Here is a 144,179-nt window from a genome sequence, read left to right as displayed (position 1 = left end):
ATTTGTTGCTACTAATAATAGGTAGTTACTATGGCTAAGGCAGATTAGTATAAACAGCACCCCCTCCCTTCCCGTGGTTGTCACGTAGTTTTGGTGGGTAAACAACTACCAACTTCGAACTATGGAAAACGATGGATGATGGGATAACTATCGAACTGCTGACTTTAAAATACAAAGAACGGAGACGAGCATACCTATATAGTGTAGTAACAATAGGCATTAAACACGCTTTCACACCAAATACTTTGGCATTCGCCAATAGTAGTAATAGTAAACGGCGTTAGATGCTAGGAATTAATGGGAAACGAGAGACAAACCATACGTACACTTGACTACCTACAATAGACGAACTCTTTGGTTGGACCTTATACCGTACTCGCTTTGGAGCTGAATCATATTAATTGGTGTATAAATGACTTACATTCAATTCCAGTTCGGTGTGTTTAACTGAAATCCGAAGAGAGTAGGTTGACAAAAAATATTCAATGCGTAGGTATTTACCATTATTAGATATAACTCGAAAAGTACTTGTCAGATCTCAATTAAATTTAAATGTAACCACATGACATGCACTACCTATCGATAAAAAAAAAACATCGAAATTGGTCCACCCAGTTAAAAGTTTTGATTACAGTTCTTCATACACACACAAAAATACAATCGATTTGAGAACCTCCTCTTTTAGAAAGTCTGTTAATAATATAGTAACAAAGATTATGACAATTAAGGTGTCATTAACAATATATGTTTCTTTTACGTATAACGGAAAATAAAATAAAAAGCAACTATAGCATAACAAAATAAAATAAAATATAACTATTCATGGTAAACCGTAATTTAGAATTATTACACTCTACTATGTATACAAAAGGTACTCAGAATCGGTCGGTATATAATAGGTATACACTTCTCCAATTTTTAAAGAATATTGCTACCCAGGCCATATAATTGAACTAATTCGCTGATAGGAGTATTCAGTTGAGCTTGTTGGCATATGGTATGGCTTCACCGAGACTTCGAAAATTCTACAATACTTGAAGACAAAATACTTCGAGCAATTCGTTGTCTGTGCTTATAGTTTCAAGACAGTTAATGTTCCAAGACGTGGATGTTGATGATGGGACTCGACTATGAGATGATGACTAGAGAGTGATGTCTTCAAGTTGAAATTCACTAAAGGGTTTATGCTCTCTCTTAAAGATAGGATCAGACTTGAGATCATCCGCATGGGAGCGGAAATAACTAACATATAGCCAATTCGCAAATTAAAGTGACAGTGGGGCGGCCACGTGTGTCCCACTGCAAGTAATAACTGTGACAGACGTCCTCTATATATGAACCATCCTGCGTCCCGACTGTGTGAGATCTCCAGTGAAGGCTAGATAAGGATTGTGGACATCCAGAATATTTAGAACGAACTTGGGCAAGCCTATGACTAAAGCGAGGGAAAATTATTTAAGTAATCCCTAATTTTTAGTGGTTGTCGATCAATCACGACTAACAAATATAACATAAAAATACGAATACGAACCGAATGGTTTAAATTGAACAAACGGTGTCGTTATCGTTCGTTAATAAAAAATTACAAAAGATTTTTAACAATTTGTAATTCCTTGGCACATTTAGCCAAAGTTTCACGTACTCTTACCTGCCACTCAAATCGGTTTAGATATAGATAGTTAATTATTTACTGGTTAAGTTAGTCGTTGAGCTGTGGGCTGAACGAAAACAGACGACCAAGGTACTAAAGACTGACATCTATTATTGTACCTAGTAGGTACGTAGTACGTACCTACAATACATTGTATTAACATCGATTTTGATGATCTATAGGTAAGGTCTATAAATTCATACATTTCCTTACGACTACTTGTATATTTTATTACTTTTACAGAAATAAGTAATATAAAGCCTATGACGGTTTGATAATGTACTAGCCTTCTAGGCACTGGTAAAACAATTCAAAATCAGTTCAGTGGTTTCAAAGATCAGTCCCTACAAGCCTATTAACAACTACACAAACTAGCTTAATTTTTATTATATTAGTAAGTATTAGGTACGCTGTGTGGTTACGGCACTAAGAATATAGCCACCCCTCTCTTCCCATGGGTGTCGAAGAGGCGACTAAGGGATAACACAGTTCCACCACCACCTTGGAACTTAAAAAGCCGACCGATGGCGGGATAACCATCTAACAGCTGGCTTTGAAATACACAGGCCGAAGACGGGCAGCAGCGTCTTCGGTGTGACAAAGCCAGCCCTGCGCTCACCAACCCACCTGCCCAGCGTGCTGACTATGGGCAACACACATGAGTTCACGCTATTTTTGGCGCGAACTTATGGAGGCCTATGTCCAGCAGTGGACTGTATTAGTCTAAAATAATGATGATGATGATGAAGTATTTAGGTAGCATATATGTAGGTAGATATTCTAGTCGCCAATCTGACGCATACTAAAACTCAATGAGACGTTAAGTGGTAACTAGAAGAAGTAATTTGTTGTTTTAACAATTACCTACAACTATTATTACAAAGTTGCAATTAATTTCACTGATAGTTTTGCATCGCTTACAACTCTTACAAGACGTTACATATACAATCTAAAATAATAAATATCTAAAACCTGAAGAGTTTGTTTGTTTGAACACGCTAATCTCAGCAACTGCTGGACCGATTTGAAAATTTTTTTCAGTGTTATATAGCCCATTTATTGAGGAAGGCTGTAGGCTATATGAGTACCAATAAAGAATGTTTCGAAATCGGTTTTTTTTTGTTTTCAGCGCTTCCGGTACTTGCTTGCTTGCCCTGCGTAAACAGTAAAAGTTTTGAGAATATCATGTGTAACAGAATTGTTCCTAATCCACGCGGACGAAGTCGCAGGCAGAAGCTAGTAAATAATATATAGGTAACAAAGTAAAAGGGGTTTTTAGACGCCCCATTTACGGGATACACTTAAATGTTTAAGCCTTCATAGAATCGATTGATATAACATCACACCATTTTACATCCCGTTGTAACATCCCACTATTGGGCATAGGCCTTTTTCTACGTGTAGAAGAAGGAGGATTGGAGCTTAATCCACCACGCTGCTCCACTTCAAGTTGGTGGATATATACCCGCTAAAAAAAAGTCGCCGAACTTCGGATGCAGTTGCAGCAACAAGCGTCGAAGAGTAGAACACCAAATCCAACACCAGATTCGCAAGATCATCTCAGCATCAGATCAGCATCCAGGTCTGGACGATCCCAGTCAAACTTTAGGAAGTACCAACTTTGCTGGTACTACAGGAAGCTTAGAGAGAAAGCCAGCAAATGCGTAAATCCATGCGACTTCAAGGAGGGAAACGCCAGGGGTGGTTAATAATGGTGACTGCTGACTGCCCGTCTTCTACTACTTCTGGTCGCCTATTTCTAACGGATCAAGCTTCAAAGGTGCAGTTTTTTATCGACACAGCAAGCGATTTAAGTGTCTACCCTTGATCCCTTCTTCCGTCTTCGAGATTGTCGTGCCAAGACGGACTACAATCTATGTGCTGCAAAAGGTTCTATGATAGCTACATATGATTATGTACCCTTTAATCTGGCTCTTCTTAACTTTGGCTTTCGAAGATTATTTAATTGGCGTTTTGTTGTAACCAATGTAATGACTTTTTTAACTTTTATGGTCTCATTGTTGATTGTCGTAACAAATGCTTGTTCGTTATTCGCTTCGTTATTTGTAGTAATATAGCCTCTGTCAAAATCTTGACTGGTGAGACTCGGTATCACAAAATTCTTGAGGAGTTTCTCGAAACCACCTGCCCAACTATGTAGTACATATCGCGACATTAAACACCAGGCCCTCCAGTCTCTTGTACTCTACGTCGATTAGCACCCGACAAACTCCAAAAATGCTCGACAGATGTCCGAGGCTGTGCTTACTAACAGAACAGCTTGGCCTTCACAGATTCCTTGGGTATCTTCTTTACACCTAGTGCCTAAAAAAGACAACGGTTGGTGTCCCTGTGGTGATTAACGTATGCTAAATGCCCAAACTGTACCTGACCGGTATCCGATTAAACACATACACGACTTTGCACACAATCTTGTCGCTGCAAAATTTTCAGCACCATCGACTTACTGTAGGCGTACAATCAGATACTTATATCAGTCTTCGCAAAGGTATTTGAAATGTTATTATGCCCAATTTTATCTTGGCACTTTAAACAATCGATTACTACAGAACAGCATGGATTCGTAAAAGCTAGATCCACGTCTACCAACTTAACATCGTTTGTCGAGGACCTTATTGAGGTAGTTGATCACAGATACTCGGCAGATGCTATTTACACTGACTTCATTAAGGCCTTCGACCAAGTCAATCACTATATTCTCTTACACAAATTGAGTATTTTTGATATAGCATGAGTGCTCCTTAATTGGTGCCAATCTTATTAAACTAATAAAGGGTCGGTGGTTGTGGCTGCAGGTTTCTCTTCCTAACCTTTTGTTGCCTTCTCTGGAGTTTCTCAGGGCTCGGGGGGATTTGGGACCCCTGTTTTTCAACATATTCATCAACGACATTGGAACGTACTTCCGGAACTCCAAGGTATACATGTTCGCTGATGACTTAAAATTCTTCAGGTGCATAACATCGACTGCTGATAGCCAGCTTCTTCAGAGTGATCTCGATAGTCTTGTGTTGTGGTGCACTCGTAACGGCATGAGCCTACACATTAATAAATGTCGTGTAATTTGTTTCACAGAACAGAAAAAAGTGCCACGGTTGTACTTCATCCACGGTGAAGAGATCGGAGGTCGACCATATTAGGGACCTTGGCGTCATAATTGACAATACATTGCGATTTAATATCCACATCGACTACATCGTTAAAAAAAGCTTCAAAATGCTGGGATTTGTTTTGCGAAGCTGTAGAGAGTTCAGCAATCCATCGATAAATATCACTATCTATAATGCTCTTGTGCGCAGTACATTAGAGTACTGCAGTATTGTTTGGAATCCACATAACGAGGTGTACAGCAAGCGTTTGGAAAGCGTTCAGAAAAGATTCCTATGGCACTTGTCATATAGTTGTAATATATTGAAGAATTCAACAAGGTATTCAGATAGGCTGCAACACTTCCTGAATTCCCTTTCTAATCGTAGAAGGCTTCTCGATGCAATATTCCTATACAAGTTGATTAATGCTCACATGGATACTCCTTAGCTTCTATCTTTGTTAGATATAAATATACCTAAACGTCTACCGAGAGTCAACAGATACAGGCCTTTTGCTCAAAAACGATTTAGATCCAATCTGGGACTCACGTAAAGGAACTGGAAGTCACGAAAGCATACAATGTTATTCATAATACCACTATTTCCGTCAACCACTCAAGCCATGAAATTGATATGTTCTCTAATAGTCTAAATTCATTTCGAAAACATATAGGTTTAAAATATTATGAAATGTACGCGATAGTTTGTACTTAGAATTGTTCATGATGATTTAATATCCTGATAGTTTTGCATTTATCTACGACTATTGTCAAACTTTACATGTAATTAATTTTTAATTCAATCTAGCTTATACTGTCTATTTATATTTACATTCTCATTTGGTTTATTATTTTTTTTTTTCGTATTTAAATATGATTTCTAAAAAACACGATTTACTAAATATACCGAGCTAAGCTCGGTCACCCAGGTACTATATATTTATTAAACAAGCATATCCGCACGATACCCTTAATATACGGCGTATGTGACATTAGCTCTTTCTCGTGATTTTTATACACATTTCTTATGGGCTAGTGAGTCGTAATTTGGTTGTTTATGAAATTTAATTGTTAATAGCTAAAATATCGTTCAATCGCTAAAGCCCTATAATGAGTAACGATCACTATCAGTTGTATGTGATAATAACCGGGACTGACAGCTGAACGTACTCTTCGATGCATGGAGACAGAGACCGCCTCCTACTATTAGTAGGAGCCGGTCTCTTCCGGCCGGTCATTCTGCTCCGCGGGTTACGGGTTCGATTCCCGTCTGAATCTGGGTGTAATATTTGTATTTATATAATTTTGTATTATTTCTATGGATATTTATCAAAAAAAATATTAAGCTATAACAGTCGGCTGTAACCTTAATACAACCATTAAGTTGCTTACCATAGGAACAGACGACCGTGTGTGTATGTTATAAAATTTAAAAAAATACTCGGGAATATATTCGTCAATCCGTAGTGGATGCCTCCTCATGGTGGATTTAGTTTCGACCCTCCTACGTGGAGAAAAGATGCCGCATATAAAATAATCGCCAAATATATGATGGGCAGTTTCCGACTAAACTAGTAGAATCTAGCTATTTGCGCGCTATTGTTAGTTTATTGTTAGTAAAAGCTTTAACGTAAGGAACTAATAAGAACGTTGGTTAATATGACTGTGTTTATGATATGATGAAACCTATCATAGTTTCTATGTCGTTTTTTACGACTAGAGCGGCAAACAAGTATACGGCCCAACTGATGGTAAGCGGTTATCGTAACCTATAGATGCCTGCATCACTTGATGATATGAGAATTTAGTCTGCATTTATAATCTATATATATTTAAAACCTATGTTAGTCTATTCGCGGTAAGAAAGTAACGACTCATCGCTGAGCCACGCCCCTTGACAAATGAAATCGTAATAAATTAAAATGTCGTGTTCAAATTTGTAACGGACAAGATACGTAATATCCGCCAACCCGCTGTGTGCAGCAGTGCGGTGGATTAGACTTCAATCTTTCATGCCAGTAGCCCACCAGTCGGACTTCGACAGAGTTTAGAATAAGTCGAACTTCGACAGACAGCTATAGTAAGTACAATATTATATAACTGATTATGAGTTTACTCGTAGGATCATTGACCCGAGTAAGGTTGTGAACAAAACTATAAATTCATACTTTATAGCGAAGATACCTAATGGTAAGGTCGGGCATTTATATGTCGAAGCTGGTATTCGTTGCGGGGTGTTCTGCGTAGTGCCGGCGTACGTCACGTCAATGCAGAGATATGCCGCAGACGGTACGAAATGCGCGCGCAGGCAACCGCGCGCCGCCAATAACTCGTGGCCAAACGCGGCAAGTGCGCGCCTCTATCGATGTACAGTGAAACGTGCACACATTCGGCTATATTGTGAAAAATCTGTGTCATAAATTATAACAGTGGGAAATACCGTTGAATAAATATTTATTAAAATATTATTTGATTATATACCTTGGATTACATATTATGTAAGTCAATTTAACAATTTTCTTATCCTATTGTACGTAATAATATTTAAAAAATATTCCTTAATGTTAGTTACATAGAAAAAAATATATGATAATCAATCACCGATTTATTTAAATACATATACAAAAACAGACATTGTTATAAATATAACTAAAAAATAAACAAAACTATCCTCAATTACAATTGGAATGTGATAATAATAACAAAAAACCTTTATTACCTAAACGAAATTTAAAATTGACCTAAACTTTTATCCATGCTATGAATACAATGGATTATTTAAAAAAATAAATTTTTATAAACTGAATAATAAATTTCGGAATACAAAAGGTATCCGTATCATTGTGGGTATATCTCGCCATCAGTCCATATGTTTACGATACTCAAACAACGTTCGCATGCTTCTGCATAGCTGTTTATAGTTATGGAACCAGATCGTCATTCAACGCTTGCATTTGAGTTATTAATCTATAAACATTTCGGTTAACATAAGCTCTAGATGTTGAAAGATGATTATGAGTAATTATGCTTGATTGTGTTAGGCGAGTTCGACCTTTCTATTAAACGTTTTCAACTTATATATGTATATAAGTACGAAAAACGAACAACTTGTATTATTTGTATATATTTTCTTACCAAAAACTAATTTGAGATAGGCCTGTAGATAGAATAGATGTATTTTTGCCGAAAGATTGTGGGTTTGGATCTAGCATTGCCTAATTTTCTATCATGAAGGTGTGAACAAAATCTCCTCGTGTTCGGCGATAAAAGAAATTTTAAAATAAAGAAGGGTGAAAACGATCCAATAACTCTTCTAAATACAAAAAGTTTTTGAACTGGTAATCATTTGTTAAAATATAGAATAGTCGTGTATTTGCCGTCAACATTCATTAGTTGTCATAAAATTACAATCTTTGCATATTACAATCACTATTAAATGTATGTAATGGTAAGTAATAAAGTATATAAATTATAACTTTGTTTATCTACTGGTTATTTCTCAAATGATTACCAATACGTGTTATAAATAAAGCCTACTACACAGTAAATCTAAATATATAATAATGAGCGTGGTAGGTTAGTATGTGTTTTCGTCCAAATGAAACAATATACTATAAGGAAACTGGTATTTACTCTTTTTCTTTAAGATTAATGGTTTCCAATAGTGCCAAAGAACTGGTATGTATTACTAGTCCGACAAGAATTGTCATTTTCGTCTTTCTAACTTGTAGTGTAAGTCTTATAACTAGTGATGTGTCGTGTGTGTGAGTGAGCGATCGGATCCTCAAAAATCCGCGGATACGGATACGGATCTTTATTTAATTACTCAATCGGTGTCGGTATCGGCAATCAAATGCCAGATCGAATAATGCTATTATCAGGAGTTTTTTTTTTCGTATACATATATTTTTAAGACAACAACATTTAACGTTATCGTTATATCGTCCGCTACAAATGTCTGTATAAATAAATACCAGCAAAAAAAAAACAGAAAATGGTTTTCTCATTACTTATATTATTATATTATCAATGATTAACGAAATTGAATAAAATAATTTATTTTTTAGCTTTTCACGTGTATTTTGTATTACTTTTCACAGATTTTACCTCAAAATTGAGTGAAATTATTACCTCTGTTTTTAATTTTTTACCTCATTGCATCTACTAATAAAATAGGCCCATATTTTGTCAGTGGACATATTCATTGTTCCTTCTGAGAGGTGATGAAAAGTAATTGTTATTTTAAAGAACAATAATCATTATACAATTCATCATTATTGATGTCATTAGAAATGTTCAATTTTTCTACTACATCCAACAGCTCATTCCATGAGAACAAAGTCTCCTTTTAGTGAAAATTGGGAGTCTTTTATATAGTTCTCACTGAAATAAAATCGTTCTTCTAAGTATTTATATCTCGTTTAAAAAAAACTGCTCTGCGTCTTTATAAAATTCTTCCTTTTTAGCATCGGATACTCTAATTGCTATGGACCTGTTCTTATTGCCATAGAATTTATCTTGCGTTTTTTGGACTTTTGAGCAGGCTAGTACCTTTCTCATCACAGCATCTTTTTTTATACAACTAGGTCGGAAAACAAGCGTAAGGCTCACCTGGTGGTATGCTATTACCGTCACTAATAGACGCTTGCAACACCAGAAGCATCGCAAGCGCGTTTCCGGCCCTAGCCCCAATCCCCCCCAAGACACCTTACTCACGACATAAATACTACACTACTTGAAATCAGCATTATTTAGCTGATTTACTTCCCCAGTTTGGGCAGGAAATATTCTGCTCTAGATTTTGAGCAGAATATTTCCTGCTGTGCTCCACCTCAGTTGCATAATAACATGCCAAAACTGCCGGAGCGCCGAGTGGTAAGGTTTAGTTTGACGAAAATTTGGAACTTAAAATTTTAAAGTTGTTTGAAGTAGTTTTCGGGAGATTTTTTCTATGTCGGGAGTCCGAAGTCTGGAGGGTATACGAAAATTCGGGAGAATCCCACCATATCCCGACCATCTGGCATCCCAAGGTAGGAAAGGTATCGACTTGTATTGCGCGCGTATTATTTTTGTTTAGCAATCAGATCCAGGAAACTTCGGGCATCTAAAAATCTTAATAAACCGCGATAAAATCCGAAAAAGTAGTTTCAATAAAAAATTATTTGTTTTTCATTTTCTTATATTTATAAAAGTAATGTCATAGCTTTCTATGTGTAATAGTGATCTCATAAGATAGTATTAGTATCTTTGAGCTATATACTATTATTATTAACTTACCAGATATATGTTTGCAATTAAAGATGACAAATATTTTTTAATAATACTACTTAATCACATAATCTAAGTTATTATGCAGCATTTTATCCTGTCAATTGAATTTGAAAATTGATGAAAGGTCCGTAAGAAATAAGATCCGCGAGAAAAGTGACGGATACGGATCACATTTTTCTCGCGGATATCCGCCGATACGGATACGGATACGGATATCCGGAACATACTTAGAACAAGACATCAAGTGAAAACATATTTCTTGAAATTTAATTTCGGAAATGTACAAAAATGTGTGTCTCCATTAGATTCATCACACGAAACTTCATCTTCTTCGCTACTAGCGTAACTTTCATATTTATCTCATTCATTTTCCTCATTCGTGATGTCTGACTCTGTAATAACATAAAAAAAATATTCTTGAATTGAGAAGTGCCTTGCAATAGGTCCGGATTTATATTTGGAGTCGTTAAGGATATTAAGGGATCGAATATTCCAGTAGATTGAAACGCTAATGATGTCACAGATGGTACATTTCTATGTTTGATGAATTAAAATATATATATATATATATATATATTTGAAAGCTATGTATATGTAATTAGTGTCTAAATATCACACAGTATCATCGCGATTTAAAAAAATGGTCTTAAATTAATATTAAAAAAAAATAGTCCGATAAAACATAAATGTAAATCATAAAAAATTTATTGCATATATTGCATAGCAATGATGCCCGAGAACAGTCGAACATTTCCGAACATAAAATCGTATTCTCCCACTCTTAATCGAGCCAATTAAAAAAAAAAACATGTGTTAAAATTTACTATTGTATTTAATATTTAACACATATATTACACTCTAAAATTATTGAGAAAATCATACAGCTAATCTATATACTTCCTACAGCAGGGCCGGCACAACGAAAAAAAAAATCATTATTGCTTCTTTTTTTGTAAATATATTAATTATTAAAATTATATACATGACGGTTTTAATTTTTACTTATTTAGTCCGAATCATTCGCAGGATATTGCTAGTAAGTATAACTTATTACTTTAAAAAAATATGATGTAATTTCTAAAATTATTTTATAACACTGATCCTTGATTTTTTTTATATATATAATTACATGAAAATGTGACCCTAATAAATTATTGTTCATTTATTTTAAAATTAAAGTGAAAAAATATTTGTCTGACTTACTTTTCATACGACAAATGCTTAGATTACACTCGAAATTAAAACAAACCGATGATTTCGTTTTTAAAATTTTCAGGCAGGAAGACATTTTGATATTTGTGTTTATGATGCTTTAGTGCAGATAAAAAAGTTTTGTAAGAAAGCCAAATGTCTGTATTAAATTTCTTCACTTTTTTTTCACTTGAAAAATAGGGTTTTCACAAAGCACTACTACACTTTCTTACTGAGATCACAGCTAAATAATTATGCTTTCAAGCAGTGTTGTGTCCCTGTGGTGACTAAGGTTCCTCAGCTGTGACTTCTCGGGGATTAGGGGTGTAGGAAAGAGGGAACCGTTTGAAAAAACGTATATTTTGTAGGACAAATATTTTTTCGAAAAAAGACAATTATCTTGACATTTAATAAATAAAAACTCAGTTAGTAATAAATGTTTTAGTCCTAAAATCAACATATTTTATCCCTGCTACCCGTTTTAGCTATGGAGACGAGTTTTTTTTAAATCAAACTTCCAGTGGCGTAGCGTGGGGGGTACCGCGTGGCACACGAAAGGAGAGCAGCAAAATCACCACGATTTATTTCAATTGACAAAAAAAATCCAAATCGCGTCCGCAATGTAACACACAGCCTATAGCAGTCCACTGCTGGAAAAAAGCCTCCATAAGTTCGCACCAAAAATGGCGTGTTAAATTAATTTTGTAAAAAATAATTAAATGAATTGGTAAAGGGAAATATACAATGAGGCCAAAAACCACGCTACGGCACTGCCTCTACCTTTAGTGTAAAAGTTTAAACGGAAACCTGGCATTTTTAAAGTTAATTAATACTAGAAGTATGAACAATTTTAACTTATGATTATATGTTTTTTTTTTTCTACGGCAGCGAAATGCATTTATTCACTAAAAATTACATACTTAGTATTTTAGTAAGAACTAGTAAGATTTTTTATTTACTTATTATATTTTTGTTAATATGTGTATGATGTGTGTATTTATTTAATATATAGGTTCATAGTACTTTATCTTTAAAAATATAATCTTACAGTTATCTAAATCTATGATATTGAATCATATACTTGTTTTATGTAGATACACTATTGAATAAATATAATGCTTACGATCTTTAAAATAGATATCTAATAGTAAATTAAACATTTATTAAAATATATATTGTGTTTTGTATTATTATTCAAAAACATTGCAATTTTAAACGAAACGTGCGTCAAACGTGTTGTAAATTTGTTACACTAACTGTTACATTATACCTACTGATAAGAAACGCCATAAAGTCAGACATGTTTGTGTCATTTTAAAAAATAAAAACTTTTCAAAATAGCAACGAAAAGTTGTGTCTGTTACTTATTTTTTTAAATCTAACCATCGCATTCAGCTTCTAACATCCCACAGCTGGACATAAGCGTCTTTCTCCATTTAGGAGAAGGATTGGAGCTTAATCCACGACGCTGCTCCACTGTGGGTTAGCGGTTATGTTCCCTACTATGAGTAATGATCGCTATCAGGTATTTATGATAACAACCGGGACCGATGGCTTAACGCGCTCTCCGAGGCACGGTGGTGAGACCCGCAAGGACAAACATCCAAAGAGGAAATAAATATTTGTACAAATACAAATATCCATTCCGAGCGGGAATCGAACCCGCAAACCTTTAAGGCCACTGATGAGGGTGGAGATATGCAAAAACGTATATGTAGGTATTGTGAAATCTAGCTGTTTTAATCAGAGATCGATGAGCTGACCTTGGAACTCCGGTTCCGACTTCATACAGAGAAAAAAAGCTGTTTTTCCGATACTATATTTTTTAAGCCTTGGGAGATAGATTGCTAGACTACCTACCTTTCATTTTTAATATAATTTCACGAAGAATACTACCTAATACAACTTAGTAGGTAGTAATTGATAAACGATTCATTTGAATTAAGTGCTGCTTATCTCCTTTTGTTCAAAAGCAGGCACCATTTCTACAAAATAATGTTCCTACATATATTGCGTAATATGTTGAATTACCCATAATATATTCCATTATCTACAAAATGTCTTTAATTTGCGGATTTCTTTAATTGAGTTGTCTGGAAGAAATGGCTAAATAACCATAATTTCGCCCATTGTACTTCACAGTCTGTAAATGTCTTTAAATGTGTTTAATGTTTAAAATGTATTTGTGGTGTACAATAAAGTATAAATAAATAAATATCTGGATTAGGTTTTTCATTTCTTCAAATCCGTTATTTCATACGAATCTCTATGTAACTTGCACATGAAGTTATAAGTTATCGACCTAAAACGATAATCTATAACTTGCAGCAAACCAATTAGTAACGGTAGAAATTACAACTTAAAAATAAATTACTTGTTAAGCTATAACCATTTTTTTTTGGCCTGTGGCTACCATAGAGATACGTATCAAGTGATAGGGGGCCCGAGCTATAGGGCCCCAGTTATACCTACGGTCTCCATAGCTAGTGTACTATTATAAATTGGAATTTACAATTCAAATATGTCTGCTTATACATTGTTCATGTAAAGTATTTTATATAGGTTAGTTGTTAAATACATAACACGCTTTTACGATTTTGCCTCAATTTAACAAAAAGTCGATGGGGACGATGAAATCCTAAAGGTGGCAAAATGATCGTAAATAAAATAAGTAACGTTAGAAAAGCAAATTAAGCTCCACAATCTTTCCTATGGCAAAAGGAGGACCATTTATAGTTTACATAAAAATTCAAATTAGAAATGTTAAATGTACCTACCTACCTATATGATAGTGACTCTTAAAATGATTTTCAATTACAAATGTACATGGTGTACTATTAATTCTATCCGTAAATTTTAAAAGCTTCCTGAACATGCAACTACTAATATTTTATTTATTAATATAACGGATTTTCTGATGCCAATTATTCGTGAAAATGACGTGGACGATTACTGGTTCCAACAGGACGGCGCCACATGCCACACAGCTCAAGTAACAATCAATTTATGGCGACCATTGTTTCCTGGGCGACTGATATCGAAAAAAGGCGATTTTGACTGGCTACCGAGATCACCTGATTTGACGCCACCAGACTTTTTTTGTGGGATTATTTGAAATCCAAGGTATACGCTAAGATGTCACGGACTCTAGCTGCCCTCAAGAACAATATTTGTCAAGAAATTGCCGCCATGTCCGGAAAAAGGACACATTTGATTGCCAAGGTTAGAGGTGGCCATTTGCGCGATATTATTTTTAAAAAATCATTATAACAAATCTCCTTAGATCAAAATAAAAATATTTTACAAATGAACAAAAAAACGATGACCGTTCATGTTAATGACTAAAGAACAAGACCTATTTCCCTCCGGCGTGGGGTAAGACAGGGGGATGTAATATCACCGAAACTGTTTACCACTGCGCTCAATCAGATCAGAATAAATTTTATTTGTTTTCATTATGTTCCCACGAGTGTGGGGGAAAGGGGGGTCCACCCGAGGTAGTGCCCCCTGTACCAGGGTAAGCCTCACGTGACCCGACTCGGGCCTCGGCCGATGCTACCGAGCCGGGGATCGCAGTAGAGACTGAAATTCCCATCAGCCATGCATCATTCGGGGTATTTTTTTATAGAGGTTTTCTTCCTCGCGGTCCGGCTGGTGAAGGCAAGACCCTCGGTCCCGTACGTGGCCGCGAGACATGACCACGACACCACGAAACGGGATTACGAGAAAAGGACGGTGAGCGAACTGGACTCCTGCCCACTCTGTCCGACGGCGGGGTAAGCGCACGCCGAACCCATCCATCCCCCGAGGTGACACAGTGCGCGAGCGCTGTGCCACCGGAGAATTCCCCCCCCCCCTGATGCGCTCACGGGACAACTCTGATGTAGAGCGCCGGAATGCATTCCCCGCGAGTCGGTTGTTAGCCGCGACGAGCAGCAGTGCCGCGAGTGTGAAACTGCTGCCCGCCCCGTTGCCCGGGGTGCACCACGAGGAGGTCACCAACAAGCACCCCAGGATTATATTTACCTAGGCCATACTATCCAACTAGGCCGCAACAACTTCGAGAAGGAGGCCGATAGGAGGATTCGGTTGGGCTGGGCGGCGTTTGGCAGACTCCGTCGAGTCTTCACTTCGAAGATTCCGCAATGCTTGAAGACAAAAGTTTTCGAGCAATGCGTCCTGTCTGTGTTAACATACGGAGCCGAGACGTGGACACTGACGAAGGGACTGGTCCACAACTTTAATGTCGCTATACGTGCAATGGAACGGGCTATGCTTGGGGTCTCTCTCAAAGACAGGATTAGAAATGAGACTATCCGCGAGAGAACGAAAGTAACCGACATAGCCCACAGAATTAGCAAGTTGAAGTGGCAGTGGGCTGGTCATCTGTGTCGCAGGACCGATGGCCGTTGGAGTAGACGGGTCCTAGAGTGGAGACCTCGTCTTGGCAAACGCAGTGTGGGACGTCCTCCGGCCCGTTGGACCGACGATCTAATTACGTAAGATTGCCGGTGTAGGCTGGATGAGGATTGCGGAAGACCGGGATGTGTGGCGCGAACTTGGGGAGGCCTATGTCCAGCAGTGGACTGCGATAGGCTGAAGTGTGAACAACAAAAAAACAATATTTTTTTTAACAAACAATTGTTTCCACTTTAAATGGCCCGCCCACCTTTACAACTCACAAAAAAATACCGAAATGAAAACGAGAACTTCTTTTAGTTATCTAGTTATCTTATTTGCTTAGAGATAATCCACTTCTAAGTTATAAATACTTAAGCTAAAATATAATTTTATTCGAGGTGTACTCTTTACTAGGGTAGACTGGGTACGGTTGAAACGGTGGACGGTTGAAACAAAGCGAATATCTCGTGAACTGTGCGTGAAGAGGTGAGGGGTACAAAGGGAGAACGAAGCGGTCGACAGGTCGAAACATGAATTTTAGTGTTGCGTCATTCTTCGCGCGCTGTACTTGTGTATAGGAGACCCCATTGTGTTTTTTGACTGAAAAGTAAGTATTTTTGTTCGTGCACTTTTGCTATTATTATAGTTTTGATTAAAGTTAGAGTATTAAGAGTTTTGTATTGTTTTAGTTAACGTTTGTAGAATATGGCAGTATGATTAGTTTTAATCCAAATTTATTATCAATCTTCCTGTAAACAGTTTTATACCTAGAAAGGGGGTTGGGGGCAGTTGAAACACTTTTTGTGGGTACGGTTGAAACATTTTATTTATTGAATTTTCTTGTTTCTCAGATGCCAAGGGTACGCCAAAGGAAGACTACGAGAGGTCGGGCTGACTTATCAACGTACAAACAAGCCTATGAAGATGTAAAAGCGGGATCTTCGTTAAGAACAGCGGCAGAAAAGAATGGACTAAACCACTGTTCCCTGTTGAGGTACGTACGTAAACGAGATGCGACTGGTGGCGATGAAAATCAAGAAATGGGATATAAGGCTCACAATCGAGTGTTTAACCAGGAACAAGAGCGTGAGCTATCTAAATATTTAATTAGATGTGCAGATATATATTTTGGCCTAACTAAAAAGGATGTTATGAAATTGGCATACGAACTAACCTTCAAGTACAACTTATCACGACCTCGGACTTGGGATGACAAAGAAGTGGCTGGTGAAGAATGGTTTCGCATGTTTATGAAAAGAAATCCTGAACTGTCAGTACGTGTAGCTCAGGCTAAAAGTCTTTCTAGGGCGACTAGCTTTAATAGAAGTAACGTAGATGCTTTCTATGACAATTTGGCTACTATTATGGAGCGTTATAAATTTGAACCACAAAATATATATAATGTTGATGAGACCGGCATAACTACTGTGCAAAAGCCCGACAGAATAGTAGCTAGACGGGGTGCTCGTCAAGTAGGTTCAGTGAAATCAGCCGAGAGGGGTACTTTAGTCACAGTTGCGGTTGCCTTTGCGGTGAATGCCATCGGAAATGCTATTCCGCCATTCTTTGTCTTTCCGCGAGTGCGATAACAAGATCACTTTGTGAGGGATGGGCCAATAGGATCTGCAGGAAGTGCAAATCCTTCCGGCTGGATGCAGGATGAAACATTTATTCATTTTCTGGAACACTTCAAAAAACATACAAATCCTTCTTCTTCACATAAAGTTTTACTTGTGCTTGATAACCACTATTCACATATTCACATTAATGCACTTGATTTTTGCAAGACGAATAGCATTGTGATGCTATCTTTTCCACCCCACTGCTCACATAAACTTCAACCGCTTGATCAATCTGTATTCGGTCCGCTGAAGAAAGCTATAAATTCGACCTGTGATGGATGGATGAGAAGTCACCCTGGCAAGACTATGTCAATATATGACATCCCAGGGATTTTAGCTACTGCTATGCCCCTTGTTCAGCTTGTTCTTACACAATCAAACATTCAAGCTGGCTTTCGCGTAACTGGGATTGTGCCATTTAATCGGCATTTGTTTACTGAACTCGATTTTGCTCCTGCATTTGTAACAGATAGGCCAAATCCTGTAAACGCAATCGAGGCAGCTGATGGCCCTATTCAGTATACTAATACACCTGAAGATAAAACGCCACCACAATCACCTTCTATTTTAACCTGCGAACTACCAGAAGATTTTTCTAATGCAGATCTTTTTGTAGAACAACAGACTACAAACATTCCACAGTATACACAACTCCCAGACAGAGAACAGAAAAACATTATTACGCATCCAGAACCTTTGATCTCGCTACCCAGACGTCAAAGTAGTGTGCAGCAAATTTCACTCAAACCCTCTACAAAGTTCTCAATCCATTCCTGTGTTGTTAAATCAAACAGAAAATATCGCGACTTCTAGTACACCACTTTTGTTTTCCCCTGAAATAGTAGGACCACTACCAAAAGCTCCTGCAAGGAAATTAACAAACAGGGGGCGAAAAACTAGGAAATCTACAATCTACACAGATACGCCCGAAAATGAAGAGATAAGAAAAGAACATGAAAACAGACTGAAACGAACCAAAGCCAAGCAACTTAAGAAAAAATTAGATGGAGGAAGGATTAAAAGAAATGCTACAAACAGAAACAAAACACATGAATTATCATCATCAGAAGAAGAGGATTGCTACTGCCTTGTTTGCATGTCAGCATATTCGAAAAGCAGACCGAGGGAAAAATGGATCCAATGCACAAAATGTAAAATGTGGGCGCATGAAGAGTGCACAGAAGGTTATCTTAGTTATGTTTGTCACAATTGTGATTCCGAATGATCTCATAACGACTTAAGTATTTTTGTTTAAAGGTTGATTTTTTATAGAAATAGAATATTATTTAGTTTCTATAGCTGAAGAGCTAAAAAATTTTTTAAGCTGTTCTATTTTATTTTCTTAATCAAAAAGTATTATTGTTTTGTTTTGTTATTTGTTTATCTATGCATCCAAATGTAGATGTTTATAGAAATAATTTTTAATGTTTTTCTCAAAGTGTTTTGTTAGCTGGAGTGCTAACATCTAGTTTAATATAATGAATGCTGTTGATTTTTGGGAAATATAATAGCAAGTAGTACATACACAAATAAAACAAATAAATTATCGTCTCCAACATCTGATTGTTATATAAGTAGTATAAGTTGTAATTAACATAAACCTTTAAAGACTGATTAATAATAATGTTAAATCCTAAGTGTTGTACAAAGATTTGAATATTGATGAAAAATATTTGTGATATTCCACTGTGCCATTACGAGTCGTTAAATTTTATTAGATGATTATTAAAACATGTTTATTTATTATATTTAGTATTATTTGCATGTGTTTCAATTGACCCCAGACACTGTTTCAACCGACCCTGGCATGGGGACGGCTGAAACAAATTACATTTTTTTTTTAATTTGATTTTATACATACAATACAATACGGTAATTTCAAATAACATTGCCCATTAGTAGACAGATATACGGTCTTTTATTTAATATAGTTCCTTCATCGCTCGCTTAATTAATGCTGATACTATGCACGACAAAAGCTAAAATGTTTCAACCGTACCCAGTCTACCCTACTCTTTAGTATTTACCGCTTTTCTTATTTCATTCTACGTTCAAATTATAGCTTAAAAAATTAAACAACACAAGTTGTTCCTTACTTTTATCTGCAACTTCTTACACGTTCATAATCGCCTTTTATAATTATAATGTATAATCATTACGAAATTAATAGCTTCTAAACGATGTGTTAAATAAAACGACTGAAGTCAAAGTTCATACTCGTAGTACGTTACACTAAATACAAAAACACAAGAAACAAAAAACAGCTTCAAAAAAAAAATTTTTTTTTTTTGTTTTTTTTAGGTACTATTTTTAGGAGAAACAAACTTATTTAGAGATAGACTTATTAGAGATTATGCTAACACTATAATATTCCGATCTATATTATGTAAATTTTGTTTTTCTTAATTGTTAGTATGTCTCATAGTTCAGATTAATAACCCTTTCCTTCGACGCCGTATTAAGATATCTTCCACTCTATAATATAAAAATGAGTCGCTGAATGTGTTGCTAAGCGCAAAACTCGAGAACGGTTGAACCGATTTCGCTAATTCTTTTTTTAAAATATTCCTTGAAGTACGAGGATGGTTCTTACGGAGAGAAAAATTGTAAAAAAAAATTTTATATTTCCTGAAAAAGTCTAAAAACAACACTTTTCTATACTCCCATACAAAAGATTTGTGATAATACTTAAAAGTCAATTTGAACTTTAATACCATGCGATAAAGTTTGTGTTAGGCGATACGAAGTTCGCCGGGTCAGCTAGTACTAAATAAATATCTAACTACCTAAATTAGTAAAATAACTATATATTTACACCATAAAAATACAACTGAGAATCCCTTCAGCAGAAAATTTTCAGCAGTACTTTTCGTGTGACGCGTTAACTAAGAAACAAGCTGACACGCAAAAATATATAATGTACGGATCTTATTGACAATGAAATAAAACCAAAAAAAAGTTTTATCTATTTCTTTACAAATATAAAAAATTGCTTACCTACTCTTGTATAAGCCATGGGCTACTTCAAACTTTATCTTATTTATAGATTAAGTAAGTATTTATTTATTTATTTATTTATTCTTTATTGTACACCACACAGAGTAATTTTATACAGAATTGTAAAGAAAAAAAAAGTATAATGCACAATGAGGCGGCAAGTAATAAAGATAGCTAGCATAACATTTTAGCAGTTTTAAAAATTTATATCGATTGACGCTTAAACCCTCTCAAACTGTAACAAATGTTAAACATAAATTCCCGAACATCTGTATCAATAAATAAAAAGCTGTAATACGTAAATTGCCCGCCATTAAAATAACAACGAGCAAAAAATTTAAAAAATGAACAAAGAATTGAATTTATCAATCGTTATCAGCAAGTACAAGTGATTTTAATTAATAATTACCTAATGTTGATAAAATTGTTATTTACGGAAAATAGTCGGGTGTTTTCATTAAATTTCTTCACTTCTCTTTTCTCTCGAAAAGTAGAGTTTTCATAAAGTACTACGACACTACGACATGCTGTGTGGTTACGGCATCAAAGAATATAGCCACATCCTATCTTTCCGTGGGTGTCGTAAGAGGCGGCTAAGGGATAACACAGTTCCGAGCGGGAATCGAACCTGCGACAAGCGTAAGTGGTCGTCGTCAACAACAGTTAGCGAAGAAAAAAACTTGTGAAATTTTCATAATGTTTTGTTATAGCAGTAAAGCCTGTTATTATTTTACAACTACCTTTAGCTCCCTGAAATCAAATGGGTAGGAAGGTTTGTCCCGCACACTGTTCTATTACGGGTTTGCAATTATACCTGTCACATAGGTTTTTTCAAAAATTAATATTTGCTTTTATTACGTCACCAATCGGTTACAATTCGAATCTACAATCACTTAGTATTAATTTTCATTATCTATCCACTAGCAAATGTACATTGAAATAGTTTGAATTGAGCAACGACAGACGGATATTGTCTGCGTTTCACCGTTATCACGATCAGCATCTGTCACAACGTATTCGTGCATCACACGCCTCTACAAACAAAACAGACAGTAGGTAAATAGGTCGCTAAAAGATACGCAACACGCCACAAATATATGTGGACGTGCGAGTGACAGCGGGATTAATAAATATATTCACTCAAAAGCTCGAAAGATACACGTTTCGACACATTTTATTCCATCTATTACTAAAATAAATTTTTATATAGCTAGACAGAAGATTAATCTATTTTAATTTATAAATAAAACTTGCTTCTGTTATTTCGACATAACTTTTAATTATTATTTCTTTTCAAATTTCGATTAAATTTATATGAGACTACACGACAAATACCAGCTTTCGATTAGAGATGAAACGGATATCCGGTAACTATCGGTATCCGGCCTATCTGGCCTTGTTTTCACTATCCGGCCCGATACCGGACAGTAATTCAGTATCCGGCCGGATACCGGATAGTAATTCAGTATCATCATCATTGGCCTTAGTCCGTCTATTGCAGACGATTTAGACAGTGTCAGACAGACACTGTGTCGCCTAAGACACTCTTCAGGAAAACGCAGAGTTGCCTAAGCTTTGCGCCACCCTCTCGACCTCACTGGCTAGGCCCACAGGAACGACAAGTCGATACGTGTAGAGCCAATTCGGCTGCAGAAGTCTTTCGCATTTTAGAGCTATGCCACGAATGCTTGATGAAGACCCCATTCCGGGTTTCAAATGAAGTTTTTGTTCTCCGGGACCCTGATGATTTTGAGCCAGGTTTATCCCTCGGTCGCCTTTTACGACCCCCACGGGAAGAAAGGCAAGTGTGTGTGTGTGTGCGATACACCAAATGGCTAAGTTCCGCCGGATATCCGGCGGCCGGATATTCGGCTATTCGGCCACATGGTTGGCCGAATATCCGGTATCCCGTATCCGGCCAAACTGCTATCCGTTTCATCACTGCTTTCGATTAAAACAAGAATTAACAAAATCCGTACACCCAGTGAAAAGTTATACGGTATAATACAACTATAGGTAAGGTAGGTAGTAGGTAGGGTAATAATAATAATAATAAGCCTACAGCACTAACCCGCGACCGTTTGATCTCCCTGCCGGGGCGTATTTCTCCACCCGCTTATATTACCCACTTATACATATGTAAGTATAACTAAATTTACTATATTATTTATATAAGTATATATGATAATATACGTATCTATTATATATTAAGCGGGTGGAACGACATCCAGCCACATAATAATAAAAATAAAGACCTTTATTCACAAAGCATAAAAACACAAAAGATTTCTTAAACCTTAAATCCTAATCGAAACTGTAAACATAATTGTGTTTGCTCGCAAACGAAAAAAAACCAACTTCAATTATATCGACAAGTAATACAACGTAATACAACGAAAAAATAGTTAAGTAAATACGCATTATTAAAGATTACTCCAAAAGTTGTAATCAATTGAATCAATGTAATCAAGTTGAAATTTAAATATGACCACATGATTAAACATCGGCTATCGAATAAATTAAAAATCATCAAAATCGGTACACCTAGTAAAAAGTTATGCGGATTTTTGAATTTCTCTCGATTTCTCTGGGATCCCATCATCAGATCCTGGTTTCCTTATCATGGTACACCACCAGGGATATTTTCTTTCTAAAAAAAAAAGAAACGAAGTTATCCCCGAACATACATAAAAATATATACCTATATATAAATATGGTCGAATTGAGTAACCTCCTTCTTTTTTGAAGTCGGTTACTACCTACTTCAGTAGGTATGTTGCCGAAGATACAGATAGATAAAGTGGCGAGCCACGTGAGATACACTATATGCTTATAACAAAGTCATAGTTACTACAAATCCAGCTCAATGAGCGTTTCGTACCAAACTGTCTGATGAAATGCTATACCTGCTGCCTATATCAATTTGTATTGACGACTTCATTTTTTGACATTTTGATTCCGATTAAGTACTTTTTAGATCTCAATTAAATTTAAATGGGACCAAATGACACGCACCACCTTTCGATTAAAAAAATCATCGAAATCGGTCCACTAGTGTTGCCCAAATGCAAGAACAAGACGAGACTTAGCCAGTCTTGGTCTTGGTCTTGCGCCAATACACCTGGTTTTGGTCTTGGTCTTGGTCTTGGTCTTGGTCTTGCGCTCCCAGTCTTGGTCTTGGTCTTGGTCTTGCAGCAAGAGTCTTGCAAGTCTTGCAATTACCTATTAGTCTATTACTATTTATTAAAGTTTACTTTAAATCTTAGAAAAACGTATTAGAATTGGAACATTGTGAGCTTGAATTAACATAGCCATAGTAAAGATCAAGCAGATTAATAAATAACTGAAGATTTGATAAGAAATTCTAAAAATCAACTGACCTATATGTCGTTTTCCATGGAAGTAACTGTTTCTTAATAAACATTTATGATTTATAAGCTTACATTTGCTAAAACATGTAAAAAAACAAATTAATTACAATAACTTGACTGTATTTTAAAGAACAATACTTATCTGTCTAGAAAGAGATTGAACCCTCAACTTATAAGAAATTTAATAAAAGAGTTTTACGATTTATCATTTATTTGAATAAAAAATAAAATACAACACAAATCAACAGCTTTATCATTAGGTTATGATACTTTATATCAATTTTTTTGACCAAGAATTAATACAAAGTAACCATCTGGCTGACTCATCACTTAACCTATTTCTATGTTTTCTAATTACTAATGATGCTTTAGAAAATAACCTCTCAGCAGGTACTGAAGTTGCAGGTATTGAGAGAAAATCACGGGCCATTTTCGATAAAATCGGATACTCTGTCTCATGCGTCCTCCACCAATCTAAAATGTCTTCCGAGCTGGCAGTTCTTGGTTTTCTCAGGTACTCCTCCAACTCGTCTATCACTAAGCCTTGAAGACAAGATCCAGATGACGTCGAGGGACATTCATAGAGTTTATCAAAGTCTATTACGTCTTCATCTTCATCACATACTTTATTTTCTTTTTCTGGTAATTCCAGAGATTTGTTCAGCGAGTGTAGACTTTTATATTCTTCATAAAGTTCATTGAACTTGCGCAGACTTTCTGTTTTAAGTTGCTTCCCCCACATTGTCAGGTCAAAAGTCTGAGCCTTATGCCTTGGGTCTAAAATTAAAGAAGTACAATAAATCCAGTTGCTCTTCTTGTAATGTTTAAGCATTTTGTCTCGAGCTGCTTGGAAAGCTAGAATGAGCCTTTCATCCACTTCAGATCGATTAGGTTTCTCATCTAACTGTTTTACCATGGATTCAATTTTATCTAGCAAGAGATTGAATGATACAATGACTAGCGGTAATGTAACATATTTGTCTCCACCAAGTTTTGTACTTAAAAGTTTAAAGTTTATTAGAAATTTATGTAATTTTTCGAGTACCTGCCATTCATTAGCTGTGATTTGAAAATCATTTAATTCGGTGACAGAACTGCACAATATGTCAATGCCCGCTCTCACTTTTAAACCAAATCCAATCATATCATGTGTGGAATTCCATCTCGTTGGACAGTCAAGAATGGCATTTAGATTTGATGGCACGCCAGCTGCTTCACAAGCAGACTGAAACTTCTTCTTCACTATCTCACTTCTTTTTATTTTACTGGAAATACTGCGTAACTTTGTTACAGATGTACGCGAGTCAGCAATATTTGGTGCAGATTCTTCATCTTCCTCATCCTCAGTTTCGTCTGCATAGTCTTCGTACTGCTGATCTTGCGCGTTAGTGTCAGACTCACAGTGTAATGCTAAGGTCTTTAATAAATCTTGTACACCAAGGTTTAAAATGTGAGCAAAGCACCGGAAATGTTGATTGTCTGAATCAAAGTGTGGCGGCAGCTGTTTGCCCAGTTCATACATAAATTTGGTATTTGCAGTTGCGTTGTCGACCGTGATACCTTGTATTTTATCAATTATGCCATATTCCAATAAACATTCATGGAAAATCGTTGCAATATCTTCCCCAGTATGTCGACCGCGTGATGGTATAAAATCAAGAACTACAGATTGATACTTCCATTCGTTGTCTATATAATGAATAGTAACCCCGTAGTAACTCCTACCAGCAATTGACGTCCACTCATCAATGGTAAAAGACATTTTAGATGATAATTGTTGAAGTCGTTCCTTGAGATTCAATTGGAGCTCTTCAAATCGCTCTTTGACTTTCCTTCTAAGTGTAGACCTTTTAGGAAACACCATATTAGGGCAAATACATCGAAAATATACTTGTGTAGCTTCGTCATCGAAAAATGAGAAGGGAAGATATTTTTTCACCACCCAATCAACTGTAGCTGTTGTCACTGCTGTTTTCCGACTGAAACAAAACAATAAATCTTGTGTTATTATTTAAAACATACTAGGTTTGAGCGTATAAGAGGAGGAGGTTTGTTGTTGTTAAATCGAGAAAATCGTTAAATTGATATTTGTTATATTAAGGGTGCACTGTACTGTAATTTACCAAAATAAAGTACTTAGTTGTTACTGGCCGATTAAATGAAAATATGGGTGTTTATAAAAAATATTTAAGACGATAATTACATACTTAATATGTCGCACCCCTAGATGAAAACACCACTAACTCAAAAATACTTACGTAAGTTAATGGCGTTTTTGAAAGTATCGCATGAATAGCTACGCAGAGTTAAAATTCTTTTAACTGTTAAAAAAATATTCTTACCTGTCCACTTCTTCCAGCGGTTACCAAAAAGCTTGTGATATCTCCACTTAATTTTGGTTTAAAGATATTAGATGTTTCCTTAAGCCTGAAGTGTTTCTTTTTTTCATTTTTATTTCAATCTTTTTATGTTGGCACAATTTACAGAAGGCAGTTTGGGATGCATGAATTATTTCGAAAAACTCCTCAAATTTGCTTTTGGGTCTTTTAGATCTGTGACTCAAACTCTCGTTACTCGGACTAGAATAATTTGAATCTTCGTCACTCATATTAAATTGTACACGTGATACGTTTTTAGAAAACAACGAGAATTAGTAAAAACAATTATTAAGTTAGACTCGAAGCACAGCTCAATTGGAAATGACTGGAATTAAAATAATTCCTTTATTTATAGTACGTTTCCTTGCTTTCTACCGCGCCGCCTCGCCACGTGCCGGCTCTATGAAAAGGATGCCGCCGCAAATCAAACAATGCCGCGTGCGGCGTACAAACACACACTAAATATTACCTACTTGTACAGACGCGACGCGTGAATAAAATATATGTAAAGAATTAGTGCCAATCACTATTCTTTACATATAAGTGAATGTTTTGGCGTACATCTATACTAATATTATAAAGCTGAAGAGTTCGTTTGTATGTTTGATGACAGAAGTTTTAAAATAAATAAATAAGTCCTGAACGTCACTATACCTCCAAAGTTACTATTCCTCGTGGACGAAGTCGCGGGCACAGCTAGTAAATACTTACTCTCATCATCTCTCTCAGAGATATTCGGGCTGGTAAGTAATACAAAACTCTTATCGCAGGCTTTTTATTTTATTAGTAGGTAAGTACCTACGCTTTTTATATTATTTTATTAGTTTTGTAGAATTTTTTTACACGTTTCAAGTATATTTAAAAGTGGCTACAATATTTATTAAACGGGTGATATTTGAACACTTTTTGCTATTTTTTCTTGTAAAAACTTAAGAAATATAATGACTAAATGTACAATAATAGTACCTAAGTAATTAGTTTAAAACCATATAAGTAATCAATATTATAATATATACTTACTAGAATGAATTAATATGACATCTACTACCTATCCTTACCATTTTATCCTAATCATAATACTACTTGCGTGATCAGTATAATGTATTCATTTTCATTCTAAGCACTCTGAAACTTATTTATTCTTTGGAACACCTGTAGGTACTCTTAAAATTCGAAATTATTTTGCATGAGTATACCTACGCCCTATGGCGGCAATCAAATAGTGTCAAATGTTATGATTTCGGCGTGGCGGCAACGATTGTTTTAGATTTCAAAAGAAGCCGCCGGCGCGTGTATCATAACCATGTACTTCCGAAAAGCGGCAAATTTCTTTGAGAAGTAAGTACAAAACCTTTGATGCCGCATTATCAAAGTGCCGATGGTTAAAACATAACTATGCATGCACTCAGTTTGATTTTAATAGATATTTTTTTATTCGCTATGTTTATGGTATTAGTCGTAATGCGCATAGGTCCAGTTTTTCATATTCTTTGATACAGTTTTTTGCGTCTCATAGAATTCCTAAGCGTACTTACCTATACACCGAACTGTTACACCTAACTACTCAGTGAAATAGCGCTAAGTCCTAGCTGCAAGACGCAAGAGTCTTGCAGGCTATGTCTTGTTCTTGCTCAAGTCTTGCACGGTCAGTCTTGGTCTTGGTCTTGCTAAAAATACGCGGTTTTGTTCTTGGTCTTGGTCTTGCAAAAACGCAAGAACAAGACCAAGACTGCAAGACCAAGACTGAATTTGGGCAACACTACGGTCCACCCACTCAAAACTTCTGAGGTAACATACATGAACAAAAAAAAATCCGTGTGGTGTCGTGGGACACAAGATAGGAATGTAGTTCCTTTTATATAGGTAATTATGATTGCTAGCAAACGAAAAAAAACCGACTACAATTACACCGACAAGTAATACACCGTAAGTAGACGAAAAAAATTAACAAAGGCACTAGTCGCCACTACGATTTTCGAAGGTTCCCTCGATTTCTCTAGGATACCATCATCTGATCTCGGTTTCTTTATTATAGAACCACCCTTGGGATATCTCTATTTTTAACAAAAAAAGAGTCATTAAAATCTTTCTTTCTCTGATATACTAGATGTTGAACCTCAACTCATATACCAATAGAAAACGCATGCATCATGAAAACTTGCGTATTATTTTAACAAATGAAATCTTCTCCAGGTACCTAAGAGTTTATAATGAATGGAAAATAAAAGTGCCAGGTGGGAAACTAAACAGATTTTTTTTATTATTTATTCTATCTTTTAAGCAAAGATAGCTACCTACAGATTTTATTTAAAAGGCCAACGATATGTAGGTACCGACTAATTCGTACAATAATGTTCAGTAAATATTCCATGATGCCAAAAGAACTCTTAAGAGGAATACACTCTACTGCGCCAACATGCTTCAGCCTGTAATATCCCACTACTAGGCATAGGCCTCTTTCCCCATCTAGGAGAAGGATCAGAGCTTAATCCACCACGCTGCTGCAATGCGGGTTGGCGGATATATTCCCTACTATGAGTAACGATCGCTATTAGGTGTACATGATAACAACTGGGTCCGACGGCTTAATGTGCTCTCCAAGGCACGGTGGAGAGACCCACAAGGACTGCACAAACACCCAGACCACGGCAAACACCTGTATGGCCAATACAAATGTTTTTCATGTGCGGGGATCGAACCCGCAACCGTCAGGGCAACAGGTACAATCCATGGCTGTGACCGTTGCGCTAACGCGGCGTCGTAATAAACTTCATGAGAAACTAACAGTTGTAATTTTTTAAACCATAAAAACAAACTAATTTGTAATGGTCTAAGATACGAACCTAAGTCGATCTTCACTGAGCTGATAATAGATTGAAATATACTTTATAATAAATTTAGTATATTAGATAATATATTAAAAATGGGTTGCCTAAAAAAATCCTGAAATTAGGTTCGGATCTTCTACTATAAATATAAGTTGTTACGTATGTTCGGTGATTTGACAATTCAGAAGCGCTTAAAAATGTCTACTTGAATGAAGTAAATTGGTTCACTGGTATACTCGTTAACTTATTATTAATCTATATTCCTTTGCATTTATTAAATTACACAAAAAAAACTTGGTATATATCATAATATTATCATTTTGTTTTTATTAAAATATTATTTAACACAAACTGCTATCTATAACGTGTTGATCATATCTGGTTATATTTTATATGATATGCTTATTACATGTATTATGTACAGGTAATATGAATGCTTATGTTAATAATTATGATATTGAATCTAACATCCGACATGATTGCATGACATGCTTTTGAAAACCCTATTCATATCATTAAGTCGCTTCAACACTGAAATTCTATAATAAAGTTTAAAAGTATTATCATCGAACTATATATAAAATAATTCACCCTATAAGAATCCGATATTAAATAATAACGAGATTTTAGAACATTTCTTTGTGGTGCACCGAAAAAATTGTAAGGTTAAGATTAAAGGCTACCGGCGGTTTCTCCATACAAACGTAGTCGACTGTTTTCTCCCTGGATAATGACATTATATAAAATATTTTTGTAACATAAAACAAATAACTGCCATGACTATGTCCCTATGTCTTGGTTTTTTTCATGTTCTTATTATTATTAGTAGGAGTTTTCAAAAACTAGAAATATTATTATTGATATATTTCATATAATTTTATATATTACTAGCTGACCCCGCAAACGTTGTTTTGCCATATATGTTATTAACCCCCCTTAATCCCCCCCCCCTTATAACTTAGGGGTATAAAAAATAGATATTGGCCGGTTCTCAGACCTACCCGATATGCACACAAAATTTCATAAAAATCGGTCCAGCCGTTTCGGAGGAGTATTTTAACTAACATTGTGACATGAGAATTTTATATTTAAGATTAATAGTTTTTCCGTATCTTTATACGTACAATTGGAGTATAATCCACTTTGCTATCCAATTGCTAGTAAACGGATTCACCCCTATCTGGCGTAACCATCGTTATCAGTTATACCTATACGATAACAAGCTACACCAATGCCAAAGGTAAGATAAATATGTTTTCAAATATACATATATCCGCTCTTTTCTGGAATCGAAGCATCGACGTTAATAGAATTTTCGATCGTCAAGAAATTATTGAGGCTAAATCTAGATCGACAACAAGCGTACGTGGCCACCTGATGGTAAACGGTTACCGTGACTATAACCTACAACTCCAGAATTCATCGCAAGCGCGTTGCTGACCCTACCCTCGACCCTCCTCAAAACTCTGGCCACCTTACTCGCCACAGTGACGTAACACTACCTGAAGAATTATTATTTAACTGTGATCTTATGTAAGGTTGAAGTTCTGTAAGGTTCTACCTGTCCAATACTTCACCAATCAGGCTGTTCTAGATTTTTATCCGAATATTTCCTGTTGTGTCCTACTCTATGACGAGTTAATAACAAATGTAGCTAAAACGCATTGATTCTGTCATATCTTAATCGTTGTCAAGTGAATAAAAAACTCATAAAATTATTAGGTATTGTAATCTTTATACAAGTGCATATTAGCTATGACGAAGGGCATAAAGTTAATTGTTTAAGCCTTCAATGTATAAAGTTTGGATTAAGAAAATCCTTGAGGATTATTGTGCCCATTTTCTTTAAAAATACTATTTTATTAAAACAATACTTAGGAGTGTTGAATTGCGACGACGGCGACGTACGACGTTTTATGGTACGATTACGTATAATTTGACTTTATGTGTCATTTTATCGCTCCCTACTATGAAAAAAGTTTACCTGTTCCACATTGATAAGTAAATTAATGTAATCCAAATATAGCGGATTTTGACTTCTTAATTTAATTGACACAAAATATAATATAACATAATTCAACATCATCATATAGGTACTTATCTTTATCTGTTCACTTATAAAATGGAAAATAATCAACTTTAATTAATATGAAATTATACATAACATTCAAGGGCTATTATCATAATAAATTCATTCTTATTAAAAACATTTATACGGTTTAATTAATTTATTTTAAATATGATAAGTTCTTGTATTGTGTCACGTAATTATTTAACTTGATATCTACATTTAAAGCATATTAAATTCACCTCACAAATTATCACTTTCCACGCGTTAAATATTCCAAGTTTTATCATTTTAGTATATTGTATGACTAGCGAGTGCAAAAATTAAAGGAAACGAAGAACCTAATATTTATTGTTTTAGCCACAGCAATATAATAAAGCACATTATAATAGGAATTGCAATCGCAATGATTACATTATAGGTACAGATAAATGCCAAAAGAGTCGAGAAAGTATTTTATTACAGTCAGTAACGAGAAATACTTTTTAAGTATAGTCAGCCGTAATTATAAAAACTGTCCGGATGTTATAAAGTCTTCTATGACTCGGTTCTTAACATATGTATCAGGCTTATGATAGGCCTTAAAATAACGCTGTTTATCTAATAGTTTAGGTAGCGATTTATTTAATAACAGACCGATAGTTGATGAGTTTTTGGTCTTTAATTACTAGTTTGTTTTTGACTTAGATAAAAAATTTTGACATGGCGAAATGCTTGCTATCATATTTGTATAGAGGAAATAGACAACTCGCTAAAAGCGTCAAATTTATAAATGGTTAAATTGTTTGCTCTTCTTAGTTACAAAAAAAAAAGTCACGTTGTTTTCACGAAAGAAAACAAAAAAGCCTAGGATGCTTACTTTTTTTTGTACAGCAAATAACAGGCATCCTTCTCCCTAAAATCGTTTTCTTTCCGCTTTCGACTACATCAAACACTGTTTCAAAGTCAACGAAAAGGCATAACCAACGAACTTTCGTCACGCTTACTCCAGGTTTGGTTAATATTTGGTGTTTAGAATGAAAACATATTGAAATGTAAGCGATGCCTACTGTTTTTTGTCCGGTACTACATGGGTATCTCGTGCTCCTTCCTTATTTTAGATTTATATTTAAACTTTTTTGTTCGTAAATAAACACGACGTTGTTGGTTATAATTTACTACTTATTAATTTCGAACAGGCCCCAAATTTGTGTGGCCAAGAGTCCCGACATGCCTCAAGACGACACGGGGTATACCTCTTTGTTAAATTTTGCTTTTTTTATGGAATCAGATTTCAACGTTTTCAGAAGACAAAATGATTCTCAAAAAATTTCGCCTAAACTTATTTGAGTAATTTTCAAAGTGTTTGCTAATCACATACTGTATTTTTCATCTTCTACTTTGAACATGTTAATCTATAGATCTATACAAATAAATAAATTGGAGCGTCCGTTTGTAATATTAAACTAACCCGCTTTTAACTAAATTCATATACACGGTACATATACCAAAATTACATTTTTTATAATTTTTGTCTGTCTGTCTGTTTGTTCTGGCTAATCTCTGAAACGGCTGGGCCGACGATGCTTGCACTGGCAGATAGCTGATGTAACAAGGACTAACTTAAGCTACTTTTTTATTTTATAACTGCGAATTGGATAATAGCTATTTTGTTAAATTCCACGCAGACGAAGTCGCGGGCACAGCTAGTAATATCTATAAGTAACTTATTTTTATAAGTGTATATGGGTTCTCGAACTTGACAGTGCTTATTAGCCAATGACCCGGCGTCACATGGACGCTAATTTGTTACGGTTTCTCTCCACTTACATATCGTTTGTATACATACTGGAATGTAATAATTGTAAGTTACGGTTTACCATGAATAACTACAGTTTGCTTTTTATATTACCGTCCGTTATAGGTAAAAGAACTATTTTAATATTTATCAATGAGGTAGGTACTTACAGTATAGGTACCCACACTTGTTACTTGCGGACAAGCCTAAGGGCTTCTGCAAGTAAATATAGTGTAATACATGCATTTCTTAATGTTACAAATAAATGAAAAAAAAATAATAATAATAAGGTTTTGTTGTTTATTTACAAAGAGACCTTCATTAAAACATGTGCCGGTAATTTTTGTATGAGAAATTGAGAATAGTTCCGGGATATAAAGAAATATATCTCTTACACAACTTTGTGTAAAGTTAATAGTTGTTTTAGAAATGTGTTATTTGGGTTTTAAGACACAAAGATTTCGGAAATTTATTTTGCGTCATACAGTGATTGCAGCCCAAGAAATCTATCCAAAAATGATTATTTACTGTATTTCATGAAGTGATAGTAATAACGACGTTCTCTAATCGTTAACAGCAAACATGTAAAAATATATATTTCAAAGATTAAATCAAAACGATTTCAATAAATTCGGAACTGTTATTAAAATTGTTGTATTTTGAAAACAATTGTGTATGTAAACTCTTATTAATGTTTCGTTTCTTCGAGTGGTCCTGGATGGTGTTGAAGTAACGTGTGAATATAAATTTTTAACCGACTTCCAAAAAACGAGGAGGTTCTCAATTTGACTGTTTTTTTTATGTAACTGTTCCTTCAGAACTTTTGACTGGGTGGAGCGATTTCGAAAAATTTTCTTTTAATCGAAAGGTGGTCTGTGTCATTTGGTCCCATTTAAATTTATTTGAGATCTAGCAATAACTTTTTGAGTTATATCTAATAATGCGTTTTTACTTGACACTTTTTTCGTCGATCTACATTGTATTATACCGCATAACTTTCTACTGGATGTACCGATTTTGATAATTTTTTTTTTTGTTGGAAAGGAGATATACCTAGTTTGGTAGCATGATAAGGAAACTAGGATCTGATGATGGGATACCAGAGAAATCGAGGTAAACTCTCAAAATCCGCAATAACTTTCTATTGGATGTACCAATTTTGATAATTCTTTTTTTGTTGGAAAGGGGATATCCCTAGTTTGGTACCATGATAAGGAAACTAGGATCTGATGATGGGAGCCCAGAGAAATCGAGGGAAACTCTCGAAAATCCGCAATAACTTTGTACTGGGTGTACCGATTTTGATAATTTAATCGAAAGCCGATGTTTATCGTATGGTCACATTTAAATTTCATCGAGATCTGATTACAACTTTTGGAGTAATCTTTGATAATGCGTATTTATATGACTATTTTTTCCTCTACTTATATTGTATTATTTGTTGATGTAATTGAAGCCGGTTTTTTTTCGTTTGCCAGCAAACCCAATTATTGTATGTTTTGCATGTTTATAATGCACGTTATGACTATGTGACATAGGCTATATTTTAAAGGAAAAAACGGAATAGCCACAATCATGATGCCGCGAGAGAAAAGCTAATAATACGTAGAATATTATGCGTAGTTCTATTATTTACTACACACAGGATCTTATAGCTTCCCATTAATAAAGTAGTAAGTGGTTTTGTACGTAACGATTCTCACATACCCTACATTCATCTACATAGAGCAATTGTATTAACGATATTGGTAGTAAACCCGATAAAGAGACGGCGTCCCGGAGCCTGCATGCTACCGAACCCTTTAACTTTAGTTGAATATTTAGTTTTGTGTAATGTTAACATTGTGGAATTCTAAAGTATTGATTTAAATGATGTAAGGTAAAGGAGAGCTTTATTCAAAACTTCAACGATCTCGTAATTATAATATTACTAGCTGACTCGGCAAACGTTGTCTTGCCGCTAAAAGCTATTGAAAAATAGGGGTTGGTGGTAGAAGGGTGAAAATTTAGGGTTGTATGTATTTTTCAACGCCAAATCATAATAAAATAAAAAATTAATAATTTATCTAAAAATTAAAAAATATAGGGGTGGACTACCCTTAACATTTATGGGGATGAAAAATAGATGCTGTTCGATCCTCAAACCTACCCGATATGCACACAAAATTTCATTTGAATTGCTCAAGCCGTTTCGGAGGAGTTTAACTACAAACACCGCGACACAAGAATTTTATATAGGTATTAGATTCTCGAACATTTGAAGACAAACAATTTTTACTAAATACTTTAAAGGAAATGGTGATTATTGCATTATATTTTTTGTACGTTTTTAGAGTTTTTACAGATACATATATCTTAGCCATGTGTATATCATCTGAATTTTTTATGAAAACAAACACTAAACAGCTTAGCTCATAAGCCCTCAGTTTAAGCCCTATTAGTTACAGCATTTTTCGATGACCTAAACTCCTTAAGACATAAATTTATCGCGTTTTTTTTTATACTAGAATAAAAGTTTTACAAAGCTTCTAGTTGAAAATCTAAAAATTAAAATTGGTCTACATATCCGAAACTATTTTCAATTTGATACTCGTAGTTACGGCTAATTCTGTATATCTAATTTGATAGTTATGGTGTAGGACTTAGGGAATAAATTCATGCGAATGAACATTTAACCATAGAATATTTGATGCTACAGATCGAAGACCAGAGCCGATTTGACTTCGACAAAGTCACTAAAATGATAAAATAAAAGACTAAGAAAATTAAAATATCATTAAAAAGGCAAAGAATTTATTAGTGTACATTATTTATTTTACATTGTTTTATTTTGATATAAATATTTTTTTATTTAAATTTTTAACGACGTATAAAAACTTATTTTATATAGGTACATTTTTGCTCTTATATAATCTACTTGTATCAAAACCCTTAACATAGAAGATTTTTATGTAAAATGTCATATGACAAACTAATTTTTGAGTTACGATGACATATTTTCTTTTTATTAATTTTAATAATGAATAAATTGTAGTAAATAATATCAACAAGTTTACATTAATGTAAATCCAAGTAATCTTCTTTTATTTGTAATAATTATTAGTCTATTTATTTATTTTTGTAGGTTGTAGTGTTTAGAGCTATATATATATATATATATATATATATATATATGTATATATATATATATATATATATATATACATATAATTACATGTATAGTTAATGGTAAAGGTGGACTTATTCCTAGAAGAGATCACTTTCAGTCAACCAATGGTCATGAGAGAGGATGTCATATACTCGTAGTATAATGCCATATAGTAATTAATATAAACGTTGCGAAAATAAATCAGAATTATTAACCAGATTTGATACGTAATAACGTTAATAAGACTGACGTAACGGTAATAAGACTGACGAGAATTTCTCCGTGTTCTTCGAGCAAGAGACATGAAAAGAAAAAATGAAATGAAATGAAAAGTTAATTTTAATTCGATAGAGCAGATACATTTTCACATGGACACTGCTATATTTACACACACATAGGATTTGTAGTGCTTTTGTAGTAAAAAAAAAAACTAAACATAAGGTTTTTTTATTTGTTACAATAAACGAGAAGAAAGTTTTAATACAACTTTAAATTGAAGCTAATTAATTCATTACGTTGTATTTCGTAATTTTATTTATTTTTATTCGTAATTATATTTTATTGCACACTTATAAACAAGTTCATTAAAAAGAAACGTACAAAAAAAGGTACTGCAATGTCTGTCTTGATAGTGATTTCTTACAGAGAACCTGTCTATAAAGTTAACATTTGTAACAAATAACAGGCACACTGTGCAATTTAAATACTATATATACATATACATAAACGTACACACACATATATTTACATAATAATATGCATAATAAATAATTACATACATATATAATAAATAAATAACAAGTATTATTTACTAAAAATAATATTTAAATATCATTATAATATTATTACTATTATAAAACTATATTCAACTCTTTCTCCATGTAAGAGAAAGATTGGAGCTTAATTAACCACGCTGCTCCACTGCGGGTAGGCGGATATTATGTTGCGGAGTTGGACGATTTTAAGACTAAACGCTAAGTAAATTTTTTGTTTACAAATTAAATCACAATTGAACTAATTGTTCGCAGATGTCAATAGCGCGACAATGATCGTGAGATGGGCGAGTACATAGAGCGGGTCGGGCGAGCGCGCTGAGCAGGCATGTGGGCGCGCGCGGCGCGAGTCCTGCGGCGCGTGGCGCTGCTAGTCCCGCTTCTCCTGACCGCGTTAGCGCTACTACTACTGCCGCGCCCACCACCCTTCAGCTCCTCTGCGCGACTACCCTCACCGCCCTCCCCACAACCATTAGCGAGAGAGGATACTCATTTACAAGTAAAACTACAATTTTCTCATAGAATTTCGACATTTTTTGTCTCCTTGTATAATTTTTATAGGACTAGGTCGGCAAATAAGCTCACAGGTCACCTGTAGGCAAGCGGTTACCTCAGCCTATAGACACCTGCAACACCAGAAGCAAGCGCGTTGCCAAGGCCACTTTACTTACCACAGGCACCAACACTTCTTTAGAGCAGCGATATTTAGGTTGCTGTGATCTTCTGTAAGATGGGGTGAGAGGTGGTGTGTGTCAATTGGTCCCATTTAAATTTATTTGAGATCTAACAACTACTTTTCGAGTTATATCTAATAATGCGTTTCTACTTGACGCTTTTTTCGTCGACCTACGTTGTATTATTATACCACATAACTTCTTACTGGATGTACTGATTTTGATAATTCTTTTTTGTTAGAATGGAGATAGCCCTAGTTTTGTGCTATGGTAAGGAAACCAGGATTTGATGATGGGATCCCAGAGAAATCGAGGGAAACTCTTGAAAATCGGCACAACTTTTTACTGGGTGTACCGATATTGATAATTTTTAATTTAATCAAAAGTTGATGTTTATCATGCGGTCACATTTAAATTTTATCGATATCTGATAACTACTTTTTGAGTAATCTTTGATAACGCGTATTTACTTGACTATTTTTTCGTCGATCTACGTTGTATTACTTGTCGATGTAATTGAAGTCGGTTTTTTTTCGTTTGTCTGCAAACACAATTATTTTAAGACATCAAGTCAATTGAGATGTTGTCAAATTCATAAAAAATATTTGTATTACTAAACCACTTTTTCTTGTGACATCTTACTCGTAATAACTAATAAGCTTGTTAGCATCGAAATTCGCTGTTGTATCACTAAGATATCGGAAATTACTCGTGGTCAATTCGTTTAAGCTCACGATATATTTAGATATTTACATTTTTGTTATATAGGCCACACTTCCGCTGAACGACTTAATAATAAATCAGTTCTTCAAAGCTTTATTATACTCATTTTGTAATCTGACCCGCGCGTTGAAATTCATAGATGCCTAGTCCTTTTTATGTGTCATCGTCACATAAAACATATAATGATCTATCTATTTGATGAATCTAGAAATCGTTAGCTATGATCAATTAGTTTAAGATACAATTATTATTGTAATAAAAGTTGTAGTCTTAACATTTATATAAAATAAAAACGGGACGGAATTTTATTCATTTTTTAACTTTTGTGTCAATTGACCAGTTTACGATATAACTAGATGTATATAAATTGTTTCAGAATTCTATGACAGAGAATGAGGTAATATTCGATGAAGAAGGTGATGAAATCACAAAACGATTATGGTTCATGTCTGGTGGTGAGCAACGCCCGAAGCATCACGACCCGCACGCTAATTTATTCCCTGAAGACGCTCAGGCTGATGACAGGTAAAACACCTATTTCAAAGGTAGCAAACCAAACCACGTAACTATTTTATTATGACTAGCCCGTTGGCGCAGTTTCTAGTGACCCTGCTTTCTGCTCCGAGGGTTGTGGGTTCCATTCCCACCCCGAGTCTGGGTGTAATATAAATATTTATTTATATATTTATATGTGTATTATTCATAAGTGTGTTTATCGAAAAAAAAATGTAGCTATATACCAGTCGGCTGTTACCTATAACACAAGCATTAAAGTTGCTTACTTTAGGAACAGACGACCGTGTGTGTATTGTAGTGTTGCCCAAATTCAGTCTTGGTCTTGCAGTCTTGGTCTTGTTCTTGCGTTTTTGCAAGACCAAGACCAAGAACAAGACCGCGTATTTTTAGCAAGACCAAGACCAAGACTGACCGTGCAAGACTTGAGCAAGAACAAGACATAGCCTGCAAGACTCTTGCGTCTTGCAGCTAGGACTTAGCGCTATTTCACTGAGTAGTTAGGTGTAACAGTTCGGTGTATAGGTAAGTACGCTTAGGAATTCTATGAGACGCAAAAAACTGTATCAAAGAATATGAAAAACTGGACCTATGCGCATTACGACTAATACCATAAACATAGCGAATAAAAAAATATCTATTAAAATCAAACTGAGTGCATGCATAGTTATGTTTTAACCATCGGCACTTTGATAATGCGGCATCAAAGGTTTTGTACTTACTTCTCAAAGAAATTTGCCGCTTTTCGGAAGTACATGGTTATGATACACGCGCCGGCGGCTTCTTTTGAAATCTAAAACAATCGTTGCCGCCACGCCGAAATCATAACATTTGACACTATTTGATTGCCGCCATAGGGCGTAGGTATACTCATGCAAAATAATTTCGAATTTTAAGAGTACCTACAGGTGTTCCAAAGAATAAATAAGTTTCAGAGTGCTTAGAATGAAAATGAATACATTATACTGATCACGCAAGTAGTATTATGATTAGGATAAAATGGTAAGGATAGGTAGTAGATGTCATATTAATTCATTCTAGTAAGTATATATTATAATATTGATTACTTATATGGTTTTAAACTAATTACTTAGGTACTATTATTGTACATTTAGTCATTATATTTCTTAAGTTTTTACAAGAAAAAATAGCAAAAAGTGTTCAAATATCACCCGTTTAATAAATATTGTAGCCACTTTTAAATATACTTGAAACAAGTATATTTTCGATGTATTTGCCCTAATATGGTGTTTCCTAAAAGGTCTACACTTAGAAGGAAAGTCAAAGAGCGATTTGAAGAGCTCCAATTGAATCTCAAGGAACGACTTCAACAATTATCATCTAAAATGTCTTTTACCATTGATGGGTGGACGTCAATTGCTGGTAGGAGTTACTACGGGGTTACTATTCATTATATAGACAACGAATGGAAGTATCAATCTGTAGTTCTTGATTTTATACCATCACGCGGTCGACATACTGGGGAAGATATTGCAACGATTTTCCATGAATGTTTATTGGAATATGGCATAATTGATAAAATACAAGGTATCACGGTCGACAACGCAACTGCAAATACCAAATTTATGTATGAACTGGGCAAACAGCTGCCGCCACACTTTGATTCAGACAATCAACATTTCCGGTGCTTTGCTCACATTTTAAACCTTGGTGTACAAGATTTATTAAAGACCTTAGCATTACACTGTGAGTCTGACACTAACGCGCAAGATCAGCAGTACGAAGACTATGCAGACGAAACTGAGGATGGGAAGATGAAGAATCTGCACCAAATATTGCTGACTCGCGTACATCTGTAACAAAGTTACGCAGTATTTCCAGTAAAATAAAAAAAAGTGAGATAGTGAAGAAGAAGTTTCAGTCTGCTTGTGAAGCAGCTGGCGTGCCATCAAATCTAAATGCCATTCTTGACTGTCCAACGAGATGGAATTCCACACATGATATGGTTGGATTTGGTTTAAAAGTGAGAGCGGGCATTGACATATTGTGCAGTTCTGTCACCGAATTAAATGATTTTCAAATCACAGCTAATGAATGGCAATACTCGAAAAATTACATAAATTTCTAATAAACTTTAAACTTTTAAGTACAAAACTTGGTGGAGACAAATATGTTACATTACCGCTAGTCATTGTATCATTCAATCTCTTGCTAGATAAAATTGAATCCATGGTAAAACAGTTAGATGAGAAACCTAATCGATCTGAAGTGGATGAAAGGCTCATTCTAGCTTTCCAAGCAGCTCGAGACAAAATGCTTAAACATTACAAGAAGAGCAACTGGATTTATTGTACTTCTTTAATTTTAGACCCAAGGCATAAGGCTCAGACTTTTGACCTGACAATGTGGGGGAAGCAACTTAAAACAGAAAGTCTGCGCAAGTTCAATGAACTTTATGAAGAATATAAAAGTCTACACTCACTGAACAAATCTCTGGAATTACCAGAAAAAGAAAATAAAGTATGTGATGAAGATGAAGACGTAATAGACTTTGATAAACTCTATGAATGTCCCTCGACGTCATCTGGATCTTGTCTTCAAGGCTTAGTGATAGACGAGTTGGAGGAGTACCTGAGAAAACCAAGAACTGCCAGCTCGGAAGACATTTTAGATTGGTGGAGGACGCATGAGACAGAGTATCCGATTTTATCGAAAATGGCCCGTGATTTTCTCTCAATACCTGCAACTTCAGTACCTGCTGAGAGGTTATTTTCTAAAGCATCATTAGTAATTAGAAAACATAGAAATAGTTTAAGTGATGAGTCAGTCAGATGGTTACTTTGTATTAATTCTTGGTCAAAAAAATTGATATAAAGTATCATAACCTAATGATAAAGCTGTTGATTTGTGTTGTATTTTATTTTTTATTCAAATAAATGATAAATCGTAAAACTCTTTTATTAAATTTCTTATAAGTTGAGGGTTCAATCTCTTTCTAGACAGATAAGTATTGTTCTTTAAAATACAGTCAAGTTATTGTAATTAATTTGTTTTTTTACATGTTTTAGCAAATGTAAGCTTATAAATCATAAATGTTTATTAAGAAACAGTTACTTCCATGGAAAACGACATATAGGTCAGTTGATTTTTCGAATTTCTTATCAAATCTTCAGTTATTTATTAATCTGCTTGATCTTTACTATGGCTATGTTAATTCAAGCTCACAATGTTCCAATTCTAATACGTTTTTCTAAGATTTAAAGTAAACTTTAATAAATAGTAATAGACTAATAGGTAATTGCAAGACTTGCAAGACTCTTGCTGCAAGACCAAGACCAAGACCAAGACTGGGAGCGCAAGACCAAGACCAAGACCAAGACCAGGTGTATTGGCGCAAGACCAAGACCAAGACTGGCTAAGTCTCGTCTTGTTCTTGCATTTGGGCAACACTAGTGTATTGTGTAGATATTTATTTATTTATTTATTTATTTATTCTATCTACATTATACCATTTCATAATTTTTTGCGTTATAAATATCGAATATAATATCCTACGTAATATATACTGTCCAACTCAAAACAACAACAACTTTAGCTTTAGCTCACTAAATATTTCAAGTTAATTGATAAATTAAAACGATACCCTTGTGGTTGATTGCACTTAATTAAAAATTTAAATAATTATTGACGTTACGCTTACGCTTCAATCTGTAATATCCCACTGCTGGGAATAGGCCTCTTTCCCCATGTAGATAAAGGATCAAAGCTTTTTCCACCACGCTGCTCCCATGCGGGTTGGCAGATATATTCCTACTATGAGTAACGTTCGCTATCAGGCGTACGTGATAACAAGCGGGACCGACCGCTTAACGTGCACTCCGATGCACGGTGGGGAGACCCACGAGGACTGCACAAACACCAAGACCACGACAAACATCTGTATGGCCAATACAGATGTTTGCCATGTGCGTGGATCGAACGCGAGACCGCTATCACAACAGCAACAAACCAGTGCTGTTACCGTTACGCCAACGCATAATACAAGTTAATACTACATAATTGTAAAAAAACCGACTTCATTTACATAAAGCAGTATTACAAAATAGGTATACGAAAAAACCATCAATTAAATGCCCATTATTAGAGACTCGCTGCTCCTCGCGATTTCACTCACGTAATTTCCGAGCCCTTGAGAATGTCTGGATAAAAAATAACCTATGTGTTATTCAAGATCTCTAGCTATCTATGTACCAATTTTTACGAAAATTAGTTGAGCAGTTTTTGCGTGAGAGAGTGACATACAAATTAATGTAATCCAGACTCACAAACTCTCGCATTTATAATATTAGTAGAATAACTCAAAAAGTACTAGTCAGATCTCGATTAAATTTAAATGAGACTATATAATAAATAACATCTTTCGATTAAAAGAAGAAGAATCAAAATCACTCAACCCACAAAGAGGTTATGAGGTAACACACATAAAAAATACAGTCGAATCGACAACCTCCTCCTTTTTTGAAGTCGGCTAAAAACTAATGAATTTTTATAAATAAAATACACTAGCGTTAGTACTTTAAAATTGTAATTTTACACTATGTTACTTAAATTTACGTTTAAATGTTAATTAATATTTGACATGAATCATTCGTAGGTGCAAGTAAAATAGAGATAATGTTTGGAAATAACAACGATTAGTGATAAAGCCGACGTTTTACATGCGATAACCCAAAAAATATTATTAAATCGCCAACGAAAATAAAAATGTTTATCCTTTATTCATACATGTTGACACGATTTTAATTAAAAGTATATGAAGCAGAAACAAACTTTATAACAAAAAAAATATAAATATTTTCTTATAACATCTGATTAAAAACCTAACCTATGAAACTAGGGTTAGACTTACTTTATGCTGACTTACGATGTCTTCTATAAATACTTGATTGATTGATCCAATTCTTCATTGATTCCTTTCTCCATGTAGGAGATAGGTTGGCGCTTAATCTATCACGCTGCTCCTTTGCGGGTTGACGAATATGTTTTCTACTACGCTACCAGGTCTCTGATAACAACCGGGACCTTAACATGCTATCCAAGACACGGCGTGGGTCCCAAATGTAGATACAGATAGATATTCGAACTAACCCACGACTACTGTATTATGTATGTATGTGTGTATAAGGAATTACGCGAAACTCGCACCACTACGCGTTTGTCAACAACCAACAAATAATTAATATACTACAATTAAATTAAATTTATTTATACAGAATTGTCGAGCAGTTAATGTACACGTTGCCAAAAGATGAAGATGTGCCTATTAAGAAAATTTTGCTAGCAAACGGGCTTGGGGCCTGGGGGGTATCGGGTGGGAGAACAGAGTTTATCAGGAACAAATGTCCCGTTGACCGATGTACATTGACTGCGGACCAGAGAGAGGCAGCCACAGCCGATGCTATACTCTTTAAGGATCACCACACACCCTTCGATGTTAAGAGACCACCAAACCAGGTAATATTATTTAACTCACACGTTGTTCTAAGATATGCAAATTAATGTCTGTGTCACAGTAGGCTGATAAAGATACATATAATTTTGATATATGTATAGCAAAGGTACATACGTAGGTATATATAGGCTTACAGAAGATCACAGCAAAATAATACTGTTTTCAAGCAGTATTGTGTTCCTGTTGGTGAATAAGGTGACCAGAGCTCCTGGGGGGATTGGGGATTGGGTCGGCAACGCGCTTGCAATGATTCTGGTATTGCAGGCGTCTATAAGCTACGGTAATCGCTTATCATCAGGTGAGCCGTACGCTTGTTTGCCGACCTAGTGACATAAAAAAAATATATATATATCTATACATATAATAAAATGGTAGGAAAGTCAAAATTATACATTAAATAATTTTTTTTAAAGAATACTTGGGGTGTGATCTACAATCGATACCGAAGCCAAAAATATAGTTTTTAGAATTTTTGTCTGTTGGTCTGTTTGTCTGTATGTATGTCCGGGATAAACTCAAAAAGTACCGCATGGATTTACTTCAAATTTGGCACGAATATTATTAAGAAGTCGGGTCAACATATAGGCTACATATTATCATGCTATCACCTACCGGGAACGAGCAGTGAACCTTTATTTCCTCAACGCATTCTGTAACAACGAGTAATCTAACGACGCATATTTGAATGTTGTTGTTATTATGTTCAATATATAAGCTAGCTTCACACTATAAAAATATAAAGTAACTAAGCCGATAAACATAATTAAATAAATATAAGTAGACAAGACAATTTTTAAGCATCTATGAGATTTTTCCGTAGATATGAAATGTAAAGAAGAAACGGGTAAATGAATGTTATTTTAAAAGTTATAATCGTAAGTATTTTTGGTACTGTATAGCGTTCACGCAGACGACGTCGCGGGCAGCAGCTAGTTTTAAATAAAGAAGTAATTAAGTACATATATTCGAATATAAATGAATTAATTCAGTCGCATTACATGAAATATTTTACAAAGTAGGTATTCAAGTATGGTACTGCAATTGTAGGCCAATACTCTAACATCGACATCGTAATTTAAGTTTGGATGACGTGTTGATACGGTGGTCAAGCAGGTGGCTGATGTCATAACGATCGTGGATTCAATCACCGTGCGTCTCTAATATTTGTATAGACTATACGAATGCTTTTGATGATCAAGGCTTTTGTATCTTTGAGTGACACATGAATGTCCTGTTGAGGACTGTTAAGTGTAAAGCGTTTAATATATCTAATCTAGTAAGGGGTCGTCCATTAATTACGTGAGGGCTCGGATAAAATCAAGAAATATCACAAGGAGGGGCACTGTAATGAGATATCACTTCTCTTCAGCCTGTAATATCCCACAGCTGTGAATAGGCCTCTTTCCCCATGTAGGAATAGGATCAGAGCCTAATCCACCACGCTGCTCCAATGCCGATTGGCGGATATATTCCCTACTGTGAGTAACGATAGCTATCAGGTATACATGATAACAACCGGGACCGACGGCTTAATGTGCTCTCCGAAGCATGGTAGGGAGACCCACAAGGACTGCACAAAAACCCAGACCACGGCAAACATCTGTATACTGTATAGCCAATACAAATGTTCGTCATGTGCGCGTATCGAACCCACAACCGCCAGCGCAACTAGTGCTGTGGCCGTTGCGCCAACTCGTCGTTAATGAGATATCACGTGTATTTATTTATCGTTGAGCCCATTTTTACACCAAAACAAACTACCTGTTAAAAATGAAACTCTCAAATGTTTACTTAGCTCGCATATTTAAATTCGTATAATTGATTTTTAAACTCAAAGAAAAGAACTTTTCTTTTTTTTTTTCGAAATGACTGTTGCTGTTGGCCCTAGTGGCCTTTACAGCGTCACCGGTGACAGGGGCCGGGTAATGAAGACACCGGCTGCGAAGGAAGATGTGGGCCCTTTGGAGGGCACGGGGGTGACGTCCGTCCTAAGGGTGTCTCCTAGCGAGATCGCACCTTGGCTTAGAACGTCGGCGGAGGTGGAAAGAAAAAAAAATCAGATGACTTAAGTCTTCTTCTTCTTCTTGATTAATGGCTTTCAATAGTGCCAAATGAGCACAGATGATTTCGCCAATGTCACGTAGAATGGAGAATACACGAAGGAGATTGATCGGTGCGGTTGATGTTACAACCTTCGTTAGTTTATTTAAAAAGTATATTGAAAATAGTAGTAGTTAGTATGACATAAAATATCTCTTCACCTAGAACAACACAAACATTAAAGTTAGTAAGGTATATTATATTATAGTACTATGTTATGCTAGGACATTAACAAATATATAATTACACACACCTAATAAATATTTACAACTTTATTCTATTACGTTTGATATATATATTTATTTATTTATTTATTTATTTGGAGAACGGTACAGAAACAATTACAGAATAACAGCGTAGCATAAAACAGAAAAAAAAAAAAATAGATACAAATTGTCCCCTCTATGTCTCACTAAGAACATAGGGATAAGATTTACAGCAAGGACAGTAATGATGATTAGTTATTACTATTAATAGTCTAGAGCTAATGAAAACACCAAGGCAACTAATTAATCTAACTAAATAGAACTTTAGTTTTAAAAAGATGCCGGGAGCACGAGAACATATCTATATCATTAAATAAACTATTGTGTAGGACACACATTCTGTAAAGTGGCGCGCGTTGACCTATATTTGTTCTAGTTAATTCTATATGGAAAAGGTTTTTAGACCGAGTTGGTTTAGCTGGAGCTCGAAAATACAGTTCTGCAAGAAGTTGTGGTGCGTTTATTTCACCCATGCAAATATGTCTGAGGGTAAGTGCATCAGCCATCGAACGTCTATCGCTAAGAGAAATCATGCTGTATCTATCTAATAATTCATCATAAGAGCACCTTGGGGAATGAATACGGTAGTTGAGGGTACGTAAAAACTTTTTTTGTACAAGTTCTAGGCGATTTTTGTATGTATCGTAGTATGGGTTCCAAATGGGGGATAAATACTCAAGTTGTGAGCGCACTAAACTTTTGTAAAGACACATAAATGTTTCTTCTCGTTTAAAAGATTTCGTGATGCGGCAGATAAAACCTAACATGCGGTAAAATTTTTTTATTATATGATCAATGTGTGTATCAAGCGTAAGCTTTGTATCCAGATAAACACCTAAGTGACGAATCGACGGTTCAGTATCGAGCATATGATCTCCCAGCGAAAAGGTGGATGGTATTATGTTTTTATTTCTTGAAAATCGAATATGTTTGCACTTGCTATAGGCTAAAAATAGTTTATTGGCTCTACAGTATTCATTTAGTCTATCCAAGTCTTCCTGCATCAAACAGATATCATTATTGTTTGTTACGGTGGAGTATATTTTTAAATCGTCTGCGTATAAAAGAAACTTTGAATGTTTAAAGCAAGGCGAGATGTCATTAATAAATAAAGTGAATAGTAATGGACCCAATATCGATCCCTGTGGATACCGGATGTCACAAGTGCAGGAGAAGATGCGTATCCATTCATGACAACAACCTGGGTACGATTTTCTAAGTACGAAGAGAGCCACCGAAGGAGATTACCTTTAATGCCATTGTACGATAACTTTCTTAAGAGCAAAAGATGATCCACCTTGTCAAACGCTTTTTTAAAATCAGTGTATATAGCTTCAACTTGGCCCTTTTTGTCTAAATTTTTAAATATGTAATTTGTGAAAACTAATAGATTTGACAAGGTAGATCGCCCCCTAACGAATCCGTGCTGCTCCTCGATAATAGTATGCTTAAGCTTCGACGATATGAAATTGTGAACTAGTTTCTCAAACACCTTCGGAATAGTTGATAGGATGGATATTGGCCGATAATTTGGTATTTCATTTTTCGAACCCGATTTAAATATAGGCGTTATAAAAACCCTTTTCCATTGGCTTGGAAATACACCTTTTCTGAGGCAGTTATTAAAAATCATTTCAAGAGGAAAAGAGATATTTTTACTAACTCTTTTTAAGAATATAGGTGCTATGTTATCGGGACCAGGCCCTTTGCTAGGATCTATATCTTTTAGTGCTTTATAAATGTCAAGTTGAGGTAGGTAAAGTTGATTCAAACATATGAGGGTCTCATTAGTATCTAGTGTGTCAGAAATTTTGTAAGCTTCTAGATTTACCGGCTCAAAAACCAATTGAAAATATTGAGAAAACATACTACAAATTATGCTTGGATTACTGGATGTACAATTGTTAAGTTTCATGGTTTTTGGATATCCTGAGTTAGTTTCTTTTAAATCAGAGGTGTATTTCCAAAACAACTTTATATTGTCTTTAAGAGACTTTTCTATATTTTCAATATATAGATTGTAGCAGTTCCTAATTAGTAGTTTGACTCGCTTCCGCAGTAAATCAAATTCTTGATAATCTCTTAATGAACCGTAAGTTTTCCAACGCATCCATACCTTAGTTTTTCGCCTAAGTGTAGAAATTAAACTTTTAGAAAACCAGTTCGGATAGCGAGGGGGTTTTGATTTTGTCTGGGGCACATGTTTCTCAATTATGTCATTTAAGAGATTGTAAAATTTGTCAACAGCTAATTCGGGAGACAGAGTGGCGAGTTCCGATGTCCAGTTTATATTACAAAGATCCTTGTTAATGAGTTCGTAGTCAGCCTTAAAGAAGTTTCTCTTAATTTTGTGGTCGTATGTGGTGTGGTGGTATTTACATAAAAATTTACAAAATGGACTGAACACAAGCATCAATAAACATTCAATATTTACAGGACGGGGGATTTTGCGGGGAAGGATATCATATAGGGGATAAAAGAGATTAGGACAATTAAAAAGGATATGGGATGCTGAACCGTCATCGAGGCCACATTCGCACAGAGAGTGGTCTCGTACCCTGATTTTTGCCAGATGAACCGGAGTGCTCGCTTGACCAAGACGTAAACGGCAGATTGTGGACAAAACCCAGCGATCGGCATGTTTAAGAAGAAAAAACCAAGGGCGTCTTGGTATTTCAGGTTGTATGGAAGCATAGAACTTTCCCTTTACCGATTTTGACTCAACCCAAAACGAGTTCCAGGACTTGTCAAGATGAGTTTTCGCCAGAGCGCGTAAGTCATTGGAAGAGTTATAAAAGTGTTCTACGGAGCCAGTTTGTACAGCCATTTTCGCACAGGAATCAGCAGTCTCGTTACCCGGGATGCCTGAGTGAGCGGGAATCCACACCAAAATAACTTGCAATCCTTTTTGATAACATAGGAACATAACCTCTCTTATCTTTAAAATAATAGAAATTCTTAGTTTACTACGAAAGGGGTTAGCTTTTATAGCTAACAGGCAGCTGAGAGAGTCGGTGCAGATTACAGTTTGTCCTAAGTTGTGGGAGATAGCGTAAGAGACAGCTTCCAGAATGGCAATAGCTTCACCACTAAATACTGAAGTTTCAGGAGGGCATTTAAATTGTAGTACTATTCTATATTTTGGGATCCAACAGGCAGCACCCACACAGCTATTGGGGGAAAGCTTAGATGCATCAGTGTAAATAAAAAGGTGTTCTGACCAATTTTGATGAACAATATTTTAGAAAATAAAATTTGTGTCTGATGCTCCTTTTACCAGACCAAGATCTGTGATAATAGGAGGGTTATATACAAGGGCTTGAAACGGAGTAGTAAAAAGAGGATTAGAGGGGAAGGATTTCAGGAGGTGAGGCAGTCTGGTAAATTCAAGAAAACTGTCTAGCAGGCAAGATGAGGTTCTGACATTGGAACAGAGATGGGATAGTTCGTTGAGACGGGATATGAGGGGATGGGATGACAATTGTAGCGATTTTGCAATAAAACGATCGCATAAAAATCTTCTCCGGAACTGCAAAGGGGGCTCAACACACTCTACCTGTAAGGCGTTTGTAGGTGTAGATTTCATGGCACCTAGGATTATTCTCAGGCACTTGTACTGAATTTTGTTCAATTTATCAGAAATAGTTTTATTGAGAGGGTCAAAAATAAACATGGCGTAGTCCAAGTGACTACGGACTATCGCGTTGTAAACGAGTTTTAGAGTGTAAGGATGTGCTCCCCACCAAACACCTGAAACGGCTCTAAGGGCGTTAATATTTTTCTCACATTTTTTAATGACATGTTCTGTATGAGAAAATCCATTCAGTCTGTGATCGAGTACTACACCTAAAAATTTGGCCTTAGTCGCGAGGTGAATGTGTTGACCCCCCAATGACAAGTCCAAAGAAGGGATATTTCTTTTCCTAGTGAACACCACCGCTTGACTCTTAGGGATCGACAAAGACAAGCCATGATCCGAAAGCCATTGGTCCAGATAATTTAAAGCAGAATTAAGTCGAAAAGTTAAATCATCCACGGAATTTGACATTTGATATATCACAATATCATCCGCATATTGCAGAATATTACAGAAACTATTCACAGACAGTTCGAGATCATGTGTGTATATACTGTAGAGTAGAGGACTAAGGACTGAGCCCTGAGGGAGACCTTTCCAGACAAGTCTGGGGGGAAGAGAAAGGTGCTGATGTTTAACCACTATGGATCTGTTAATTAACATATTGCAGATGAAATGGACTATCCTCGGCGGAATACTCAGCTGTAGCATTTTCTGCCTGAGTACCGGAAGAAGAACATTGTCATAGGCAGAAGTGATATCTAGAAAAACACCCACAAGGTACTCACCCTTAGCAAAGGCAATTCGAATGTCTGTGGAAAGAATACTAAGGCTATCAATTGTGCTCAACCCCTTCCGAAAGCCAAACTGGAAGGGCGAGAGAATATTTCTGCTTTCAATTATCCATTCCAAGCGGTTTTTTATAAGGTGTTCAGTAATTTTGGCTAGAGTAGAATATAAAGCTATAGGTCTGTAAGAGTTTGAGTCTGAGGGATCCTTACCTGGTTTCAAAATTGGTATAATGATTTGCGACTTCCAAGATTGTGGGACGATTCCTTTTATGAAACCAGCGTTAATAATGTTTAAGAAGAAATTCTTTGCTTTATCACTTAAGTTTACGATAAACGAATAGGGTACACCATCTTCCCCAGGACACGAATCCTTAAGGCTATTTAAAGCACATTGCAATTCCGAAAAAGAAAATGGGGCATCCATCTCGCTATATGTAAACAGGGACATGGTATTAACAAAACATTCCTGATTTGGGACAAAAGGTGGAGCAAGTTTATCAGCAAAGTCATTAAGCCAAACAATGGGATCGTTGGAGAGGGGATCATCGTGACTGAAGGATCGACGGAATTTCTTAAGATTTAACCAGACGACACGGGCAGGAGATCTGGGACCAAGGGACTCACAGAACTTAGCCCAGCCTTGTCTTTTCTTTTTGTGAAATGTGATGATTATGTAATGACACGAAAATGTGATGACTTAAGTACATCTGTGAAATAATCTTGACAGCATGATTTAATAGATGGCACAATGCCATCTATTACTACATAAAGGAACTAAATGCATTATACTTTATATCAAAACAATTAGCCTTTGGCTCGGACGCACAACGCCATCTAGCCTTAGTAGATAAAGGAACTGAATCCATTATTCATATCACATTAATTAATCTTTTACCCACTACTAATTAACATCCTATAACCTTAATGGTAGTCTAGAAATTTGTATCCAAATTTAATGCATAAAACTTATATCTAACATCTCAGGGAAAAAACATTAGTTAAGTTAATTACCAAAAACATTAAAATATTAGTCAATTTCAATAATCCAATAAAATCAATTATTTATTTATTTATTTATTTATTATAATACGCCAACAAGGTAGACACTAATAAATTCACTATAATCATCAGCACAGGGTACAAACAATTGAGTGATACTCAATTATAGGCACATACAGCTTACATGAGAGTTTTTCATTACAAAAACATATCGAATTAAATCAATGAAAATTAAATTATTACAATAAATTTAAGAATAAAATAATCCAATTTAAATCAATTAACAAAATTAATAATTATACGCTAGAATTTAAATTAATACTAAAGATTAATAATAAAACAATCAATTATAAAATTATGAATAAATTCAACATTAAAATCAGTGCCATAAAAAAAATTAGGATTTAAATTAATACAATATAATTTAATTTCATTTGATACAATGAAAATATAAATAATAATAATAATTTAAAAAAATATAAAATAAATATTTAATAAACAATCACAAATCAATACATTTATATTACACTAGCTGACCCGGCAAAGGTTGTCTTTCCGCTAATCGCTGTTAAAAAATAGCGGTTGGTGGTAGAAGATATTTTTCAATGCCAAATCATAATAAAATAAAATTTTGAAAAAAAGTTTTGTGAAAAAGTAAAAATAAAAAAATATTTAGGGGTGGGTCATCCTTATCATTTATGGGGATGAAAAATAGATGTTGTTCGATTCTCAGACCTACCCAATATGCACACAAAATTTCATGAGAATCGGTCAAGCCGTTTCGGAGGAGTTTAACTACAAACACCGCGACACGAGAATTTTATATATAAGATTTAAAAATGAATTCAATATGTCGGGTTAATAATGTTATACCTAATTTAATTTAGGTGCCTGTTTGACATTAAGTGAGTTTGTAATATGTGATTTAATACTTTTCAGATTTGGATCCTGTATTACTTAGAGTGCCCTTACCACACCGCGTCTCTTCGGCCGTCCTCCCTGGACCTGTTCAACTGGACGGCCACTTACCGTCGGGATTCAGACATAGTAGCACCCTACGAACGCTGGGTCTACCACGACACTTTGAATACAGAAAAGGACATCGAGAGAAACTACGCAGCTAATAAAACTAAAAAGGCAAGTCCTCTTTCATTACTATGATGCTACAAACTTTAGAATACAGTAAAAAATCTATTCTTCTGTTATTTTTTAAATTTTTTATTGCTGTTGGTTCTAATAGCCTTTACAGCGTCTCTGCTGGTGAGAAAGACTGAAATTGATACTGAGACCCAGACATTAAAAATTGGGTAGTCCAATGTGGAGTTCAGAATAAACATTCTGGAGGGTGTCCTCTAATGATATTGGGCTTAGAACGTCGTCGGTATAAAGTAAAGAAGCTTGCCCTATTTTTGAATTTCAATCAATATCGAGTTAACGCAGTGCTAATAACAAACTGAAATATGGCCGTAGTGTGGGTTTTTGTGGGTGGTTTATGCTTATGTTGCGTGAGTTGTTGAACCCCTTACACAGCATTCATATTCTATTGAATTTAGATGAAATTGAGGCTTATTTTATGTGAGTAGCTCACCTATTTATTATTTAGCTCAAAAGTGATTCTGCAGATATACCTACCTTTATCGCCGAACACAAGTCTATTTATAAACTTCAGACTAAACTTTTGTTCGTTTATTTGTAAAGTTTTTTTTTCGTACAATTTTAATGTAAAATTATTAAAAAATATATCGAATCCAAATTTAAAGAATATCAAATTTCCTACATATATAATTATAGGTTGGATATTTGCCTACATATGTATTTTCTTGTGTTATTCATCATAAATGTATGTACAAGCAATCGTACCTAGAATCTGTTATTGGTGCGCCAATGATATATAATAAACGCACTTTACGTATTACAATACGTAATAATTATTTGTGTACCATCAAGTTAAATTCCGCATTTTCAAAAATAAAAATAGCGTATTTGTTATTCTGAGTCTTCAAACTATAAGAGCCGATAAACTCGAAGTATACCGTTAAAAGTTTGATGCCCAGCGAAAATTGGTTACGAATGAGCACAGCTTTTCACTAGATCACCAAATTTGAATGTTATGAGCAAAATGTTTCAGAAACTTTTACTCAGGATTGGAAATACTTTTTGCCTTTTTAACTTATATCTAACATATTTTAAATTCGGTTCAGTCATAATTTTAAGCTTGTCCCTAATTCAATACTAAACTTTTAGGTATAAGCTAATTATGTTTTGAATATTTTCGACGGCGCAATTGTGAAAAAATGGACATGACAATTTAGGCTGTATCATCTTAATGGCGAGCATAGGCCACTTTTTCCATATAGGAGAAGGATTGAAGCTTAATCTACCACGCTGTTCATGATTGCTATCAGGTGTATATGATAACAACCAGGACCGACAATTTAACGTGCTCTCCGATGCAGGGTGGGAAAGCGCACAAGGAAAGACATCAAAACCGGAGATAAATAGATATTTGTTAACGGTTACATACAATCGCTAATGTATAAGCGCTACTCACGAAACATATCACTATGGTCTACACATAAGCGTTTATTAAATTCCACTAAATTTCCGAAAAAATAAAATAAATAAATAAACCATTACATGCAACCCGCCTGCCTATCGTGGTGACTATGGGCAACGCACATGAGTTCACGCCATTTTTGGCGCAAACTTGTGGAGGCTTGTGGAGGTCCAACAGCGGATTGCCATAGGCTGAAATGATAATGATGAATGATGATTACATTCAACGGCTCCCAGTAGGATTTTCTTCTATGTTGGGGGTCCGAAAACATACACAATACAAAAGCACAAATGCCCAGACCACGACAAACATCTATATGGTCTTTAAAAATGTCTACATGGCCTTTACAAATGTCTATCGTGAGCAGAGATCGAACCCGCAACCGCCAACCAGTGCTGTGACCGCTGCGCCGACGCGTCGTCAAATTGATAAGTTTTAAAAAATTCTTGAATAAATCATACAGGTGGCATGGTTCGTATCTAACTGCCACGCCAGGAACCGTCGCCTACAGTACGCGAGGCAGCTGTCGAAATTCATCCCGGTAGACATCTACGGCGCATGCGGCTCGCACCATTGCCCGCGCGCTGACCCCAACTGCCTCGAGATGTTGGACAAGGAGTACAAGTTCTACCTAGCTTTTGAAAACTCGAATTGTCGTGATTACATAACCGAGAAGTTCTTCGTTAATGGACTGCAGTGAGTTATTTTTTGCATATAATTAGACCAGCGAATAAGCGTATGGATGATGGTAAGCGATTACCGTAGCTTAAAGACGCCTACAACACCAAAAGCACCGAGAACTCTTTGTAGACCCTACCCTCAATCTCTCCAGAACTTCAGGCCACCTCACTCATCACAGTAACACAACACTACTTTAGAGCAGTTTTATTTAGCTGTGATCTCGTGTAAGGTCAAGCTACTTCCCCAGTCGGGCTGCTGCAGATTTCAAGTAGGATACCTTCTTGCTGTGCCCTCAATAAAGGGTATTGTTGTTTTTATATTTATAAATGAATATTTTCTCGTTTGCTTAAATTGTTAAAACGTTTAACCGTTACGACATTGTTCATTTGTTAGTGGCGGAAAAGACAGTGGTTGTGGATTTTTCGGCCATCTACCCAAAAATCCACTAACAATCAATTTTATGTGTCAACTTTGTTCAAGCGGTGACAAGTTTTTAAGCTTTCATGGTCAGCATATGTAATACGTGATAATTTCCATAGTTATTTCATCATTTAAAAAAAATATTGGACAAACAATAGGCAGGGTGGATAAATCTCCCGTTAACATATAAGTCATTTCATAGTCATTCTAACGTAGTATGTTATCAAAAATTTATCGAAACTATTGTTACGTCAAGGGCATAACGATAAGCATATAAAAGTTAACAGTATACCTATACGTTATGTTAAAAAAATATATTCTACTTTATGGATGCTTCTACATATATATATATATATATATGTGTGTGTGTGTGTGTTTGTGTGTGTTTCTGTGTATGTATATTTATATACACACACTACGATAAATGTGTATATATATATATATATATATATATATACATACATATATATACATACATATAAACATTAAGCATAAGCTGCTACTAAACTTAATTGATAACTTTTAATTATTAACCGACCTTGAAAAGGTTCTAATGTTGTTTCCATATACAAGACTTATAAAGCCGACCGATAGTGGGATAACCATCCAACTGCTGACTTTGAAATACATAAGCCGAAGACGGGCAGCAGCGTCTTCGATGCGACAAAGCCAGCCCTGCGGTCACCAACCCGTCTGCCCAGCGTGGTGACTATGGGCAACACTCCCCCCTTTCTGGCTGTAGACGTGTGAGAGGGGACTCGCACGTTTGTACTTGAACAGTCCAGTGGCAGCCGGGATGGCCTCGTGCTGTTGCTTGCTCAAACGAGCAGTTTGGTGGGAGAATTTTAATGCTTGTCCTTTATGACGGCTCCAACAATCTCGGGTGGAGCGAGGCACGGGTGGAGCAGCGGATGAGCATGCGCAAGCGATCCCGTAGCTCCTCCAACTTCGTGTCGAAGACGGCCATCGCAAAGGTTGTAGTGGGTAAGAATCCCACATAACCCGTTTCTACCCCAAGAGCCGAGCATCTTCTTGAAGATTTCCTCTGCGTAAAAAAAAAATAATAATAAATTAAAAAAATGCTTCTGGTGTTGCTGGAGTCACTATGCGCATACATACATTTTGACAATTAATTTTTATTTTTATAAATATCTAATATCAGACGCCCAACGGATTTAAAATAAAATATGCTTTTTTATCAGTATCGAAGAATTATCTAACGCCAGTCACCAGTAAGTGTGAATGTATGTATGTTTGTATGTATGTATTTATGTATGAATGTTTGTATGTATGTATTTCTGTATGTATGTTTGTATGTATGTATTTATGTATGTATGTACGTATATATGTATGCATGTATGTATTTATTTTGTATGTAATTATATGTATATGTGTTTAAGTAAATATATTCACACGTTTATGTCACAGTTTGTAAACGTACACCGACACAATACCTCTGCCCCTAGGTTGCCCGGATGAGATCGCTTTTCAGCGATAAGGCCGCCCTTTGTACCTTATGATACTCTGTTAAAATAAATCTGATATGTATTATTTCTGTTTTAGTGTAGAATAAAGTGTATTGTTATGTTATACGAAACACAGATCTTTCTACGCTTCTGTACGTATGCATGTGTGATGATTATGTCTATGATCTGTTACGCCACCGATATAAACACGAGTGAAACCACCCGTATATATACTTATTCGCAATAGTTAATAATTTTTTCCTCACAGGCACGACGTGTTACCGATAGTGATGGGGGCACGTCCTCAAGAGTACGCGGCAGTTGCTCCGCACAACTCCTACATACACGTAGAAGAGTTCGCTGGCCCTGAGGAGCTAGCTGCCTATCTGAAGCGCTTAGATGAAGACGACACTCTTTATAATTCTTACTTTAGATGGAAAGTAAGTATAACTTGGACAAAACTAAGGGACAATATCAATAAAACGTCTTACACTCAACATCGACATAAACAGCATGCTTCAATCATTAACTACTAACCTGATTAAGATTTATGACATAGGTATATCAGTATATGCCCTCGTAAGACCATTAAGAATAAAACGTAATCTGTGGCTAACTCCTCTCATCAAGAAGACTATGGCTAAGCGTGACAGTGCTAAAATAGCGTATGAAAAATTCCAACCCCAGAAAATTTAACCAGTTATAAAACTTTGAGTAACCTCTACAACATGATGGTTAGGAATTCTAAACGTCATTACTCACTTAACTCAGTTCAGATTCCTACCCAACCAAAAGTTTAGAGATTCTTAAGGTTGTCGTTGGGCAAATTATAATTATAACTAAAATAAAAAAAATAAAAGAAAATTACAGAAGCTTGTCATAGCCCTATTGATCTCAATATTTTGAATTCTCTCTTCATTACTCACCCTATTACATCAGACTCCAATATTAAAGCTTCTACTCTATATGTAATAAATATTTTGGTTCCACCCAAGCTTAACACTTTAGGTCCTTCTTCCACACCACACCGACCTTAATTCACGTTTAAATCAGTCTCTATAGAGGATGTAAAGAAGTGTTGTCAGCTTTATGTGAAGTGTGACAATCTCAATCTTGAGATAATTCTTCCGATGATGAAGGATACTAATATTACGAGTATAAAGCTGAAGAGTTTGTTTGTTTTTTGTTTGAACGCGTTAATCTTAGGAACTTCTGGTCCGATTTGAAAAATTCTTTCAGTGTTAGATAGCCTATTTATCGTGGAAGGCTATATATCATGACGCTAAGACCAATAGGAGCGGAGCACCAATAAAGAATGTTCGGGACTTTTTTCTTTTTGAGAGCTTTCCCACTTAGCCCAAAGAAATTATTCCACGCGGGCAAAGTCGCGGGCAGAAACTAGTATTATGTATGATTACACACCTTATTAATTTCTCACTGGCATGTAATATCTATGTACCACGCCGGAGACGTGGTCCAGGAGTGTGGTGGTGCTGTTCTTTAAGAGAGGCGATAAGTCTCTGTTGAAGAATTACAGACCGATCTCACTTCTGAGCCACATCTATAAGCTGTTTTCGAGGGCTGTTACGAATCGTCTCGCCAGAAGACTCAATGAATTCCAACCACCAGAGCAGGCTGGGTTTCGAAATGGCTACAGCACCGTGGACCACATCCATACTATTCTGCAGACTATTTAAAAGACAGAAGAATATAATCAACCGCTGTGTATGGCATTTGTAGACTACGAGAAAGCCTTCGACTCTGTCGAGACCTGGGCTGTCCTGAAATCTCTGCAGAGATGTCATATCGACTGGCGATATATCGAGATACTGAAATGTATGTACGACGCGGCGACGATGACCGTTCATGTCCAGGACCGGAGAACAGGACCTATTTCCCTCCGGCGTGGGGTAAGAGAGGGAGATGTAATATCACCGAAACTGTTCACCACTGCGCTGGAGGATGTCTTTAAGAGCTTAGATTGGGGAGAATGAAGCATTAACGCCAACGGTGAATTTATCTCTCATCTTCGTTTCGCCGACGATATTGTCATCTTTGCGGAGACGCTGGATGAGTTAGGCCAAATGCTGGCCGGCCTAAACGAGTCCTCCCGACGTGTCGGTCTCTGTATGAACTTGGATAAGACGAAAGTTATGTTTAACAACCAAGTCATACCGATACCGGTATCGGTCGATGGTACCCTTCTCAAAGTTGTTCAGGATTATATTTACCTAGGCCATACTATCCAACTAGGCCGCAACAGCTTCGAGAAGGAGGCCGATAGGAGGATTCGGTTGGGCTGGGCGGCGTTTGGCAGACTCCGTCGAGTCTTCACTTCGAAGATTCCGCAATGCTTGAAGACAAAAGTTTTCGAACAATGCGTCCTGCCTGTGTTAACATACGGAGCCGAGACGTGGACACTGACCAAGGGACTGGTCCACAAGTTTAAAGTCGCTCAACGTGCAATGGAACGGGCTATGCTTGGGGTCTCTCTCAAAGACAGGATTAGAAATGAGACTATCCGCGAGAGAACGAAAGTAACCAACATAGCCCACAGAATTAGCAAGTTGAAGTGGCAGTGGGCTGGTCATCTGTGTCGCAGGACCGATGGCCGTTGGAGTAGACGGGTCCTAGAGTGGAGACCGCGTCTTGGCAAATGCAGTGTCGGACGTCCTCCGGCCCGTTGAACCGCCGATCTACGTAAGATTGCTGGTGTGGGCTGGATGAAGATTGCGGAAAACCGGGATGTCAGGCGCGAACGTGGGGAGGCCTGCTGGACATCCAACAGTGGACTGCCATAGGCTGAAGTGAGTGAGTGATGTAATGTCTAGGTATCCGTCTAACGGCTAACGAGGCTTTATAACTGATTGGGGGCTTACAACTGACTGGGGACTTACAACTGACTGGGAGCTTACAACTGACTGGGGTTTACAACTACCTGGAGCTTACAACTGACTGCGGAGCTTACATTTGTAAGCTCCGCATTCGGTTGTAAGCTCCGACAGGCTTGCAACCGACTATAATTTAAATTGACGATTGTTTGAATAAAAAAGAGGAAGGTAGAAAATTCAAATAAACAATAACTAGCTCAAAATTCATTTCCGATGGTGCAATTGTTGTTTTTCAAAATAATTGACCGTTATTGATTTTTATTGACGTGTAAATTACATTGTAATCATTCTGATTAACAATAAATATATGTATAAATAATAAACAAACGCACGTCTGCAAGAGAATTTTGATCAAGGTTTTGTTTATTTGATTTTTTACTGGATAAAAAAGGATGAGGCTCTCAATTCTGCTGTATTTCCCTACTATGAGTAACGATCGCTATTAGGTGTACATGATAACAACCGGGACCAACAGCTTAACGTGCTCTCCGAGGCACGGTGGGGTGACCCACAAGGACTGTACAAACACTCAGACCACGCCAAACATCTGTATGGCCAATACAAATGTTTATCATGTGCAGGGATCGAACCCGCAACCGCCAGCGCAACAGCCATAAACCAGTATTGTGACCGTTGCGCCAACGTGTCATCAGTCATATGGTCCCGTTTTAACAAATTATCCTTATCAGGGCACGGGCGAGTTCATCAACACGTACTTTTTCTGCCGCGTGTGTGCGATGGTGCACGCAGGCGCGCGCCGCCAGCGCAGCGCACACTACGTGGATGTGCAGGCGTGGTGGCGCGATGGCGCCTGCACGCGCACTGACTGGCGTACCTCGCCCGACCAGCGTCCACCCCTGCAGTAGTACACACATGCGACAGAAGGCCATCGGTATCGGCAAGGGCGTATTTACCCTACGGCCAAAATGTTCATGGCCCGAAGCGGCACTGTGCGAGAGGCGGCACAAGCCATTCATATAAATACACTGCTTTTGTCTTTTTCCCTTAATTTACGGGGCGGCAAATTAAAAAGTGCCCGGGATGCTGAATCTTAAAATATACCACTGCACACATTGCGACAGAGGCCCATCGATATCGATGAATATCAATCTGTCATGAAAAAAAAATGTAGTGCCCTTGTTACTTCTCGGTACTTATTAATAAGATAAGAAAATGATCAGTAACGGTAGTAATAAATCGCGTTATTTAATATAGGACCCAATGCTACTGATCCGTGCTTAGGTTAGGCTGATTTTATAAAATTTTGACGTCATTGCATTTCTTTTATGGTTACAATTGTACAATAAATTAAATATAATACAAAATAATGTATTCATAATAATATTATAAAACTTAGAACTTCATTTTCTCAGATCCTTTTACCGGTTTTACCTAAGCACGGCATTAACTGTTTTCGATTAAATGTAACGTTTTTAAGCAAACCGAAACGATCCATTATAATAAACGATACGTGATTGACAATTACAATTGAACGTCTACGAACGCAATAAAAACGATTAACCACTGATCATGTTTGAAGGTGATGCAATTAAGTTGACAGTTAAATCTATATTTAAACGTTAAAACCGTAAAATCGTAAAAGAGAATTTTTTTTTATTAAAGTCAACTGCGACTGAAATAAAACTGATGAAATTTCAATCAACTTTGCCTTCAGTTACGTTTGGTTTCAAATAATTTGTCAATATACCTATATAAAATAAGAACCAATTGATACACCCAGTAGCACCTGTCAATTAATAAACATTGTAAACGTCCTGTAACGCGGTTAATCAAACTACAATTACGTAGAATTTAAATTTTAAAACATTACAATTGATAGCTTCGGAGAGTTTATCTAGCTGTCAACCAAAAGTAACGCAAAACCATAGAGCTATTATACATAAATTATACAAATGGGGTCTTAACAAATTCGTCATTGTAAAAAATATGTTTTATGAACCTCATTAAACGCACATTATTCTCGAGCTTTATTGTCATATCGTAAGAGCGACTTTTTCAGATGATATGAGTTACCACAAATTAAACATAAAGTATTGATAAATACTAACTAGTCTATAATTAATTCATTAAAAAATATTGTCGTGCACAACGACTGAACGACGTAAATGTTATTCTCAAAAGACAACCTCGTTCTAAGAAGCACAAGCGTTACTTAAATTTTAGTTGTAGTTTTAAAAAAATTGTTTAATTTATTACGTATATTTTCTACAGATATTTAATAAATTATTGTTATTGTTATTATTATTATTAAGTCATTTACATTTTGTGTAAGTTGTTTTTTTTACAGTTTACCTACTATTAATAAAATTGTACTTAAAAAATACATTCCAAATATAGTAATAAAAATAATACTCGTTCGTTCTCACAAAGGGGCTGATGTAGAATAAAATTAATAAAATAAACTAGGTTTGTGCGACTTTTGTGAGAGATTTGTGCCTGAGATGAGTATTATCACAATGATTTAATTAAAAATACTATTACTATTCGCGTCCATTAAAATATGTTTTCATGAAGTATTTAGATACTGATTAACGCAAAGATAGAATGTTTTAATTATTATTATAGTTGCATGTCAAGAATTATTAAGAAAAAAAAAGTTAAATTTATTATGCTTACTTCGTTGTTGCCCATGTTTATGAACGAAACCTGATGAATCGATGAATTGCAAGGTTGAATAAAAGTATTCTTTAAGTTATTCAAAGTGGATTGTTATTTATATGTTACGATTGTTTTCTAGGGTTCCGTACCTCAAAAGGAAAAAACGGGTCCCTTATAAGATCACTTAGTTGTCCCTCTGTCTGTCAAGACCTTTATTCTCGGGAACACGTGGATGTATCAAGCTGAAATTCATATCAAAAACTCAGATCTACTGTCCCTTGGAGCTGTGAAAAAATCAATCAAAAGATACAGCCACTTATATACTGCAAATTTTTGACACCCGCAAGTGAATTAAAACCTACAGGTACTTCCCTTGAACTCAGAATCTTGAAATTTGATACAAAGTAACGTCTTATAGCACAGATAAAGGAAAAATTGTGAAAAGCATAAATTTTGTTATATCATATATTAAAAATATTTTTAATAATAATGTTTGTACGGGACTCTCGGTGCGTGAGTCCGACTCGCACTTGGCCGGTTTTTGTAATGTTGTATTTATGCTTTTGAATATGCGACAACTTTACTTTTTTCTTTATTTATTTCATTTCATTTGCAAAATATGTATAATTAGGTACCTATTATATAAACAGATACAGTTGATATACATATTACTAAGCTGCTAGGTTTGCAGATTTTTTTGTTGCTTTTATATATATTTTGTAAATATTATTCGCGACGGTATTACTTTCAGAATAATAATCAATATAGGTTCAAATTATTATTATACAATTTAAACTACCAAAAAACTTTACAACACCAAAATAATAATAAAAAATGTTAAAATAGTCAATCATTTAGTAGTAGGTACTATACTTTCACTAATTGTAATGTTATCGGCACGAATGTTGAACGCTAAAGTTTCTAAGCAGAAGCGAATTTTGGGTCGCTTTAATGGTTTATGGTAGGCAGGGAGGTACAGGGGTAAAGGTAAGGGGTTACAGCGATAATCGTGTTGTCTTATAATGATTGGTAATTCGCCCTTCGCACCAAAACTGCCATTCGTGCTCCTTTCGTGATTCGTATCCTTTCACCTTGTTTCCGGTGTGCTAAATCTTTGGTACCAATTTGTCAGTCGATTAAAAATCCATTTTATTTACTTTACTTACAACGAAATGGCTACCACCAATACCAGAATAATCTTTATTTCATGGATGAGTACTAAATACTAATATTTCATTTATTTTCATTTTATTACATAAAATCATACATATAATCGTCCTATTAGGGTGCATCGAACGTGAACCGCAAAAATGCGCAAGCAATGAAAATACTATGTGCGAAGAGCAATCCCGTCTCTGTCACCGCGAGCGTTCAAAATGCGTGCCATGTTACTAGATCATTCCTGGTTTAGTCGGCTTCATTTCTTTATTTTAGACTTTTAGTTAAATAATTATATGTCTAATTATTTTTTAAAATAACATTTTTTAATTGAAGTAAAACTTCTTTACGCACACTTGACTTAGGAAGTAAGCTGATGAATACGTGACGAGAGCGTTGCGAAAAGTGTGATCGGGCGAGGCGAACGGAATTTGAGAGTGAGATATAAGTTAGTGAAGATAGAGATAGTTACGTATTGTAAGTTTTACTTCAATCGTGTGGTCTAGAGCACACTCGATTTTTTTAATTCACTGTTTCAATAAGTATACCTATTTCTTTTTAACCTATTTCAAAAAAAGGAGGAGGTTACTCAATTCGACCGTATATATTTAATGTATGTTCGGGGATAACTCCGTCATTTATGAACCGATTTCGATAATTCTTTTTTTGTTGGAAAGGAGATATCCCTAGTTTGGTACCATGATAAGGAAACCAGGATCTGACGATGGGATCCCACAGAAATCGAGGCAAACTCTCAAAAATTTAACACACATTTAAATTTTATCGAGATCTGATTACAACTTTTGGAGTAATCTTTGATAATGCGTATTTACTTGACTATTTTTTCGTCTACCTACGTTATATTACTTGTCGATATAATTGAAGTCGGTTTTTCTTCGTTTGCCTGCAAACACAATTATTATAAAGTGTATTTTTTGTTGCGACTTTTTCAAGTGAAGTCAAGCTCACATGTCTAGTCATGGTAGCTGGCAAATATTAAGCACAAAATGTTACTTTAGATTGAAAATAGCCATATTGCATTTTAATAATTTCGAGCTTCTTTAAAAGAAGCTTTTAGAAAATAAGTTATCTTAAAGTACTTAATTCTTTTATTAAACTATTTAAAATTAACAAATATGGAATCCATTGTTTTTATATACTTAAGTGATTAAAAATATTTATGATTTTTGTGAAAATTAGTGTTCGACTACTAACTGCGTTCCTTCAAATGGGGGGTACAGTGGTAATGGTTGTACGAAAAAAGATCACGTTCCGCGTGAAAAAATCATAACCCTTTTTTTAAATTTGACTATGTTTAAATAGACGAGCTACTGCACTCCACATGATAACTTTCGTGACCGCCTAATTACGGCTAGAACTTACAATAAAAAACATTCTACGAGAAAAAGAATCTGTTTCCATATATTGATCTTCGTTTGCAGTTAGTAAATATTTCACTTTATCGGCGTTTCTTTTTTTTGGTTAAGAATAGTATTAGATGGTTATGCAAAGTACGTTGACACAGTATCTCATATATAACCCCCCCCTCCCCCCCATTTAAATGAACGCAGGTAGTAGTCGAACAACCTATATAGTGTAAATTATGATCTACTTTCTTTTGTAATATTTTGTTTACTATTAATCATTGAATGTAGAACTCTGCTGTGAAAAATTTTAACTAAGAAAAAAAAAGTTGTCAATAAGTATCTGCGCTCTGTACTGTGTGTTAAGAAATTATACATAAATTATTCTAATTTGGTTCTACTTTTTCATTGTGATCAAAAATAACTTAAATCCTAAAATGTTAAAAAAATTCACATTCATGTTTCATTCCAATAATTTTAAGAATCAGTCAAATAATTAACATTTTGCTTTATTATATTAATATTTAAAATACATTCATATTTAAAATAATTTTATTAATATTTAAAATACATTTCACTTTTTTATTTATTTATTATAAAATACTGTCTCGATTCAAAAACACAACAATGTTTTCAAATGTCTATTTTAACTAAGAAAATTTTCCTGACATCAAATGGTCAAGTTATCGTAAACTCATATGTATGTGTGTAAAATTTTATTGACATGAAATTTATTTGCTCAAAGGACTTTTTTTTCAAGAAGACCTTTTAAATTAAAGCTGTTAGACAAAGTATATATACTTATTACATTTTTAACTCTGTACCACATGACAATCAAAAAAATGTATATTCTACACTTCTGAAATACTTTAGCTATTTAGAATACATAGATTTTAATGTTGTAAATTATTTTTGAATTTCTTGTCATAAAATAATCAACAAAAAACGTACCTAAATAAAATTGTTTAATTTGTTTTGTAAAATTATATAGTACTTAAATATGTATTAAAAAATAACACAAACATTCAAAATAAAAATATTTTTTTACTTCTGAAACAGTATTTGTACATTGATTAATTTTGTATCATTAAATTAATTACGCAAACATCTTGCTTATACAATGTTACCATTTACATGTTACTGAAATATAAATAGCAGTTTTGTCACTGTTCAAATAAAGGAATTAAGAAGAAAAAGTACAATATTTTATTTTTATGTAGACCTATTTGAAATAGTACTCTTGTATTTCTTCAATGCTTCAATATTACTGATGTTTTCAAGTATTTTTAACTGAATATTAACACATTCAACAACATAATTTACAGTATTTTTAAAAATATCCTTAGACTTGTGTAAATTTTGTGGGACCAGGACACCAAACCAATTTAATGGATTTACAACACAGGAACCAGTATCTGCATTGGAGATTTTCAGTTGTTTTACATTATCTTCTAAAATAGAATCACAGGTTACAGAAGCTGAAAATTCTGGACTGCTCTCTGTTGGAAGTCTTTCCTTACTAACTGAATTCTGACCCATTATGTATCTAGATTTAGCTAAATGAATGCACCCATTATTGATACCAGTTTCAATATTAAGTTCACAGCACATTTTATCCTCTATGAGATGCAACTGTTGCAGAACGAGTTTATCCAATAAATCACAAATCATTTCCATGTCAACAGCTACAAAAATAATTAATAGAAAGAAATAATCATTATTAATAATAAGAAAATATTAATTTGACATTTTAAGTTTTATCACTTACCTTTTTCTTCACTATTCATGGTAAATTAAATTTATGAATACAGAAGTATCAGTTTGTACATAACGCATACAGTTAAGGTAGATTAAATAACTTTTATTAGATGTACCAATATTTTAATTATTTCATTGCAAATACGAATTTCCTAAGTCACATGACGTTTTTGATTGGTTCTTATAAGTTGAAATACTTGACTAAGTCGATCAGTTCTTTGCATAGGTTCTTTGCTTAATGGCCTTTAGTTGTGTCAGTTTGACACATATCATTTCGCCAATGTCACGTGGGATGGAGACATGATAGAGAACTTGTGGAAAACCAATGTGGAAAACACACGAAGGCTAAGTGCTGTCACTTGTCCCTCATTACTTGACAATTTCAGTATTTCACATCTCTTATTTGTAGTCGGCTAGGATATCTTATATTCTTATAAATAAAAATGAATGATGACAATTCGGCTAATTTATTTTCTGTTTGTTCCTTAAGGCCTACGAAAGGTTTTACTATTAAAATTAAAAAAAAAACAATTTTTTTTTTACTATTAACTTTTGACAGAACTAAGTTGTCCGGGCAGCTAGTATATTAATAAAAATGAATGTTGCTAAACACATAATTCAACAATGGCACGGAAGGTTTTAATACTAAAAAAAAAAATACTATTAACTTTTGGCAGAACAAGTCTGTCCGGGCAGCAAAATTTATAACAAATTGTTTATTTAAACAATTCTGATATGTGTATTAATAATACAGAGGTATACAAACTATTTTCTGGAATTAGTCTATGAAGCAGAAATAGACAATATAAGCATAATCAATTTTTAGGACAAGCCGCCATTTTGAGTTTTGATACCACTACGTAAATTGCCATCGACTGTGGATCTGGCTAAATATTTTTTTATATCGCTAAAATAAAGATTAAATTTGTACGGGTATTATTAGAAACTAGCTGAAAATAACATCGGGCGATGTCGGACCGAAAGCGATTATTAGAAGATCTTCGGGTAATAGACTTACGCGCTGAATTAGAAAAGCGAAATTTAGATAAAAGCGGCGTACGCGGTGTGCTCATACAACGTTTATCAAAGGTATATACGTTTACTTTAATTCATTATTGAATGTTACAGTATGTCGAAATACATTTCTCATGTTTTTTGTAGCATTTAGAAGAGCAAGGTATCGATCCAACAACATTTACCTTTGAGTTAAGCACTACTGAAGCGAAAACACCTTCTAAAAAAACTAGACGCACAGGAAGTTCACTTGAAACTACAGAATCTGACGACACACCGGCTATGGAAGATATGATCGTTCAAGATACAGCTGGTGATGAAGAAGATTCTGAAAACACTGAAGAAAATAAAAATAACAAGTCTGCTAAAGAGTCTCCAAAAAAATTAGAAGAAAAAATGGAAGTTGACGAAAGTGAAAAAGTTAGTAGAAAACGTGACAATAAAGATGAAGCAGAAGCTACTCAGCCTAAAAAACAATGTCTCGACAAAGAGGAGAAAAATGAGGAAGACCATAAGACAGAAAATAACACAGATGCAGAGGATAGCATCAATTTAGATATTGGAGATGATGAATTGTTAAATGAAGAGGTATGTTTCTATGTCTTCAAAGTGAATTTTACACTGCCTTCAGTTAACACCAAGTTTATCAATGGATATCTAATGGAAGTAGACTAGTTGAATATTGAAGAATATTCTATATAAAGATCTTATCTGTCTATGATAAAATAAATTAAGAATACTACACGTATATTGTTCTATTTTTTTTAATTGTCTCATTTCCTAACAGTTGTGTTATATTAATTTTCTTATCATATCATGACGACATTAAATTAAAATTTTCCATTTCAGACTGACACCAATGCTAAACTAAAAAAAGGTAAGATTTTGTAAATTATATAGTTTTGCGTAACTTCATTTAAAAAAAAATTGTAAAAGAAAAACTGATATTTATGGTATAACAGCTTTTTGTGAATAATTTATTTTTCTAAAACCATTGCAATTAACTACGACATGTACTAATTAAATACATTGTGAAAGTGATATTGGAGTGGATAAGTAAGAAGAATATAGTTACGGGCATCTACATACCAAAATGGCGTTCGCCAACTGCAGCAGTTGGAAAATTTCAAGAAAATCACTAATACATATACCTATCAGAAGAAGAAAAACATTGACAAATGGAGTATTTGTCATCATCTTAATTACTATTTGAATTCATACATCCCAAAAATCTTGTTACAGTGGCTCTTCTATTTTAATCATTAATGAGAATTCTTGCACCTTTCTAGTATTGGTCAATATAATACGGTAATATATGCATAATTGACACAGGAATGATGCCTTGGGCCATTATGTGTCATAAGAGGAACCAGTGTTAATATCAAATCAAGTTTTCAGGTCAAGATGACTTTTATCGTCAAATAAATCATCATGAGACGTATAATCCTGTTAGTGTTTTAATTCACAAGAAGAAGGAAATTCAGGGCGGGCCGCTCTTGTAGAGCGACCTGTGCTGCTCCAGCTGACCATTACCACTGACGTAGATGATGCCGAGCGAGAGGAACCAGCGGCGGCTTCGGGCGACGACGCAGTGCAGAAGGACACCGCATCAGCTGACGCCACATCATCTGAAAATCAACAAGTAACCACGGAAACTACAGCCACTAGGTTGGTGAACAACGAACGGTCGTCGCGACGCCGCCTCCTTGCAGCCTATAACCATCGATTCACATTCGAATATTTTTATTGTTATCTCTACAAAGTTTTGCACCTAATGGATACCATTGTGAGCCACACGCGACGGAACACAGCATTGCAGGATACGTCCAAGATGTGATATCTACACTGTGCTGGACTTGGAAACCACTGTTGAGGTTGCTGTTTGTATGAAGAAATTTATGACATTAGGACAGCATTTCTCCAGCAGAGGAAGTTTTCATCACAGAACATACATCTACATAGTGAATGCCACACAATCGACTAGCTTACAGCATATCGCCGTTTCCTTGAGAAGAAATACTACAAATTCAACATGCGCAACATGGATAAGTGGTGCAAAACTTTGTAGACGATGTGTGTGTATATAAATATGAAATTTAGAAAAACTTTAAGCCACAGAGTTAGATTATGAAACATTTTGGATCACAGTTATGAATTACTAATTTTTTTTTCTTTTATTTCAGCAATGATTTTGAGAAAAATGAGAAGGAGGAAAAAGGTATTTGTCACAATTTGTATTAATTTTTGCATTTTAGTATTAAAAGATTATTTTATTACTGATGTTTTTATTTAAGATGAGAAAGACAAAGAAGGAGATAATGATAAAAGAGAAAAGAAAGACGAAAGTAAAGAGGGTGGTGCTCGTAATCTTTGGGTTAGTGGTCTATCTGGTGACACAAGGGCCAAAGATCTGAAACAATTATGTAGCAAACATGGCAAGGTATATATAATGTTTCATTGTCCTCTAATAAATGTAAGGTCTACTGATTATTACTATATTTATAAAAATAAAATATTTTAAGGTTATTGGTGCAAAAGTAGTGACCAATGCTCGCACACCAGGATCTCGCTGTTATGGATATGTGACAATGGCCAGTGCCTTAGATGCTGAAAATTGCATCAAGAATTTACACAGGACAGGTAAGCAAAATAGAATAAAACTTTAATATCTAATAATAAAAAAGTTGCATTATATAGTTTATGTAATAAAACAAAATTATACCCACCTGATTGAGTGAAATTTCATATCAAAGATATTTTATTTTTAAGTTAAAGGCTTTTAAATATTACTCAATATATACTTTCTACAGTCACATTCATTCTTAAAATTCAAATTATTGCATTCAAAGAACTAAATATTCAGGATTTTAATTTAACAGAACTACATGGGCGTATGATATCTGTGGAGAAAGCTAAGTCGGAATCAGAGTCGTCATCGCGTCGGCAGCCATCTTCTGTTAGGCCAGAACGACGCCCGAGTAAGGATCGCAAAGACGAATCTAAAGAAAATCTGGTAAACTCCAAAAACTTTATTTTCAAGCAAAATTTATATACAACTATCTGACCTGACAAACCTTGTCCTGTCTTAGTGCTCCGGGAGCCAGTAATAGAATTTCATGACCAATTTCCTCCCAACCAAAACTTAGTAAAATTTGTTAAGGATTTATATTATAAATATTCGTGACCGTCAGCTGCGACTCCGTGGGTGGGACAGGGCTGGCAGTAGCAGTATCCCACGCATGGAGGAAAAAAGTTTTAGCCATTTCCTCCCAGTTTAAAATTTGTTGGATTATAATTTACCTAATATCTTGAAAGAAAAATAAAGTCAGCTGACCATAACATGGTGGATTATACAATGGAATGGAATGGAACATGAAAAAAAAAAAGATATTTTCAATGATTTCCTCTCAACTAAACATTTACTGGGTGATAGTTTTTTAATTTACTATGAATGAAAATTAATTTCAGCGGGCTGTATCTCGGTGGAAAGTTTGTCAGCTGGTATTTTTAAAGATGTAACAAAAATATTGAAGGGTACCAGAGGTCATGAACTTTCCACCGAGATGGCTTGAAAGGTGTAACAAAGTTTTTAAGGGTACTAAAAAAAAGTGAAAAGTGCGTTTGGTTTTGTTTTGGTAAGGATAAAACAGAACTAATTTAATGTATCTTTTTTTATAATTCTGGTGGGTTAGAAAATTATGTGTAAGAAATTGTTATAATTCAAATCCTAAAAATTCTGAGAGTTTACAAATATAATCCCAGGATTTGAATACCGAAAAATAAGTCAGGATCCCTGGATCGAACAACCTATTTCAAACGTAACAACTGTCATAATACGAAATTTAATAATCGTTAGCGTTTCTTGCAAATTTGGAAATTTACTTAATTGTGCCAAAGAGCAACACGGAGGGGAGTAGTCATGTCCAGGCGTTCCCCTCTGTCAAGGTATAAGTCCAAATGATCCTACGCGTACAACAAAACTAGTTGCAGCCGCACTGATCACTAGACTAAATCTAGTTGCGCGATTGAATCAACGTCCTTCAAAAAAAAAATTATGCAAATTTATGCTTAAAAAACCTTTAAAAAAAGATGAAGGAAATCAATAAAGTTGTCTTAAAGTTATGTGGTGACCATGGGAAATAGGGATCAATTTTTATATATATAGTGTCATCAATCTGGAATTGCTTAGTTGAATATTTTTTTGTACTTTTTTCTACAGGAAGGTAAAGAAGGAATTGAAAAAAGTGCCGATCAAAAACCTAAAAATGAGGAAGAAATTTCTGGTGCCGAAAGTACAAGGTCCACATCACGCACCAGAGAAAAGTCACATCGGTCTGATAAAGTTAGTATGATATATGATATAACTATCAATACAATTCAAATTTTTTTATGTAAATCTGTGTTTAATCTTGGCTCATCTGTGAGTCAAATGTTTTGACATGAGATGTAATAATATTTAATATTTGTCGTAGTGGGGTGGGTATGTAGGCAATCAGATCTTTTTAATTTCTTTATTTTTATTTTTGTACACAGGACAGAGCAAGGCGTAGCACCAGAAGTCGTGAACGCAGAAGGTCACCCAGAGAAGTGTTATCATTCTCCAAAATCTGGGTAGGTTCTAAAATCTAAATGTATAACATATGTAATACAGCTACAGGTATTGTTATTAGCTATTTGAATAAAAACAAGCCTATTCACAATGTAATGTACATAACAATTGCAGAACAGGCCATTCTTAGTGAGTTAATTAAATTACTTTACAACATGCTATTGTAATAAAACCTAAATAATAGCTAGAAATCCACTCTGTCAAGAGTGGTAAGAAAGACTTAATTGTTTGAAAATAATTTAAAAAAAAAAACGATCGATTATACCTAATAGTTTTCAAAACTACTATAGTGAGTACTCGAGTGTCGAGAATCAGGTAGGGCACAGCAGAATTTATCTTGTGATGTTTTAGTGTTGTTTTTTTTAACCGACTTCAAAAAAAGGAGGAGGTTACTCAATTCGACCGTATATATATATATTTTTTTTTTTTATGTATGTTCGGAGATAACTTCTTCATTTATGAACCGATTTTGATAATTCTTTTTTTGTTGGAAAGGAGATATTCATAGTTTGGTACCATGATAAGGAAACCAGGATCTGATGATGGGATCCCAGAGAAATCGAGGGAAACTTTCAAAAATCGTAAGGGTGACTAGTAAATTTAATCATGTTTTCATTAAGTACTATAAAGCACTACTATTTAATAAAGGTCTGGAGTCGATCTGATGATGGAGAAGAAAGATAGTCGAGGGAACTCTTCAACAATTTATAGCAATTACCTGCTTTTTGAACTTAATTCGTTTCTATTGATGAGAACTTTCCACCTGTATGAGTTATAAAGTGCCATTATAGTCTGATGATGGAGACAAAAGATAGTCGAGGGAACTCTTTAACGATTTATATCAATTACCTGCTGTTTGAACTTAATTCGTTTCTATTGATGAGAACTTTGCATATATATGAGTTATAAGTACCATTTCAGTCTGATGATGGAGACGAAAGATAGTCGAGGGAACTCTTCAACGACTTATAGCAATTACCTGCTGTTTGAACTTAATTCGTTTCTATTGATGAGAACTTTGCATATATATGAGTTATAAGTACCATTTCAGTCTGATGATGGAGACGAAAGATAGTCGAGGGAACTCTTTAACAATTTATAGCAATTACCTGCTTTTTGAACTTAATTCGTTTCTATTGATGAAAACTTTGCACCTGTATGAGTTATAAGTGCCATTACAGTCTGATGATGGAGACAAAAGTTAGTCGAGGGAACTCTTTAACGATTTATAGCAATTACCTGCTGTTTGAACTTAATTCGTTTCTGTTGATGAGAACTTTGCATATATATGAGTTATAAGTGCCATTTCAGTCTGATGATGGAGACGAAAGACAGTCGAGGGAACTTTTCAACGATTTATAGCGATTACCTGCTGTGTGATCATCTGTGTCGCAGGACCAGGTTTGATGATGGAGCCCATAAACACTCGAGGGAATTTCTCAACAATTTACAGCAGTTACCTTTTGCTGTTTGACGACCGCTTTGATATAATGGTGCTTGTGCCGTGTCGGCGGCGCCTAAACACCGACGGTCGCAGGTTCTATTCCAGCTCGGAGTGGATATTTATGTTTATACAAATATTTATTTTTGGTCTAGTTGTTAATCCTTGTGGTTCTCCCAACCTAGCCTCAGAGAACACGCTAGGCTGTCAGTCCCGGTTGTTATTACGTACACCTGATAGCGAACTTTACTCATAGTATGTCGACGCGTTAGCGCAGCGGTCACAGCACCGGCTGTTGCGCTGGCGTTAGTGGGTTCAATTCCTGCGCACGACAGACATTTGTATTGGCCATATAGATGTTTGTCATGATCGGGTGTTTGTGCTTGTGTATTGTGTATGTTTCCGAACCCCCGACCTAAGGGACAAAGCATCCTTGTTCGGTCTACCCATCACTAAAAATTGTAAAATAAAATAATTTTTAACAAAAAAAAAACCGACTTCAAAAAGGAAACTAAAAAGTGAAAAATAAATTTACCTAGTACAAAGTAATTCGTATTTTGATTTAGTTAATCAGAAATGATTAAATAAATATTTTATAATTTTGAAGTTGGTGCCAAGTAAATACTACAACAACCTGGCTACAATAACAAATACAAACAACACACACACAACAAACAAGTACAAAAAATATTATTAGATATGTCAAAACAGAGAGACAGAATAATAACAGTATTCAACCTAATAGTCAATGAAACAAATTATGAAAGAAAACTGAATACAACTTACGAGTAGATACTAGAGTAGTTATTGTTTTACTTGGCACCGACTTCAAAATTATAAAATATTTATTTAATCATTTCTGATTAACTAAATCAAAATACGAATTACTTTGTACTAAGTAAATTTATTTTTCACTTTTTAGTTTCCTTTTTGAAGTCGGTTTTTTTTTTTGTTAAAAATTATTTTATTGTTGTGAGTAAGTTGACCAGAGTTTAAGGTGACAGAGAAGTGAGTCCAAACGCTTCTCCGTCGACCTAGGTGTATAAAAAAAATCACAATAACGTACTTTGATGAAAGTTGTTATAATTTCCTGTCCCGTTCGCAGAAGGAGCGCGACGTGGCACGGGCCCGGGAGCGCTCTCGAGCGGCGCGCGAAGAGGAGCGGCGACGGCGCGCGGCCGAGGAGGCGCTGCGGGAGCGCGAGCGGCGCCAGCGGCAGGAGAAGCACCGCCTCGCGCTCGAGCGGGAGAAGCTGCGCGCCGAGAGGTGAGCTCGCACTGAGCCGGCAGGTCCGTCGAGCGGCCCAGGAGCCGAGGAGGTGCTGCGGGAGCGCGAGCGGCGCCAGCGGCAGGAGAAGCACCGCCTCGCGCTCGAGCGGGAGAAGCTGCGCGCCGAGAGGTGAGCTCGCACTGAGCCGGCAGGTCCGTCGAGCGGCCCAGGAGCCGAGGAGGTGCTGCGGGAGCGCGAGCGGCGCCAGCGGCAGGAGAAGCACCGCCTCGCGCTCGAGCGGGAGAAGCTGCGCGCCGAGAGGTGAGCTCGCACTGAGCCGGCAGGTCCGTCGAGCGGCCGAGGAGCCGAGGAGGCGCTGCGGGAGCGCGAGCGGCGCCAGCGGCAGGAGAAGCACCGCCTCGCGCTCGAGCGGGAGAAGCTGCGCGCCGAGAGGTGAGCTCGCACTGAGCCGGCAGGTCCGTCGAGCGGCCGAGGAGCCGAGGAGGCGCTGCGGGAGCGCGAGCGGCGCCAGCGGCAGGAGAAGCACCGCCTCGCGCTCGAGCGGGAGAAGCTGCGCGCCGAGAGGTGAGCTCGCACTGAGCCGGCAGGTCCGTCGAGCGGCCGAGGAGCCGAGGAGGCGCTGCGGGAGCGCGAGCGGCGCCAGCGGCAGGAGAAGCACCGCCTCGCGCTCGAGCGGGAGAAGCTGCGCGCCGAGAGGTGAGCTCGCACTGAGCCGGCAGGTCCGTCGAGCGGCCGAGGAGCCGAGGAGGCGCTGCGGGAGCGCGAGCGGCGCCAGCGGCAGGAGAAGCACCGCCTCGCGCTCGAGCGGGAGAAGCTGCGCGCCGAGAGGTGAGCTCGCACTGAGCCGGCAGGTCCGTCGAGCGGCCGAGGAGCCGAGGAGGCGCTGCGGGAGCGCGAGCGGCGCCAGCGGCAGGAGAAGCACCGCCTCGCGCTCGAGCGGGAGAAGCTGCGCGCCGAGAGGTGAGCTCGCACTGAGCCGGCAGGTCCGTCGAGCGGCCGAGGAGCCGAGGAGGCGCTGCGGGAGCGCGAGCGGCGCCAGCGGCAGGAGAAGCACCGCCTCGCGCTCGAGCGGGAGAAGCTGCGCGCCGAGAGGTGAGCTCGCACTGAGCCGGCAGGTCCGTCGAGCGGCCGAGGAGCCGAGGAGGCGCTGCGGGAGCGCGAGCGGCGCCAGCGGCAGGAGAAGCACTGCCTCTTAGTTTTTATTATTTCACATCTTATTTATTCTTCATTCATCTATTATAAGTTCGTATCTTATAATACCAAAAAGACATTGGTAGACTCACATACATGTGTGACACTGATGTGTGTGTTATGTGTCGCATTCCACTGTTGATCTTAGGCCTCCCCCAAGTTCGCGCCAAATATTCCGGCCCCATCGGTAATCAAAGTAGCCGGGAATAGTGGGGCTACTGGGCAAAAATTTTTGGCGCCCACTTTTAAGTTTTGCCCATAGTCACCACGCTGGGTAGGCGGGTTGGTGACCACAGGGCTGGCTTTATCGCACTGAAGACGCTGCTGCCCGTTTTTGGTCTTTGCATTTGAAAGCCAGCAGTTGGATGCTTATCTCACCATGGATCGGCTTCACCAATTCAAAGATGATAATAAAACTTTGTTATCCTCGCCTCTTACAACATCTACGGGAAGAGCCCCTCTCTGGCTATATTCTAAACTGCCGTAGCCACACAGCAATTGGTAAACAAAGAGCCTTAATAAAGGGGTTTAATCGTTTTTTGTATATGAAACCATGAAACAGAGAATTATTGTAACACATAATTTATTGTTACAGAGAGAAAATAGAACGTGAGAAAAATGAACTACTAAGATTAGAACGAGAAAGACATAGGTTAGAACGCGAAAAACTGGAATTAGAACGATTAGAATTGAAGAGAGCTCAACTACGGTTTGTATTTTTATAATTTATTTTTTGTCTAAAATAAAAAAATCAAATTTTAATAATTTTAAGTTGTTACTTACATACTATATTCATACCATAACCATTTCTCATTATTGTTTTCTTACGTCTCCCAAATAACATATTAACGTTCAGCCTAAGCAACTACACAAAACTGTTTAAAAACAGTATTATTTTTGTCTGTGATCTTCTGTAAGGTAGAGGTACTACCCCAGTCGGGCTGTTCCATATTTTGAGCAGGAAATTTCCTGCTGTGCGTACCTCAGTGAATTGTAGTATGTGTAGTTAATTGTCAGTTGTCGTAACGCGCAGGTTGGAGGAGGAGCGGCGCAAGCGCGGCTACGAGAGCGCGTACCGCAAGGCGGCCGCCAGCCCGCCGCCCGAGCCCGCCTACGAGCGCGACTCGCGCCACAAGCGCGTGCCGCCGCCGCCCCTGGTGAGATCTGTATGCTTGTATCTAAACTAATCTTGACTAGCCCCGCTAGCCCGTTGGCGCACTTTGTAGTGACCGGGGTTGTGGGTTGAATTCCCACCCCAAGTCTGGGTGTGGTATATATATGTATTATTTGTCTGTATGTTGTAGATATAGCATTTGAAAAATTAGTAAACGTTCGACTACCAATTTAATACATCCGTTTTTTTCAGCTTTCCTTACTTCCGTAGTTTCACTCGCTTTGATATGTATATTATTATATTATTATGTGATAAAGATACGAACGAGTATATATTGAACTGTGTCATTTCTTACACTGTTTCTTATTCATAACATCAGTTGTCGTTACATGCTATTTATTAATGTAGTAAACGTTTAATGTGAATAATTATTTTATACATGTAAACAATATGTACAGACATCAAGTCGCGGACAATTCGAAGCGCCTCCGCCGCCGCGCTTCGAGATGACGGCGGCCTACGAGCGCGCAGCGGACAAGCGCGAACGCGACCGCGACTACAAGCGTGACTACCCGCGCCACGTGTCTTGTGAGTTTTATTTTATTTAAATTTAAAAAAAAAAATTAAAGAATGATAATAATCAAAAAGTACTCGTCAAGTAGAAGGAAATATATATTTATTTTAATTAATTAATTATAATTAAAAGTTAAGCTACCACTGATTCAGAATGTAGATTCTGCAGAGAAGAATCGAGAAAAAACTCCGCAGTTTAAATAAATGTGTTTTACTATAAAATTAGTAGTCTAGTAATAAATAAAGCGCCGCAAAATACACACAAACAACGGTCACAGCACTGGTTTGTGGCGGTTGCGCTGGTGGTTATGGGTTCGATCTCCACACATGGCAGGCCTTTGTATTGGCCATACGATGTTTGCCGTGGTCTGGGTGTTTGTGCAGTCCTTGTGGGTCTCCCCACCGTACCTCAGAGAGCACGTTAAGCCGTCGGTCCCGATTGTTATCATGTACGGTCGGCCAAGAAAGTGGTGTACCATGTTTGATTTAGTTTCCTGGTCATCGAAAATTACAACAAGATTTGTTATTAAAAGATATTACTGAAATAGACATATAATAATGACGTCAATCTAATTGATAAGTATTCATACATCATTATTATACATGTCATCTTAAACTCTATTAGGTATAAATAAAATAAAAAAGAGGACATTAATTTCTACAAAGAAATTGAAATGTTTCCAAACAAAAGTAATAAAAACCATTTAAATAGACAACCAAATTCCATTTAATAAAGAAAACTAACAATAGACATTTTGTCAAATATATTTAATTAATTTCTATAATTATTTTCCTCTAAAATATTTTCCGTATTATTTTTTACTCAACTGCATATAAATATCATCTTCAATGCCTGCCAACTTTACCATTGCCGAAAGGGCACAAATAATTGTCCAATTTATTGAGGGATGCAGTATCAGTGCGATATCGCGGAATTTGAATATATCGAGACGTTGTGTCCGGTTTTGGATTCGTCGTGAAGAAGATGGGGAAGTTTGTTGGATCTCTCCAATAACGACAGAGACACTGTAATTCTATTTGGGAGGAAATGCGCGGAACCGATACTTGTTCACGGCTTGTTGGTTCAATGAGGTCTCGACTTTTAGAGGTTATCAAGGAAAATGGCGGTTACACTCTTTTCTAAATTTAAAATTTTTCTAACCTCTTCTAAATGTTACCATATTGCTATGTTTATGTTTTTAATATTAAGTATTTTAACAGTGATTGTGAAAATTTAATAAAAGGATAAATCTATTTTTAGCTTTTCTTTCTGACAATATATTAAAAAAACATCCTGAAATGAACTGTTTTATTGAACGCATATTGTAATTACAAGTTTACAGAAATTGTAGGTATATTTGTGGACTCGCCTCGTGCCTTTACATCTTTATGTAAGTTGTTGTTTAGAATTATGAATTTACGGCGTCATTGGTTACATCAAGTTCAAACTAAGAGCAGCTGTCATGTTACAAACAGTTATAATCGTTATCAATTATCAGATAAAGACGGCAATAGAAGTTGTCAGATTGATCTGCAAGCGAAACTAATCTATCGCCTATGAATCTGCAAGCGGCATTCAACCTTAGGGTAGTACACCACTTTCTTGGCCGACGGTACACCTGATAGCAATTGTTTCTCATAGTAGGGAATATCCTCCAACTGAGCGGGTTGCTCAAGTTCTGATCCTTCTCCTACATGAGGAAAGAGGTATATGCCCAGCCATGGGATACTACAGGCTGAAGCATATTGCCACTAATAAAATCTTGAATTAATTTAGTAATTTTTTTTTTTTTTTAATTAATACTAAATTTATTTTCTGGCAATTGTACAATTATTTGCTTGTTTTTTTACTAAATTGATAATATATACTTGTATGTATATTCCTTTGTAATATATAAGTAATTTAGATTTTCTCTTTCAGCGGGCAATTTGAAATACCCAAGTAACGGAAGTGCTCCTGAGGATTCAAGACAACAAATACCTCCAGGGACGAGACCAAAAGAACCAAGGTATTTGCAAGTATAGACTTAAAGAGAGATTTACATTAAGAAGCGTATAGGCATCCCGTCCATATATTAATTCACCATACTTTTACTAGAGCATTTTTTTTTTTTCATATATATATCATAAAATTTCATATCAAATATGCAGACTTTCTCACAATATTTTTCTTCACTGTCAAACAATGAATTTCAAAGGCAAATACAGCATCTAAAAACTCAACAGTAGTTACATGCTAGCTTTTGTTATTTTTAATAGTAATGTGATTTTTAGTATCACAATACAACAGTACATTTGGGTATTCTACATTTTACTGAACTAGGCAATGTTAATTAACAGCCGTTCCTACGACTCGAGAGAAAGCCGGTCGTATCGTCCATCTCCACCTGGCAAGCCAGAACCACGCAGTTGGAATGCATCGAGCAGATATCCAGACGCTACTGCTCCATCTAAAGGTAAAAGTTAAAATTTGCAATTAAAATTATCGAAAGTACTAGTATTAAGGGCATTTGCTTCCCATTTCTATAATAGTTACAAATTTTATTTCAACAAATATTTGAGATGAGGTAGGCTGTGCCCAGCAGGATACATCCTGATAAAAATTTAAGAGCAGTCCGACTGAGAAAGTACCTGGATCTTACACGGCTAAATAATACTGCTCTTAACCTTTTGACTGCCACGCCTCAAATCCATTCCCGTGCCCTGTACGCCAAGGCATAAAATAAACAAAAATACCTACGAAAAAAATAGTGCTGCCAGGAATCGTTATCGAGAACCACACAGTGACTTATTTTTGCTGGTTTTTATGCAATAAATGACTACTTATTTAATCTAGGAAGGTTTATTTTTCAATATTTTTCTTGTGTTATCTTGCACTCGTTATATATACTTACAACATCATAAATAAAAAACAAACTACAAAAATAATCGTAGTAAAGCACAACACTCTTTTCTATCGCCATGACGTCACTGTCACGACTGGACGACTACGGCGCAGCTGACCTACGGTTTTGAAACTCTTAGACGTGCTGTGTCTTACGCAAGGAAGCCGCACGCTATATATCGATTTCGAATCGAATCGAGAGATATATATATATATATATATATATATATATATATATATATATATATATATATATATATATATATATATATATATATAAAGTAATTTTAAAAAATTAACCTAATTCAAATTTGTAATTTTTAACCGACTTCAAAAAAGGAGGAGGTTACTCAATTCGACCGATTCCATATATATTTTATATATAGTTTTTTATTTATGTTCTATATGTTGGGATAACATCGTCGTTTATGAACCGATTTTGATAATTCTTTTTTTGTTGGAAAGGAGATAACCCTAGGAGATAGATCCTAGAGAAATCGAGGGAAAGAGGATTTTGATGATTTTTAATTTAATCGAAATCGGATGTTTATCATGTAGTCACATTTAAATTTCATCGAAATCCGATTACAACTTTTTGATTGATTTTTGATAATGCGTATTTACTTGACTATTTTTTCGTCTACCTACGTTATATTACTTGTCGATATAATTGAAGTTGGTTTTTTCGTTTGCCTGCAAACACAATTATTATCTTATTAGATAATAGTTTATTATCTAAGGTTCATTAGAACAGTATTCTACTGTGCCCCGTTCCATAGTGCCCCATAAGGGAGCCAAAGTTTCAAACGAGTTTTATAAAAAGTTAGGTTATTTTTTTAACTTTCCACACAATTGTCTCAAATAGACAAAATGATTAAGATTAATGAAAAAAAAAATATCATTTACCTATTCTTTAAACTTTTTTACTAAAAAGAAAGTACTTTGAAAAGAAATCTCAAATTTTGAACAAGAAAATATACAATATTTTTCTATTCACAGTTCCATCGTTGTCACGCCGCCATATTTCACTACGTCCTCGTTTGGCGCTAGACGCGCTGTAATTGGTCGAAGCGTTACCACACGAATTACTTTAGAATTCAAATTTTTATCAACACTGTTCCATAGTGCCCCGTGTTCCACTATTCCCCAACTCGGTAGTTGATCCGATGAAGCAAATTAATATAATCGATGCGGTCGGTGCCAGCCTTGGTTTAAAAGAAATATTTACATGCGTTAAATATTTTTTTGCTTAGGTAGCAAATAGTACTTTAGTACTATTACAGTACTACAGTATTGAGTAAGTAGCCATTTAAGTTCACGACACCAAAGACATGGGTCTCAGAAAAAAAGCTTTTATCAGAGTGGGGGTTAGAGATGGTATTGATGCTGCCAGATGATTTTGAGAATGAGAAAGAAAATCGTAATTTCGCTCTTGACCTTAGATAATTTTTTTTTTTTTTTTTTTTTTTAAATTAGTAATTGTATATTATTAAAATCGTCGACGCCTTCCAAAATGCGACGATGTTCTAAGCTATCGCTCGTGTTGCACTGCACTAGTTTTCTCGCTATTCGCTTATGACGTCACCAGCGTGTCGTCTATACTTGACAACGGCGTGTAGAGAACGGATTAATGACTACGCGCTAGAGATGCGCCAGATTTGAGATATCAGATTTATTATGGCGATTTGATTGATTTTAGTTGATTTGATTTTTTTATCAATTTGCTATTTATGTGTTAGCTGATGATATTTTTGTTTTTTACCTTTTGTTTTATTCAAATATCAAATTATTTATAGAAAATATAACACGTTTGGGTTGAATTTTGAATAGCTTAAAAACATCTATACCATTTTGACTGTTGGTGCAGGTTGTAGTGACTACAGGTCAGCAGGTACTTTCTGCTCCGGAGGGTTCGATCCCCACCCCGAGTCTGGGTGTAATATATATTTATTTATATGTATGCTTATCAAAAAAAATGTACATATACCAGTCAGCTGTTACCAAGTTATAACACAAGCATTAAGTTGCTTACTTTAGGAACAGATGACCGTGTGTGTGTGTGTTGTAGATATTTATTTATTTATTATTTATTTATACCTCTTGCGTCACATCCCTAGCGGTCAACTATAGACGACTTCAGCGTTCTGGACATATCATTTACGTGGAATAAGAATGCATGTTTTTATTTCAATGTTTCTCAGTACGTGTAGCTTTAAAAGACTTGTTTTTTATACTCAAATGTTGCAGGGATATTCTACTTTCAGAAATGTTGAATTAAAATACTAGAAATATTTATTTAATAACTTTATTTAATATTATTGTGGTCCGGGTTTTTTGTCACCTATAGACGTCGCTGGCGCACAGGACTCGCGAGCCCTTGTCAAGTATAGATGACTATGGCGGTCAAAAGGTTAAGCGGAGTCGTGATCCTGTGGTGAGTTCCTGGGGCGATAGGACTTAGAGTCGGAGTCGTTTCGCTATGCTTCTGGTGTTGCAGGCGTCTATAAGTTACGACCTAGTTGAAGAAAAATTTTTTTAAGATGAACATATATTAAACGATCGCTTCGTTTGCAGGCAGTGGCGCGGGAGGCGGCGAGGCGTGGTCGGGCGGCGAGGCGCGCTACGGCGGCGCGTACGAGGCGCGCTACCCGCCCGCCTACGCCGCGCCGCCGCCCGCCGCGCCCTACGCCGAGCGCTACCCGCCCGCCGCGCGCGACTACGCGCGCAAGTACTGAGCGCGAGCTATACTTGTAAATACGTGTTTGTTGTTTGTGAGAGTCGACCGAGCACCTGTTTCACCAGTAGTGGTTAATGCTATTTGACAGATTACAGTATCGATATTAAATTATTCTGTTATATCGTCGTCTTGGAGGAGAAGTGAGCTAAGCCACACAACTGCTGTTTGTAGGAAATGGACATGAAAGTTTTACTTAATAATAATTATTCATTTGTATCTATTTATTTATTTACCTTAATTTAATGAAAGCTAGCTCTCATATATTAAGGCCGTCTACTTTGAAACTGATAATATTAAAAAATTTAAAAACTTATCACTGGTGATAATTAGATAATTAACATTTAGCTCCTTTCACCACCCTAATATAACTAAGACCTAATAATTCATGTTTATGCATGTGAAAAAAGCTAAGTGATATAAATAAACTATTATTATAATATCAGCCACCCCACCAATTATGGTAGGGTATTAGTATGGTCATAATGGTCTCAAACCCTCAAAAGGCACATTACATTTTATAAATAATAAACAATTACAACTTGAAACTTTCTTTATTAAATTTAAATGATTATCATAATGAAAAAAAAATTAAAAATTAATTTTCAAATTAAATTTATAATTATATCATGTACAAGAAATAAGAAGTCATGTAAAATGATTACATCTTCTCAAATACATCAGAGTCAGAGTTAGTGCTCCCAGTAGTTCCCAGGTTTTGGTAAAATTCATGGTAGGCGGACGGTATTTTATTTGTGCTACATAGAGATAATAAATCTTTTAATTTTTTTTTCGTCAATTGAAAAGCGGGAGTGGTATAAGTTGGTCAACATTATTTGTAGTAAATTTTTCCCGGGTTGGCCTCCTAATGCATAATTGTTGGAAATCTTTTTCACTTAACTGGTTTTTATAATAAATATACAATGGTGAATCTTTTTTAAACTGTAACCACTTAACATCCAGCCACCTCATAATATTGCCATCTACATTTTTATTCCCGTTTGTTATTAGTTGTTTGCTATATGTTTTAAAATCTAGGAATTTAGTGTAATCCATTTCCTTCACAGTACAGGAGGATTACTCAATTTGGTCGTTCTTGCCACTGTATACCACTGGTCTGGAATGAATATATCTATTTTTCTTCCTCTATTTTCAATAGTAGAATGGACACTGTCGCTTTCCATTTCTGAATGTCCCGACTCCATAAACTTTTGATTGATAACTTTTAAGGTATCTGATAAAGATAAAGCTTTTATAAACATTGCAGACACAATCGTATTTCGATTCTGTCCAGAAGCAGTGTCAGAATAAAATGTCACTTCAGTTACTTCAGGAGGCAAATCAGAAAGTAACTGCCACAAACAGGTAGCTACTTCTGATGCTCCTTTAGTCCCGTCAGTTTCGTGCCACATGAAATTTGACACAGTTCCATCTGCAAGTGTATAAACTGTAAAATTATATGTCTTAAAATTTTTTTTTTTTTGTAGTACAATTGCCCAATTCCAAGCTGAGGAGTAAGTAAGATTTTTTCCAAATCCATGGTGTATGACCCGAAGCTTGTATCATTACGAGCCCTTTCTTTGGCTTCTTGTTTTCTTAAAATATGTTACTCAAAATCATGTTGACTCTTTAATTTTTCATCCTCTGATTTATTTTTAAACTGAGTGCAATAATCGCATTGATCTTTCTTGAGTCTATGGAAACCATAATTATATTCTGTAGTGAAAATATGCTTGTAGAAAGAAGAAGTGACTGGTGTCTCATTGAGCCCTTCGCAATATTTCAGATAATCTTGATACAAGCGATTTTCTGATAACCCAGAAGGGAGATACATCCTTTTAGAAGAAGTCCTACAATAGTGTGATTCTACTACTTGAATTGAATTTATGTGACTTCGTACAATCTCTCTATGGTGTTCTGTAATTTTATTTGGGGCTGGGTTGAAACCTCTTTTGTCTTCTTCTACAACTCCAGTATCTAGGGTCTTTTTCATCGCGGTTTCGATTTTTTTCCCAGAAATATCTAAAGCGCCGAGAAAAAAGTTTTTGCAAACTTGTTGTTTTCCTATCGGAGATGTCAAAGAGTACACTAGGGGTATATTTTCTTCTTGAAAAAGCATTGGTTTCATCAATTACTGCATACCGCCTTTTTGGCACATTCTTTGAAACACACTTGCTGATAAAGCTCCACCTTGACCTCTCATCTTTAAGGGATAAATAGTCATTAAAAATTTATTCTCTTTCGTGCATGCTAAATTTTTCATTACAGTTATAATGACATTTACACATTACTGGTTTAACAGCTTTACCTCTCACAATGTTTCCATTTTGAGATAAGTGTTCTTTACCTTCAAGCCTAAGCTGTCGTTGTTTATTTCTTTTCCAAGTTGTTATCAAACGTTTCCGCTTTCTTGTTAGTTTAACTTCTACTTTACCTTTTTGGTTATTGTCTTCTACTTCACCTCTTTGGTTATTTTCTTTCACAATCTTCAGAGCATTGCTTGTTTTCTTGCTCCTTCTATGGCGTTCTATGACCTCATTTCCCGAAGAATTGGAAGTAGGGTGTGATTCAATGTAGTTGGGATCTTCATCAGAGTCAGAACCTGCAAACGGAAGATCCGTTCCATCACCTGAATCTAAAAACAATCTTTATTAGAACAGTAGACAACAGATGGAATGTTTTTACAAAAATGCAGTTTCATATCTCACATTCTCTCTCACAGTTATTTTCATTAATATCCACTGTTCCCATCTCTTTAACGTTTTGTCCATTTCTGTTTTTTGAAGTTGAAGGCTCTTCTGTCTCACTTGTGGTATGTCCATTTGAATCTAAAAAAATAAATCCTTATTACAACAGTACACAACAGATGGACTGTTTTTACAATAATTGTGTTTGATAGCAAACGAAAAAAAACTGACTTCAATTACATCGACAAGTAATAAATAATAAATTAATTAACAAACGCACTAGTTGTCACTACGATTTTCGAGGGTTCCCCTCGATTTCTCTGGGATCTCATTATCAGATCCTACTTTCCTTATCATGGTACCTAAGTTGGGATATCTTCTTTCCAACAAAAAAAGAATTATCAAAATCGGTTCATAAACGACGAAGTTATCGCCGAACATACATAAAAAATATATACGGTCGAATTGAGTAACCTCCTCCTTTTTTGCAGTCGGTTAAAAAATGTAGTTTCATATCTCACATTTTCTCTCACAGTTATTTTCATTAATATCCACTGTTCCTTTCTCTTTAACGTTTTGTCCATTTTTGTTTTTTGAAGTTGAAGGCTCTTCTGTCTCACTTGTGGTATGTCCATTTGAATCTTAAAAAAAAGGATAAGGCATATTCAGCTGTGTTATCTGTTTTATCATTGCAACATAAATTGATTTATCACTTGAGAATAGTTGGTAATCGTTCTTTAGAATTATAAGTAACTCAATAAAAGGTTGTTTATGAATGAAAATACGTCTTTACATTCTACTAAATTAAATAAGACAAGTTTTAGTCTTTGTTAAAGTTGAGTTCAGTCCTTTGAGCTGGCTGTGTTTATTAAATTTTCGTTCATGAACAACATTTTATCACTTTAGGTTATGATATTTCATTATTTGATTATAACCTTAAAAGTTAAAAATAATATATGAGAAATAATAATTACTTACCAAGGGTATTATTCTCGCTGTTAATAGCACCCTTCAAACACAATTGAACTAACAATTTGCCACGTGAATTGAAAACATTAAAACTAAACAGTTAAAACACACGACAACAAACACGATTACACAAGTTCGGCCGATTCGGCGTATGTGGCGACGCACGGTGGTCACGAACTGTACTATGCTGCTTAGCTCTGTTTAGCACAAAAGAAAATTCGTTATTGGTTGGGGATTGTATTGGTGAAGAAAGGTGCCACTTGAGGAAGTTTCACTACTGCAGGGAATATGCGTATTTTCATTTAGCTTCTTTCACACTTTACTGGAATTGAAGGTTACAACTAAAATATCAGTTAACTGTCTGAAGACAGTGGTGAACCACTGTACTTTTCAAAGTTTTTCGATTGATGTGTTATTATTATCTCAATTTACCCAAAAATGTGGCTTAGCTCTTTTCACCACCAAGGCGACGATATACCAATTATTATAAAAAAAATATTACAAATTCCATTATATTTATGAAATATTTCTATTCGCAAATATTAATCTAAAAGTAGTATTTTATTAATTAAGCAGGTCCTAATGATTTACCTCCTACTATTAAAGTCTATTTGTAACTTATGTGCAGAAATAAATTGCTTTAGATAAATTTAGCCACAACTGGTGAAATCGACCTTTAAGATTTTATACAGAGATGTATTATTTAATATTTACATAATAAGAAACAAACACTTTAAATGTATATTTTTTTATTAAACACCATCCTTAATTTCACCTAAGCCTCGAAATATTTTAATTATAGCTCATTGGTAATCTAGAAGCATTTTCAAGCTTTATTATCTTTCTTAATTAGCATGTTTGAACGATCTTCAGCTTTAAGTATGAGCATAGATGGATATATAAAAAACGTTTTGTTACAGATTGATGGAGGGTTTCTGTACAACATTCACCATTCATGTTTGATTTTTTGTTTTGTTTATAGTGGTAATCACTTAGATAATATTTCATTCCCACACGTATTTTTCTGCAATACAATCTAGATATTGTGATTGTTACGAAAATGTATCAATTTTTTTAAATAAGTAATGTTGTGTGTTGTATAAAATAGACTATTTAGAAGATCAGTGAAAACGTTCATAGGGGCAAGTTGCACATACACACATTGGTTAACGTTGTAAACCGACCAGTTAAAGATACTAAACATTAATTATAGTGATTCAGTGCGTTTAGCATTGCACAAAGCATATTTTAACGAACATCGAAAATTAAAGCAGTTAATAAGGTCTAGTCAATGTCAAATGTATTCTATTGTCAGAAATTATGTGCGTTATTTTTAACTTTCTCTATTATTTGTTCCCTCGTGCTCAAATCTTGGTCAGCATCAAACAATGGTAACAATTGAAACTATTGATTTCCTCGCACTGATTTGTGTTTCGCATTTGTTACTGATGCAAAAAAATTTGGTTACGATTATCCTTCCACCGATTTACATTATGAAATTGATCTTCCCCAGATAATTGTGTTGTTTTCTATTAAAACTTTTAAATTAATTAATGACTTCTAATTGAATGTAATTAAAAAGATTGACTATTGATTTTTTGTTTAGTTACAATTTTAATGGTGTAATGTACATGGATAACCGTTTCACGAGTGAGGTAACAGTTTCTTAGCAATATTGTATTTTAATTTTTATTTTATTTTTGGAAAAATGAATAATCTAAATATCTTCCTTCAAATCTAATTTTTTTAAAAAGACTTCTCAGGAGTGACAATTGACTATTAAAATGTGATATTTTTAAATAATATCAAAACAAATAACAACTAAATTTCAACTGAAATTTAAATACAATATTCAATCAGTTACAGTATTATTTAACCGGATCTAAAGCGCATATACATTAAAACAAGCATAAACATTATATTTATAACCCAACTATAACCACATGTGGAGTAACTCATCATCAATTTACTAAGCAACTTGTTAGTATGATTAAGCTGATCACAAGGTGACAAACTGCTTTGGAAACATTTGTATTATATTTTATATCATAATAAAAAACTGAGAGAATAGATGATGCCATGGGGTAAAGTCACTTTGTTTTTTATTGTACCATTACTAAATAAAACCCTTATTATTGTTTCAAATAACTATGATATTCGATATTTCCTTAGTCATAAAAAAATTGTCCTTATATTGTTCTTGTTTACATTACAAATGCGAGATATCCTAAAAAAAAGAAAAATCCTTACACTTACAAACTAATAAATGGAATTTAATTCCGTTTAAATTACAACCACTATTAGTCCTCTATTTTATGAGATATCTTTTGTTTAGAACAACTATAGAGATAATTGGTATTTTCATAGTATCAAAAATTCTTTTTTGTTGAAAATGAAAAGACCTTGATTTTACAAATAATTAATATACATTTTATAATTTATCATTTTTAATTTGACAGTAAGAAACACTGAACATTTTTCAATAATGTCCGAAATTCAAAGTTATTAAGATAAGTTTTAAAATAACATTTAAAAAACAGACAACAGAAAAGCCATTACCATTTTAAAATGTTGGAATACTTAAGAAAATATCATATTTAGTAGTTTTGTAATTTTTTTCTTAACAAGATCTAACATTTTCAACAAAAAGTGCAGTAGGAATTGGAACAATATTTGAATGTTTTGTAAACTGAGACTGGTTATTTTCCCAAGTATTGGCATTAGGTGAAAAATCACTACTAGGAGTATCTTCTTTTAGTGCTTTCAAAGCTGTTACAGCATCCTGTTGACCCTGAACTGCTGCAAGTTTCAGTAGTCGAACAGCGGTGACATTATCACGGGAAAGGCCACCACGTCCTTGACCATAATATATTCCGAGGTTATAAAGAGCTCCGGGATGTTGTAGGGCTGCTGCTGATCGATAATACTCCATTGCCTGCACAAAATAGTCCATACAATTTAGTATTGATGACAAAAATGTTACATATAAAATTACATTTGATTTTGTGGTATAAACTGATTACAAAAATATAAAATAATGTCATAGTAACTGAGATGACACTATATTAAAAATATTAAGTAGTGTCATGTCAGTGAATAACTTAAGGAAAAGTTTGTTATTATCTGCCAGCCTTCTTTTAATAATAACACCCATAAATAGGTTTATAGGTCAACCACAATTACCAATGACTCAATAGAACCTATATGAAAAGATACCAAAAATAGCATCAAATTCGGTACACCCAGTAAGTCTTGATACTAAGTTAAGGGGATCCCAGAAAAATTCGGCCGTTTTCATGTGCTATAAAGTATACGTTAAAGTTACGTTAAAAATATCAAATAAATATATGTTGTAACTAGGATTCAGTTTATTAATGTGACTGTCAGATAATTGTATAAAACTCTCTAAATAAAGAGAAATATTGTTAATTGCAATTGCAGAGAAATAACCTGGACCTCCTTTCGCGTACAAAAATCGTATAGGATTTCTAATTTTACTACTTACAATAGTGAGTATTTTTTTTATTAATTAAGAATCCTGTACTTAATAAAAAACCCTTCTGTAGAATTATTAAGTATTTTATTAGAAAATCGTAAAAATATAATTTCTGGTTATTTGCCGGGCGACGGGCGGCCCGCGGCAGACGGCCAGAGGCCTCTGTACGGTGAACTTGTGTCGGTCGCCATCGCACGCTGCTCTTGCTTACACGTAAATCTATTTACTTTTTTAATCCAAGATAGGCATGAAAATGTAACAGACAGACAGACTTACTGTTGAATTTTGCAATTGTATTTACTTCAAATAAAAAAATAATTTAAATTATTAATTTTGAGCTGTGTAAATTGTAAAGCTGCTTAGTTTGTGGTCTAAGATCCGAACCTAAAGTCGATCTTCACCGAGCCGATAGTAGAATAAAATATAAATTTAGTTTAACTATACAAATAAAATTGGAGCGTCTGTTTGTAATATTAAAATAACCGCTTTTTACTAAATTCATATGGATGTATACACGATACATTAACAAAAATAGCATTTTGACAATTTTTGTCTGTCTGTATGTCTGTTTGTTCCGCCTAATCTCTGAAACGACGACCGATTCTGACGGGACTTTCACTGGCAGATAGCTGATATAGTAAGGAGTAACTTAGGCTATTTTTATTTTAAAAATTTATTTATTTTATAACTGCGAACTGAACAACTAGTAATTAATATAATTTTATAGCCTAAATGATCGACACGACAAGAAGAAAATTAAATAATAATTATGTATGATCATAACTTGTACGCAAGCTCTTGGTCTAGGAAACGGATCAATCGCATGTCCTAGTAGTACAAGCTAGAGCCGGTAGATGGCAGAGTTTAATAACCTTTACGTAACACTGATCAGGTGAAGTGCGGGTGGGTGGGGTGGCAAAGTCTAAATGCTCAAGGTCATTGAGAAGGGGGAGCCTCTTAACAAGTAAAAGAAAACTGCAGTTAAATTGAGAACCCCTTTTTGAATTTGGTTAATAATTCACTGACAAAATAAATTAAACTGCACAAATTATTTCAAAATAATTGTGTTTGCTCGCAAACGAAAAAAAACCGACTTCAATTACATCGACGAGTAATACAACATAGATCGACGAAAAAATAATCAAGTAACTACGCGTTATCAAAGATTACTCAAAAAGTAGTTACCAGATCTCAATAAAATTTATATGTGACCACGTGACAAACATCAGCTTTCGATTAAATTAAAAATTATTAAAATCGGTACACCCAGTAAAAAGTTATTGCAGATTTTCAAGAGTTTCTCTCGATTTCTCTGGGATTCCATAATCAGATCCTGGTTTCCTTATCATGGTACTAAACTAGGGATATCTTCTTTCCAACAAAAAAAGAATTATCAAAATTGGTACACCCAGTAAAAAGTTATTGCAGATTTTCAAGAGTTTCTCTCGATTTCTCTGGGATCCCATCATCAGATCCTGGTTTCCTTATCACAGTACTAAACTAGGGATACCTCCTTTCTAACTAAAAAAGAATTATCAAAATCGGTACATCCAGTAGAAAGTTATGCGGTATAATACAACGTATGTCGACGAAAAAAGTGTCAAGTAAAAACGCATTATTAGATATAACTCGAAAAGTAGTCGTTAGATCTTAAATAAATTTAAATGGGACCAATTGACATACACCAACTTTCGATTAAAAAAACAATTGTCAAAATCGGTCCACACGGTCAAAAGTTCTGACGTAACATACATTAAAAAAAAATACAATCGAATTGAGAGTTAAAAATTAAGAGATTTTATATTTTTTATTATTGTATATCAATATCAGTTTTTTAAAAAACTATGGCTGAAATAGCACACTTCAGGAGTGATACAATTTTCACCAAATAATGATGAGTCTGTGAAAATTAGAACAGGGACATCATCCTCAAGGAAAAATTTGTTACATTACATTTTTATATGTATGTTTATAATATATTTTACAATATACACCAAGAAATTGTATGAACTTACTTTTTTCTCGTCCACAGCCACACCTAAACCCAATTCATAACAAAGACCTAGGTTGTATAAAGCAGGAGCATGATTGCGATGGGCTGCTGATCTACAATACAGAATAAAAAAATAATATATTAATAAACAATAGTTTTTATAATGTGCTAATTATTTTACTTTTTCATTTACCGAAGTAAGTTGAGACCTTCTTGTTGCTGTCCATTTTCAATGGCTGCCAACCCAAGTCTATTTTCAATAGAATTTAATACTTCTCCTAAATCAGTATCAGATGAGTCTGAACTACCACTGGCACTGTTACTGCAACTGGCATTCGCACCTTCATAATTTTCGTTTGATATTAGATGAATTACAGGAGACACACAATTCAAAGCTACATCTATTTGGTTTTTTATATCCAATGGACTCAAGTTTTGTCTAGGTATAGCTGTCAACAATGGTGTAAGGTTGAAGATTTCTCTTCTGGGTATACATTGTAACTTGTTGTCATTAGAATATTGCTTCTTGAACTTCAATTGGATAAGCTGACTTGTATACCAACTAAATACAAGAGCACTACTCTGTAAGTAGAATTATTAAATTAAAAAATAGCATATTAGAACATTTTTTAAGGAACGGCATATTTCTTGACATAATCTCAGAAAGTAAGTGTTAACACTAAACTATTGCATCTTATTATTTAAGTAAAAAAGTTATGGAAATCTATCACGTCTAAAAATAGTCTGACAAAAATTTACCCATGTAATGGCACCAATCCAAGTGCGGTTTAATTGCTCGAAATTCCATCTATTGCGGTTTGTCTCGTTTTCACTTTGAAAAGAATTCCAACAGTTTTTGGAAACAAACCAACAGCAAGGAGATTTCTTATTTTTATCATCAGGAAAATTATTTGAAGGATTTACTACCGCATAACTACATTTATCAAAATGATTCGCGCTCCTTTCGAATGTGTCCCTAATTCTACGTGTTACATATTTCCACATGATTTTATTAGTTTTTTAGGTCGTACATTAAACTAAAGGATTTCCATTTTATAAGTAGCAATAATTCTTATTGTTCTTTAAAAATAATTCTTCGAATATTTATCACAAACACCTTTAAGTACTATTTGCCTAACAAAAACACCTACAAAATCAATAGAGCGGACTGTGTTTAGATATTTAGATAAGTATTAAGTATAATATGGTGTACAGCACTGTGCAGAACTATTATAGTTAAGTAGTTATTTGGTAGTTATCGACAAAGAGTACCTATTTATGGTTTATATTATACAAGGAAGATTAAACTAGTTAGGAACTTAGGACTGTTGATAAAATATCGATATTATTATTTAGAAATATCGATATTGATTACTAATGCTTTTTGAGACGATGTATCGATAGTTCGATATTGAAATTTAAATATCGACACTCGATATTTTGAAGTAAAAACTTTACGCGCGCTTGTCTTGGGGATTAATCTGGTGAATATGTAATGAGAGTGTTACAATAAGTGGGACCGGGCGAGGCGAACGGAAGTTGACATATAAGTTAGTGAAAGTAGAAAGAGAGAAAGACTTATGTTTCGTAACGCTTCAGTCGTGTAGTGTAAAGCTTACTCGTTTTTTTTAAGTAACTTTATTTTTTTATTTTTTCTCATCAATTATTTGAACTGGAACATCATAAACTTAATCTAATGTACTTTTTTTACACTACATTATTTTTTCCTCTTTTAGTTTATTTATTTACATACTAGCTTTCACCCACGGCTTCGCTCGCACTAAAGCCATTAAATAAGTAGAGACATTTTATCTTTCATAAAATATTTTTTTTAATAAAAATTATCCTATAATGTTACTTCTAGCACCTCCAAGAATATATGTACAACGTTTCATGATGATCAGTTAAGTAGTTTTCGCGTAAAAGCGTAACAAACAAACACATTTATATTTAAAATATTAGTAGTAATTATCCTTAAATGAAATATAATTTTCGTAGGTACTTCTCCACGCAGAGAAAACGAAACAACTTCATCATTATGGGACAGACATGCAGATATGCTCTTGAAAAATTTGTGTAATGCCAATTAATTTTTTGTCACAATTTTTGTTACAATGCCTGGCTATTTCTATGATTTGGTGCAACTCGTATGTCCATGAATTTTCTGGCCAATCTGAACATCCTAGGAGCCCACAATTTTTTTTATATATATAATCGGGTTGTTTATCTATTTCTGCCACGTGAAACTGAAATAATCATGACGGATTTACTGAATTAAATTAATATTTTAGTTGCTTAAATTTCATTACAGTCAGTGTCTTTTTTGCGACGAGTTAGAAAACAAATTATTTTTAATTATAAGTCGAGATTTATGCTGCGTATTGTTACTCGAGGAACCTCGAGTACAGAATAAGGAATTTAATTACTAGTTGTGTTATTGTTATTATTTAAATACACTGCGATAAAAACTAATTGTCCGAAAAAATAGTTCATTACCTTCAGCCTGGCTTGAAATATCAAAAATCAGAGTGTATATGTATCGTAGCCGGATCGTGCACCCCCTCCACTTACTCACTTGCCAATCAGTCGGCAGTTTTTTCGCAACGGTTAAAAAAGATCGTCAATTATGTGCTTCAACTAATTTCGATTTCATTACCAACAGCAGATTGTTCATGTTAAGTAGTTATGTTTTTTTTTATAATTTTGGTCTCTAAGTATTTGTAATTCGTCTATTCATATTTATAATAATTATTATTAATTGCTGAGTAAAATCAAAAAACAGCTTTGAAAATTCATTACCCTCACTTTCATCACCATCGATTACCTTCAGCTATGAAGGTGACTGTAACGCAATAAAAATGAAGGTAATGAATTTTACATTTACTTCTATGTGATATTATATTTAACCCTTTATATGTTTTAAGGTTCTATACGACAAAAGATGTCCTTAAAACCTTGCGTGAACTAGACGTGAATAAAGCTAGTGGTCCTGATGGAATACCTGCAAAGCTGCTAAGCTTTCATCATCGGCGTAGGGTGGCCGGCCTGTCGGTTTTTTATCAGATACACTTCAGAGAATGTGCGTAGGAACTCCACACCTGATTTCCCCCTCCCTCTTCCATCATCCACATCAACAGAGTTCATTACCATCAGCAGTATCGATTTTCATTAGTCGATATCTATTTATCTAATGCGTATAATTTTGTATAAATCACATAAATAGTTTATGTACTTGGTAAAGATTCTTGTGAGTGTTGAAAAAAAGCTTTTGAACATTTCTTCTTTTTTTTGAAAAAAAGCTTTTGAAAATAAATCTGTCCGAATTGCACCAAATCATAGAAATACCCGCCTGCTGAATTAAAGCAGCATTTAGATCAACCAAATATTTCAAGTTCATTAAATACACTAAAATTTTGGTTTGATAGTAAACATTTCACTCTTGTGCTATCACAAATAGCTGTTAAATATTTGATTTCTTTTGCTACATCTATGCTGTCTGAACGAAGTGCTTTATAATCAATCTTTTTTACTAATCGTAACAGTCAAACAATTGAACATATAAAACAACGAGTATTTTTAAAAACTCTTACTGAATATATTGATACTCATTATTGTTTTATTAAAATTAAACAATCATTACTTAAAACCTTACATTTTAATACACTTATAATTTAATTTGTTTAACAAATATATTGAATTATAAGCTGTGTAAATTATTTGAGCCGACTAACGATTGTTTTTTTAAAACAAAGCCGATGAAATCACATAGAAAAATATTGATATATCGAAATATCGATATTTATTTTTTTCGATATATCAAACTCCGATATTGATATATTTAAAAATTTCGATATATCGAGAATCCGATATTTTAAAAAATATCAACAGCCCTAATACTAGTAACTAGTAGTTACTACACTAAACAGTGTGACCAGATTTCATTTAACGAATCTTCTGCTTATGGAGGTTAAAAAATACTAAATTCTACCAAAAGAGAACGAGAAAATATTAAAAATCTATTACTACATTTCTTCGCTGTTGTGTTATAACAAAGAAGCATAATATTTTTCTCTTGATTATAACAATAAAACAATAAGATGAACAAAGAAAATACCATAAATTACTAAATCAAAGTTTATTACTTAAAATTAAAATCTACAGAAAAATACGTATTCTTAAATTGTGATCGAGTTATGGTCATTCTTCTTTATGTTGGGTTACATTGTCATAAAGCTGTTTGAGTCCATTAATTTGATTTGAAAGCCCTATTTCTTAGCATCTTTAACCTATTCTACACGAATTCGAATTGGTAACTTTGGGAAGCCCTTACATTCCTAGTAAATCGGCAGATTATACCATAAAATTGTTTTATCAGTATTTATTCACCAAAATCGGGAGTTACACCGATAAATCGGTAACTTTTGCATCACTGGCTCACGGCACGAATGGTTACGAAAAGAATAAAAATTAAAGATTAACCTACCTAATCACCTTTTTTTTCAATGCATTTGGAATTCCCCTAATAGCTTTCCTTCTCGAATAATTAATATTAGAAAAAGATAGTTACAATCTATTCGATGATAATTGTGTTTGCTCGCAAACGAAAAAAAAAACCGACTTCAATTACATCAACGAGTAATACAACGTAGATCGATGAAAAAATAGTCAAGTAACTACGCGTTATCAAAGATTACTCAAAAAGTAGTTATCAGATCTCGATAAAATTTAAATGTGACCACATGCTAAACATCCGCTTTCGATAAAATTAAAAATTATTAAAATCAGTACACCCAGTAAAAGGTTATTGCGGATTTTCAAGAGTTTCCCTTGATTTCTCTGGGATTCCATCATCTGATCCTGGTTTCCTTATCATGGTACCAAACTAGGGATATCTCGTTTCCAACAAAAAAAGAATTATCAAAATTGGTATATTCAGTAGAAAGTTATGCGGTATAATACAACGTAGGTCGACGAAAAAAGCGTCAAGTAAAAACGCATTATTAGATATAACTCGAAAACTAGTTGTTAGATCTCAAATAAATTTAAATGGGACCAATTGACACACACCACCTTTCGATAAAAAAAAAATTGTCGAAATCGGTCCACCCGGTCATAAGTTCTGAAGTAACATACATAAAAAAAAGAAAAATACAGTCGAATTGAGAACCTCCTCCTTTTTTGGAAGTCGGTTAAAAAGGAAAATAGTCCGAATTTTTTCGAGAGGTTTGCCATATGAAGGAAAAAAAAGTTCCAGAATAGCTGATAAGTGTGATTTCTACCAAAATATACCAAATATTTTTTACCTACTATAGCCTGTTTTTTTTCGCTACGGACTAAATTGACATAAGCTGTGTTGCTAGTTTTTTGCGAATCATTAATAGTGATATGCCACTACCGGAACTTTACGTAATTTACAATTTAGTATCGTTTTTCAGCAATAATTACAAAAATGTGTCTTAAAAACTTTAGCATGTGGCGACAACCGTAATGTACCTATAGGCGTACCTATATATGTACATGTATGGCTAGTGTATAGATATGATAAATGAAACACTTATTTTTTTAATTATTTATTAATCTTAGTAATCACATGCAAATTAATGCTATCTTTCAGATTAAGAACTATCGAATTATGGGGTTTTGAGGAATGGAGGGTGGAGGGTGGATGGGGAACTATACTAGGTAACATTGCCATCGTTCGGAAACCAATGGTTATGGAGAACTATCTATCTCAGTCTATGTTGTCTATACGGCTGTTTCAATAGTCAATCTATCTCTGGTTTCACCTCTTAGTGATAGGTTTTTGACGCACCTTCTATGGAGCTCACGTCAAAATTATATCTCTAGTAAGTAAATTCAGAGATAGATAGAATATTGAAAGTGGTCGTATGTCGTTTATGTCAGTTCGTATCGTTTATTGATCTTGCAGTCAAGATCAGTTTTACGTACTCCTGTTCGAAAATAACATGTGAAATGTGAAATAAAAGTGTGAAAGCTGCGGAATTCTTCTTCTAATCTCAAAACTTTAACCATGGATATCTCCATAATATCTGCATAACCATGGGGTTCCAAAGGGTGGCAATAGTACCGGAGGTACCAGTTTCTCTTTATAATTTGCCTTATGTGCAACTTTTGGAATGCTCAAATTCTCATTATTCTTGAGCACTTTGTATACCGAACTCCTGGCTATGTTTAAAATTTCAGCAGTTTTTAAAACACATTAGTTTTTCTTCAGCGTTTAGGTTGGAGATTCTGTTCTCTTTTCGGTGTATACTTATTTGTACGCGTTAATTATCATGTTTTTTCACTTTCGGCGAAAGATATATGCATTTGTCTTTTTCTTGGCGAAAAGTTTTCTTCATCGCGCTTACGCAACAAAGTTGAAGGCTGAGCGTCCATTATATATGGCTCAAACAAAATAACAAAACATAAGAAATAAAAAAAAACAAAACAAACAAACTCAACGAAAAGGAAACAAATAACACGTTAAATCGCATACGACAACGGGCGCATTCGAACACTTCAGAGATTGAAGGGCGAATGCCGTGTATTCAAAATAGCACCGTGTTTTCGTTTTTTATGGCATTAGCTACAGTCTATCGACCAATTTCTAGCTTGTTATTGCGTATTCTTCAACAACAAATAAATAATTGTTGTATTTACTCCGTATAATGAGTAATTACAATAAAAAATATATTTTTTTTATCTGATGCTCCATAGTTACCATGATTTTTAAAAGATTCGTCAAATAATAATAATAATAAAATTATGTGGGCAAATTAAAAAATTACGATTCATAAAACCGGTTTCGTAGTACAGTACTATTACTTAAAAGCTGGTATCATTATTTCGAAAATTGACATTTGCATGTGTCAATTTAGTCCGTAGCGAAAAAAAACAGAGTATAGATACTATTATCGGTCCCTCGAAATCTACCAAAAAAGTAGAAATCTACTAAATCTGGCATAAATCTGGTCACTCTGCACGACACCAAAGCCAATTAAAAATTAAAATCAGTGTTGCAAAAGCTACCGATTTATCGGTAGATCTACCGATTTTGGCCCTTGTCTACCGATATACCGATTTAGCAGTGCTATCTACCGAATTTTTGAATTTTCAACTAATGTAAAATAATTTTCTAAAAAAAAATATAACTAAAAGAAAACGGTAACACAAAATCAATGCACGGGGACTTCCCAAAATTCTACCCACCACGTCGAATATAACCGTTCAAATCCGCAGTGTGTTAAAACAAATTGAACTAACACATCAAATTATAATAGAGTTTATTATTGTCTGGTGAGTATACAAGGGAAAATCCCTGAAGATAACTTTCTTCGGGTTTGTTTCTTGAATTAGGTATAGGACTAGTGATGGATTATTTTTGCATTGTATCGATGGATTAGGATTAGTATTTTTTTTTATGTCACTAGGTCGGCAAACAAGCGTACGGCTCACCTGATGGTAAGCGATTACCGTAGCTTATAGACACCTGCAACACCAGAAGCATCGCAAGCGCGTTGCCGACCCAATCCCCAATCACCCCAGGAGCTCTGGTCACCTTACTCACCAGCAGGAACACAATACTGCTTGAAACCAGTATTATTTAGCTGTGATCTTCTGTAAGATCGAGGTACTACCCCAGTCGGGCTGCTCCATATTTTGAGCAGGAAATTCCTGCTGTGCCCTACCTCAGTTAATCAGTATTCGGATTCATTATTGATATGGGAAGATTCAATTCGCATTTAACAAATGTAGTTGCGAAATTTTGTGAAGTGTTAAGCGAATTCATCGCTAATTCATACTTCTTTCGCGGCAACGTGCTATTCTATCGCACCACGGGAAGTCGGGAATACTAATAATCTGTTTCATTATTAGCAATTTAGCAGTTGCTGCGAAGAATTAAATTATGCAATTATTATCTTTGATTTGTTTGTATTTATGATGCTTGTATGGACTACTTCTATAATTAATCTTTCTTAGTGATAAAACGTATTGCTTTTGAGTACTTTCTTTTTCTGTAATGTAAAATAATTATAATTATAAATGGAATATAAATTTGCACGCCATTTAAGGTAGATTATATGAGACATTGTAACTAATAACACCTTATGTATTAACTATATTCATGCAAATAAAGAATTTGATTTAATTTAACGGAACAAATTTAAATAAATGAACGCATTATTGACATAAAATACTTTTGTTTTACTCCGAGTAAAAATCTACCGATTTCTACCGATTTTTCGGAGCCAAATATACCGATTTTTTATTTTACACTTTTGCAACACTGATTAAAATACTTACAGCTAAATAAATATCACAGAGTACATTATATATACAATAAATATGATAATAGTATCACGAAGAAATTAATATTATATTTATCAGTGGTCAGATATCTTGCTAAAATGTCTAATTAATAGAGCTGATAGAAAAAGATAACTAGAAATATTGCCGTTAAGTAAGAGCGGGTAGAATTTGTGACAAAATTAAATTATGTGTGGACGAACTGCTTTGTATGTATTTTAAAATTGATTTTTTATTACTTTTATAATTACTAGTGTATTGTACCTAAATGGACCATTTTTTAAAAACAAATAATTAAAATTAGCCCCATTGGTTTAATGATCAAATATAGGTTTTTGTAATAGATCACTTGACAAAGACCAAGTCCGGTGTGCTTGTGGCTACAAAGAGAAAAATGGAAATTCATTTACAAAGCCTGATTGGATACATGAACACAATGATGGAAAAGAATATGCTCCCTCTTATAACATTGCTCCAACTGATGTTACACCTGTTTTGATTGCGGCCAGAGGAGATAAGGGTTGTGTTAAAACAAGTAGAATTCTGAAGCCCATGATGTGGGGAATAATTCCTCCATGGCACAAAGTAAGCCTTTCAATTATTTTCATTATTCATTAATAAATTAAATTTGATATTGGTAAAAGTTTAACAGATAAAAATAATTAAGATTCTGTAGTCTTATTTAATGAGATAAATAATCCAGGGTGACTATAAAAGTCATAAGCTCAGCACAAATAACTGCCGCATTGAGACTATTAAAACTTCAAAGTTGTACAATCCAATATTGACTAGTGGAGGTAGATGTGTCATTGTGGCAGAAGGATTTTATGAATGGCAAACTACTATTAAGAGTAAAGCAAAGCAACCATTTTACATATATGCACCACAAGATGACAATATTCAGGTAAATAAAGTTTTAAAAAAACAACTAAAGATATTCCTACTGATTATAGTATTGAGAAGTAAAAAAATATTTCAGGTTGATGATCCAGAAACTTGGAACAATAAATTTAACGAGGTTGATGGTTGGAAAGGAATTAAACTGCTACATATGGCTGGGCTGTACCATGTGTGGCGAAATGAAAGCACAATAATATACTCTTATTCTGTGATAACAATGGAATCAAACAGTACATTAAATTGGCTTCATCATAGAATGCCTGCTATTTTAGATAACCAAGAACAAATAGATGTAAGGGCAGTGATTTTTGTAATAGTTAATGTTAATTTTTCTTTTATTTCAGTGTTTAGGAGCATGTCTTTTTATACTTTTATAAAGTTAAGGTCCTTGACAAAAATCTTATTAATTTTCTTTTAGGCATGGCTTGACATTGAAAGTGTAAATTCTAACCTGGCCCTCTCTTACCTGAGACCTGTTAAAATTTTGTCTTGGCATCAAGTATCCACAGAAGTCAATAATTCCAGGAATAAATCATCTGAATGCAATAAAAGAGTAACATGTAAAAATAAATCCACACAAAAAAATTTAACTGCATTTTTTGCTAAAAGTGAAAAACGGAAATCAAGTGAAGACTCTTTATTGAATAAGGAATGTAAAAAAGTAAAACACTAAAGTTATGTTATCATTTATTTGAGGAAATGTTGAACATCAAACTAATCAATTTCTTGGATGATTAATTTAAATATTTACATGTGTCACTAGTACTGGTTCAAATACGAAATTTCCATATTTGATTGATGTTAAATAAAAAATACATATTAAATGTTATTTTTTTGTGCAACTATTTAACCTTTTAACACCTATTTATAACTAAGTCTAAGAGCAATATATTCTTGCTCTCTATAACTATTTATGTAAGAACTACAAGAGCTATAATTGTGGTCTAAAGCAAAACTATAAAAAATGAAAATATATATCACTTTTATTTCACTATTCTACAATCATAAGACTTTTTAATACTAGCGGCGGTGTTCACATCAGGTTCATTTGGCTGTGCTCTATTAAAATAAACTTTGGTCGCTGTAAGCTACAATTGATTTTAAAGCTGCCACATGTTAATTATCATCAAAAATGAGTTGAATTATATTTTCATTTAAATCATTATCAGCTATTAAAATCAATCATAAAATAAGTTAGTAGTAATTTCCTTCCCAACCAGACCTTCTTAACCAAACATACCTCAAAACTGGCTAGCCTGTCTGGGCAACTAGGTTTGACGAACTGATTGCATCTAAGTAATAGTTATTCAATCGAAATCTGCCCCTATCGTTATTTGTAGTTTGATGATAATTTCAATTTTACAGAGATTGTTGTCGGAGACCTGATGCAAAAAGCTTATAACCTTACTTATAAAAAAATGATAAGAAACACAAATAAAATGAAACCAGTTATTTGTTTAAAAATCTAATAACGGCGGTATACTTATGAATTGCTAATAATGAGTTTAAGAGATTTAGTAGAAAAAATTAAAGTTTATGTCTTTTTATATAAAGGCAATCTGGCACAGTGCATTTTAAACATTTTCTATTTTAAATTCTTTGAAATCAGCTTCACATCTAATCATTTTGTGGCTTTTTAAGAAGTCGTGTACGAAACTTTTTACTTCATATTCATCTGAAACAATATTTTCCATGAATATGTTTATATTAAGGTTCAATTTTGATAAATACTAAGATTTATACTTACATGGATATTTACTACATTGGTAAACTAGCCTTATTAAATGCTTAGCTAAGGATTTAAAGAGAGCTTTTCCTCTTATTCGACCATTAACATAATATGGTGTAAGTATTTTAACAACCCAAGGTGTAATTCTTTCTTTGCAGCTAATAACAAACTCCGGACTCTCTTCTAGAGGTGAAACAACTCCTTCATCATCACTGTCTTCACCAAACAGCTCTACTAGCATTGCTTTAATCTGAAATGAACAGCTTAATGCATTTTTAAATTTTAAACACCAGAGGTAAACAAGTTTTTAGGCTCACCCTCATAAGTTTATTTCGATCACAGTCTCTTATTTGGTCAAGCAATTCAAACAGTTTAACTTTCTGAAAGTATTCTTCACATAGCCATTTACTCGGTCGACTTTTCTTGCTTTGATTTTTTCCAGAATCTTGAGAATTCTCTGTATTATATACTAAAATACCACTTAATAATGCTAGCCTTTCATCTAAACACTTTTTTTGTGGCTCTTTGTTATTTAAATCTTCATTTTGTGAATATAGTATACTTTCTGGATTACTTGTGAACTCATCTGTTTGTTTATTTTCTTTGATAAATGCAGTATTATTTGTTTCACTAACAGCTCCATCAAATAAATCATCATCATTGGGATCGTCTTGGAAGAGTTTTTCAAGTTGTTGCATTAATTCATCTGAATTTTGTAATGCCTCAGTTGCTTTTTCATTCAATTTCAGCAGAGATGTATCACAGTTTGTATTAGGTATTATATCAGATTTTATTTCTGACAGTGCTTTTAATGTTGTAGAGTTTATGTTTTGGTCCAAACTTTTACACACATTACTTTTATTATTACTAGATAGATTTTTATACATATATTTTTGTGGATTGCATACATTTTTTAATTTTCTTTGGTTACATGAACATTTACATTTACAATCATTCATTTTTTCAAGTGTAGTCTGTGTTTTCTTTTCATTTTCAGGTGTATGATGCAGACAGTCATACAACTTTTCATAAAGCAATTTTTCCTTTGTATTGCTTTTAACATCTTTTACCTTTTAAAAGAAAAAGAGGAAATTATTTATATTCTTTGACACCTATTCTATTGATACATGCATGATTAATTTATTTAACAACTTACAATATTAGAAATATTTTTTCGATACAGTTGCACCACCATCGACGCCTGTGCTGCAGACATCTCAATCATTTTAGCGCATCTCCAAATAGCACTTGGTAGATAGACATTTTTGTTGAAGAGTTTCTGGTTGCTTTCATAGTTAACAGATAGTAGCTTGATTAAATATTCCATATAATGTTTACGAACCTAATAAATAACATTTATTATAAAAGGATGTAGGATAAGCACACAAAAAAAAAAGATTACAAAATAAAAAGAACTTACTTTTGATATGAGAAGATGCGGGTTACATTCTATAGTCGGCAATGACATAAACGTATCATCGTTTTCTCGTATCCACTGTTCAACAATGTTGTCTGATTCCCAATCTTCCATAGCTTCTGTTTACTATCAACTGTAAAATTATAAATGTTTTTTAAACAAAAATACAACAACAAGGGCGGACCAGGTGTCAATGTCATTTTAAAAAATGTCAAATAGGAAAGAAAACATATTGCTTGTACTTGAGTCAAGTAACACCAATCAATCAATCAATCAATCAATCAATCAGTCAAGTAACTTGACAGTTTTGAGGTGAGAAAACTCGACAGTCGACAGCTTACAATCCAAAATACCAAGGAGACAAGTTTATTAATTTATGACGTAGGTTATTAATTTGTACTTAAAACAGGCATAAGACTCGCAAATAATTTTGTTTCAAATTACTGTGAAGTTATGCATCACAACGGATAATACCAATTTATCGAAAATCGCTTATAAATATTGTTGTTTAAATTTTTATCTTAATTTGAAGTTTTAAATGCTATCTTGTTAAAGTAACAAGAAAAAATAATATGGCAAGTGAAGAACACAAGCAATTGGCTCAATTTTTAAAAACTGTTCATTCAACTCTAAGATATGCGTCAACTGCTGTAGGAGGTGATAGAGCGTGGCGTGATCACTGCAGTAACAGAGACGTCCTAATCACATATGCAAAATGTATGCAACAGCTAGCTACTACTCATTGGGAACAAAATTCCTCCAAAGATGATAGTTCTGCATTATCCCGAATTAAATGGTCAGCAGACTTCTCATATGACTACTTTATTAATAAATCTTTTGAAAAATACTCTCTGAAAGAAGTGCAAATCGGTGAAAAAATCGGTATAACAATAAATATAAAAGAAAATTTTTCCGAACCATTCAAACTTATTGATGTGGGCAGTTGCTACAATCCCTTCAAAATATATGAATACCTAGACGTGTTAGCTATCGACCTGTGTCCTGCCAATGAACATGTTATGGAATGTGACTTTCTTAATGTATCAATTGGAACAGATACTATAATAACTGAGGATAAAGTAAAACAACTCCAAGAAGATAGTTTTGATGTAGTAACTTTTTGTTTTCTGTTAGAGTACATTCCTACATCAGAAATGAGAATCACTGCTTGCCAGAATGCTTATAGATTATTGAAAGTTGGTGGTATCTTAGTAATAAGTACTCCTGATTCAAAGCATGTTGGCGCTAATAGTAAGATAATGAAATGTTGGAGGTATACTTTAGCTACTTTAGGGTTTTCTAGAATTAAATATGAAAAATTAAGGCACATGCATTGTATGGTGTTCAGGAAGTCATTGCTTAAAGAGATTACTATTAGATGGGCTACATTACATAAGGAGCCTTTTATGGATGGTAATTTGAACATACCACAAGATTTTTCAAGAACGGAAGAAATCATAAAATTTGATAATGTAAATAATGATATTATAGACTTTTCAGAACTTCCATTTAGTAATTGAAGTTTTTTTTTATTTATTTATTGTTAAGAATAAATTTATTTTGTTTGATATTTACCATCTACTATTTATATATTAAATAAAATTTTATTGTCTTTTTTTATTTATTTCATTAACAGCAATCTATGTTACATCAGCTATTAAAACAGTTTTGATTATTACCTTAAAACCTTAAATAAACATTAACTTAAAACCTTTTATTAATGTTGAGAAAAATCTCATTGAGTCAACTAATGGTTCATCCACTTCTTGAGTCGTAAGGAATACCATTATGAAATTTACAAAAATCATTGTGATAACACAAAACAATTTTTTAATAAAACTAAGAAAAAAAAAAATTTTTTTTTTTTGAATAATCCCTTAAATTATACTTATTTAGCATTACTCTTACATTAACCTTAGTATTAGTAATAAAAGAATCCTTAAATGCTTTACATACAAGTGCAATATGCACAAAATATCAGTATTTTCCCAAAAAATTGTATGATTATGTTTTGACTGTTCCAAATTTGGCTTTTCGTTTCTCCAATTTCTCTTTATTTTCAATGTCGGTCATGATTGCCGATACGGATTGACCGAACCTTTGAGCCCGTTTTTTGAGTTTCTCCAGGTTATCTGCTAATGATCCAGTGTTAGACACATTAATGGATGAGTCATTAGTTGAAACAGAATTTTGGTTGAATCTTTGTTTTCTAGCTTCCTTTCTTTGTTCATCGGTCATCTTAACGGGTAAACCAAATCTTTTCGCACGCATTTCCAGCCTTGTCTTAGGATCTGTATCAGCAGTTATTTTTATTTTTCCAGTAACTGTTCTGTCTGACGTGGTGTTACTTGCTGATTCTGTATCTTTTTTTTCTTCTTCTGCTGGTTTTGAAGCGTTTGTCGTGTTGTTACTTACAGATATTGATGTCCTATTCAAAATAATTTTCTTAGCACCGGCTTCTTTATTTTCTGCTGGTTTAGGTGTTTCACTTGTCATTTTTCTTTTGAGGATCCTATGTGGCTTAGGATCAACGGACTGTTTTTCGGGTGAACTTTCTTCAAGTGCAAGTTCCTCGTTTAGCGTATCAACCGCGGTATCATCAAGAATGTCATTTTGACTTTTATCGTCTTCATCTTCTAACACCCCATCGGAGTCTATTTCATCGGAGTCCAAATTAATATCACCATGATCATCCTGAGATATAGCCCCTTGCAACCTTGCTACAAGTTCTGCTTTATCCCCAGCGTAAGATAAACCACGTGATTTCAGCTCTTTTCGTAAATCCACTACCTTCATTTTACTTATATCGTTCATTGTAGAATCAGCCATAATAAACACAATAACTTTAAGCAAATACAAAAGCAGAGCAATAGATATTCACCGAAATGATATCACAACTTAACATGAAACAAATCAAAGAAACAATTTTTATTTATTTATTGAGAGCTGGATTCGAGTCCTTCGCTCTCAAAGAAACAAATTTATTACCAGTGTTGCCAATCCGAATTTAGGAAAATTAGTAGCAGTGCTGCCAACTTTATTTTACAGAAGATCGTACCATATACTAGAAAAGATCGTATTTTGCTAACATTTCAAGGAAAAAAAAATGGTACGTAATAAAATTTCAATAAAACAACGAAAATAATTATTCTATGACGGTTCGCAGGAAAGTGGACATAAGGTGCCACAATTTAAAGTTATTAGGTTTTTTGGTTTGTACATTTTCAAGGCATCAAATTCTCAGAACTTGACTATTGAACTGCATCTTTACATATATATATTTTTTATAATTTCTTTCTTCCTATTTAAATTTTTTCTACATGTATTTTTCTTCAATGTTATACAGGGTGGGGATGACAATACGACAATAACTTTGACATCGTATATGTAATGATATTCCAAGCCCACATACAAAAAATCAATAAAATACATCCAGTAGTTTAGTCAAAAAATATGATTTTTCATTTTTTAAAATTACTACGTTTTGTATAATATTAATAAACGGTCACCCGCAGGTTAACGATCCTTTGAGCGCCATCGGTACAAACATAATATTACGCGTACGCGTAATTTAAAAACGTGCAAAATTGTTATCTATTTTGGTAGGTCAGTGTTGTGTTAAGACATATTAAAAACATTTGTTAAATAGTTTTAATATTCAGTATGATTCTAATAATTTTCTTTTTATAATTGTTTGTTTTTTAAAAATTTATTGTTTCTTTTAATGCTTAAATTTTAAATTCTGAAAATCTAAATTCTGAATCTAACATAGTTTTTGCAAGTAGGTAATATCACGGGGAGCACACATGGTATATCAACAATATTTAATAAATTTAAGTATTTTAATTGTCTATATTTATTTCAAGATCAAAATATTCGCGAAACTTTTGCTCGAGCAGTTCAACAAATGCGATAAAGACAACAAATAACAATAACAACAATTATTAATAATAAAATACCACGTTATTACAATAAAATATTAAATCTTGCAACAGCTGAAAAAAACAATCAACGTGGCACGTGTGTTGCAATGACCCTGAGAACGTCTAACGGTGTAAAGGACAACTGGCTGTGCCAGGGCTGCTAGAAAAATTTGTCACACTCATACAAAATTTTCTGTGGTCATATTTTTTAACAAAATAATTTGTTGGCTTAAAATTCGTATGCTTTTCGTTTCTTCTTATTAATTGCTAGGCTAATAATGTGCCCTTAAGGGTATCATTGGATAAACTGTTTCTAAGTTTTGTTCTGATTAAATTAACTTCGCTGAATTCTCGTTCACATTACAGATTGCACTGTAATGGGGAAAACATAACAAATTTAAAGCAAATTGAGCCAGTGTTTTATAATTTTCAAATTGTTTTTTATTTCAAAATGTATTTTTTTTTCAAGTCGCAATTATAAGTTTCATTAGAAAGCAAACAAATACAGTCTTTATATGATTTTTCAAAGAGTCCTCATTCATATAAAAGTGGTAGGTTCATTCAAGTAAGGGAAATTAACGAAATTCAAGCTTGCCGGTGAATGATGTTTCTTTAATTATGAAATGCTTCCAGGTAATAGGAATATAAAAATCGTACATTTTGCGTATGATTTTAGTCTAGCGATCGTACATGAGTAAATATTTAAAAAAAAAATCGTATCGATTAAAATCGTACATCTGTCAGCCCTGGTGCGTAGGCTAGCGTAAACAAAACATGTTATAACCTGTTTTTGGTTTTTCCCTGAGTTGCCGCGTACGCGACAAGCGGCCAGTGGTCTCTGTGCCGTTTATTTAGGTACTCATGTTTCTTGATGTCATACGCGTTGATTTGTCAATTTTCTACATATGCGCACGAGTTTTGTTTGGTTTAATTAATTATTGGATTATCTCGAAAGACTTGGAGTGATTGTGCGATATTTTAACGCTTTATTTTTATAGTGACAAGAACATTAACGTAGAATTAATGCCTAGTTTAATAGTTATTAGGTGAATTGTGCGAAATTAGGCGCTAGTGTTAATAGTAAGAATAGTTTTTATTTTATTTACAATGCCACGTTATAATTACACAGCTTCGGAGTACATGATTTTTGTATACGGAGAATGCCACGGCAAGGCTAATTTAGCAATACAGAAGTACCGGGAGAGATATGGGAACACCCGTATTTGCCCAACCGATGGCCGCACTATTTCAAATGCTTTTCAGAGGATACGGGAAGATCAATGCTTAATCCCGCATTTTCTGTGAAGTTTTGTAACAAACGACTTGTACTCAACAGACGTAAATACAGTTGATGAGTCAAAAAATAGAATTATTAGACCTTTTAATAAATTAAAAAATATGGCCACTAATGGCGACATCGTGTCAAAATTAATGAATTAAATTATAAGAAGATAATTATTTTAGATAGAATTTAGAAATTTAGTAACCTACAATGACCGACCAAACAAACCAACGTACCTAGTTCGTAGTAGTTCGTTGTGTCACCGCGCGTCATAACAGGTCAGTGAACCTATAGTCACACATGTTGTAGTATAATTTTATTATATTTTTCTTATTTAGTTTGTTTGAAAAAATCATTTTTTTGTTTTTGACGTTAGAACTTTTTTGATGGTTTTGAAATACTCCTATAAACTAGTATTACCTGTGTTATCAATTTTTGTCGTATTGTCATCCCCATTCTGTATATTAAAATTGTGCATATTGTTACCTATTTAAATTTAAATGTTTTAGTATAAATTTTCAAAATTCATATAATACATCTTTAAACGTAACTTAGAAATAATATATAATGCATTTGGATTTAGAATCTTATATAATAAAAGAACTATAATGAAGAGATGTCGATTGACCGCTACGTGTAAAGATGCTTGATGATGGTCCAATAAAGGATCGAAACGTCGCATGAATTTGCAATTAGTGGTTTGATTGGCACCTTATATCCACTTTCCTGCGAATCGTCAAAGAATACTTATAACAAATGGACACAACGATAAATAACGAAAATAATTTTCAAACGGAATATCATTATAATTTTGAATCAATAATTATCATTTAAGGAACATGAATCAACTTTTAACATTCATAATTTATATATTTTTAGATATGAGGAAAGTTACATCGGTATATTCTAAAACATTGGAATTGAGAACCTCCTCCTTTTTTGAAGTCAGTTAAAAATAACCTTCAAATTTAAAACAAATGAAACTAATTAACAATGTAATGGACTTAACAAAAAATTGTATTACTTATATTTTTTTTTTTTACTATCAGTCATTAGGCGCAGCAGCAGATGCAGGAGTGGAAGTATTTATTATTTTGTGCATAGCTAAATTTAATTTGCGTAACATTTCGTCAGATGGCTTGTAGTCGATACATGATCCAGCATCCTTAATATATTTTGCAGTCAACAAAGTTCACCTACCCCACCCCAGCCAGCAACATAATGATATTTGTAATAAAAAAAATAAAAAAAAAAATAATCGATACATTTTCAATAGCTCAATATTCAACTACGTGGTGCTTTGAAATTGCTCACCTTAAATTATTTAATTAAAAATCAATGTTGCTTTTTTTATAATATCAAAAATTAATTTAAATTGTCATCTATTTTTCCTTCGTTATGATGATGGGTATAAGATTTGAAAAAAATCGTACATTTTGCATACGATTTCGATTACTTGATCGTACATCGTACAAGAGCCAAAAAGGTCGCATAAATACGATTTAAATCGTACGGTTGGCCACACTGATTAGTAGATGGAAAACGGCGGGAAATTTCAAGGCGCGCGCTTGTCTTTTTTTGTATTCTTCATTTATTAATTGTTTTTTCTATTTTGTTCATTCAGAACAGTTTTATATAGTATTTTTTTATTAATTTAGTTTGTATATATTATAATTAGTTAGCAGTCTTTGTTGGTAAGTTATTTTTTTATATTTTAAAATGAATGATCCACCCGATCCCCGGGGAACATACAAAGTTCCCGAACCTGGTAGTTATATCACCGTAGAATACGATGATTCTAGCATTGACACTGACCAATCATCGAAAAAACAGTTAAAACGTGGTCGATTACATAAAATATGCAAAAATTGCAATAAAAGGAAAAGAAAAAAATGTAGGTAACCAAAAAGACATTGGATGTCGCTGTATAGAGTCCGATAAATCTGATGAGGGTAAAGACATAACAAATACTTCAATGGCAAAGCAGCCTATTTTACAATCTGATAATCCAGTAGTTGTTGATTCACGCAGTAAACCAAATTCTACTATTAGTCGAAATCTTTATAACGAATTAGATACGCCTCCCTACATTATAAATATTCAAAAGATTCAATCCTCCGATAATGATGGAACTATATTGCACCCAATTACCTTTGGAAATTTTCTTTAAAAAAAAATATCTATAATGTAGTTAATGGTAGTGTTAAAAGAATTGGTCGAAACCGTATGTCTGTCTCTTTGACAAATTACCTTGATGCCAACTCCTTTATAAACAATAGTATTATAACAGAAAATAACTTTAAAGCATACGTCCCTTCATTTAACGTTTTAAGAATAATTGTTATTAGAGGAGTTCCAACAGATTAGTCTTGGTAGGTGAGGAAATAATGTCTAATATCTCAACCCCTGTTGGCTGTGGCAATACTTTCAGAGAAGACAATTAGATGGATATGGTGGTGTAGCTCTTCAAATTAAGAAAGACTATCCTTTTAATATAGTATCCATTTCTATACATAGTCCTGAAATTTCTATTTTAGCTATTATTGTAAATAAAATTTGTTTTGCTTCTGTATATATTTTACATACTTCTATTAAATGAAGTTGGGGATATATTTTCATCTCTTCCTAAACCATTAATTATAACTGGTAACTTTAATTGTCATCACCAGTCTTGGGGCTGCTCCATGACAACCTGTTAAGGTGGCAGTTCAACGGATAAGTTTTTCGCGTCAGTTGAAATATTTGCCCATTGACTGGCGTCACTCCGGCCCTTCAGTTTTCGTCCGACCGGGCTGTTTAAAGGACGTGTAGGTACTACCTATTTTTGTTGAAAAAAAAAATGGATTCTGATTAAGAAGCAGAAACATTAATTCTTAAAGGGGCTACTGTTTGTTGCCATAAACTAGTCTACAATGATCTATAATTTTATATGAACAGTTTTTATTATTATTTGTACCTCATCTGTAATAAGTATGTCAATGGCTAATCGATCATGCACGGTGTCGTTAATGCCATTAATTATGATTGTATTTATTTATTTTTAAGTCTTATTTATATGTATTTATAAAAAAAAGTATCTATATCAGCCGGCAGTTACCTATACCACAAGCATTACATTGATTACTGTAGGAAGAAACGACCGTATGTATATGATATAAATATGTATAAAAAAAATAGTATTTTATTTATTTATTTTATACTTTATTGTACACCACAAATATATTACAAACAAAGCATAAAGATAGTTACAGACAGTGAAGTACAATGGGCGGACTTATGGCTAATTAGCCATTTCTTCCAGACAACCCATACATAGAAGGAAACTTATTATCTAAATTGGGTTACACATACAAATGTCTACATTCAAATACTTATAATAAAATAAAGAATTTATTATTATCATTAGCACTATCATAAAAAATACATAAATAAATAAAAAGAAGAAAAAAAGTTATTATATTATAATCTAATAAAGTACCTATGTAAGCAATGAAATAGTAGGTGTGTAAAATAAAACTTTTTTTAAAAATTTTAGAATTTTCGTCTGTTTTTCACAAACATTCTGAATTTTCATATTTTTTAATAAATTCTGTCACTATGACTCGTCTAGGGGACACCGTCGCCGACATTTTAAATACAAAAACTACACTAGTGCACTCTCAATCACCGCGGACGCTGCGAACAAAATGACACGATTGGTTGGAACGACGATTACACACAAACGGGCAGTTGGACGTAGGGCTGTTGATATTTTTTAAAATATCGATATATCGATATTTTTTTCGATTTGATTTAATCGCCTTTGTTTAAAAAAAAACAACCGTAATTCGGCTCAAAAATAATTTACACAGTTTATAATTCAGTATATTTGTAAAACAAATTAAATTATAAGTGTAATAAAATGTAAGCTTCTAAGTAATTATTGTTCAATTTTAATAAAACAATGTGTACCAATATTCAGTAAGAGTTTTAAAAAATACTCGTTGTTTTATATGCGTCGTTGTTTGAATATTACGATTATTAGGCACTAAAAGATTGATTATAGAAGTAATTCGTGCAAATGCAATAGATGTAGTAAAAGAAATCGAATATTTAACAGCTTTATTTTTTTTTTTTTCGATTAAATAATATTCAACAGCTATTTCCGATAGCACCAGAGTGAAATGTTTACTATCAATCCAAAATTTTAGTGCATTTAATGACTTTGAAATATTTGGTTGATATAAATACTGCTTTAATTCAGCAGGTATTGTAGGTAACAAAAATTGTGACAAAAAGTCATTAGACAAATTTTTCAAGAGCAATATGATATTTTCATGTCTGTTCCATAAGGATGAAGTTGTTTCTTTTTCTTAGTGTGGAGAAGCGCCTACGAAAATTACATTTCGTTTAAGGACAATTACTTCTAATATTATAAATGTGAATGTGTTTGTTTGTTACTCTTTCACGCAAAAACTACTTAACTGATCATCATGAAACTTTGTATATATATTCTTGGAGGTATCAGAGCAACATAGAATACTTTATATAAAAATATATATATTTTACGAAAAATAAGATCTCTCTACTTATTTAATGGCTTCAAAGCGAGCGAAACCGCAGGTAAAAGCTAGTATATAAATAACCAAACTAAAAGAAAATATGATAGAAAATAGTATATAAGAAAATTAAAAGAAAATAGTCTTTGCTCGCAAACGAAAAAAAAACCGACTTCAACTACATCGACAAGTAATACAACGTAGGTAGACAAAAAAAAAAAATAGTCAAGTAAATACGCGTGATCAAAGATAACTCCAAAAGTTGTAATCAGATCTCGACGAAATTTAAATATAACCGCATGATAAACACCAGCTTTCAATTAAATTAAAAATCATCAAAATCGGTACACGCAGTAAAAAGTTATGCGGTATAATACAACGTAGGTCGACGAAAAAGTAGTCAAGTAAAATCGCATTATTAGATATAACTCCAAAAGCAGTTGTTAGATCTTAAATAAATTTTAGTGGGACCAAATCACACGCAACATCTTTCGATTAAAAAAAAAATTGTCGAAATCGGTCCACCCAGTCAAAAGTTCTAAAGTAACATACATATTTTAAAAAATACAGTCGAATGAGAACCTCCTCTTTTTTTGGAAGTCGGTTAAAAAATAATGTAGTGTAAATAAAGTTCAGTAGATTAGAAGAAGTTAGTGGATTAAACTAGAACATAATAAACTTATCATTATGTTCTAGTTAAAATAATTGACGAGAAAAAATAAAATGATAAAAATTTACTTAAAAAAAACGAAGCGTTACAAAACATAAGTCTCTCTCTCTTTCTACTTTCACTAACTAATGTGTCCCTCTCAACTTCCGTTTGCCTCGCCTGATCACACTTTTCGTAACACTCTCAGTACGTATTTACCAGCCTACTTCCTAAGTCAAGTGTGCGTAAAGAAGTTTTACTTCAAAATATCGAGTGTCGATATTAAAATTTCAATATCGAACTATCAATATATCGTCCAAAAAAGTATTAGTAATAAATATCGATATTTCGATATATCGATATTTCATCAACAATCCTAGTTCGGCGCGACGCGCCGGGATGGATTTACGTGGCGCGTCGTCAGTTAAAACTCTGGAGCGATGGTTCTACACTCACGATCAAATTTCGGAGAGCGCGTAAAACTGATCAGTTAAACTGATCAGTTGAACTGACCGTCAAGGGCCCCCTTTATGGTAATAAACTTTATGGTAATAAAATACCACAAACGATTTTGGAATTGTCTCAACATAAATGTAAAGTTTTTATTAAAAAAAATTAATAGATAAAGCTTATTACTCGGTGCAGGATTACATTACATAGTTGATAAAGATGTGTGGACTTAGTGACGCTGTATTTCATGCAACATGTTTCTAATTTTGTTCTAAAACACAGTTTATATATTATTTTGGTAAAGCTTTAGATTAGGTAAAACCGAATTTCGGGACCGTGGGGGGATGGGGGGAGAGGGTGGGGAACGCTACCCCTGGTACCACTATCACACCTCGGAACCCCATGGTTATGGAGATATCCATGGTTAAAGTTTTGAGGTTAGAAGAAGAATTTCGAAAGTTAGAGGAACGCTTGGCTCCGGCGCTGCGGGAAGTGCAGCCCTTCCGCCCTTGCGTGCGAAAGCACGCTCACTCATGCTCCGTTCAGCCGCTCCTCTACGCATTCGTTCGCGCGCTTTCGCACGGTGGGCGAGGGCTGCCCTCCCTCCGCGCCTCCGCGGCACAAAAAAAAAACACTCTAGGGGTAGGACAGACCAAGACCACGTGGACAGTGGGGTGCTCCGATTCGGTTTTGGGTATTTTTCGAATTTCTAAACCTATATTCTAGCACGCAATGTTACTAATTTTATTAGAATATTATGTCTGACGCGTTATTTTGTTTAAAAGTGTCGATTTGTCACACAATGCAAACAGTACGAGCTCAAAGGTATTATAATAGCTTTAAATTCTTCTTCTAACCTCAAAACTTTAACCATGGATATCTCCATAACCATGGGGTTTTGAGGTGTGACAGTGTTACCTTGTATAGATTCCCCTACACCCTCCACCCTCCACACCCAAAAAAACCCCATAATTCGGTTTTTCTAATTCGGTTTTACCTAATCTAGATCTTAGCCATTATTTTCAAAAGAGTAACTGCGGAGTTTCTTGCCGATTCTTCTCTGCAGTATCTACATTCCGAATCGGTGGTAGCTTCACTTTTACAAAAATAATAATTAATTTTTAAAGTTTTAATTTGTAAAATGACGATTCGAAAGTACTCTTGGAGCCTATTTGAATAAAGCTATTTTTGATTTTGATTTTTAATAAAAGTAGGTAATTATTTTAATTATACGAAGATGGTATGGAATCTGCCCTTTTTTACTTTATCTACTAATAATATAAAAACTAAACCAAATAATGCCATTTTAATGTGATTGCATATTTAATGTGATAAATATTTAAATTTCTATATTATTAATAATTATACATATAATTTGAAATTATTTTATATATGTAATATTTTTTTTTTTAATAAATAAAAGACAAGAAATTGAGGTTGGAAAAGGGATTTGATATGCTAGTAAGGATTTCAGGAAATCGATAGGATTATATAAAGTACAAGAAAAGAAAAAATGATTTCCATCGCTTGTTTTACAACCACACAAACAAGAAGAGTCGTTAGTAATTTTAAGCTTAGCAAGATGAGCAGGTGTACAATTATGGCCAAGTCTCAATCCAATCTCAATGGCTCAATCTCGAAATACTAGACTACTAGATACTAGACCACCTCCTATTAAAATTCATTGAGAAGAACCATGGTTTTGATAGAATATCAGGCTGAAAAGAGTAATAATAATACCCTTTTCTTTACTACTTTTTTCCCATAATGTCTTCTAAGATGTGTCAAAATGAGTTTAGGTATTGATAAGAAATCTAAGCAGTAAATCTTATATGGAACAAGGTCACCACATGAAATCGCTTCATTAGCAAGAACGTCTGCAATTACATTTCCTTGGATTCCAGAATAACCAGAAATCCAAGAAAATTAAATATTTTAAGTTTTTGATAAGCATATAGATATATAAATGAGATATATATATGAGACATAAGAGAATATTATGGGATTGTGCTGCTTAATTTTAAACGGGTACTTTTCTAACGCTTGTAAAGAACTAAGTGAATCACAAAAAATTATTGAGTTATTGAGCTTAGCTAATATTATATATTCTAAGGTTTTGAAGATACCAAAGCACTCTCCAGAAAAAACAGAAGACTGGTGGGAGTTTTACCTTCTGTACAATATTATACTGGCGGTGAATGATTTCTACACCTACCGTTAGCATCATGTTTCGAAGCATCAGTAAATATCAGGTGGAAGTTTTTAAATTTTTTGTTAATAATTGGCTATTTGACAGTTGTAACAATAAAATATAAAATATATGTTATAAGCTAGCTTATGGGTAAAAAGTAATTACACAATATTTTTTTTGCATTAAAATGCATTGTTAATATTTTATTTTTGGAAAATAAACTAAGTGAATCGAAACGCAAGACGGCCACGGTTCGAAACGCGGGCAGCCATGATTAACACTCGTGTGACGTCACATTTCACAAACTTGTTTGACATCGTTTGATCGTTCCCTATTTTCTGAGAAAATACATAAAAATATTTTGATTTTTACTCGTAAGAAGAATCCACGAAATGGAGTCAGGCTATATAAAACCTGATAGTACAAATTTGCCTAAACTGGATTCATTTATGGTCGCAAATTATTTTTCATGCAATCCTGACTTTTGCTCTGCCGAGTTTCGGAATGCAAAAACTTCTGTGTAAGTATTGATTTATAGAAAGTAATAGTATATAATTTATTTGTAAAAGACGATAGTTATATATAATATTCAGTTAATATTTTGTGAAATAATTTATATTACATGTAGGTTATGTTTATAATTTCAGATCGTCGCGAGAGTCTTATGGTGATGACGCTATAGGGTATGTCCAACTAAAGCGGAAGGCAAACTTGTGTGTAATAAAGTGCAAAATTTGTCCTGAACACAAAGTTCGTCAACAACCATACTCAGTGTCCATGGTCATCGATGAAAAAGAAGGAATAGTACAAAGTGTCCAGTGTGCTGACTGCCCTGCCTCTAAAGGTGGCTGCAAACATGCAGTGGCTTTTTTAATGTGGACTCATAGAAGAAGTGAGGAGCCATCGTGCACAGCTGTTGCATGTTATTGGAAGAAATCGAAACTGTCTAAAGTGGGCAGCACTCTAAAATATATGAAAATCAAAGAAATGGCTAGCAATAACAGTTCTTTATTTATCCAACAGGATGGAAGTGTATTCTGTGAATTTTTAACAGAAAGTAAAAAAAGGAAATTGCAGAATTGTCAAATTTTAAAACATCAGCTTGATTATGAAGATGACATAGTTCAGTTGCTCTCATTGCACAATTTGAGTCACAAATTTAATTCAGAAAATGACTGTAATCAATTTATAAACAAAATACGTTTAGTGTTTACAGAAAAGAATGTTAGTGAAGCAGAAAGGATAACATACCTGCAGCATAAAAGTCCAGCATGGTATGAGCTTCGCTATGCGAGAATTACAGCATCAAAAGCATTTGATGTGACTCGCTGTAAAACATCAGATGGCTCATTAATTGCAATATTAATGGGTGCAAAAGTGCCTGATACTATAGCTATGAAAAGGGGCAGAAAGTTAGAAGATCTCGTAAAAAATATATTAACGGAACAACTTGGTAAGATTTCTCAGTGTGGCCTGTTCATATGTCAAGAATACCCTATGATAGCAGCATCGCCTGATGGAATTTTGAATGGTGATACTGTATTAGAAATAAAATGTCCAATAAATGAAAAAACTTCAAAAACATATGTTTCGAACAACCAAGTCACTGCTAAGTACTTCGCACAAGTGCAACTGCAGATGCACTTAACTGGATTAAAAAAGTGTTTATTCTGTGTGGCATCATGGAATTTTGAAACGAATAATGAGATCAATGTTGTGCCTCTAGATTACAATTCTGAATATGTAATAGATTTACTCTGTAAATTGGAATTTTTCTGGAAAAAAAATGTTTATCCACTATTATATAATAGTACCAAATAAAAAGATTTAATTTTTGAAAATCATTTATTTTTAATTATACTATCCTGTAGGTTAATCAATGCACATGCAATAACAACACATTCGTCCAAATATTTCAATAATTTCATATTAATTAAAGAATGAGGTTTTAACATAGAGAATTCTCGCAAACGTCTTATAATTCTCTCAATATGAATCCTTAAACTCGCTATTTGTTTTGTTTTAATTACCTCCTGTTTTGATAATTTACAATTAGATGAAACACTTGGAGGTCTTTCTAAATGAATTCCTTTTTGCAGTAAATGTTCTTCTATATGTTTAAATCCTCTATCTGCAAGTATAGACATACCTGGTTCTAAACAATCTAAAAAGCTGCAGTTCTGTACTAATAAAACATCAGTTATTCTGCCACTGTATCCAGGTGAAATATAATTGATAATACCATCAGGGGTACTACTGATCAAGTATTTGGCAGTGTTTGCTTTCTTATATTCTGACCATGTTAAAGCCTGCTCTACAGATTTTGATGGTTTCTGTATTTCAATTTCAAAACAGTCAATAATGCAGTAAACATTATGGTATTTATGTCTAAACGCCATTGGTAAATTTCGTTTTACTGACCTTTTATTTGGTTTAATTATAAATGAATGTAATACACTTGCAATAAGAACTACAGATTTCATGAAAATTTTACTTGCATAAGATAGAGACATACTAAATTGATCTCCAAGCTCAGAAAATGGTGTATTTAATCTAATTTTTTTCAAACATAATAATATGTGTTCTTCAGGAAGCTTTGTATGTTTTAATATAATGTCAATTAAAAAATAACAATCCTTCGAAATTCCTATATAATATCGTGGATTATTCTTAATTAATCTTATAGTATTTTCAATAGACACACGGCATAGATTTTCTATTTCAACTTTCCTTTTTAATTCCAATAATTCACTTTGAGTTTCTTGGTCACTGCTAGTTGCTGTCATTATAAGTGAGGACTGAACCGATGGTGAAGTGTCAGTATTCGATTGTAAATATTTTGATGGCGATGAACTGTTTGATGATGACACTTCTAACTTTTCACTCAGCAGTAATTTTCTCCTGACGTTTGTATTGCTTGCAGATTTAACTTGAGACTTTATTTTAAAAGGTGATGTTGCAGTGCTCATGATATCAGGCTTTAAAGGGGAAGTATTCTTATCCTTAGCTTGATTAGAAGTTTGTACAAACTTGCTTCTAATCTTTGCAGACAAACATGCTTGGATTAATTTATCAGTTGTTTCAGGACATACTTGTGTTGCCTGATCTTGAAAATTACTGCAGTCATCCTTTGTGGCAGCAGAAAGAAAATCTAAAAAAATCAAAATATATTATTTCTAACATGTAAAGGTATACATGGCCAAAGTGCTCTACAACTTAAGAACTAGGTAATTAATACAGATGAAACTTGAAAAACAAATCTATTTTTAAATCACTGAACTAACCGCTATTGCTCGTCATGCCTGATATTGATGGTATTTCAGTTTCCTTAGTAAATATTTCTTGCATCACGTCCATACGTCGTCTTTTGATTACAGCTGATCGAGGCTGTGGAGGTGCAGTACGTTTTATTCTGTCTGGTTGACACTGAAATTTTGACGGCAAACAATCTGGCTTCATTCTTATTTTACCAACAGAACCCATAACACTGTATTTAATGTAATTTTCCATATCATTAGGTAGCTGTAAAAAGACACAAAAATATATTTAATTACTTTTTATTCATGTCACTGATTTAGGTACAAAAAGGTTAGGTTTATTTTCTGAAGATAACAGGTTAAGTTCATTTCTTCTTAATACTTACATCGAAATGGTCTTCACAAAAGAAAATCGCAGATTTATCAGATGTAAACTGCGGGTCTCGGCGTGTTAACTGTATCCACTGCTTTCGACGTTTAGGACATTTTGGGACGTGTATAAATAATTTATTAGGAGTTAGGACATTTAATTGTCGTACTCTTGCACATAGGGACGGCACACGTCTTATAACTTGTCATTTCAGTAGGTATTATTTATAAAATCTGAAATTTGTACTCAAAATAATATACACGTTAGAGCTTATTTAGATCAATGCAATGTACTCGATTAGAGCGTCGTATTAGATTGTTTTGTTTTGTGAAATATGACGTCACAGCCCCCAAGTGTCACGTGACTGACAGTTTTGGCGCGAATTTAAAATCATTGAATGAAAGTTTTGATTTTCTCTATAAAATAAGGCTTTTTTGGAAAGATGATTAGTTGTAAGAGGTATAAAATAAACCTAGGAAAATTTTAAATTAATTTTCCGAAAACTGTCAAGTAGCCAATTGTATTAAATTTTTCATTAGCTATTACAAAATCCGACTTAGATATACCCATATTCAATATTTGTGGCGATAGAATGAGAGATTCGTAGGGACAAGATAACAAAGGTAGCATGTTAGATTGATGTAAAGGTGCAGAAAGAGATTTGAACTTATAATAGCTGTTGACTAAATATGGATTGGATTTATGAATCCAGTACGGTGATTCGACACAAAGTAAGCTAAAAGATGAATTTTTTTTAATAAGGGGATGATTGGAAAGCTGTAGACGGCGAAAAAGAAATTTATCAGACAAATACTGATGTCGTAATTGTAACGGGGGATCGCAGCACTCGATTTGTAAAGCGTTAATTGACTTCATTGCTCCAAAAATTATTCTTAAGCATTTATTTTGAATTTTGTTTAACATTTTAAATCCAGAAAGAAGACCCGGTTCTAATAAGAAAGAACCATATTCCATGACACTCCGTATGAGAGCATTATACACAAGTTTCAAGTAAAAAGGACAGGCACCCCACCAAACTCCTGCAAAACACCTTATGATGTAAATTATTTTTTTCACACTTACTGGCGATAAAATTGCAAAGAGGGATGCCTGTAAGTTTATTGTGTATAATAACGCCTAAAAATTTAAAATCTTGTTTTTGTGGTATAATGGTCTCATCGTAAAAAACGTGAAGTGGTTGATCGCATACGGGAGAATAAAACCACTGAACTTTTAGATGGAGATAAATTTAGACCATGATCATCAAGCCATTTTTTTTTAAATAATGAAGAGACGTCGTTAACTCTGTACATGCTAATTCAATGTTTTTACTTTTTACATATAATAATAAATCATCCGCATATTGCAAAACCTCAATCGTTTTATCGATATTTAAGTCTAGATCATATGTGTATAAATTATACAATATGGGGCTCAAAATGGATCCTTGTGGAAGGCCTTTAGAAAGAACTCTAGAATATTTTTGATCGCCGTCAATAAGAAAAATAGATCTATCATTAAGCATATTTATAATAAAACAAATAATTTTTGGGGGGATCTGTAGGTATAGAAGTTTTTGTTTAAGAATTGGGATCACAACATTGTCTATGCATTAGATAAATCCAAAAATGCTGCAATGACAGAATTATTAACAGAAAATGCTAGCCTGATATCAGTAGTAAGTAAACTAATATTATCTATGGAATTTCGCAGATTTTTAGGAGAACAGATGAAAGGGCAATAGGACGATAGAACAAAGCAGAAGAGGGATCTTTATTAGGTTTTAATATTGGAATTACGATTTGTGATTTCCAATTTGAAGGAATGTGACCAGATTGAAAATAGAATTTATCAAAAATAAAATGTCAAGCTTGTGTCATTTAAATGAGTAATGAAAGAATAATAAATTCTATTTAGTCCACAGAGCGCAGAGTCAGAGTACTATGGTATAAACAGACACAGAGTACTATGGTATTGATCTAGTCCAGGTGCAGAATCTGATGTATGTTCTAAAACGTTCTTTAATTCCGAGATTGAAAAGGGAGAGTTTAATTCAGATGATTCGTTTACAGAAATTAACAGTTGGGGGAGAAATTCTATCAAGAAAATCGTCTATTAGAAGAGATGGAAAAGTTAGAGATGAGGAGGTATTATAAGCTGATCTAAATCTTCTAATGTTTTTCCAAACAGCGGATGAATACTTCATTAGCACTGTCAATTTAATGCATTCAAAAAAATTTGTGCATAACATTAATCACTGATATTTCTGATATTTTCTGATTAAGTTTAAAGTCAACATTATTACTAAATTGATTCCAGGTATCAGAATTGGCTTTAGATATATTGAATCTAGGAGGTAGCTTTGTACAATTTTTAATTAATTTACCAAGAGGAAATGAGGTTATAATGGGATGGGATATATGGGATGACACATGCGTCCTGAACCGCCGCAATCCAAGGGCCTTCCTCATGCTCCACCTCCCTTGACCATATGTTGCGCCAGAAGGCGACGAGGTCAACCGTACTCGGTTTTAGGGAAGCACAGCACGGTATCGGGTTCTCCAGATTTCTATAGAACCTTTTCTGATCACTCACGAAGAGGCGATTTTGTCGGAAGCGCTCAACTCTCTCAGAGTACCTGCGAATGCGCTTTCCCCATGCCGCGATTCTCTGCTTCAGGCCGTCGATGCGCTCTGTTAGTTTATCAGCTGATCGATGCTGACGCCTAGCCCGTTGAAGGCCATTCTAACAGAGCGCACAATCCTTGGCCTTGTGTTGTCCGACCTGAAAGCTAGCAGCCTACCAATGAGCAGGGCCGCCGTAAGCGGGCGTGCAAATCGTGCATCGCACACGGGCGGCGCGCCCAGGGGGCGGCAAAACTCATACCTAATTCTAGTCATTATACCACTGGCCGGTCGACTCCTACTTAGAGGGCGCGCATAGGATACCAACTTGGGGCGCCTAGTCCGCAGCTGGCTAGCCGGTCACCGCGCGCGAGTCGCGCGACCAATAGGCATTTTATAATTTTTTGTAATTTTTCATAATTATAATTCTGTCTTAAGTCTGTCTTAGAGGAAGATGACTCAGCCCGAGTTTGGAATTTCCTCAAATCACTAGGAGTTGGCAAGCAGCAACGAGATATTAATTCCCAGAACTTAAATTTAAATTCCCTTAATCAGCATTTCTCATCTTCTGTTACATTTGATAACATAACAAAATTAAATACAATTTCTCAAATTTCAGCTTCTCCAACTCGTGATACTCCCTTTTTTTAATTTAGTCAATTCACGAATAGTGATGTTAAGAAGAATATTTTAGCGGTATCATCTAACAGTGTTGGTTCTGATTGCATTAGTCGTCAAATGGTAATTCCTATTATAGATTATTTAGTTCCTATAATAACAAATATTTTCAATTTTTCTATTAGTAGCGGTACATTTCCATCTTATTGGAAAGATGCTATAATCATCCCATTGCCTAAAAACCCAATTCTACCTCTTTCTCCGATCTTCGCCCTATTTCTATCCTACCGTTCCTTTCTAAAGTTCTCGAGCGCCTTACTTATAATCAATTTAACCTTTTCCTCTGCAGATACAACCTTTTAAACCCATTTCAATCAGGATTCCGCGCAGGCCACAGTACGACTACTGCATTAGTTAAAATCACTGATGATATTCGCATGGCAAAAGATAACCGAAAGTTCACTGTTTTGACATTGCTTGATTTTAGTAATGGTTTCAATAGTGTAGACTTCGACATTTTGCTTGCCATATTGAATTCTCTTAACATATCTCCTATAGCGATTGACTGGTTTCACTCTTACTTGCATGGGCGCCGGCAACGTGTGCGACTTAACGACACTTTTTCTGACTGGGCTAATATCAATGCCGGTGTAGCGCAAGGTGGCCACCTGTATGCTGACGATCTCCAAATTTACTTACATACAAGCTTAACAGACCTACCTAATACGATTAACGCTTTAAATCAGGAACTCGAACGTATCAATGACTAGAGCAAAGACTTTGGTCTGAAGGTTAATCCATCAAAATCGCAGGCTATAATTATCGGAAGCCAACAGCTTATTTCACGAATTGATTGGCCGAATTTGACGCAAATAACTTTTGCCGGTGTGGTAATTCCTTTCAGTGAAAAAGTAAAAAACCTGGGTATAATGTTTGACAAATTTATGTCGTGGTATCCACAGATCTGTGAAGTTAGCAAAAAATATTTGCGTCTGTCGGTTCATTAAGAAGGTTGCGTAATTTTCTTCCTACTCCTACTAAAATTGTTCTTGCCCAATCTCTTCTTCATCCTATCCTTGATTACGCTGACACTTGCTATCTAGACCTAAGGGAGGATCAACTAAATAAACTTGAGCGACTCCAAAACCTCTGTATTCGATTCATATTTGGTCTTCGCAAGTATGACCGCGTCTCTGAGTTCTGTGCGAAGCTCAAATGGCTTCCTATACGTTTGCGCAGGAATACTCATATATTATCTCTCCTATATTCTGTACTATTTAGTCCCTTCCTTCCTTCTTATTTGAAAGAACGCTCTGAATTTCTCTGTGACTCACACAATAGATCACTTCGTTCTAGTGAAAATCTAACTCTGAAGATCTGTAATCACTCTACTGCCTTCTACAGCAAGTCTTTTAGCATTGAGGCTGCACGACTATGGAATGCTTTGCCATTACACATTAGACGTGCAACATCACTGGATTCCTTTAAAAAGATGGTTAAAAAACACTACTTAAGACTTTGAAATACTGTCGTCCAGTTCGTCATTAGTCACTGATATTTGTATATATTTATATATTCTTATTTGTTCTACGACTGTTACTTAATAATACTTAGTTATTTATAATATTATGTATGTATGTGTGTGTATATATGTGCTTATGTTGACATGTATTTATATGCGTAGTGTGTGTACATATTATTATGTAATGTGTTCTGTAATTTTTTTTTGTATAGTTAATATATTTTTATTATGTGCATGTATGTATATGTATGCATGTATGTGTGTATATTTGGTTTTCTTCCTGTTCTATTAATTTTAATTCTGTACACCCTTTCCGCTTTTTTCACATTTTCTCCTCCAAGCTGGTTGTCTGGAAGAGATCGCTGTTTAGCGATAAGACCGCCTGTTGTACATTTCTTTTTGTGAATCGTTTTGTAAATTGTAAACTTTTTTATGTGTACAATAAAGAGTAAATTAAATTAAATTAAATTGAGAAAAAGATTACAAGGTGGCGGAACAATCACAGAGGAAACACAAAAAAATTTGGCACGCAAGCCTGCAACTTGGGACACCGAAGATCCACGGCACCATTGTTGTGCCATTATTCGGAGAGTATCCCGGACTTCGAAGAGGGCGACATTAGTGCAGCGCTCGGTCAGCTTAAAAACGGGAGGGCCCGGGGGATGACGGAGTTACCACTGAGCTCCTTAAAGCTGCAGGGCGACTTGTCCTAAAAGCCTTGGCAAGACTCTTTAACGCCGTCATCCACCGAGGTACCACACCGGAGGCGTGGTCCAGGAGTGTGGTGGTGCTGTTCTTTAAGAGAGGCGATAAGTCTCTGTTGAAGAATTACAGACCGATCTCACTTCTGAGCCACGTCTATAAGCTGTTTTCGATGTCGAGGGTTGTTACGAATCGTCTCGCCAGAAAACTCGACGAATTCCAACCACCGGAGCAGGCTGTGTTTCGAAATGGCTACAGCACCGTGGACCACATCCATACTGTTCGGCAGATTATTCAAAAGACAGAAGAATATAATCAACCGCTGTATATGGCATTTGTGGACTACGAGAAAGCCTTCGACTCTGTCGAGACCTGGGCTGTCCTGTAGTGCTATTCTGTAAGAACATTTTCGTGTCTCGACAGCGGAATCCGCGGTGAGATATCAAATTCGTATTCATTAAAACTCGACAGTCCCGTAGCGCCACACTTGTGAGTGCGGCGACGAGTCGAACCCTGTTGCGTGAGAACGTTGACATTTAATAGTATGAATTCGGTATTCTGTAAGGGGATTTACCGCTTCACACATCACAATTCGACACTTGATTCGACACTTGACTTCATGCACATATTCTAAAATAAAGTCATAAGAAAAGAATATCGATAAAATAAACACAGCTCTAAATTGCCGCTCTTCGATTCGACACTCACTTCACATCGCTTGTGCGTACGGAATGTTTACAGAATTCCAAACCAAGGTGAAGTGGGTTCGCTTTCGAAGTGAGCGCTGTCACTCAGGTGAAGCTCGATATCGAAATTGTTAGTTACAGAATAGCCCTGCTGGACTCTCGGCAGAGATGTCATATTGACTGGCGATATATCGAGATACTGAAATGTATGTACGACGCGGTGACGATGACCGTTCATGTCCAGGACCAGAGAACAGCAGGGCTATTCTGTAAATAACAATTTCGATATCGAGCTTCACCTGAGTGACAGCGCTCACTTCGAAAGCGAACCCACTTCACCTTGGTTTGGAATTCTGTAAACATTCCGTACGCACAAGCGATGTGAAGTGTCGAATCGAAGAGCGGCAATTTAGAGCTGTGTTTATTTTATCGATATTCTTTTCTTATGACTTTATTTTAGAATATGTGCATGAAGTCAAGTGACGAATCAAGTCTCGAATTGTGATGTGTGAAGCGCTAAATCCCCTTACAGAATACCGAATTCATACTATTAAATGTCAACGTTCTCACGCAACAGGGTTCGACTCGTCGCCGCACTCACAAGTGTGGCGCTACGGGACTGTCGAGTTTTAATGAATACGAATTTGATATCTCACCGCGGATTCCGCTGTCGAGACACAAAAATGTTCTTACAGAATAGCACTACAGGACCTATTTCCTTCTAGCGTGGGGTAAGACAGGGAGAAGTAATATCACCGAAACTGTTTACCACTGCGTTGGAGGATGTCTTTAAGACCTTAGGTTGGGTTAGCGGTCAATTTTTGATGTGATATTCAAAAATGTTTAGAATTCCTAATGTGAGGGTAACACAAAAATAAAATCGTACATATATTAAAAATAGCATGGTGTCGTCTCCTGTCAAAGATTTTCATTGTAATATGAAACTTTGAATAGTTACGGGTCTCTGTAAAGAACTCACTATAGACGGCGCCACGGTTCTCTTAAACCGAAAATAAAAATCATCATATCAAAAATTTCGCTCTGGCGGGTACATCGTTCCATAGCTTAATTGGCTAGAGCGCCGACACGGTCAGTCGGAGACGCGGGTTCGAATCCCGCTGGAGCGGTCAATTTTTGATATGATATTCAAAAATGTTTAGAATTCCTAATGTGAGGGTAACACAAAAATAAAATCGTACATATTAAAAATAGCATGGTGTCGTCTCCTGTCAAAGATTTTCATTGTAATATGAAACTTTGAATAGTTACGGGTCTCTGTAAAGAACTCACTATAGACGGCGCCACGGTTCGCTTAAACCGAAAATAAAAATCATCATATCAAAAATTTCGCTCTGGCGGGTACATCGTTCCATAGCTTAATTGGCTAGAGCGCCGACACGGTCAGTCGGAGACGCGGGTTCGAATCCCGCTGGAGCGGTCAATTTTTGATACGATATTCAAAAATGTTTAGAATTCCTAATGTGAGGGTAACACAAAAATAAAATCGTACATATTACTTACACTGCCAGTTTCAGTTGCATCTGGTGAAAGATCCTTTTCAAAATTAAAAATGATCAAAAATTATTTAAGATCAACAATGCTTCAGCAAAGACTTAGTTATTTAGCTATAGTTTCAATTGAACATGAAATTTTAGACAGTTTGGATACAAGAAAGTTGATAGAAGATTTCGATAGATAGTCGTTGGGCGGCATAATCGGTATTGCACGCGGGCGACAACACGGCTAGCGGCGGGCCTGCCAATGAGGGCCCTGGCCAGGCTGATACGGCGTTCTATTCTCCTCTTCCAGGCTGGTACGTTATGAGTAGCGCGTCCAGGCTCCTGGGTCTTGGCTCCGACAAGGCGATGCACCGCTAGAGCGGCACCGAAGAGAATAGAAACCGTATCCTCCAAGCTGAGGCTGCTCTCCAAATAGGGAGGCAACAGCCTGTTGGCTGCCTCAATGGCACTCCGCGTCACGGCATTGAGAGTGAGGCGAGAAATTCGGGATCTCAGTTCCAGAGGAGCGCCCCGAATCTCAGAAATCGCCTCTTGCAAGATCTCTTGACTGCTCCCTCAGTGATCGCCTCCAGATGCGCTTCGCTACAAACGCTTTCTTGTTGCGTTGATACTGCGCCGCGCACCGTGGACACGGGTTCGACTTCAGGAGCAGCCTCACGTCGAAACCTTTCGAACTCGGCGGCGTTGAATATGCCCTTTTGTTGGATGTACCGAGCTTGATCTGCCAGGTTCTATTCCATGACAGTTACATTTGGCTCAAGCAGCAGGAACTTGCGGTGCATTATCATCCGGAAGCCAATCCGCCCGGTCCCCCCCCCCCCCCCCCCGACAGCCTTATAGTACGATCGCATGACACTTTCGTTCATTGCGGTTATCCATCTCATGCGGCGCACTCCACCAGCGGCGGGCGCCGAATGCTGAGTCCCTCGAGACTCTGTCGGCACCAAGCCAAGTGGTGGGGATGGTGAATTAACCGACCGGTCAGATGGTGGTGCTGGTCGGCGGGGGTGTCTGGCGGCCCGCATGCTGCCACGTCCAGCGCCAGCTCCAGACGTGCCCTGGCGTCCCCCAGGCAGCGGCCCTATGTGTTGTTTTCTTCTCAATTTTTCCTCCATCCTTGTGATTTTGAGTGCAAAGATACTCACTCGGAGAGGCACTCACGCTCTCCGAGGAGGCTGTGCAAGTGTTATGCAGCTTTGATTGCCCTTAGTCGCCTTCTACGACATCCTAGGCTTAGGAAGGGGTGGCCCTATTCTACTCTGCCGGGAACCACACGGCTTTTAATAATAATAATATAATTTCAAACTCCTATATCTTTTGATGTATACAATATTTTAAATTGCTCAAAGTGTTAAAAAACTGCTCAAGTTGCATTTATAATTGCTCAAGTATAGTTTGGAACAGCTCCACTTTCCTTAATTTTTAAATAAATATAAATAGTTTGAAGAAATTTAACTTTTACCTATATAATAGACAGGTGAGCGCTGCGCATGCGCAATTGCACACAGCAATGATGCGAAGCAAAAAAAAGGCTTCAAGTGAAATGGAGCTGAAACACTACAAGCATAAACATCATCTATTATCAGGTATTTTTATAACTTATTAACTTATTCATTTTGTTTAATTTATTTAAAAATCAACTCATGATTAAAAGTTACCTTTATTTTAAAACTTTGTCTTTTTACAAAGTAATTGAAATATTATTCTTTGCTCCAAAATTATTGATAAATGAATTTATTTCAACGACTTTTTTGATTTTTAATTAAATAATTTACGGTGAGTAATTAAAAAGGACAACGCAGTTAAATTGAGCTATTGAAAATCCGATAAGTATTTTTTTCTTTATTACAAATATCATTATTTTGCAGGCTGGAGTGGGTAGGTTCCGGAAAAGGCAAATGTAGTATATTCCATAGTGTCTTATTTAGTAAAAAAATATGGCATACTTACGACCACAGACAATTAAAGTAAATAAGAGTAAATGAATGGACAATATTAATAAGCCACACATAAAAGTAAAATTCATTTTACATTAAAATAATTAACGATACCATATTACTGCTCTAATTATTTCTAAAACTGATAATATATTGAATATTTTTGTTAATAATTAGTAGAGGTACAGAATTACAAAAAAAAAAGAAATTAATCGAATATCTTTATAAAAGACCAAATTTAAATTAATAATATAAAATAATAAATACGTGATACATTATTTATAGCTTCTTGTCTATACTGATTGGTGTCAAAGTTACTTGCAGGGTCGCCGGCAGCGAATTAAATTGAATGACACATTTTCAAACTGGTCATTGGCTGCTGCTGGTGTCCCTCAGGGTGGTGTGCTCTCTCCTCTATCATTTTCTATATTTAATAATTCCATTTGTAATATTATAACTTCTCTCTACCACCTCTATGCAGACGATCTCAAAATATACTCTCACTCTACTGTAAGTGACGCCTTAATGTGTATCTCGTATAAATGGTGATCTACTTGCCATTACTACGTGGAGTAAAGCTTGCGGATTAGTAGTATATCCAACCAAAACTAAGACTATAATTATAGGAAGTTCTAAATTAATTAGCCCTATAAATCGATCTCAACTACCTCCTGTAATTTTTGATGGTATTGAAATTCCATATAGTGAAAATGTGAAGAATCTAGGCGTTATTTTTGATCAACACCTATCATGGGGTCCGCAGATTTGTGAAGTCAGTCGTAAGGTTATTGCTTCGGCTGGATCTCTTCGCAGGCTGCATAATCTACTTCCAATTCCCACCAAAATTGTCCTTGCAAATAGTCTTCTATTACCAATTCTGGACTACGCAGACACATGTTATCTTGAAATTACTGAAGAGCGGATTAATAAACTTGAGTGAATCCAAAATTTATGTATAAGATTCGTATTTGGACTTCGTAAATATGATCATATCTCTGAATTCTCCCAATTCGCTTTCGCAGGAATACGCATATTCTTAACTTACTTTACTCTATTCTATTTAACCCTGTTGCACCTGCTTATCTAAAGCAACGATTTGAATTTCTTAGTGTTTGTGTATGTATATGTTTATTTTTATGTATATGTGTATGTATGTACGTATGTATGTATTTATGTATGTGTTTATGAATGTGTTTATGTGTGTATGTATGTATGTAAATAAGTAAATATATTCAAACGTTTATGTCTCAATTTGTACACCTACACTGACACAATACCAACTCCTTTGCCCCTAGGTTGCTTGGAAGAGATCGCTTTTCAGCGATAAGGCCGCCCTTTTTACCTGATGATACTCTGTTTAAGTCCATAATATGTATTATTTCTGTTTTGGTGTACAATAAAGTGTATTGTTATGTTGTGTTATACTTCTTGTATTACTTCGTTTGTGGTTTTTATTAATTATATATTTGATTTTTTATTGCATTGCAATATATATTATATTAAATTACTGTGTAGTTACGGCAGTAAAGAATATAGCAGCTCTTCCCGTGGCTGTTGTAAGAGGCGACTAAGGGATAACACAGTTCCACTACCACCTCGGAACTTATAAAGCCGACCGATAGCAGGATAAACATACTAGATCGTTCAATAAGTCCCGAGACTAACCTGGAAATGGCGCATATATTAAAAACTCTTTTGATTTTTAAAAAGTACTGGCTATCAATACAAGAATATGTGACAAATTTTTAAAAATGGAACAATAAAATTATTGTTTTTGAAACATTTAAGTGACGCTACGGTTGTAATTTCGATACAATGGAAAAAAACGAGTTTCGCGTGTTGATAAAACATTGTTTTTTAATGGGAAAAAATACCGTTGAAGCACAGCAATGGCTTATAAAATGTTATGTAGGATCAGCTCCCTCTAAAGCAACCATTTGTCGGTGGTATGCCGACTTCAAACGCGGTCGCATGGACACCAATGATGGGGAACGCTCAGGTCGTCCAAATGAAGCAGTGACTCAACAAAATATTAACCAAGTCCTCAAAATCGTATTGGAAGATCGGAAGGTAAAAGTGCGAGAGATAGCCGAGATAGTGAAGATTTCAGCTGGTAGTGTTTTCACTATTTTACATAAAAATTTGGCCATGAAAAAGCTTTTTTCTAAGTGGGTGCCGCGTTTGCTTACAACTAATCAAAAGGAACAACGTATCAATGATTCAGAGCGATGTTTGGCGCTGATGAATCATAATAAAGAGGATTTTTTTACGTCGGTATGTAACAATGGATGAAACCTGGATATACCATTTCACTCCGGAATCCAATCGGCAGGCAGCGGAGTGGAGAGCGGCTGGTGAAAGCCGCCCGAAGCGTCCAAAGACTCAGAAATCGGCCGGTAAGGTTATGGCGTCTATATTTTGGGATGCGCATCGAATACTTTTCATCGACTACCTTGAAAAGGGGCAAAATATAAATAGTCACTATTACATGTGCTTATTGGAGCGATTGAAGTACGAAATTGCGGATAAACGGCCTCACATGAACAAAAAGAAAGTGGTGTTTCACCAGGACAACGCGCCTTGTCACAAGTCCGTGAGAACGATGGCCAAAATTAACGAATTGGGCTTCGAATTGCTTCTTCATCCCCCTTATTCGCCAGACTTGGCCCCCAGCGATTACTGGCTGTTTGCAGACCTCAAAAAAATGCTTCAGGGTAAGAAATTTGACTCAAATAGTGAAGTTATCGCAGCAACGGAGGCTTATTTTGAAGCCAAAGACAAATCGTTCTACACACATGGGATAGAAAAGTTAGAAAAGCGTTGGAGGGACTGTATCGCTCTTGGAGGGGACTATGTTGATGAATAAAAATTAATTTTATAAAAAAGACCTTTTTTTAGTACTTAGTCTCGGGACTTATTGAACCACGTGTTACATAGTATAAAACAAAGTCGCTTTTCGCTGTCTGTTTTCTTAAATCTTTAAAACTACGCAACGGATTTTGACGCGGTTTTCTTTAGTAAATAGAGCGATTCTAGAGGAAGGTTTATATGTATAATACATGCATAATATAGTAGAGGAACACTGTTAGTTTTAGAGGTTTCTAACGTGATGTCGTAAAGAAACACATTTTTTGCGCATACGTTGCGAATATTTATTTTATATTTAGTATTAGCATTGCGCCCGTGCAAAGCAAAATAATGATGACTGTTCTTCCCGAAAAGTTCTCTATAATAATGTATGTAATATGTAGTATACATTAAACTGAAATACCTAAATAAGAGGGCGGCCAAATTTTCTTCCGCCCCGGGAGACCGACAACCACGCTACGCCACTGTGCTTATGTAACCGGAAGTATTTTTTAAATCTTTGTGCTGTAAGTAGTTTATAACCTCGTATCAAATCAATTAATGAGCACCAATTTCTCATTAGTTAGGGGTTATTAAGGTATACATATTCACATCGATAAAGTTAGAAGTAGGACTGGGGATGTAGCATAGGATATACGTAATCTAGAGCTAAGCATCTCGATTGAATTTCTTTACCTTTTTTGTGTTGTCTTTTGTGTAGTGCTGATTCGTCAAAAAGAAGAACAGGATTTCCCTACTGAACAACTCTGGCGCACAGGGGAACACTAGAGTTGAGAAACTACAGTTGAGAAACTTCATCCGATAGCTATTCTGTTCACAATAGCCTAATCATTTGAACTTATTATTCTCAATAAAATTTGAAAGCAAGTAGAATAACCAAGTAGAACCTACTAAGCGCGTTGAGGAGCACGGACTTTGGACTTAATATCAGCCGTGGGACGCAGGTGCAGTGCTTTTGATGGGGTCAACGGAGTGGGACATGGCGATCGTAGATTTTATGCTAATGCGACATCCGATTGAATATCAATAGAAACTTGATACGGGTCAAATTATGTTTGTAAAGACGTAGGTGTTACATTAGACTGAAGGCTTTTACAACCATATAAGATAAATAACGATGGAAAAGATTCCTTTCAACGCTTGGGTTTATAAAGTAAATCAGAAGTCAGGAGGATTTTTTAAAATGTTATAATGTTAATTTCACAATATTGACAGGTTTCTTAAGAAATTATAATATTTGTAGTACGCTCTTATACCAGATGTACGTGTTGATGCAATTAAGGTGTATAATTAAATATCCTGCAAGAAAAAAAAAATTACCATTAACATAAATGAAACTAAAAAATATTACTGAACTTACATGTTTCTTCGGTCACCAACCCGCCTGCCCAGCGTGGTGACTATGGGCAAAACACATGAGTTCACGTTATTTTTGGCGTAAGCTTGTGGAGGCCTATGTCCAGCAGTGGACTGTATAGGCTGTAATGATGATACATGTTTCTGGATAGTTTACCCTAAAAATAAGTCTCACAATAGTAATGTAGTGAAAGATTCTTTTTAATTGAACTCTACAGACGCAGTAAGCAGAAAGTATCACTTGTAATTTATTAATTGCAAGATTGGTCAACTATAACAATTTGCCAACTATACGCATTAAAGCCGACAGCTGTGTGTTAGTGATGCAACGAAAGTGTCTTAACGGAAACAGATGTTAATAGTAAATTTTAGCAGAAACGGAAACGGAAACGGATGCAGAAACGAAAGTGTAAATAATATGAAAAAAAAAATACAAATATATTCCTTTATTAAGTATTAAATACACACCAAGCCTAAATAAGAAATAGATATATTAGAAATCTACAATAGAAAACAATATTGCAACTTAAAATTATTTAATATTAAAAATTTAGTAGTGGTAAGTTATATTTTATGAAAAGTAATTTGGCCGCTTTTGCACCTAACAATCTGTTTCGATGTTCTTCGTATATAAGACCAGCTTCACTAAATAATTGCTCACTGGCGACGCTGCTGGGGGGTACCGACAAATATTGGCGCACTAATGGCAAAAGATTACGGTATTTGTGTGAATTTAATTTTTTTTTTTATTGTTCTTTAAAAGAGTAGTTTCGGAGTTTATTGCTAAAATCATATGTTCAGTCGTCAGCTAACAGCGCGTGCGATCGGCTGAAGGTCGGTGACCTCTTATTAAAAATGGATACAGTAAAATGTAATAATTGTAATGTTGTGATAAATGAGGTGCTCTGTTTTTGTCAAAATAAAATAGACGTCATGAATAATGTGAGTTTGGCGCTTTTATGTCGACAATCATTTGAAGAAGACGAGATTTTTAAGGCAAAATGCTTACTGTTCAGCTCAATATCATCTCGTCTAGTGAAAAGAAAAGGTGAAGATAGAAAAGGTGAAGATAGAAAGCAGAAAAACATAGAAGATATTATTGGGGTATTACGTAGTACAGAACCAGATGACATACCTATATTTGTTGCTAAAAGTCTGCATAAGTTGCCACCTGTGACATTCGATCATGTTGATGCAACGCGTGTTTTGAAGGATATCATCGTACTACAAAACAAAGTACATACACTACTTCAGAGTCAGGATGACTACGTCAAGAAAGGCGATCTAGATGAATAATTTAAGAACAAAGAAAGTACATTGTTCATGCAAGCAAAACAGAATGGAACTTATGTTAATAAAAATAGAGGCAGTTTCTGTCTGCAGGATAGTTATGAATGTGCTAGCGGACCGATGGGGCTATTGATCGGCCTAGAAGGTGATGCGTCCGCGAAAATTAATGAGGGTAGACGATTTTTTGAACACTCGTCTCCGTCACACGCAAGCCCTGTGGCGGTAAACAGTAGACAGTCTATCTCTGTCGCACTCGACTCAGCTCCTGCGCAACAGCTGACACATGTGGAGGCCCACCGCGGCCAGGAGGCCCACCGCGGCAACACTTCGGATGCATTAAGCATTACTTCAAAGGAGCAAGCGCGGACGTCTGAGAAGGTGACGTCATGCAATATTGTAAAGAGTGCGCTGGGTGGCGCAGTCAACGGAATGCAAAATGACAACGAAGGTGAATGGGTTCGTGTTGTAAAGCGTAGGAGGACGTCCCGCTTTAAAGGTATGAGAGGTTCTGCCAGCGTGAATGCTGAGACTAAATTAAAAGCAGCTGATAGCATGATCCCTTTATTTATCTACAAAAAATACGAAAATTAATACGAAAAGATCAAAGGAATACATATCTTTTAAGTTTTATATACCTAGCGGTAAATTGCATTTATTTACGGATACTGAGGTGTGGCCGGAAGGTATATATTTTAGAAAATATTTTCTATCTAGATATGGTAAAAAGGCTATGGTTGATCGTGAGCAAAAACCTAAGTAATGGCACAAAATTATAGACAAAAAAATCACAGTTTGAACTTGAGTGAGTTTTAATTGTAAATCGCTAAAGAGATCAGTGAACAGCGTGAGAAGTTTATGCGATTCGGCGGATGTGGTAGCGTGACAGGAGACCTGGCTTATGCCATATGATCTGGCATACCTTAGCACTGTGCATGATGAGTTTGAGACTACGGGTACGTCGACGGTGGATGCGGGTGGAGGCATGTTGCGCAGCCGTCCGCACGGAGGTGTAGCGCTGTTATGGCGTAAGAATGTGTTTACATCTGTGTGTGTAGTTAAATGTAACAATGATAGGTTATGTGCTATCAAGTGTCAGTTTCGTGAGCAAGCTATACTGTACTTTTCTGTGTATATGCCAGTGGACTGTATTGAAAATCTCACAGATTTCAAAGACTGTATGAGTGAAATTAACGCAATTATTGAGGCAGCGGTATTGAAGTGGCTTTTATTCTAGGTGACTTTAATGCGCACCTTGGGAAATTATTTTTTAATGAAATGTGTCGCTTTTGTGAAGATCAAAAGTGGGTATGTGGTGATTATGAATTATTATCAAGTTATACTAATGTTTACACTTATATGAGTGATAGCCGTGTACACGTTGGTTAGATCACTGCCTTGTAACTCGTTTGGCTATAAATTACATTGATATAATTAATATTAAGAATGATGTGACGTGGTCCGATCACTATCCCTTGGAGATTTACTGTAGTTTTAGCTTGGATCGTTCTCGTTTACAGCCAACTGAATTTTTAACTATTAATAAAGTAATATGGGGTCACAGGGATAGTGATCAGATTAATTTATATACAGGCTATTGTAATAATAAGCTAATGTTACTTAATTGTCCTTATGAAATGATAGACTGCTGTAATAAATTATGTAATAATTCTGGACTTAAAAAAGCTATCGAAAATATGTACGATAATATCGTAGGTATATTACGGGATGCAGCGATTTATTGCTATAAAGCTGCACCGTGTAAAAATAAACAATTCATCACGGGGTGGAATAAGCATGTGGCGCCACTTCATGCTTTGGCTCGTTATTGTTTTCAGTCTTGGATATGGGCGAGAAGGCCAGCGCATGGAGACATCTACGAGGATATGAGGGATTCTCGTAGGGCCTTTAATTATAAACTCAAGTGGTGCCAAGACAATGAGGAACTGATTAAAATTGACATATTAGCAACATCATATAAGAAAAAGAATTTCGGAAAATTTTGGCAACAAACAAACAAACTGAATGCAAGACCGAGTCTTCCTGCTGATGTAGGTGGCATTAGCGGTTGCCGTAACATAGCTAATATGTTTAAGACTCAGTTTAAAGTAAATCCCTCTGAGGTCAATTGCACCGTAGCTGGCAGTGGGGACAGAATAAATACCGGGGAGTGCTTGTTACGCTTCACAACTAGCGAAGTAGTAGATACGATTATGAGCATGAAGCGTGGGAAGTCACCTGGACATGATGGCATTAGTGTCGAGCACCTCCACCATGCTGGCGTGCACCTTCCCAGAGTCCTAGGTATGCTATACAATCTTTGCATTAGCCATGGTTTTCTACCGGACGCAATGACAATGACAGTAGTCGTGCCTATTATCAAAAATAGGACGGGTGTTGCGGCAGACAGAACTAACTACACACCCATATCTCTTGCTACCATCACAGCGAAGGTTCTAGATGGCTTGCTTGATACACAACTCAGTAAAACAGTCAATATACACGATGCGCAGTTCGGTTTTAGGCCAGAACTATCAACTGAGAGTGCAATACTGTGTCTCAAGCAAGCTGTAAGGTACTACACCGATAGAAAAACCCATGTTTTTGCGTGCTTTTTGGATCTGTCTAAAGCGTTTGACCTCGTGTCCTATAAAATTCTATGGCAAAAGCTTGAAACAGAAACTCATTTAAGACCTGAGTTGATATTACTTCTAAACTACTGGTATGGTCATTACCGTCTTCTCCTTATGGAAGTGCCCTGGGCACGGGCCCCCATTTTTAAGGGGCCCCGAAGGACCGACAATTTCTCACACACATTTATTATCAAAACATTTTTGTCGGGCACATTACGCTTTTTTCACAAATCAGTAATCTTATCAGAAGGTATTTACAGGGTATATACTACTTCTACAAGTTGTCCAGATACAAACGGTAAAACGAAAACTAGATACTTAACTAAAAATATTTTTATTCGTAAATTGACGAATGGCGAGTCTTTAGAAAGAAAATGGCTCCTTTATTCATTAACAAAAAAAATTTGTATACTCTTATTGCTACCGTCTATTTAATACCACTACTGGTACTGGATATAATTTAAATTCTCCTAATGGATATAAAGATGATGGAATCATATGAATAACTTAGTGATAGAGCATGAGAACAGCTTACAGCACAGGGAATTTATGATGAATTATGTTGCAAGAATGAAAACTAATGGACGACTTGATACTGAGTTGCTATCCCAATATAATACAGAAATTAACTATTGGAAGAATGTGCTTAAGAGCATTGTTGCAGTAGTGAATGGTGATAATGAGACATGAGGATCACAAAATAGTGGGAATTATTTGGGATGCTTAGAACTGATTAGTGAATTTGATCCTTTTCTTGCTGATCACATACAATACTGCGGAAACCGTGGAAAAGGAAGTACATCATATTTATCGGCAAATATTTGTAACGAATTTATTAATTTAATAGGACAGCAAATTATGAAAACCATTGTCAAAGAACTTAAATCAGCAAACTACAAAACTATTAGCGTAGATTCTACGCCAGATCTGTCCCACGTTGACCGACTGAACTGACTTTCATAGTAAGATACGTAAAAGACGGACAGCCTATTGAGAGATTTTTGCAATTTTTGCCTATGGATAAACAAAATGCGCAATATATAGCAGATATAATTTTAAACTTTTTTGAAAACCTTGATATTCCTATAAAAGATTGTCGCGGGCAGAGCAACTACAATACATCAAATATGTCTGGAAAGTACTCTGGTGTTCAGTTAAGAATAAAATAAGTTTGCGAATTTGCGTTACGTTCCATGTGCGGCACATTCGCTAAATTTAATGGGTGTTCAGGCTGTTGAATGTGTTATTGAAGCAGTAACATTCTTTCAATTTGTACAAAAATTGTTCAATCTTTTCTCGACTTCGACAAAACGATGGAAAATTTAGACAGAGCATTAAAGTATTTGCATAAAGTACTGAAGTTTCTTTCGGAAACTAAATGGTCTGCACGCGCCAATACTATTAATGCTTTGCAAAATGGTTATTTAAATATCTCTGAAGTATTGTCTTCAATCGCAAGGGACATAAATGAACCAGGAGACACTAGAAAGGTAGCTCAAAGCCTAGCAAAAAAAATGGGAAAATTTGAGACTGTTCTTCTAACGGAAATATGGAATGATCTTGTTATATATAAAACAAGTCTAAGTTTACAAAATACTAATATGACCATGGGCGTTCTAACGAAACTTTACGGATCTCTGATCAGTTATGTCAATACCGCACGCAATAATTTTGATCAGTATGTGGCGTCACGAAGCGGCTGCTAAAGAAAAAATCCATATGTTGACTACAAAGATACATTTGAAAGAAAAAGATCTCGCAGCACAAACATCACTTTTTTCGAAGGATCATCAGAGGCTGCACAGTTAAGAGGCAAGGAAAAGTTTCATATAGATACTTTCATTCCCATAATTGACACATTAAATACACAACTAAAAAAAAGTTCGGCAGCACACCAAACAATTGATAGTCGATTTAGTTTTCTTTGTCAGTTAACAACAATCGAATCTGATGAGTTGACCAAAAAATGCAAAAAGATGAATATGTGACAATTAAATTGTTTAATGAAGACATTAATGTAGATGAGTTCAAAACAGAATGTTTTCATTTAAGCCAACATTTAAAAAACATAGCAAAGCGGAATCAGCGGATTTAAATATCTCAACCTTAGATAACCTAATTAAATCAAATAAATTGGAAGAAACTTTTCCAAACGTAGAAATTGCTACAAGAATATTCCTTTGCCTAATGGTTACCAATTGTAGTGGAGAGCGGTCATTTTCGCACTTCAAGAGAATAAAAAATGATTTGCGAACAACGACTGAGCAATTTGTCAATTATGTGCATAAAAATTGATATCCTTCAAAAAATTGACTTTAAGGATATGATATAAGATTTTGCTCAACCGAAATCCCGAAAGAAACCGTTATCGTAATCGTAACAAAAAAAAAAACCAACAGCGTTCTAATATCATAATTGACATATTATATCATACTGTATTTGATAATAATAATAACTGCATTTGATTACCTTTAATAAATGGTCATACTTAGTAAAAAAAATATAATTCGCTTTTTTTACTTTCCAAAAGGGCCCCAAATTCTTGTGTGCCCAAGGACCCCAGCCTAGTTTGAGACGGCCCTGGGTATGGTATTCAAAGTAATGTGGTAAGGTAGGGTAATGCACTTAGTGATCCATACAAACTGGAGTGTGGAGTGAGACAGGGGGTCTGACGTCACCCAGGCAGTTCAATCTTTACATGAACAAGCTGATAGAGAGGCTTAGCAGAGTAGGTGTCGTTTGCTCGATAGACGGAGTTGTAATGAACAATTTTAGTTACGCGGACAACATGGTTCTGTTGAGCCCCTCGGTCAGTGTTCTTCGAAAATTGATAAAAATCTGTGAGGAATATGCTAAGGAGAACAGACTCAGATATAATGCTAAAAAGAGTGAAATTTTAATCTTTCGAGGCAAAAATAAACCGTTAAATCTCAATCCCAATATACATCTGTGTGGAACTCCTCTAAAACATGTATCTGAGTTCAAATACCTTGGCCATATTGTGAATGAACGCCTGGATGATGATAGCGATATCGAGCGCGAGCGCAGAGCTTTGTTAGTTAGAGGCAATATGTTGGCCCGTAGATTTGCACGATGTACCTCATAAGTAAAAGTAATTTTATTTAAAGTCTTTTGCCAGTCTTTTTACACGTGCAGTCTATGGGAGAATTACACTCGGCGAGCATATAGTGCTCTGCGTGTACAGTACAACAATGTGCTGAGGGTTTTGTTGAAGAAGCCTCGGTACTGCAACGCGTCGGCAATGTTTGCGGATACTCATATAGATGATTTCTATGCGATCATGCGCAAGCGGACCGCATCCGCAATGCGCAGATTAATGAACAGCTCCAACAACCTCCTCAGCACATTGGCTGTAAAGCTAGACAGTCCCCTCTGGAGACGCTGGGATGGTGCACACGTAGCTGCGAGGGAAGCTTAAATAAATACATTTTGATAGCTTTTAATTTATTTTTATTATTTTTTTATTTTTTAACAACATAGTTGCTAAGAATTAGTGTAACTGACATTTAATTTGAATTTTGATTTCAATTTCGATTTTGATTTTTGTTTTTTAGTCTTGATTTTAGTTTTGATTTTTGATTTTGTTTTTAATTTTGAATTTATGTTGAATAGGGTGATAATTTGTGATAATTTAATATATTGTATTTTTTTAAATTTCAATTTAAATTGAATGTCATTATTTTTTATCCTTTTAATTGATTGAATTTTAATTTTAGTTTTAATTTTAATTTTGTTTTAATTTTAATATTGATTTTTGTTTCTTTATTGATTTTAATTCCAGTTTTAATTGAATTTTAGTATTGATTTTGTTTTTAATTTTAACTATTGTAATTTTGAATTTTAGTATTTATTTCTATTTTATATTTTAATTATTGTAATATTGAATTTTAGTATTGAATTTGGTAATGATTTTAATTTTGGGTTTAATTGAATTTTAGTATATTCATTTTGATTTTAGTGTGATTTTGTTTTGGTATAATTTGTTTTGCTATAATTGTTTAAACTAACATAGTTTAGGAAAAAAATGTAACTAACAAAAATATGGACATATGTCTGAATTCAATTATTATTCTACTGAATGTCACTCTGTCCGCCCAATACATAATAGATACATATATTATAATAACTACTTATATAGATAATATAGTAAATTTACTTATACTTACATATATAAATATAAGCGGGTGGAGGAATACGCCCCGGCAGGGAGATCAAACGGACGGGGGTTAGGGCTGTAGGCTGAGAAACCGGCGGACAATCCTAGCCGAGTCAAGTAACACCGCCTTCTGCATCCTGGCTGCGAGTGAACCGTCCCGGATCCCCAGTTGCCTCAGATGGTGAGCGAGGCTAACCGGGATCAAAGCGTTGGCAGATATTACGATAGGGATTATTTCAGCGGACCCCAAACCCCACATGTCGACATTCTCGTGCGCCAGATCCAGATATTTACGTTTTTTCTCAGTCTCGGCTTTCACGAGGTTCTCGTCATGCGGGACGGTGATGTCCACTAAAATACCCTCGACCGTGCCCTGTCCGTCACCACGATATCAGGCTTGTTCGCCAGTATCGTCCTGTCTGTGGCGATAGGCAGGTCCCAGTAGAGCCGGACTCCGTCGCGTTCGAGTACTGGCACCGGTGAGTATTGGTAATACGGCATCCTCTGTTCCAGGAGATCGTACATAAGAGCAAGCTCTTGGTGGAGAATCTTGGCCACTTGGTTGTGTCTGTGCAAGTACTCAGTATTAGCAAGCGCAGAACAACCCGAAAGCACATGTCTGAGTGACTCACCGGGATGACGATATGCTCGACAGAAGTCGGGAGTGCCATCCTTCAGGACGTGCT

At 35.1% G+C, this 144,179-nt stretch overlaps 11 protein-coding genes and 1 long non-coding RNA gene across 12 annotated transcripts; 5 read left to right on the top strand and 7 right to left on the bottom strand.

Annotated features, from left to right (window-relative positions):
• Positions 1-36,910: 36,910 nt before the first annotated feature.
• LOC123664282 (glycoprotein 3-alpha-L-fucosyltransferase A) lies at positions 36,911-60,579 on the top strand. The gene is made up of 7 exons (XM_045598874.1): positions 36,911-37,081; positions 38,356-38,504; positions 43,727-43,967; positions 52,638-52,835; positions 54,719-54,951; positions 57,091-57,262; positions 60,403-60,579. The coding sequence occupies exons 1-7, from the start codon at positions 36,911-36,913 to the stop codon at positions 60,577-60,579; spliced, it is 1,341 nt and encodes a 446-aa protein (XP_045454830.1).
• Positions 60,580-65,878: 5,299 nt separating this feature from the next.
• Positions 65,879-66,890, bottom strand: LOC123663916 (coiled-coil domain-containing protein 115). Its single transcript, XM_045598560.1, has 2 exons — positions 66,623-66,890; positions 65,879-66,539 (listed from the first exon to the last, which is right to left on the bottom strand). The coding sequence occupies exons 1-2, from the start codon at positions 66,639-66,641 to the stop codon at positions 66,067-66,069; spliced, it is 492 nt and encodes a 163-aa protein (XP_045454516.1). The 5' UTR covers positions 66,642-66,890; the 3' UTR covers positions 65,879-66,066.
• Positions 66,891-67,407: 517 nt separating this feature from the next.
• On the top strand, positions 67,408-83,621 carry LOC123664132 (SAFB-like transcription modulator). Its single transcript, XM_045598735.1, has 17 exons — positions 67,408-67,701; positions 67,774-68,214; positions 68,476-68,503; positions 69,171-69,294; positions 69,810-69,844; positions 69,921-70,066; positions 70,149-70,266; positions 70,506-70,639; positions 71,846-71,968; positions 72,160-72,237; positions 74,782-74,942; positions 76,693-76,806; positions 77,131-77,263; positions 77,670-77,799; positions 79,706-79,793; positions 80,125-80,246; positions 83,243-83,621. The coding sequence occupies exons 1-17, from the start codon at positions 67,582-67,584 to the stop codon at positions 83,401-83,403; spliced, it is 2,256 nt and encodes a 751-aa protein (XP_045454691.1). The 5' UTR covers positions 67,408-67,581; the 3' UTR covers positions 83,404-83,621.
• A 379-nt stretch (positions 83,622-84,000) lies between these two features.
• Positions 84,001-86,306, bottom strand: LOC123664131. Its single transcript, XM_045598734.1, has 2 exons — positions 86,111-86,306; positions 84,001-86,037 (listed from the first exon to the last, which is right to left on the bottom strand). The coding sequence occupies exons 1-2, from the start codon at positions 86,151-86,153 to the stop codon at positions 85,634-85,636; spliced, it is 447 nt and encodes a 148-aa protein (XP_045454690.1). The 5' UTR covers positions 86,154-86,306; the 3' UTR covers positions 84,001-85,633.
• Positions 86,307-87,790: 1,484 nt separating this feature from the next.
• Positions 87,791-93,800, bottom strand: LOC123663993. The gene is made up of 4 exons (XM_045598627.1): positions 93,307-93,800; positions 92,741-93,129; positions 92,570-92,660; positions 87,791-89,993 (listed from the first exon to the last, which is right to left on the bottom strand). The coding sequence occupies exons 1-4, from the start codon at positions 93,550-93,552 to the stop codon at positions 89,679-89,681; spliced, it is 1,041 nt and encodes a 346-aa protein (XP_045454583.1). The 5' UTR covers positions 93,553-93,800; the 3' UTR covers positions 87,791-89,678.
• A 7,095-nt stretch (positions 93,801-100,895) lies between these two features.
• LOC123664016 (abasic site processing protein HMCES) lies at positions 100,896-102,581 on the top strand. Its single transcript, XM_045598645.1, has 5 exons — positions 100,896-101,066; positions 101,202-101,442; positions 101,561-101,761; positions 101,837-102,049; positions 102,176-102,581. The coding sequence occupies exons 1-5, from the start codon at positions 101,047-101,049 to the stop codon at positions 102,428-102,430; spliced, it is 930 nt and encodes a 309-aa protein (XP_045454601.1). The 5' UTR covers positions 100,896-101,046; the 3' UTR covers positions 102,431-102,581.
• On the bottom strand, positions 102,433-105,122 carry LOC123664015. Its single transcript, XM_045598644.1, has 5 exons — positions 104,907-105,122; positions 104,643-104,828; positions 103,804-104,556; positions 103,505-103,736; positions 102,433-103,432 (listed from the first exon to the last, which is right to left on the bottom strand). The coding sequence occupies exons 1-5, from the start codon at positions 105,015-105,017 to the stop codon at positions 103,332-103,334; spliced, it is 1,383 nt and encodes a 460-aa protein (XP_045454600.1). The 5' UTR covers positions 105,018-105,122; the 3' UTR covers positions 102,433-103,331.
• Positions 105,123-105,223: 101 nt separating this feature from the next.
• On the top strand, positions 105,224-106,476 carry LOC123663859 (S-adenosylmethionine sensor upstream of mTORC1). The gene has a single exon (XM_045598504.1). The coding sequence runs from the start codon at positions 105,476-105,478 to the stop codon at positions 106,421-106,423; it is 948 nt and encodes a 315-aa protein (XP_045454460.1). The 5' UTR covers positions 105,224-105,475; the 3' UTR covers positions 106,424-106,476.
• Positions 106,477-106,505: 29 nt separating this feature from the next.
• LOC123663861 (SAP domain-containing ribonucleoprotein) lies at positions 106,506-107,914 on the bottom strand. Its single transcript, XM_045598505.1, has one exon. It carries the CDS (start codon positions 107,730-107,732, stop codon positions 106,908-106,910), a length of 825 nt encoding a protein of 274 aa, XP_045454461.1. The 5' UTR covers positions 107,733-107,914; the 3' UTR covers positions 106,506-106,907.
• A 10,444-nt stretch (positions 107,915-118,358) lies between these two features.
• LOC123663880 lies at positions 118,359-119,777 on the top strand. Its single transcript, XM_045598526.1, has 2 exons — positions 118,359-118,456; positions 118,584-119,777. The coding sequence occupies exons 1-2, from the start codon at positions 118,386-118,388 to the stop codon at positions 119,755-119,757; spliced, it is 1,245 nt and encodes a 414-aa protein (XP_045454482.1). The 5' UTR covers positions 118,359-118,385; the 3' UTR covers positions 119,758-119,777.
• LOC123664281 lies at positions 119,768-121,395 on the bottom strand. The gene is made up of 2 exons (XM_045598873.1): positions 121,221-121,395; positions 119,768-121,087 (listed from the first exon to the last, which is right to left on the bottom strand). The coding sequence occupies exons 1-2, from the start codon at positions 121,393-121,395 to the stop codon at positions 119,778-119,780; spliced, it is 1,485 nt and encodes a 494-aa protein (XP_045454829.1). The 3' UTR covers positions 119,768-119,777.
• A 13,817-nt stretch (positions 121,396-135,212) lies between these two features.
• Positions 135,213-136,030, bottom strand: LOC123664169. The gene is made up of 2 exons (XR_006744788.1): positions 135,554-136,030; positions 135,213-135,339 (listed from the first exon to the last, which is right to left on the bottom strand). It is a non-coding gene; the product is annotated as an uncharacterized LOC123664169 (long non-coding RNA).
• Between the last annotated feature and the right edge of the window lie 8,149 nt (positions 136,031-144,179).

The sequence above is a fragment of the Melitaea cinxia genome, chromosome 21 (genome assembly GCF_905220565.1).
Source record: "Melitaea cinxia chromosome 21, ilMelCinx1.1, whole genome shotgun sequence".
Lineage (NCBI taxonomy): Eukaryota > Metazoa > Arthropoda > Insecta > Lepidoptera > Nymphalidae > Melitaea > Melitaea cinxia.
The sequence above is the reverse complement of the archived record's forward strand: the minus strand, read 5'-3'. Positions and strand labels throughout refer to the sequence as shown.

What these genes read in the sequence shown, in the direction of transcription:
- LOC123664016 (XM_045598645.1), top strand. Translation starts at nt 101,047, where the DNA reads ATGTGTGGACGAACTGCTTT. An exon ending in CACAAGATGACAATATTCAG is followed by an intron (nt 101,762 to 101,836) that starts GTAAATAAAGTT and finishes AAAATATTTCAG; the next exon opens with GTTGATGATCCAGAAACTTG. An exon ending in ATAACCAAGAACAAATAGAT is followed by an intron (nt 102,050 to 102,175) that starts GTAAGGGCAGTG and finishes ATTTTCTTTTAG; the next exon opens with GCATGGCTTGACATTGAAAG.
- LOC123664015 (XM_045598644.1), bottom strand. Translation starts at nt 105,017, where the DNA reads ATGGAAGATTGGGAATCAGACAACATTGTTGAACAGTGGATACGAGAA. An exon ending in CGCATCTTCTCATATCAAAA is followed by an intron (nt 104,829 to 104,906) that starts GTAAGTTCTTTT and finishes GTTATTTATTAG; the next exon opens with GTTCGTAAACATTATATGGA. An exon ending in CCAATGTAGTAAATATCCAT is followed by an intron (nt 103,433 to 103,504) that starts GTAAGTATAAAT and finishes ATATTGTTTCAG; the next exon opens with ATGAATATGAAGTAAAAAGT.
- LOC123663859 (XM_045598504.1), top strand. Translation starts at nt 105,476, where the DNA reads ATGGCAAGTGAAGAACACAAGCAATTGGCTCAATTTTTAAAAACTGTT.
- LOC123664131 (XM_045598734.1), bottom strand. Translation starts at nt 86,153, where the DNA reads ATGGGAACAGTGGATATTAATGAAAATAACTGTGAGAGAGAAT. An exon ending in AAATAACTGTGAGAGAGAAT is followed by an intron (nt 86,038 to 86,110) that starts GTGAGATATGAA and finishes GATTGTTTTTAG; the next exon opens with ATTCAGGTGATGGAACGGAT.
- LOC123663993 (XM_045598627.1), bottom strand. Translation starts at nt 93,552, where the DNA reads ATGTGGAAATATGTAACACGTAGAATTAGGGACACATTCGAAAGGAGC. An exon ending in GGATTGGTGCCATTACATGG is followed by an intron (nt 93,130 to 93,306) that starts GTAAATTTTTGT and finishes TTCTACTTACAG; the next exon opens with AGTAGTGCTCTTGTATTTAG. An exon ending in GAAGGTCTCAACTTACTTCG is followed by an intron (nt 92,661 to 92,740) that starts GTAAATGAAAAA and finishes TCTGTATTGTAG; the next exon opens with ATCAGCAGCCCATCGCAATC.
- LOC123663880 (XM_045598526.1), top strand. Translation starts at nt 118,386, where the DNA reads ATGGTCGCAAATTATTTTTCATGCAATCCTGACTTTTGCTCTGCCGAG. An exon ending in CGGAATGCAAAAACTTCTGT is followed by an intron (nt 118,457 to 118,583) that starts GTAAGTATTGAT and finishes TTATAATTTCAG; the next exon opens with ATCGTCGCGAGAGTCTTATG.
- LOC123664281 (XM_045598873.1), bottom strand. Translation starts at nt 121,395, where the DNA reads ATGAAGCCAGATTGTTTGCCGTCAAAATTTCAGTGTCAACCAGACAGA. An exon ending in AGGCATGACGAGCAATAGCG is followed by an intron (nt 121,088 to 121,220) that starts GTTAGTTCAGTG and finishes TGATTTTTTTAG; the next exon opens with ATTTTCTTTCTGCTGCCACA.
- LOC123663861 (XM_045598505.1), bottom strand. Translation starts at nt 107,732, where the DNA reads ATGGCTGATTCTACAATGAACGATATAAGTAAAATGAAGGTAGTGGAT.
- LOC123664282 (XM_045598874.1), top strand. Translation starts at nt 36,911, where the DNA reads ATGTGGGCGCGCGCGGCGCGAGTCCTGCGGCGCGTGGCGCTGCTAGTC. An exon ending in TTAAGAGACCACCAAACCAG is followed by an intron (nt 43,968 to 52,637) that starts GTAATATTATTT and finishes AATACTTTTCAG; the next exon opens with ATTTGGATCCTGTATTACTT. An exon ending in TTCTTCGTTAATGGACTGCA is followed by an intron (nt 54,952 to 57,090) that starts GTGAGTTATTTT and finishes TTTTCCTCACAG; the next exon opens with GCACGACGTGTTACCGATAG.
- LOC123664132 (XM_045598735.1), top strand. Translation starts at nt 67,582, where the DNA reads ATGTCGGACCGAAAGCGATTATTAGAAGATCTTCGGGTAATAGACTTA. An exon ending in TCATACAACGTTTATCAAAG is followed by an intron (nt 67,702 to 67,773) that starts GTATATACGTTT and finishes TGTTTTTTGTAG; the next exon opens with CATTTAGAAGAGCAAGGTAT. An exon ending in CAAGAATTTACACAGGACAG is followed by an intron (nt 70,267 to 70,505) that starts GTAAGCAAAATA and finishes TTAATTTAACAG; the next exon opens with AACTACATGGGCGTATGATA.